This window comes from Eupeodes corollae, chromosome 3, assembly GCF_945859685.1.
Source record: "Eupeodes corollae chromosome 3, idEupCoro1.1, whole genome shotgun sequence".
NCBI lineage: Eukaryota > Metazoa > Arthropoda > Insecta > Diptera > Syrphidae > Eupeodes > Eupeodes corollae.
In genome coordinates, this window is record NC_079149.1 from 98,340,511 (window position 1) to 98,455,289 (window position 114,779).

General features: G+C 37.1%; 3 protein-coding genes across 7 annotated transcripts; 2 read left to right on the top strand and 1 right to left on the bottom strand.

Annotated features, from left to right (window-relative positions):
- The first annotated feature begins 1,380 nt into the window (after window positions 1–1,380).
- On the top strand, window positions 1,381–59,195 carry LOC129949165 (keratin, type I cytoskeletal 9). 4 transcript variants are annotated; one of them, XM_056060447.1, is made up of 6 exons: window positions 1,381–1,392; window positions 48,604–48,683; window positions 48,747–48,879; window positions 58,306–58,380; window positions 58,478–58,784; window positions 58,844–59,195. In XM_056060447.1, the coding sequence occupies exons 2-6, from the start codon at window positions 48,632–48,634 to the stop codon at window positions 59,051–59,053; spliced, it is 777 nt and encodes a 258-aa protein (XP_055916422.1). In that variant the 5' UTR covers window positions 1,381–1,392; window positions 48,604–48,631; the 3' UTR covers window positions 59,054–59,195. The 4 variants fall into 4 exon arrangements, with proteins under 4 accessions (XP_055916422.1, XP_055916419.1, XP_055916423.1 ...); XM_056060444.1 differs by lacking the exon at window positions 1,381–1,392 and adding an exon at window positions 32,432–32,589; XM_056060445.1 differs by lacking the exon at window positions 1,381–1,392 and adding an exon at window positions 33,032–33,183.
- Window positions 59,196–65,667: 6,472 nt separating this feature from the next.
- On the top strand, window positions 65,668–71,436 carry LOC129950122 (uncharacterized). 2 transcript variants are annotated; one of them, XM_056061951.1, is made up of 6 exons: window positions 65,668–65,826; window positions 68,837–68,861; window positions 69,026–69,046; window positions 69,260–69,352; window positions 69,429–71,106; window positions 71,161–71,436. In XM_056061951.1, the coding sequence occupies exons 1-6, from the start codon at window positions 65,778–65,780 to the stop codon at window positions 71,311–71,313; spliced, it is 2,019 nt and encodes a 672-aa protein (XP_055917926.1). In that variant the 5' UTR covers window positions 65,668–65,777; the 3' UTR covers window positions 71,314–71,436. The 2 variants fall into 2 exon arrangements, with proteins under 2 accessions (XP_055917926.1, XP_055917927.1); XM_056061952.1 differs by lacking the exon at window positions 69,026–69,046.
- A 16,310-nt stretch (window positions 71,437–87,746) lies between these two features.
- Window positions 87,747–89,228, bottom strand: LOC129952303 (uncharacterized). The gene is made up of 4 exons (XM_056064821.1): window positions 89,008–89,228; window positions 88,694–88,939; window positions 88,336–88,470; window positions 87,747–88,266 (listed from the first exon to the last, which is right to left on the bottom strand). The coding sequence occupies exons 1-4, from the start codon at window positions 89,081–89,083 to the stop codon at window positions 87,773–87,775; spliced, it is 951 nt and encodes a 316-aa protein (XP_055920796.1). The 5' UTR covers window positions 89,084–89,228; the 3' UTR covers window positions 87,747–87,772.
- Window positions 89,229–114,779: the final 25,551 nt, after the last annotated feature.

Sequence of the window (114,779 nt, forward strand, 5' to 3'; positions counted from 1 at the left end):
AATTAAAACTTGGAAGGTGTGGATCAATCTCATCCAATGCACGCTTCCTTTTTCAGACGAAAAAGTTGCTTAAACCTTGAAAATATTTTAGGAATCTATTTAAATACAGCATGGACAAAAGAATTTTCCGTTACTCACGTGGAACTTGAAAGGCTCATTGGGTCGGATGAATCTCTTAAGAGTACACGCATTTCTCCTTTGGATTCAGCTTCATCTTACAAGCTTTCAAGAAAGTAAACGCAATGAAAAAACATTTTACCGAACCGAATGCAAATCAAATTTTAACTTGAAACTTTTCCAACATTCACATTTTTACATTTGTAAATAGGTGTGAAGTTAGATGCGTTTAAAAAAAATATCATTTTTCATTTTTGGCTGGCAACAAAAATGAAAAGACTGATGAGACCTGTATCTCTTCAAGACCGGGCGGCAGTTTGGTGTCAAAAGCCTGTTGCCGTATCTCCTGCGGCCAACACAGAGAAGAGAGTAGTGGCAATCCATTGACCCTCCTTGGCTGTTGGTAGCAAGGAGAGTAGGAAGGTAGCGATACCTAATTCCAGTAGTGGCAGGGTTGTGAAAAAACCCTACGACTACAAACAAGAGTACATCCAGAAATGGAAAGGGGAAACTCTCAAAAAGCCTATAAAGACAAAGGCGGCAAGCTGCGAAAATCTTTAAGGCCTCTGGTGCATCATTGGGGGCTGAAAGGAAACCGCTCACACGCAGACTACACCATCCTCCAACTGCAATTCGACAGAAATTTCCAGATTTCTGTACCTCCCAGATCTTTTTGGGAGGAAAGGACATTCGTGGAAGATGAGTCAATCCATTCCTATACAGATGGGTCAAAAACAAAACAAGGGGTTAGTGGAGGTGTGTACTCTGAACGACTGAAATTAAGTCTCTCATTCCGCCTTCCCAATCATTGTAGCGTGTTCCAGGCGGAACTTTTGGCGATAAGAGAAGCTTTGTCCTGGCTTAAAGAAAACGTAATATCAACATCTGATATCCGTATTTTCTCAGATAGCCAGGCCGCTATCGAATCTCTGGACACTGTCTCTACAAACTCTATAACAGTCCATAACTGTCGATCATCTCTAATGGATATGGCACAACAGTTTAATACTAACCTTTGCTGGGTGCCAGGCCATAGAGACATTCCAGGTAATTGTAAGGCAGATGAACTTGCCAGGAACGGTATAGTGCAGCCCATCCTACCAAGTTTAACACGTACTGGCATATCAATCGTTACTTGTAAATTGTTGCTAATGCAGGACGCTGTGTGGAGGGCAGGCACCAGGTGGAGCCTAGTGATATAGCCGTCAATTCCGCAATTTTCTGGTTTATTATTCGATCACATTATAAGAAGTCTGAATCAACAAAATATAAAACTTTCACTTTATTAATTAATAAAACTAAGCACTGAATATTAATGAGATCTAACTTCACTTTTTGTTGTATTAAATTAAGATCAATAAATAAGAAATGGAGTCTTTACGATCTAACTCACAAAAACGATCACGATGCAACTGCGAATGCAGTCATATAGTAAAACTTACTTTTGAGTAGAGGAGAATAAAAACCGTTATAAACTGTTAGAAGAGAAAATTATTAAAAAATATCATCAGGTCCTCTAAATCGGTACAGGGCATAGGGCGTCAACAAAACGTCTCCATCCTTCTCGATCTGCAGCTAGATACCTTAACTGTGGCCACGTCTTTCTCTGGCAGTTAGCTTCCGATAGCACTGTAAATTTCCATGTTGTTCTTGGTCTTCCAACCCGCCGTGACCCCTGAGGATTAAATTCAAAGGACTGCTTCGCAATATCATCGTTTGGTTTCCTCAGTGTGTGATGTGACCAATCCATTGCCATTCGCGCTCTCTAATGTCGATGTCCAAGCTCCTCTGACCTGTCCTGCGCCACAATTCCTAGTTAGATATCGTTTGTGGCCAGCGAATTTTAAAGATTTGACGCAGACAGCGGTTCACAGAAGCCTGCGATTTTCTCGAGATAGTGGCCGAGACTTCCCATGTTTCACAAGCATATAATAAAACAGATTTCACATTGGATTGATATGGTCAACCAGCCTGATTCCTCCTCTTGAGTGTAGTCTCAATTCTAGCCTTTATCCGTTCGAGGATTAAAGTTTTGGGAAAATGGACAAAACGGTAATACTACGCCAATTGTTGCAGTTCTTGAGATCACCTTTTTTTGGCACCTTAACAAGCACTATATCCTTCCATTCCCTGGGATAGGTTTCGTTTTCCCACACAGTTTGTATAAGCGGATGCAAGATACTAGCTGCTGTGGCATGATCAGCTTTCAGGAATTCCGCTGGTACTCCGTCAAGCCCGGCTGCTTTGTTGTTTTTGAGGAGATTAATCGCTGTTTCAATTTCAATACCCATGCAAGATCTGCGCATCTCGTTAAGTTAGGGCACTTCAGCACTCTGTTCAACGGGGTCCTCGTTTTACAAGGCACAAAAGTAATCCTTGCACCTGCCTGGCAAAAATCCTCGTTTCAAACCCTCCGAGTGGGTGCCAGGCGGTAATGATCACCATAGTTGTCTTGCACGTTGTCAAGATGGGGATTCTAAAAACCAAGGCGCTCTTCTCAGGAACCGCTTAAAAACGACCTCTCACGTTCTTGCCAAGATTGCCAAAAATTAAGACACCGGAGTGATTCATGAGAGCGACGCCCAAGATAAAATAAAGTACCAGAAGGTTGTTGATGAATACAACCTTCTGGCCAGCCGAGAAAAGGCCGTTAAGCGAAACAGTTCTCAGGTAGAGATCTACACGTCTCAGAAAAAGAGCAAGCTTGACGACCGGACAAACCCAGTGAAAGCACCATCTTCTGGAGCAGCGCAACTGCGTACTCTTAGTGAGGTTGTGAGGGATGACCTCCACGTAGCAGTTATGGATGAGCTCTCCACAAACAGCAAAGGTCTGCTGAACGTGTGGAACTCTATCGAGGCAAGCTATGTACGATATTGTTTTCATACACTATATCAAACAGTGAGGGCCCCTTCCCTAGTTTTGACTCTGGTGAGATGCTCAGGGGGTATAGGGCTAAGGACATCCCTAGACAACCGAAGGCTCACATTTGGTTGCTGCTCATGGGCATAAAGCCAAGCGGTCAGGACCTGATCCGCGGTCTTTAGAGGCAAAATCGGCTGGCCCCATGAAAGATTGCGCTGTACTTAAGCCAGAAGAACCGCAGAAGACCAGCGCCTCTTACCTTACCTTGAGGATTAGCGAGGAGAGTTTAGGGGCTCTCGAAAAGGCCGAGTACAAACTTATTTTTGGCATAAGGAATGCCAAAATTAAAACTCTGCAGAGTCGGGGAACAGACACCTACAAAGCTGATGACAACGTCGAGGTTGACGATGTTATAAGCGGAGTCGAGATCACCAGCAAGTTGCCGGGCTCCAGCTCTGCAGCTAAAAATAATTTAAAAACGCGCTGAAGGTCTTCCAGATTAATCTGAAGCACTCTAAGTGTGCACACTTAGATAATCTGAAAGGCAAACCTTCTGATAGGAGGCGACGCAAATGCTCGGCATACCTTTTGGGGAAGTTCTGAGATCAGCGAACCAGGTGAGTCACTTTTTAATTTTATTATTGAAAATAATAAGACCATTTGTAACAGAGGCAATACTCCCACTTTCGTCTTTCCGAGCTCGAAAAATTATGATGGGTGGGAGGATGTACTTAGTGTTACTTTAGTAAACAACTTTAAATTCGTTTTCGGATCACAAGTGGATTCTTTTTCAAATTAATTTCGAGTCGAAAAGCCCTCCGCCTTATAGAAATCCCAAAATAACTGACTGGAAGAAATTCAGCCAAATTGCTAATTCCAAACTAAGCAACTTACCGAATCCCACTGAATCGATAGGAGACCTTGAATAAAAGGTGAAAACCTTTGAAACTTCTATAAGTAAAGCTTTCAGTGTCTCTTGCCCAGTTAAATATAGCCGTAAAACCCTTTCTTCTTGGGGGAATGAAGAACTGTCCAGTCTTAGGAAAATGACGAGGACAATTTTCAATATCTGCCACAAACATAAGTTTTAACAACCGCATAAAGACTCTCTTAAAATTTACAAGACATAAAGGACTCCACAAGGCTCAGCAAAGTTTTATCGAAGGAATATTGTAATCCTTCATTTCTAAAAAAGCCTGATGGAACCTGGACAGCCTCTCCAGCCGAATCTCTTGAGCTGCAGATGAAGACGCACTTTCCGGGTTGCGAGAGTGATAACCCCGAACCGCTTGAAACCACAGAGCTAAACGTAGCTCATGTGGAGCAAGTCAATTCTGTTATAACCAGAGAAAATATTTTGTGGGTCATCAATACTTTTTCTCCATATAAAATCCCAGGCATGGATGGCATACTGCCAGTTAGGCTTCAAAAGTTGCATGATGTGGCAGCTCCATGGCTGGAACAAATTTTCAAAGGATGTCTCCTTCTCAATCATGTGCCCATGTCGTGGAGACAGGTCAAAGTAGTTTTTATCCCGAAAGTGGATAGGCGAGGTCACGAATCCGCGAAGGATTTCAGACCAATAAGCTTAACATCTATTGTGCTTAAAACCTTGGAGCGCATTCTTGATTACCGTATTAGAGAAATCCTAGTTGGACGACCTCTCGAAAGATCTCAGCATGCTTATCTTAAGGGCAAATCTACCATGAGGTAGTGCGTAATGTAGAACAAACAATCCATTATAAAGAATTTACTCTTGCCACCTTCCTAGACATAGAAGGAGCTTTTAACAACGTCCTTACCGAATCCATAGAAGAATCGGTTGTTAAGTTCGGTGTAGAAGACTTCATTCGAGAATGGATTATTTCCATGCTCAGTGGTAGGAAGATTCGAGCCACTCTAGGCAATACAAACAAAACACGTGAAAAGGGGAACACCCCAGATTGGAGACCTAATCTTTTTTCTGAATGCGACAAAATGGCTCTTACATAACATAAGCTTCTCTATAAATCTTTCCCTTCCTATCACAGGTCAAACGAGTTTTTGGTATCAAAACGGCGCACTACAGCGCTAATTGGATCTCAGGCTAGGTTGCCTTGAAATCGCCACTTCTACCTAATCCTTCCACCTGCGGAGTTGATCTTCAGTTGATACCAACAGTGTCCAATCCACATCCATTACAGATAATTGTTGTTGCTTTTTTTCCAGACAACTTCTTTGGCTATTTGGTACAATTCTCGGATATCTCCTCTTCTTGCAGCGGTTTCATCAGCGTTATCAGCGAGTCCATCTATCTTCACCCTCCTGTCACGTCGCACACAACGATAGACCATCTGTGTGCAATCCGATATTCGTTTCGCAATTCAGCCTTTCGGTAAGCGTCTGTCTCGGCGTTTATTTGCAGCTTCAACGAGTTATGAAGCTCTATATTTTCCCAATTGTCTTGGGATATCAATTTGCGAGAACTAATGGAGCAGCCTCTACATTAATATACATCTATAGGTATATGAATCTAATAAAATAAGAATGTATGTTTTTATATATTTTATGTTCAATTTCCTTTCAACAACCAATTTATTAATACTCCAGCTCCACTTGCAAACATTTTTAATTTGATTTTGTGGTTTTACTTGAAATTAAACGTCATTTTATTTTATTTTTGCCGACCGACAACAATACTATAGTTAGTTCCGTTTCCTTTTCCTTTTAAGTTCCATTACTATACAAGTATGTCTATAAATATCCTGAAAGTATGCAATGTTCATCTCTAGCGTTCAGAGTTCATTATTTTTCAACCAATAACTGAAGAAATCATTTTTTAAAGAAAACGTCACAACCAGATTTTTGTATTTCTAAATAATTATGTTTTGTTTTTGCAAAAATTTAACAAAAGTTAAAACTGAAAAAGCCAAAACGAAATTGTCAAACCACATTCATAGCATCAATATTCAAAATCAGTTAACTAGTTTTCAAATGACCAAAGCGCGAGTAACCCAATAACTGTCCTGCTTACCTAGGAACATAGGTAGGTAATTGTTATAGGTTATTGGATGTTGTGTGCCTTCAACTAAAAGTAGCAATTGCTGAAGCACAATAACACACTTATCTCATAACTGTTTGATAGTGATAACTGAAATTTCTGTTCCATAAATTATCTGATTAAATTAACAATTAAATAGTTTTTGAATCATAATGAAGCGTGTAGGTAAACTCGTCTAGCTATTTGCATAATTTGAGTTTGCAAATCTAACTCGAGTCACACGCACAAAACAAAGGCATACAAGCGTGTGTTGTAGAGCGTTTTAGCGTGCATACCGAGCATACCAAATAGGAAGCCATATTTGTTTTATATGACACGAATAAGTACTTTTAAAAGGGCATAATTATTTTTGAAAACAAATGATAATCAGAATTAAAAGCAAATGTTAATGGCTGTTAATGAATTAGTTTGATATGTGGAATGAAATTATGTGTTTTTGATGTTATTAAGAGTTTAACTTAGGATTATACATTAATGTTTACTATAATATTATTTTAAGAAAAGAGGCTGCTTTGTGATCCACAATAATTACCCTTCTTTGGTCACATCTTTCGATATTTCTAAAATTTTTACAAAATATTAATAACAACATGTTGTGTTATATTGAAAAATTAAGGGTCTAATGTTTTATATCCATTATTTCTTCTTTCAAGGAATTTTTAAAATGTATTGGGTTCTCAGAGCTCTGGAAATATGCATACCTAACGCCCGCCACTTAATAAAAAGGTTCTAAAAATCAGTTTCACTTTTTGTTTGGATGCATTCAAAAAACAATCCCAAGTTGATTTCAACTTTACAGACTTTTGACAAATTATGTCATGAGGGTCTATTAATATATTAAGTAAAATTGATGTTCAAATGGTAGACATGTGCATTCAAGAGGACACAAGCGTCCACAGGTTTTTCTCAAAACCCACCTCTGTCTATCAACTTCTACTCTTACCTGCTCGCGGTGAACATCGGATGCCTAGTACCTCAACTGGAGATTGGGTTCCAACAACAGTGGAAAGTTATTGGGGGCAGCGAACAAGAGAGGGGGGGAGAGGTGTTTCCACTAAGGCACCTCTCCTTATCCAGACGACAGAGCGGAGGGATTCCCAAGATGGAATCAACGGTGGCGTCTACAGTTCCAGTGAGGTGGAACTACTTAAGGAACACCTTATAGGGCTTTTACGACATATTCGGAGCTCAGGCCTGCAAGGAGCGGTCTATCCGGCTCCCCGTCCTTGGAGTTATACTAAGGATCTGGCCCTGACCACGTACAAAATATCTTTAGTTGCGAAGCACCAACAAGCCACGGATACGGACGGATTCACTGTAGACAACCCACGCAAACGAAATAAGGACAACGAACTTCGGATATGAACGTGGAATGTTAGGTCCCTTAACAGACCACGTGCAGCCGAACAATTAGCGGAAGCCCTAAACTGCTGCAAGGCAGATATTACCGTCATCCAACAAGTGCGATGGGATGGACCGGGCAAACGCAAAGTAAAAGACTGCGATATATACTACGGCGACTGCTACCGAGAACAAAGACAGCGTCTACTTGGGTTTGGATTTGTTGTTGGAACTAGACTCAGGCAAAAAGTCTTGAGTTTCAACAGTGTGAGCGAGCGCATCACGACAATCTGCATCAAGGCTAAATTCGCCAGCATAAGCCTAATATGCGCGCATGCCCCAACAGAGAAGAAAGATGAAGAAACCAAAGACATATTCTTCGAGTTCTTGGACAAGACTCATGAGCAGTGCCCTGGCTATGACATTAAAATTGTCTTAGGAGATTTTAATGCCAAGCTAGGAAGAGAAGACATCTTTGGTGGCATAATCGGGAGATACAGCCTGCACGACACTACCTCCGACAACGGATTCAGGCGGTGCGGGGCGAGACGTTCTGGAAGTACGCAGTTCACGCATCTTAATATCTACAAGGGGACATGGAAATCTCCTGATCAATCAACCGTCAACCAGATTGACCACATTGCGATCGACGCACGGCACTTCTCCAGTATCCAGGATATCCGAACATTCCAAGAGGCCAACATTGACTCGGACCACTACCTCGTTGTAGCCAAGGTACGGCTACGGATATCCCGATCCAAGCCAAAACAAGGAAGTACTGTGAGAAGATTCGACGTTAGACGGCTACAATCGCAAGAAACTGCCATGTTCTTTTCCGCTCGAGTCTCTAATAACCTCTTAAGGAGTCCTATGCTGCCTGCATTAAGCATTGAAAACCAGTGGCAACATTGCCTTGCAGCCATCAGAGATGCCGCCTCTGAAGTGCTAGGTTTCACACGGCCACCACAGCGAAACCCCTGGTTTGACGACGAATGCCGGCAAACGCACGCAGCGAAACAAGAGGTATACAAAACGGCGCTGTACAAAAGGACTAGATCTGCTCGCGAGCTCTACGAGCAGAAGAGGAGAGAGGAACACCGGCTTCTTAGATGGAAACAAAGCATGAGAAGCGCGTGATCGAGGAGATAGAGGGATGTCACAACAGGAACGAGGTTCGTAAATTTTACCAAAAGGTAAAAAAACCTTCCCAAGGGTACCAGCCACGAACCGAAGCCTGTAACGACGATCAAGGGAACATCGTAGTAAAACCACAGTCGATGCTGAGAATATGGAAAGATCACTTCTCCAAATTATATAACGGCGATGACGAACCGAATTCCGCTGTAAGGGAGATAGAACCACTCAACCTCGGCGACGCAGATCAACAATTCCGCCTACCCGACCTTGACGAGGTGAAGATAGCTATATCTAAACTTAAGCCAAACAAAGCTGCTGATGGAGCTGGCGGCATCGCTGCCGAACTATTCAAAGCAGCAGGCGATGACTTGGCATGGAGCATGCACCAACTCATCTGCAAAATATGGTCGGAAGAAAGCATGCCCGATGAGTGGAATCTCAGCATAGCGTGCCCGATACATAAGAAAGGAGACCCTCTAAACTGCGCCAACTACAGAGGCATCAGTCTCCTTAACATTGCATATAAGATCCTCTCCGCCGTATTATGTAAACGTCTGAAGCCATTCGTCAACAACCTGATTGGTCCTTATCAGTGTGGCTTCAGACCAGGAAAGTCCACAATCGACCAAATATTCACACTACGGCAGATCTTGGAAAAAACCCAGGAGATTCAAATCGATACCCTCCATCTCTGGAAAGAATTGTGCAAAACTCAACCGTCAACACTAGAGGCACAATCTTTCAAAGGTCCATCCAATTGGTCAATGAGGGCAAGCCCAAGTATATGCTGTCATCAAAATAGGACATTGAACAACGACGTCTTGGACAAAACGTTACCATGAACAGCTATAACTTTGAGGTAGTTAAGGACTTTGTCTACCTAGGCACCGCTATTAATACAGACAACGACACCTGCGCTGAAATCAATCGAGGAATAACTCTTGCAAATCGCAGCTTCTTTGGACTTAGAAGGCAATTGAGAAATAAAGTCCTTTCTCGAGCACATAAAATCACCATCTATAAGGACGGCGCAGTAGAGGAAGACTGCGACTCAGGTGGCGCACCCAGGTGTAAAAGGACCTCAACCAACTGGGCGTGCAAAACTGGAGACAGCTAGCTAGGGTCCGAGCTAGCTGGAGACGCATGTTGTTTGAGGCCCAGGTCCGCCCCGGACTGTAGCACCAGCTTAAATAAGTAAAGAGCGTTCTCCATTTCCATTACGGTTGATGGTTCACTTCCTCCCAGATTTTTGTCTATATAACGCTAGGTATAGCGTTGTGGAATTTTTACTGATGACAATGAGCAGGTTCAAACAATATTAGGGACTTCATTTGCAGTCAACTGCATTCTCAGAATGTACATTTTGACCAAGGCAACTGGTTAGTTTTTCAAGTGTCATAATTTTCAACCTTGGAACATTACTTCACTTACCTCTACGTTCACTTCCTTTTAAAAAAAAACTATCAAAAACCTTATTGTCTACAAAACCCTCCTCAGGCAAGCTACAAATCCATCACGATTTGTATTAAGTATTGTAGAGGAATATTACTTATTTCTCTTTCAATTTGACAAGGAACTCTTTTACACAAAAGATTATCTGAAATTGTGCCGAGAATAAATGATTCATGGAGTCATAAAGTTCAGCTTTCAGTTTAATTAAAAAACATTATCACCTGTCATTGTGACATAAGGTTACTTGACTTGATAGTTATGGAGATTTTTCTTGACTAACTTTCTTGTCAACTTTCCACTAAAGTTGCCTAAATTAGAAGGCAATTTTTTGACATCTGGCCAATCAGATACTAGAAACTTGCCTTACTTTCAAGTCCTTTATGTCGCCTGAACCTGCCCAATATTAGGAACTATATTTCAAGTTTTGCATTCGTAAGAAATGTCAAACTCGAGATTCCGTCCGTTAGTCTGTCTATCCGCACCTCTAAGGCCAAAACCATTGTGTTGATTGAGTTTAAACTTGGAAGGTAAAGCCCTTTGATAAAAGTGCTTTTAGTGTTTGTTTATGAAATCGGACATTAGTATTTTGAAACATGGATTTTGGGATCAAGTTTATTCTGAAAAGAATCCATCTTCTTCGTTTATTGTTTTAAATTCAATCTTACAAAAGCATATCAATACATCTTCTTCTTTTTCCATTAAGAATACAAATAGGCTGGGATGTGACCCACACTGATAACTTCCAATCCCGTTTCTCGATTTGTCTTGCTTAAAAGTTTGTCTATATTTACTCGTATCAATTTTTAACAAATTTTGCGTACTATTTTATGTAGATTTTATTTTTTATGAAAAAAACGGACTGTTGGATTTTTATATAAAAATTACTGAATATTGAAAACAATATTTTCTATGAAATAAAATAAGTTTGAAGCCAATACTTTTAATTTTTGAAAAGCTATTTGAGCCGAAAGTAAATTTTTACCAAGTTTTAGTATTGTTTTTTTTTAGAGTTTTATTTTTTGTACAAAAACCGTCAATTAGATTTTTCTCAAAATTTGTCCTAATGTTGAAAACAATATTTCTTATAAGAAAAAATTAGTTAGAACCTATTATCTCAAAGTTTTAAAAAGATATTTGAGTCGAAAATCATTTTTTACGAACTTTTGTTAATTTTTTTTTCGGTTTTTAATTTTTTGTACAAAAACTGTCAAATCGATTTTTTTCAAACTTTAACTGAATGTTGACAACAAGATGTTTTGAAAGATAAAAATAAATTAAAGCCAATATCTCAAAGTTTTGAAAAGATATTTGAGTCATCAAATTTCAATTTTTTTCAATTTTTACCAACTTTTATAATTTTTTTTTAGGTTTTTATTTTTTGTAAAAAAAAAACTGTCAATTAGATTTTTTCTCAAAATTGTATCAGATGTCAAAAACATTATTCTTCGTTGCACAAAATAGTTTTAGAGATGAAATCATTTTTCAGTCGTAAAATTTTGGAGGTGACAAATTTTTTTTTTTCAGTTTTATTGATTTATAAAAAAAAACCATTATATTGATTTTTTTCAAAAAATATACCTGTTTGGTATCACGTTACAATATATTATATAAAATTTAATTCAAGTCTCTAGCGTTTTTGGTTCGTAAGATATTTAAGGTTCACCAAAATTTTCACCTTTTTTTCAAACTGCTATGGTGAAAAAACCACCCACGCAATTTTCCTGAGAGCCCTTTCTGCATCTTTCTGCCTTATTATCTGTATAACAAAATTTATTTGAAGTCAATATCTCTTCTGGTTCTTGAGCTATGGACGACGAAAAAAACGTAGCGAACGTAGGGACGTACAAACGTACGTACACACGCACGCACAGACATCTTTCTAAAAATCTTTTATTTCGACTCTAGGGACCTTGAAACGTCGAGAAATGTCAAAATTTTCAATTTGACAAATCGGACCCATTACAATAACTTCCTATGGGAAGTTAATAAGACCACGAATAATAGCACTTCAAGAAACCCACGTTTATGATAACCTTCCAATCAAGACTCCCAAGCAATATTCTGCCAATATTCACAAGTCAATCTAACAAAAATTTATACCAATCAACTCTAACACTTCAACAATAGCCGTAGAAATAAATCTTAAATTTAAAATAACCATATTATCTCTTTACATTCATCCAAAACAAACTTTTTCTTCATCCGACTTAGAAGACATTATAACAACAATAAATTCTCCACTAATAGTTACTGGAGACTTTAATTCATGGAATACACTTTGGGGTTCGCCCTCGAAAAATAACAGAGGTAAAATAGTTGAAAATTTTGTATTAAATACAAATCTTGTAAACGACGATAAACCAACACATTTCTCAACACACAAAACTTACACGCATGTCGACCTAACTCTGGCATCTCCAAACCTCCTCCCAAATATCACCTGGAATAGGTCCGACTTCCTGCACGGCAGCGTCCATTTTCCTATCTTAACATGCATTAGTTTTAATGATCAATTAACACAACATAAACCTTCTCCAAAGTTCTTAACTGACCGGGCAGATTGGAAAGCTTTTCCAATCTAAATCACTAGAATATTTTGAAAATAAGCCTCGATCCACAAATGTGAATAGGGAAGCAGCATTATTTAGTAAAGGTCTTCGTTTCGCAGCCAACCTGGCTATCCCACAATCTAACATCAAACCATCCACTAAATTCGTCCCTTGGTGGAATCCTGAAATCGCTGCCCTCCGCGAAAAAAACAACACCTTTGAAAAATTTATCAAAAATATCCGAATATAACAAACCTTATTAATTACCGTAAGTCCAACGCCATTTTTCGCAGAAATGCCAAAGCGGCAAAAATCGAAAGCTTTTAAAATTTCACCTCAAACCTAAATCCCAATACATCTAGTAAACAAATTTGGTCAGATATAAGAACACTCACAGGCATCTACATTCCCCATTCAATAAAAGTAATTGAAACTGGCAATAAATCCCTAACAGATCCACACTTGATCGCAGAACTTTTTTCCAAACACTGTTCTGCTTATTGTAGTGATTCTAACATTTCTACTCAGTTTCAACAAGCCAAATTAGCATCATTCAACTTAAGACCGGCCCAAAATAACCTATCACTACAAGCAAAACAATTAGAATCTCCATTTAATTTACTTGAATTGGAATACTGTCTTAGTTCAGTCAATGGCAAAACACCCGGATATGATCGCGTATCGTATCCGATGCTAAAAAATATGCCACTAAATATCGAAAAGCGACTGTTGGAACTTTTCAATGAAATATACAACCAAGGGATACTCCCACATTCTTGGAAAATTGCCACTATAGTTCTAATCCCAAAGCCTAACAAACACCCTACTGATATAAACAGTTATCGACCTATTTCTCTTCTACCCTGCACAAGCAAAGTGTTTTCTTATAAGACAAAATAAGTTTGAAGCCTAAATTTCAAGTTTTTGAAAAGATATTTATGTTTTTTTTTTAGATTTTTATTTTTTATAAAAAAACTGTCAATTCGATTTTTCTCAAAATTTTATGAGATATCAAAAACATTATTCTTCGTTGCACAAAATTATTTTGGAGATGAAATCATATTTTAGTCGTACAATTTTGGAGTTGACAAATTTTTTTTAGTTTTTTTGATTTATAAAAAAACCCGTTAAATGGATTTTTTTTTTCAAAAAATGTACCTCTTTGATATCACGTTACAATATATTATATAAAATTTAATTCAAGTCTCTAGCGTTTTTGGTTAGTAAGATATTTAGGGTTAACCAAAATGTTCACCTTTTTTTAAACTGCTATGGTAAAAAAACCACCGACGCAATTTTCTTGAGATCCCTTTCTGCATTTTCTGCCTTATTATCTGTATAACAAAAATTATTTGAAATCGATATCTCTTTTGGTTCTTGGGCTATGGACGAATAAAAAAACGTCTCTAACGTACGAACATACGTACACACGCACGCACAGACATCTTTTTAAAAATCTTTTGTCAAATGTCGAAATGTCAAAATTTTCAATTTGACAAATCGGACCCATTACAATAAATTCCTGTGGGAAGTTAAAAGTTAAAGGATTGCAAGGAGCAACAAAAAGATCTAAATCATTTTTGGGAATGGTGCTGTAAAATTTTTTCGTTTTTTCCTCTGAGCATTCCTAATGTAATCATGTAATTAAAACCCAGGACTGTTAATTTTTCCTTTATTTTTTTGCTGCTGTAAAGTTTGAAAATATTCATTCCTCCATCGGTTCAAAAATGTTTGCATAAGCCCTTACACTCGTTAATAACGGTGGTGGTTTAGGAAGTACAATCATTAAAGTACTTGTCAAAAATGGCATGACTTAGGGTTAAAGGTTTAAATTTATTGCTATTTTCAGCAAGAGGAAGGGAGTTAAGTATGAACTCTATCTGGCCTGTTTGTGATTTGAAAAATATGTTACATGTGATGTTTTGCAGAGCTGCCTCCCAGATACCACCAAAATAAGGAGATCTAGCTAAAATATGTTTTATTCGACATCTATGTAATTGATCATGGTATTGGAATATGACACATAAAATGGTGGCAAAATCCTCTAAGGATAATGAAGCTTCGCAAAGCACCCAATACAGCTATTCCGGCGGGCATATGGCCAATAGGCGCTGTGGTTAAGCCGTTTTTAAGCCATCCAAAAAGCGTATCCGGCCAACATCAACAGGTCCTGAATACCTAATAAGAGATAGGATTGATGCTGAAACACGTGGAAGTATTACGAAACCAACCATGCCAGAATTCGATACCTTATCGCCCACGCATGAGAAATCATATTTATTCTAAAAGAGGCAATTAGTTTATATATTCCAAAAATTCGCTTAAAAAAACAAATACACCGCCTTGGTTTAACAAGGAATTGATTAATTTGAATAACCGCAAAAAAGCATTTAAATTATTCTGCAACTCTAAAAATAACAATGGTCAACAAAATTTTAACTTTTTTTTGCCACACGTACTTTTTGATATTTTTTGCTTTAGTTGGTGATCATAAGAAAAAATAAATAGTTAAAAAAATTTGTTGGCCAAAGATTTTATTTTATGAGTAATTTAAAATATTGCGAAATAACACAGATCTTGTTAATCAAAACTGTATTTTTTTAAAAAATGACTTTCTAAATCTTAGATTTTCTTCCATGTTTCGCTTCTGGTTGGTTCCTTTTAATTACCCAGCAGTAATCCGCTAACATATTTGGGTTCCATTTGCCCTAGTACCGCTTTTCCATATTCAAAATGTGTTGATGGAACCTCTCACCGTCCTCGTCGCTGACAGACACAAATTGTCAGGAAAAAAATTCAGATGGGAGTCTGAAAAGTGGATATTACGTGACATGTTGCAACCCAAAGCTTTATATGTCATTAACAGCTCGCTAACCAACCCCCTGTTGCTGTCACTCTTGTGGTTACCCAACTAATTTGCAACAACATTTTTAAAAGCCTTCCATGCAGATTTTTCTAAATCGCTCAGTTTTTAGACGAGATCCTAATAGTTCTGATTGTTTTTTGGTCGAATTTAGATCCCAAACTAAATCATTTAAGTCTCCTTGAGTTATGAAATGTGACACGTTTGCAATTCCTTTAAACTGAAAGTCATCGTCCTCGGCAACACATTTACCTGAAGTGGACGGTTGTGAATGGTCATTCTCAACAGACGTAGTTGCAACTAGTAATAGTTCTGGCAATTTTTTACAATTAGAGAATGGTCTTATAGCCGAAGATAAGTTAGGATAAATAACAGTATTTTTTTTCTTGTAATTTATACCGTTTATGTCAGTGAGACAAAAATAACAATCCGAAACGTGATCCCGCTGTTCAGTAAATATCATGGGTACTGCAAACGGCATAGGCCGTGCGCCTTTCTTCCAGTCGGAAGAAATTTGTATATCTCGGTAAACGAAGTTATAAAAGAGTTAAACAAGCTGACTTTAGATACAAAAGCAGGATTTTATAGTTTCCCACCAATACTTTTCGAAAATACCGCACAGGCATTTGCTTTGCCACTTAGCATTATATTCAACCGATCTACTGATTCAGGCTTATTTCTTAAAAGTTGAAAAAATTCTTTTATATTACCTATTTACAAAGCAGGTTCAAAAGCTTTGAAAGCTTCAGGGGTATGGTTTTCACTTTAATCTATTGAAATGGTTTGAATCGTATCTGAGTGATCGAACCGAAATTCGTTCGTATTGGCAATAGGCTTTCTGATGCTATTATGGTTACATCTGGTGTCCCCTAAGGAAGTCATCTGGGCCCTTTGTTGTTTCTTCTACTTCTCAATGATATTCCAGATGTTCTGGTTCATTCACAATGTCTAAATTTTAATAATGATAAAGACCATCATAATAGATTATTTATTATGTCTTAGTATTTTGAAACATGAATTTTGGATCAAGTTTATTCTGAAAAGAATCCATCTTCTTCGTTTAATGATTTTAACTTAATCTTGCAAAAGCATATCAATACATCTTCTTCTTTTTCCATTAAGAATACAAATAGGCTTAAAAGTTTGTAGGGTTGGGTTAAAAAAGTTGTTAGTTGAATTATTCTTAAAAATTTTACAATTACCAACAATATTTTTCATTAAAAGAAATAATTTAGTTTTTAAAACCTAGTTTTGTTAAATAGATTTTTAGTCGAAAACAAAGTTTTAACAATTTAAGTAGCATTCCTTAAATTTTTACAAATTGGATAAATGAAATTAATGTGAGGGATATCAAGAACCGAACATCTTGTAGATTTAATTTTTTTTATGAAAAATCGGAGTGTTGGATTTTTATAAAAAAAAAAACTTCTAAATATCGGAAACAATATTTTTTGTGAAATAAAAAGACTTTGAAGACAATATTTTTAATTTTTAAAAGCTTTTTGAGTCATAAGTAAATTTGTACCAAGTTTTAGTATTGTTTTTTTGTTAGGTTTTTATTTTGTGTAAAAAAATAGATTTTCCTCAAAATTTTAATGAATGTTAAAAACAATATTTTTTAAAAGATAAAAGTAGTTTGAACCCAATGTTTTAAAATTTTGAAAAGTTATTTGAGTGCAAAATCAATTTCAACCAATTTTTTTTACTTTTTTTATTTAGATTTTTATTTTTTGTAAAAAAAAAACTGTTTCTCAAAATTTTACTCAACATTGCCAACAATATTTTGTAATAGATTAAAGTAGTTTAAAGTCAACATTTCAGTGTTTTTTTAATAATTTTTTTGCTTAGATCGATTCGATTTTCCTTAAAATTTGTCCAAATGTTGAAAACAATATTTCTTATAAGTTAAAATTAATTGGAAGCCAAATATTAGTCTACTACCAAAATGTAAATGGACTTCGGACAAAAACTAATATGGTCTATAAAAATGTAAACAACCTTCCCCACGATGTCATTATACTAACAGAAACTTGGCTCAACTTTTCTATTCTTGACTGGGAGCTTTTTGATTCATCTTATCATATTTTCAGACGTGATTGACATGATGAAGAAGACTCTAATGTTGTCGGATGTAACACTTACGTGTTACCTGATAGATGACTTTCGAGCCACAGGTGTCGAAGCTCTATGTATCAAAATCAAGTTGAAATCTGGCCATTTATTTATTATCTCTGCGTATATTCCTCCAAGTTCAAACAATGAGGCTTATGAAAAGATTAATGACTGCATAGAAAATATTTATGTACTTATGGAACCCGAAAATGAAATTTTGATCGTAGGTGACTTTAATCTACCAAACCTTAACTGGACAAAAATTGATGACGACAACTTCCATGTTCCAATAAATGCGTCCAGCCTTAATGAACTAACATGTATAGATGGTATGTCATCGTGTGGTTTAAGTCAATTCAATTAAATGAGAAATCGTTTTGGAAAAATTCTTGACTTAGTGTTTTTCGTCGATACAATTAACAACGAAATTACTGTTTTAACTGCTACTGTAAAACTAATAGACGAAGATCGACATCATCCTGCATTAGATATTTCGATAGGTTTAAACATGTCTTCTCCTTACAATAACAATAATAACAACAAACTTGAATTTGACTTTTCTAAATGTAATTTTGTAGATCTTTTTGATATGTTAATAACTGTAAATTGGAATCAATTATTTTGTAATTGTAATATTGAGGATATGTGTAATAATTTTTATAGAACTCTTTTTAACTGCTTTTACGAAACTATTCCTTTAAAAAGATCACGTTTTGCTTCAAATGCACCACCATGGTTTGATACGCGTATTAAAAACTTAAAAAATAAAAGGAACAAAGCTTGGGTAAAATATAACATAACTAGAACTGACGATGATTACAGAACTTTCTTAATTCTAAAACAACTCTTTTCTGATTATTCTAACATTCTATATGACGATTACATTTGTAAAATAGAACATGGTATTAAATCTAATCCAGATAGTTTCTGGAATTTCGTTAATAATAAAAGGAAAACGTGTGGCTATCCGAATTCGATGTCAAATAATTCGTCAACTAGTCATGATCCAAAGATTATTGCAAACATGTTTGCTAATCAATTCAAAGTAGCATTTGAAGAATCAGACTTTAATAATTCCTCTTCTTTTTCTTCTTCTTCTGACCGCTTTACTCATTTAAACGCAATTAATTTTGAAATAAGTGAAGACACAGTTGCTCAACATATTTTAAAACTCGATGAGTGCTTTACTCCAGGCCCCGATGGTGTTCCATCTTATATATTAAAAAAATGTGCTTCTTATTTGTCATATCCGTTATGTGTTCTCTTCAATGCATCCTTTAAAAGTTCAATTTTTCCCGTTATCTGGAAAAGTTCATTTATTATTCCCATACACAAAAAAGGCCCAAAGAATGAAATAATGAACTATAGGCCCATTGCGAAACTATCTGTGATACCTAAACTGTTTGAGTCAATTGTGAGTAATGTTCTTTCTTTTCATTGTAGTTCTCTTATTTGTGATAGCCAGCATGGCTTTGTCAAAAAGAGATCCACTGTAACTAATTTATTTAACTTCGTGTCCTTTTGTCTAGATGTATTTGAAAAACGCGGGCAAGTTGATTGCGTGTTTACTGACTTTAGTAAAGCCTTTGACAAGTTATGTCACAATACACTAATTCTAAAATTATACCATCTAGGATTTAACAACAATTTTATAAATTGGATTTCTTCATACTTAAAAAATCGTCGTTATTCTGTCTTGTTTCGTAATGAAAGTTCAATTCAATTTGTTGTCAATTCTGGCGTCCCTCAGGGCAGCCACCTAGGTCCTATTTTATTTGTTTTATTTATTAACGACTTGGTTTCAAACTTAAAAAACTCGTCTGTCCTTATTTATGCTGATGACATTAAGCTTTTCAAAAGTATAAAATCCTCCTCTGACTGTTTATTATTACAAGAAGACTTAACAATATTTAGGGAATGGTGCAATAAAAACCAACTTGTTTTAAATGTTGACAAATGTAAAACTATGAGTTTTACACGTAAAAAAATTCCGATTTTGTACGACTATATGTTTGATTCTTGTCCGTTATGTAAAGTTTCTATGTTTTCTGACTTAGGTATTATTCTAGATCCCAAATTATCATTTAATGATCATTTAAGTTATATAATTAAAAAAGCCAATAGGGTTCTTGGATTCATTAAAAGATTCGGTCGTGATTTTCGGGATCCTTATGTTCTTAAACTTCTATTTATTTCGTTTGTTAGACCAATTTTAGAATACGGCTGTGTGGTATGGTCACCTTATTACTCAATACATGTTTCAAGAATTGAAGCGATCCAAAAAAGGTTTCTGCGTTTCTGTCTTCGGTCTCTTCCATGGGCAAGGGAAAATCTATTTCCTCCTTATTCTCAAAGACTAGCTTTGATCAGCCTCCCTTCTTTGACTAACCACAGAAAGTATTTACAATTTTTTTTTATTGTTGGGATTATTAATGGTTCGATATCATTACCATCAGTTCTAAGTAAATTAAATTTCAGTTTCAGTCGTGCAAGTTTAAGGCGACAGCAACCTATTATTCAAATATTTAGCAGATCAAACTATGGTGTATGTAGCCCTCTCAATCAGTTAATAACAATTTATAACGAATTTCATTTTTGTTTAGAATCTGTAAATGATAATATAAAATGTAAACAATTTAAACTTATGTTTTTCAACAATATTGTATAATAAATATAAATTATGATATTAGATATTATTAGATTATAAGAATTTTTTTTTTTTAAATATTGTTAACGTTAGATTTTAACGAATTAAATAAATAAACAATAAGCCATAATCTCAAATTTTTGAAAAGATATGTGAATCGAAATTAAATTTTGAGTAATGTTTTTTTAGGTTTTTGTTTTTTTTTTTTTTTATAAAAAAAACTGTCAATTCGATTTTTCTCAAAATTTTACCAGATATTAAAAACTTTAATTTTTATTGCACACATTGCAATTGTTTTGGAGATAAAATCACTTTGTATTCGTAAAATTTTCGAGGTGATAACATTTTTTTTTAGTTTTTTTTGATTTGTAAAAAAAAATATATACTTCTTTTGTGTTACGTTACAGTATGTTATGTAAAGTTTAATTCAAGTCGTTAACGTTTTTGGTTCGTAAGATATTTAGGTTTAACCAAAATTTGCACTTTTTTTTAAACTGCCATGGTAAAAAAACCGCCCACGCAATTTTCTTGAGATCTCTTTCTGCATCTTTCTGCCTTATTATCTGTATAACAAAATTTATTTGAAGTCGATATCTCTTTTGGTTCTTGAGATATGGACAACGAAATAAACGTCGCAAACGTATGTACGTACACACGCACGCACAGATATTTTTCTAAAAATCTTTTATTTCGACTCTAAGAACCTTGAAACGTCGAGAAATGTCAAAATTTCAAATTGACAAGTCAGACCCATTACAACAACTTCCTATAGGAAGTTAATAATATCTCGTAAAATGTAATTGACAATAGTAAAATGTATTTACATTTTTTAAGTAGTGATTATTTTTAAAAGTAATCATTACTACTTTTTTGATCATTACTTTTATTACATTTACTTTTATGTAATTGAATTTCAAGTAATTAAAATTCTCCAATTACATTTTAATGTAATTGAAAAAGAATATGAATAGTTTTGCAACTATTTTTTCCCAATTCTGCCTAAAGGTAAACTCTCTAATCGAGAAAATGTTTACATACCAAGAAGACCAAGAAGGCGTGTGCAATAAAATAAGACTGATATTTGTATGACCATTCATCGTTAGTTAATAACATAGAATATCTCCTTAAACAACAATTAATAAAAAACTAAGTATCTTCATAGTTATTATAGATGACTTATTAGATTTTCAAGAAATCTCTCTCAATAGGTAAGTGTAATTATCATTAAACACAATTAAATGAATATGCAAATTTATTATGAAATAAAAAAAGAGGTCTGTAATTACCTACTTAGCAAATCACAGATCTCTTTTCACATATTATAGACACCCACTCACGAGTTTCAATTAATCAATAAATTCAATTAAAAATAATCAATCATCGTAATAGAACTTTATAAAATATAAACAAATAAAATAAAATAAAATAAACCACAAATAAAAATAAACCAGTTGCTAGAATCTTCTTTAACCAGATTTTAAAAATTATTTTATTTACACTGTTGAGATAAATTTGGGGATTTTGTTTTTTAACCTCACCTCGAGGCCGCCCGTCTCAAAATTCATAAGTTTATCAGAAGAAACTTTATGGTTTCTAAGAAATGGCGGCAAATGTCAATTCTATTTTGACATTTGTAAAGGCAACATGACATAACTCTCTATAGTTTGTGCTTTATGTTCATGCGATGATAACTTTTGAGCCACCTTGTATCTTCATTTTAGAATAATTGATACTAACTCGTAAATGTTAGTTGTACAACTTTGTAAAACCCAAACGTGATGACAAGAAAAATAATACACAAAGTTTTACCGTGATTAATCAATCATGTCTTTTAATTGTTACCTAAAGAGTTCCTGTTATACGAATGGTCATGGGGTCTTTAACTAATTTGTCAAATCCTACTGGCATATTCTCAAAGCCCTTTAACAGCCATTTTACAATGACATTTAATAATTAGTTGTGCTCATGAAAAAATTATCTTAGAACTCTTGAAAATGAATGACAGCTTTGTATATATAAAATCAAATGTTGCCACAAGGTGGCGTTGAAAATGGTGTACATGTTGCAAAAGATAAAGTAAAAAAAGCAAAATAGCTTATGTTGCCGTACCATTGGGTGCCGCCCCGTATAGTCTAGTGATAATGATGATTCCATACAGTTTATATACAAAGATGACAGTCCTGCTTACTAATCAGCATATGGAAGATCCACGACGAAAGGTTAATCTAGAGCAAAAGAATATCGATGCTTAAAACTTTCTTCCATATCTTCACAGATTTTCTAAATTTATGAATTTCAAGAATCTTTTTTTTTTCAAGGAAGAACAAAATATACATATTTAATAATTTTGGATGATTTGTTGAAAATAATATAAACATAACTACCTATGCACATAATGATGGTTATCTTAGTGTTATTTAACCTAAAAAAAACCCCATGTTTATATCTTCATGACTTGTTTATAACCTACAATATCTTCTTGAAACCGGAAAGCCACTCATCGAACATTATTTTTGCACTTGGCAATGTAAAGAAGAAAAAAAACTTTAATTAACTTTTTCCATGAAAGTTAAGTTAACAATATCTCTATTTGTTTGAATAACAAAAGAATAAGTTAAATAAAATAATGCATTTGTTAAAGTCGCATACAAATGCTCCTAAGTCGTTGAAAAATTCTAAATGAATAAACGGATCTTCTGCACCTACTACAAATACATACCTGTTCTACAACACTGACTTAATTTACGACCAAACCATTAATGTTTTAACAAACGTCAAAAATTTGCGTTAATAAAATCGTGCTTCGGCTTTATTGCATTAATAAACCCACCAATTTCGCAGAACGTGTACTGGTGCAGGCTTGTTTAGATCACTAAATGTTCATAAACGTTTGACATAATCGAAAATGGCTCCTGCAAGATTTGTTTTGTTCATGTTATTGAACAAAAAGGGATCAACTTTTACAATGACAGGTCTAGTCAGACTTTTATGAAAACTAATGTCAGAATTTTGCAGATCTACATTTTAGAAAAGATCAATATAAAAAACAATTCAATTTTCATTTGTCAAGAAAATAGTATTACAAATATTATAGAATAAGTAGTAATAAATAAATTAAATAAATAGTTTAAATCATAAGTTATTTTGACGTTTTAAGCTTGAACAACGAAAAGTAAAGGGCCGTTTCAATAAAGAATTGACAGCTGGATTAAGCTCAAGTCCTTATAAAAAGCGACACATTATCAACGCATTTATGGCTGAAACACAAACACGCTTTAGCTTCGCCTTCGCCTGACGTTTACGAGTTCAGCCAAAACCTTCAATGCGTGCTATCACAATGAAGCTTCGACCTCACGTTTCGTTTGACAATCGTAAGGAAAAGAACGTAATGTGACTCCAAACGGAAGCTCTAGTTCAATCATCTGAACATTTGCTTTGTCTGACAGCTCATCAGCTGTAAAAAAATGTCAACAAACAAAATATTTGCTCTTTGGAGGGATGAAATAATAGAAATGTCATTCAAAGCAACCTCGAAGCAGGCCTAACGTAACGCAGACGAAGCCGAAGCTGAAGCGAGTATGTGTTTCAGTCATTTATGGTAGTCGGCAGGACCGTTGACATTAGTTGTTTATAATAGGCATGTTCGGTAAGATGGTATACTATTTTTTTTAAATTATTAATATTTTTTTTTAGTTCCCGTGGCATGATGGTTAGTGCCACGGACTGTCATGCGAGAGGTCTTGGGTTCGATCTCTGCCTATGCCAAATAGAGTTTTTTTTCACGGGTACTCCCTCTTGCAAGGAATTGACAAATTCTCCAAGAGTAATTCTTGTCATGAAAAGTGCTTTCTCAAATTTGCCGTTCGGATTCGGCTTAAAACTGTAGATCCCTTTCAACAGGTATGGTTTAGTTGTCAGTCACTTATTTAAGTTATCTTATTTCTTATAAATAACATATTTTTTTCATCATTTTGTAAATTATTTTGACAGTCTTTCACCAATTCTGACAGAAACTAACTTGAAGTCAGCCACCCTCAGATTTATACTCCATTTACTCGATTGTTTTATTCTGAGCTCATAAAGAGCGCTCCGAGCTAACTCTGATTGAAAAAAACACAGACGAGAATATGTTATTTGAGGTCCGTAAAGCTAGAAACACCACAATCGAATTTCGAAATTCTAATGATGGGGTGATTTAGGGCTATTTTTGGGCTAATTTAGTGCTCTAATCCCGACTTGGTTCAAAAATCCCTTCCCCCTCAAACTTGTGGTGTTCCCAGCTTGACGTCAAGCTGGAAACACCACACCTTTAGGTTCGTAATTTCAAAAAACTGATGATGAGGGAATTTAGGGCTCTTTTTGGGCTCCTAAGTTAGCGAAACTCCAAATTAGTATCTCCACCCCTTACCCCCTAAAATGACTCGCAAAGTTGAAGTTTTTGGAGACTTTCTAAACCAAACAAAATTTTAAAAAACTAATGATGGGGTCGTTAAGTGCTATTTTTGGGCTCCTTAGTTCGCGGAACTCCAAATTGTTTTTTTAAGCCCATATCCCCAAACTTAAGTCTCAAAGCTTAAACTTTTGGAGACTTTCTTAATCAAACACAATTTTCAAAATCTAATGATTGGGTAATGTAGGGCTCCTTTTGTGCTAATTTAGTGCTCCTATCCCGAGTTGGTTCAAAAATCCCTTCGCCCTCAAACTTGTGGTGTTCCCAGCTTGACGTCAAGCTGGAAACACCACACCTTTAAATTCATAATTTCAAAAAACTGGTGATGAGGGAATTTAGGGCTCTTTTTGGGCTTCTAAGTTAATGAAACCCAGTTTGGTATCTCAAGCCCTTACCTCTTTAATCACGTCGCAAAGTTGAAATTTTTGGAGACTTTCTAAACCAAACAAAATTTTAAAAATCTAATAATGGGGTAATTTAGGGCTCATTTTATGCTAGTTGAGTGCTCTTATCCCGGTTTGGTTCAAAAATCCCTTCCCCTTAAAAATTAATTTCAAAACTTCAAACATTTTTTATTGCATTACCCTGACGAAATTTTAACAATTTTTAAATTTAAAACTCAAAATAAAATTTCTGTGGAGAAATTCTGTACCGACGTTTTGAAAAAAAAAAATTAAAATAATAACATTCCATTAAAGATAAGATAATTTGCAAACGAAAATACCAGTTTCGTGTTTTTATTTCCACTGATTTGTGTTTTACAAAGGAAAAATCACTTTGTGATGACGTCACTCCCAGCAAACTGAACTACTGAACTCCACAGGCTAAACTCATTTATATTTACTCTTATTATATTTTGGAGATTTGTATATCAACCAATTATATTTAAACAAAACTGTTCAACCAATCAGATCAAGAATTTCTTTTTTGAAATCAAAGTAACCTTCACCGGAATTCAAAATTTAACTAATCAATTTTGAATTTATGCGTATTGAGATATGCGTAAATTGTGCACAAAATTCCTTTCACAATATGCGTAAATTCAAAATTGATTAGTTACATTTTGAATGAAGGTTACTTTGATTTCAAAAAAGAAATTCTTGATCTGATTGGTTGAAAGGCTTTGTTTAAATATAATTGGTTGATACACAAATCTTCAAAATAAAATAAGAGTAAATATAAATGAGTTAAGACTGTGGAGTTGAGTTTGCTGGGAGTGACGTCATCCATCATCACAAATTGATTTTGCCCCTGTAAAACACAAACCAGTGGGAATAAAAAAACACGAAACTGGTACTTTTTTAATGGAATGGTATTATTTTGTATTTTGTTTTTCAAAACGTCGGGTACAGAATTTCTCCACACAAATTTTATTTTGAGTTTCAAATTTAAAAATTGTTCAAATTTCGTCGGGGTAATGCAATAAAAAAATGTTTGAACTTTTTAAATCAATTTTTAGGGCGAAGGGATTTTTGAACCAACTCGGGATAAGAGCACTAAATAAGCACAAAAGGAGCCCTACATTATCCCATCATTAGATTTTTAAAATTGTGTTTGGTTAAGAAAGTCTCCAAAAGTTTAAGCTTTGAGACTTAAGTGTGGGGATATGGGCTTAAAAAAACAATTTGGAGTTCCGTGAAATAAGGAGCCCAAAAATAGCACTTAACGACCCTATCATTAGTTTTTAAAAATTTTGTTTGGTTTAGAAAGTCTCCAAAAACTTCAACTTTGCGAGTCATTTTAGGGGGTAAGGGGTGGAGATACTAATTTGGAGTTTCGCTAACTTAGGAGCCCAAAAAGAGCCCTAAATTCCCTCATCATCAGTTTTTTGAAATTACGAACCTAAAGGTGTGGTGTTTCCAGCTTGACGTCAAGCTGGGAACACCACAAGTTTGAGGGGGAAGGGATTTTTGAACCAAGTCGGGATTAGAGCACTAAATTAGCCCAAAAATAGCCCTAAATCACCCCATCATTAGAATTTCGAAATTCGATTGTGGTGTTTCCAGCTTTACGGACCTTGTTATTTGAGAGAGTTAATTCAGAATCGCTAATCGCTCAGAAGGTCTAATTGATTGAAGGCTCATCGTCATCCGATTCGTTATCGCTTCGCCTTAAAGGCCTTCGAAAACGTTAAATTGATCAACAATTTTGGGAGAAAAATCATTTTGTCGGCGGACTAGGAAAATCTGCATTCTTTTGCCAAGAAACCAAAGAATCAACAGAGAGTGTCACTTTGGTGCGGATTTTAAACCAATCATTGGAATTTTTGTTGACAGGTTGGTTTTAGCATCCAATGAAAATTTCTCTCATTGGTTAAATATTTCCTGATTTGAATCAAACATTTTCTGATTGAAATCTCACATTTAAAGTAACTTTAATTGCGTGATTTTACTGAATTTGTTCTCTCATTGGAATTGTGTGAAATTGGAACACAAATCTGTTCGTTTCACTTTTTGACATAAAAGTATCAGCTGTTCAGGAATATGGCGCCAGTGGCCGTAGGCCATTTTCCAGTAAGAGTAACTTCACTCGTTTGTTTCGGCTTAATGTTCACCTTCCCAAGACCGTCCATCTGGTTTGGTTTCACTTACATGGAAACCATTCCCCTTTGGTAACCTGAAACGAAACTTGGTATTTTTTTTCCTCACGAAAATGACAGAGAGAACCATTGTCAGAAGGACTATGGCCGTCCCGCAAGGCTCAGCAAAGTTTTATCGAAGGAACATTGTAATCCATTATTTCTAAAAAAGCCTGATGGAACCTGGACAGCATCTCCAGCTGAATCTCTTGAGCTACTGATGAAGACGCAATTTCCGGGTTGCGAGAGTGATAACCCCGAACCGCTTGAAACCACAGAGCAAAACGTAGCTCATGTGGAGCAAGTCAATTCCGTTATAACCAGAGAAAATATTTTGTTAACTTTTTCTCCATAGAAATCCCCAGGCATGTATGGCATACTGCCAGTTATGCTTCAAAAGTTGCATGATGTGGCAGCTCCATGGCTGGAACAAATTTTCAAAGGATGTCTTCTTCTCAAACATGTGCCCATGTCGTGGAGACAGGTCAAAGTAGTTTTTATCCCGAAAGTGGGTAGGCGAGGTCACTAATCCGCGAATTATTTCAAACCAATAAGCTTAACATCTTTTGTGCTTAAAACCTTGGAGCGCATTCTTGATTACCATATTAGAGCAATCCTAGTTGGACGACCTCTCGAAAGCTCTCAGCATGCTTATCTTAAGGGCAAATCTACGGAGACTGCCCTCCATGAGGTAGTGCGTACTGTAGAACAAACAATCCATTATAAAGAATTTAGTATTGCCACCTTCCTAGACATAGAAGGTGCTTTTAACAACGTCCTTACCGAATCCATAGAAGAACCGCTCGTTAAGTTCAGTGTAGAAGACTTCATTCAAGAATGGATTATTTCCATGCTCAGTGGTAGGAAGATTCGAGCCACTCTAGGCAATACAATCACAATAAAACACGTGAGTAGGGGAACACCCCAGGGTGGTGTTCTTTCGCCTCTTCTATGGCTTCTGGTCATGGATACAATTCTCGTTAAATTAGAGAGATGTGGAGTGAAGGCGGTAGCATATGCGGATGATTTGGTGCTATTTGTGTCAGGTGTACATTAGTAGTGAAATCACGGAGTCAGCTTTGAAGAATTTGGCAGGTGGGCCACGATTTGTGGACTAGGAGTTAACCAAAGTAAAACAGAACTGTTGCTCCTTGCCACCAAAACTAAAGTACCGCCCTTCACGCTACCTCGACTCAACGATCAAATCCTATCATTGCCTTCCAGTGAAAAATATATTTGAGTTATCTCCTACTTTGAACCTTAGTAAGGGTTTTAAGGTTATTTTCCCATCCAGAGAAGATTGGGAGGATGACATAGTGTCGATAGGTTTCGACACAACTATCTTTACTGACAGCTCAAAGATGGAGTGCCGAGTTGGTTCTGGGATATTTTCTGAGTCCCTAAATGTAGCCAAATCCTTTAGGCTTCCTGACTTTGCTAGCGTTTTTCAGGCTGAACTGCTAGCAATAAGGGAGGCATGTATGATACTTAAACAAAACCCAAACCAATACCGAAATGTGGCTATCTTTACAGACCATTAAGCCATTAACTCGGCTATATCCTCATCTAAATTGGTCCAGCAATGTCGCGATGAGCTTGCGAACCTGATTATTAACCTCGGTGTCACCCTGATCTGGGTTCTGACGAGCTAGCCAGGCAAGGATTGGCCCTTCATAGCTCACTTGCGGAAATGGTTAACATTCCTCTTGGTGCTATGAAGGGTAAAATCTTTTCTATCTACCAAACTGAATCAAACCGAAGGTGGAGCAGTTTACCCAACTGCATTATGTCTAGGAAGATATGGCCCACCTATAACAAAACCCGTACAAACGATCTTCTATGCAGGCCAAGGCAAGACATAGCCAGGATTGTTGCGGTTTGTACCGGACATTGGCCTATAGGAGTTCATGCAGAGAAGTTGGGTATCTCTTAAAACACCTTTTGCCGTAGCTGTAGTGACCAAAGAGAAAGTGAAACGATAATCCATTTCCTTTGCAAATGTCCTGCTTTGGCAAACACCAGAATGAAATGCTTTGGAAAAGCATTCTTTCAAGAACTCGATGAGCTATCTGAGACAAAGATTAGAGACCTAACCTTTTTTCTCAATGCGACAAAATGGCACTAACACAATCGCTATGAAGCTTTTCTATCAATCTATCCCTTTCAATCAAAGGTCAAACGAGTTCTTAGTATCAAAACGACGCACTACAGCGCTAATTGGATCTCAGGCAAGGTTGCCTTGAGATCGCCATTTCTACCTACCTACCTACCATGGCCGTCCCGCTCTCTCTCATTCTCGTGTAGAAGGGTGTGACAGTTGTCAAATCGAATAAAGTAAATAAAACATCAGTGACAAATGAATGAAAAAGGCATAATTTCTTAAAAATTAAAATTAAATGTGAAAAGAACTTGTTGCGTACATTTATAACGCAACAGCTATCACTATAAATTTCTGTCATTGAAATTTTTTTTTGATTGAAATCCACCGAAAAAATGAATTGACAGAAGTCTGTCATTGGAATTCTGTGAAATTGGAACACAAATCAGTGGAACGATTCGTTTCACTTTTGAACATAAAAATATCAGCTGCTCACGAAAATGAATTTCCGTCCAGAAAATAGAAATACACATTTTTTGAGAAGAGTAAATACTCAATTACAATTCTTTTTCTCAAACAAAAATTTTTGCGTGATTTCCGATCGATCAGTATATAATTTTCATTTCTAATCAAAGAGGAACACAGTCAAAAATCGATCCAAACATTTTTCCGAATAGATTTCAATGATAGCTATCACTGTCCCCTATTAATTTCCATCCGGAAGGTAGAAAAATACATTTTTGGAAAACATAACTTTGCAACAAAACTTCTTTTTTATAAAAAAAAATCATTTTTAATCAGAAGGAAACACGCTAAATTTTCTGGATTGATTTCAATGAAAGCTATAACCGACCAGTAAATGATTCTAACTAACTTGAAACAGTTCCAGTAAAGTCTGTACGAGTATTTACTTTTTAGTAAAGGGTTGTCCAATAAGATTTCATTTTGAGATTTAAAAATGCGATTATGGAAGAGAATGTTTGTATAATTGTTAAGGGGAAGATAGATTAACAAAGGGCTTAAAACACATCTCATAGTTGTAAAATTGCAATGAAATCTTCGAGAAATAACAGGGTCAATGAATTTTTCTTGCAAAATTTTGCCATTATTTTAATACATTTTAAAAATTCGGTAAAGCGTATGTAGTGTTTTAGAAATGGAGTAGTTTTAACTTGTCAAATGTCAAAAGATGACTTTTTCAAAAATGAAAGCCGTCTAAATAGCGAGCTGTGCTAATATAGATATCTTATCTCAATGTATACCAGTTATAGCTATCATTGGTTTTCATCATTGAAAACAAACATTCGAATTTTTTTTGGAATTCGTTTAATGAAAGCTATCATTGAAAATTTCTGTCAATGAACAAAATTTCCTGAGTGAAATGTTTATTGACAGAAATCTGTCATTGAAATTGTGTGAGAAATTGGAACACCAACCATTGGAACGATTCGTTCCACTTTTGAACATAAAAGTGTCAGCTGTTGAGGAAAAGGAATTTCCGTCCGGAAAATAAGAAAAATACATTTTTTTTTAAGAAAATTCTTTGTGTCCGATTGGGTAATTTTCATTTCTAATCAAAGGGAAACACGGTCACATATCGATTAAAAAAAGAGGCTGGGATGCGACCCACACTGATAACTTCCCATCCGGTCTGTCGATTTATCTTGCTTAAAAGTTTGTCTATATGTGCAGGTATCAATTTTTACCAAATTTGCGTACTATTTTTTTGTAGATTTTTTTTTTATGAAAAATCGGATTGTTGGATTTTTATATAAAAATTATCGAATATCGAAAACAATATTTTCTGTGAAATAAAATAAGTTTGAAGCCAATATTTTTAATTTTTGGAAACCTATTTGAGTCGAAAGTAAATTTTTACCAAGTTTTAGTATTGTTTTTTTTAGATTTTTGTGTTTTGTAAAAAAACTGTCAATTCGAATTTTTTAAAAATTTTACCCAATGTTGAAAACAATATTTCTTATAATATAAAATTAGTTTGAAGCCAATATTTAAAATTTTTGAAGAGATATTTGAGTCGAAAATCAATTTTTACCAACTTTTATACATTTTTTCTTAGGTTTTTACTTTTTGTAAAAAAAACTGTCAATTCGATTTTTCTTAAAATTTTATCAGATGTCAAAAACATTATTCTTCTTTGCACAAAATTGTTCTGGAGACGAAGTTATATTTTAGTCGTAAAATTTTGGAGGTGACACATTTTTTTTCAGTTTTTGTGATTTATAAAAAAACCGTTATATGGATTTTTTCAGTTCAAGTCTCTAGCGTTTTTGGTTCGTAAGATATTTAGGGTTAACCAAAATTTTCACCTGTTTTCAAACTGCTATGGTAAAAAAACCACCCACTCAATTTTCTTGAGAGGACTTTCTGCATCTTTCTGCCTTATTATCTGTATAACAAAATTTATTTGAAATCGATATCTCTTTTGGTTCTTGAGCTATGGACGACGAAAAAAACGGACGTACGAACGTACGTACACACGCACGCACAGACATCTTTCTAAAAATCTTTTATTTCGACTCTAGGGACCTTGAAACGTCGAGAAATGTCAAAATTTTCAATTTGACAAATCGGACCCATTACAATAACTTTCTATGGGAAGTTAAAAATTTTCCGGATCGATTTCAATGAATTTCAAAAAATGTATTTAAAGCATTGTACTTAGGGCTATTTTTCGTATAGGTTTAAAAATGTTATTTTTTACCTTTCACCTTCTGTCAAATTGGTCTTAAACACTATAAAAAGTCATTTTCAACAATTTGCAGTACGTTTTTTAACATTCACTCATTTTTTTACAAATGCTGAACTGACCATTGCATGTTTTCAATAAACTTCATTCAAATTTATGTGATGATGATGTTGATGATGATGAGAAAGTTGGAAGACGCGAAATTATTCCTCTTAAGTTAAAGTTGTAAAACCTGATGTCATCTGACGTTAAAACAAAATAAAAACACCGCACGTTTTAGAAGTTATACCAATGTTTTGAATTTTGTTTGTATATTAAAATAATAATCTCATCAAATTTGAAAATAAAATTAAACCTAAAGTTTTTGAACAAAACTAAAAAAAACCACCTTAGCCAATCAATCAAATCCAATAATTTTATACAAACCACCAACAAAAAGATACAAGTTATTGTTTGTGTACAAATTTAATTGAGAAGATGAAAAATGAATGAACAAATAGAACAAGAAAAATTTTATAAAAGACAAACCCAACTACCTGGACAGGTTTATTATAATTCAAAGCTTAAGCGGTGTTAACAGAAGGTCTCTCGTCTTGAAGTGAATTAAACCTTATACAAAATAAAATACAAAACGTAAGAACTGATTAAATTTTTTTTTTGTTCATAATAAATTTACTTACAAGTGTAATAAAATTACACGGAAATAAAAATATAATTCAATGTTCAATCATTTTGATTGAACTCATGATGATGATGATAATAATTTTATTCAATGTGCGATGTAAATAATATAAAAATAAATTAAATTAAATTTTATTTGTAAAACAAAAAGGTCATGGGACGTATACGTATTTTTGTGATATTGTTAGAATATTGTATTAAATTATAAATAATACGCAAATCACAAAATACATACTTATATAAAATCAACACACCTAAGTTCCTATATAAAGACGAATTTTCTAATCGCAGGGTTTATTTGTGTGAAGTTTTTTTAAAATTTATTTTTTAAAAATTATTTTGAAAAGCTGTATTCATTGCATTTAATTAAGTTTATAATCTAGTTTCGATTAATGTTTTGCAAAGTGAGCTTAGAAGAAGTGTTTTGGTTGTTTTGAGAAAACAAAGAATACGAGAAATAAAGTTCCCGAAATTAAATTCAATTATTTAATCATAATTTAATTATCTGTGATTATTCTTCTTCGTTTTTTTTTGTGTATTAATAAAGTAAGAATCATGATATCATTTTCCGGTTTTTGAAAACATCGGCTATTAAGTGTTCTGTGCTCAAGTTCAATGTTAAAAGTTAATTTGATAAACAAGAAGCACCCATAGTGATTAAATACTAAACAAAAACAAAAACAGAAACAAAATTAGAAGCCATGAAGACAAAACGTTAATAAACAATTATTATTAATATTTTAAAAGATCACATCAAGAAACAAAAATTGCAACCGGAAAGATACAAATTAACTAACAATAAGACGTTATACGGGAAGGGGAACGGGGTGGCGGGTGTGTGTTGTTAATTTAGAGAAACAAAAGAAAATACCTGATTGAGCGACCGCGTCAGAGGTGCTGCGGCGGCGCGGTGCGGTAGCGTGTGTATGAATAATGACAATGCCTGATGCTGTTAAAATTCGAATTAATTTGTGATGATACGTTTTTGAAATCAAAGGGTGTCTTTTATTTCGATTGATTTTTTTTAAAGAGATACACAAAAATAAGAGCCTGGTATATGACCCAATCTGATAACTGCCCTTTAGCGCACATCTGTAGATAAACGGTGATTTTTTAAGAGCTTGAGAACTTTTTTAAAAAAAAAACGCATACAATTTGCAAAATCTCATCGATTCTTTATTTGAAACGTTAGATTGGTCCATGACATTTACTTTTTGAAGATAATTTCATTTAAATGTTGACCGCGGCTGCGTCTTAGGTGGTCCATTCGGAAAGTCCAATGATCTTGGTGGCCAACTTACCGGTCCATTCCTTGAGATGAATTGTTCTCCGAAGTTTTCCCTCAAAATGGCCATAGAATCGCGAGCTGTGTGGCATGTAGCGCCATCTTGTTGAAACCACATGTCAACCAAGTTCAGTTCTTCCATTTTTGGCAACAAAAAGTTTGTTAGCATTGAACGATAGCGATCGCCATTCACCGTAACGTTGCGTCCAACAGCATCTTTGAAAAAATACGGTCCAATGATTCCACCAGCGTACAAACCACACCAAACAGTGCATTTTTCGGGATGCATGGGCAGTTCTTGAACGGCTTCTGGTTGCTCTTCACTCCAAATGCAGCAATTTTGCTTATTTACGTAGCCATTCAACCAGAAATGAGCCTCATCGCTGAACAAAATTTGTCGATAAAAAAGCGGATTTTCTGCCAACTTTTCTGGGGCCCATTCACTGAAAATTCGACGTTGTGGCAGATCGTTCGGCTTCAGTTCTTGCACGAGCTGTATTTTATACGGTTTTACACCAAGATCTTTGCGTAAAATCTTTCATGTGGTCGAATAACACAAACCCAATTGCTGCGAACGGCGACGAATCGACATTTCACGGTCTTCAGCAACACTCTCAGAAACAGACACAATATTCTCTTCTGTACGCACTGTACGCATTCGTGTGGTTGGTTTAATGTCCAATAAAGTAAACTGAGTGCGAAACTTGGTCACAATCGCATTAATTGTTTGCTCACTTGGTCGATTATGTAGACCATAAATCGGACGTAAAGCGCGAAACACATTTCGAACCGAACACTGATTTTGGTAATAAAATTCAATGATTTGCAAGCGTTGCTCGTTAGTAAGTCTATTCATAATGAAATGTCCAAGCATACTGAGCATCATTCTCTTTGACACCATGTCTGAAATCCCGCGTGATCTGTCAAATACTAATGCATGAAAATCCTAACCTCAAAAAAATCACCCTTTATTTCTAAAAGTTCTTAAAAACAATGTTTATAACAAAACTTTTTATAAAATAAAACAAAAGTTTGAAACCAAGTTAACAACAATATTTCGCATAGGATAAAATAAGTTTCATTTCAATATCTATTCTGGTTCCCGATTTATTTTAATCAAAAATGTTCACCAACTTTTAGTGTTTTTTTTTTGTTTTAAAGGAACTGTCACTTCAATATTTCTAAATATTGTAAAAGGGTGTCAAAAAATTAACGCAAGATTTGAATTAAATAGAAAACGCCGTTTTTAGTCTTTTGATAGTTATATTTTTATTGACTTGTAAAGTAAACGGTGATTTTTTAAGAGCTTGAGAACTTTAAAAAAAAAACGCATACAATTTGCAAAATCTCATCGATTCTTTATTTGAAACGTTAGATTGGTCCATGACATTTACTTTTTGAAGATAATTTCATTTAAATGTTGACCGCGGCTGCGTCTTAGGTGGTCCATTCGGAAAGTCCAATTTTGGGTAACTTTTTCGAGCATTTCGGCCGGAATAGCCCGAATTTCTTCGGAAATGTTGTCTTCCAAACCTAGAACAGTTGCTGGCTTATTTGTGTAGACTTTAGACTTGACGTAGCTCCACAAAAAATAGTCTGAAGGCGTCAAATCGCATGATCTTGGTAGCCAACTTACCGGTCCATTCCTTGAGATGAATTGTTCTCCGAAGTTTTCCATCAAAATGGCCATAGAATCGCGAGCTGTGTGGCATGTAGCGCCATCTTGTTGAAACCACATGTCAACCAAGTTCAGTTCTTCCATTTTTGGCAACAAAAAGTTTGTTAGCATTGAACGATAGCGATCGCCATTCACCGTAACGTTGCGTCCAACAGCATCTTTGAAAAAATACGGTCCAATGATTCCACCAGCGTACAAACCACACCAAACAGTGCATTTTTCGGGAAGCATGGGCAGTTCTTGAACGGCTTCTGGTTGCTCTTCGCTCCAAATGCGGCAATTTTGCTTATTTACGTAGCCATTCAACCAGAAATGAGCCTCATCGCTGAACAAAATTTGTCGATAAAAAAAGCGGATTTTCTGCCAACTTTTCTAGGGCCCATTCACTGAAAATTCGACGTTGTGGCAGATCGTTCGGCTTCAGTTCTTGCACGAGCTGTATTTTATACGGTTTTACACCAAGATCTTTGCGTAAAATCTTTCATGTGGTCGAATAACACAAACCCAATTGCTGCGAACGGCGACGAATCGACATTTCACGGTCTTCAGCAACACTCTCAGAAACAGACACAATATTCTCTTCTGTACGCACTGTACGCATTCGTGTGGTTGGTTTAATGTCCAATAAAGTAAACTGAGTGCGAAACTTGGTCACAATCGCATTAATTGTTTGCTCACTTGGTCGATTATGTAGACCATAAATCGGACGTAAAGCGCGAAACACATTTCGAACCGAACACTGATTTTGGTAATAAAATTCAATGATTTGCAAGCGTTGCTCGTTAGTAAGTCTATTCATGATGAAATGTCAAAGCATACTGAGCATCTTTCTCTCTGACACCGTGTCTAAAATCCCGCGTGATCTGTCAAATACTAATGCATCAAAATCCTAACCTCAAAAAAATAGGATAGGGTTATGTATGGAATAACACATCGGACAAATGGCCTCCACGGCTTTGCATGCACATGCGCACCCTTTTGTTGAAATTTTCCAGAACCATTCTGCATAAATGTGGCTGATTTTCGTTGATGCAGCGTTGAATCTCCTCCTTTAATGCACGGGTGGTTGTGGGCTTGTTGACATAGACTTGTGATTTCAAATAACCCCATAAAAATAAGTCTAATGGTGTTAAATCATACGATCTAGGAGGCCAATTTTGATCACCGAAACGAGAGAGTACACGACCTGGAAATGTCTCATGCAGTAATTGAATTGTTTCACGGGCTGTATGACATGTGGCACCGTCTTGTTGAAACCACATATTGGACACATCAATATCATCCAATTTTGGCAGAAAGAACTGTGTAATCATGTCGCGATATCGAGCACCAGTAACAGTCACTGCTTGACCAGCATCATTTTCAAAAAAAGAGGCTGGGATGCGACCCACACTGATAACTTCCCATCCCGTCTGTCGATTTGTCTTGCTTAAAAGTTTGTCTTTATATACTCGTATCAATTTTTACCAAATTTGCGTACTCTTTTTGTAGATTTTATTTTTTATATGAAAAAACGGACTGTTGGATTTTTATATTGAAATTACTGAATATCGAAAACAATATGTTCTGTGAAATAAAATAAGTTTCAAGCCAATATTTTTAAGTTTTGAAAAGCTATTTGAGCCGAAAGTAAATTTTTACCAAGTTTTAGTATTGTTTTTATTTTAGAGTTTTATTTTTTGTAAAAAAAAACTGTCAATTCGATTTTTTAAAAATTTTACCAACAATATTTCTTATGAGATAAAATTACTTTAAAGCCAATACTTAAAATTTTTAAAGAGATATTTGAGTCGAAAATCAATTTTTACCAACTTTTATACATTTTTTTTAGGTTTTTATTTTTTGTAAAAAAACTGTCAATTCGATTTTTTTCAAACTTTAATTGAATGTTGACAGCAAGATTTTTTGAAAGATAAAAGTAAATAAAAGCCAATATCTCAAAGTTTTGAAAAGATATTTGAGTCGAAAATCAATTTTTACCAACTTTTATAAATTATTTTTTTTAGGTTTTTATTTTTTGTAAAAAAACTATCAATTCGATTTTTTTCAAACTTTAATTGTATGTTGACAACAAGATTTTTTGAAAGATAAAAGATAATTAAAGCCAATATCTCAAAGTTTTGAAAAGATATTTGAGTCAAAAATCAATTTTTACCAACTTTTATAAATTATTTTTTTTAGGTTTTTAGTTTTTGTAAAAAAACTATCAATTCGATTTTTTTCAAACTTTAATTGTATGTTGACAAAAAGATTTTTTGAAAGATAAAAGATAATTAAAGCTAATATCTCAAAGTTTTGAAAAGATATTTGAGTCGAAAATCAATTTTTACCAACTTTTATAATTTTTTTTTTAGGTTTTTATTTTTTGTAAAAAAAACTGTCAATTCGATTTTTTCAAACTTTAACTGAATGTTGACAACAAGATTTTTTGAAAGATAAAAGTAAATAAAAGCCAATATCTCAAAGTTTTGAAAAGATATTTGAGTCGAAAATCAATTTTTACCAACTTTCATAAATTTTTTGTTTAGGTTTTTATTTTTTGTAAAAAAAACTGTCAATTCGATTTTTTTCAAACTTTAATAGTATGTTGACAACAAAGTTTTTTGAAAGATAAAAGTAAATTAAAGACAATACCTCAAAGTTTTGAAAAGATATTCGAGTCGAAAATCAATTTTAACCAACTTTTATAAATTTTTTTTTTAGGTTTTTATTTTTTGTAAAAAAAACTGTCAATTCGATTTTTCTCAAAATTTTTCAGAATGTTGAAAACAATATTTTTTACAAGATAAAATAAAATTGAAGCCTTAATTTCAAGTTTTTGAAAAGATATTTGAATCGATATTCAATTTTTACGAACTTTGAGTAATGTTTTTTTTTAGATTTTTATTTTTTATAAAAAAACTGTCAATTAGATTTTTCTCAAAATTTTATCAGATGTCAAAAACATTATTCTTCGTTGCACAAAATTGTTTTAAAGATAAAATCATATTTCGGTCGTAAAATTTTGGAGGTGACAAATTTTTTTTTTCAGTTTTATTGATTTAAAAAAAAAACCGTTATATTGATTTTTTTCAAAAAATATACCTGTTTGGTATCACGTTACAATCTATTATATAAAATTTAATTCAAGTCTCTAGCGTTTTTGGTTCGTAAGATATTTAGGGTTAACCAAAATTTTCACCATTTTTTCAAACTGCTATAGTAAAAAAACCACCCACGCAATTTTCTTGAGAGCCCTTTCTGCATCTTTCTGCCTTTTCATCTGTATAACAAAATTTATTTGAAGTTGATATCTCTTCTGGTTCTTGAGCTATGGACAACGAAAAAAACGTCGCGAACGTACGGACGTACGGACGTACGGACGTACGGACGTACGGACGTACAAACGTACGTACACACGCACGCACAGACATCTTTCTAAAAATCTTTTATTTCGACTCTAGGGACCTTGAAACGTCGAGAAATGTCAAAATTTTCAATTTGACAAATCGGACCCATTACAATAACTTCCTATGGGAAGTTAAAAATATGGCCCAATTATGCCTCCAGCCCAAAATCCACACCATACAATCACGCGTTGTGGATGCATTTGTTTTTCGAAAATCACATGTGGGTTCTCCGAACCCCAAATGCGGCAATTTTGGCGATTGACAAAGCCATCAAGATGAAAATGTGCTTCATCGCTTAGGATGATTTTGCTCGAAAGATGAGGGTCCATTTGTTGATGTTCAATAATCCATTCAACGAACTCTTTTCACTGTCCATGGTCATTAGGCTTCAATTGTTGTGTTAATTGAATTTTGTAAGCATGAAGACACAGATCTTTGGTGAGTATACGCTGTAGAGAGGTTCTTGAAATTTGCAATTCTTGTCCACGACGTCGAATTGAGGTTCCTGGATTTTCAGCAACACTCTCACTCACTGCTTCGACATTCACATTTGAACGGCCAGTGTGTTTGGCGTCTCCAACGGATCCAGTCTCCATGAATTTTTCAATTAATCTCTTCACAATTGAAGAAGTTAAAACACTATTCCGACCATATTTTGTATGAAATTTTCGAATGCAGCCGCCAAGCTTTCACTATTTTTGAAATATTCTTTAATAATGAAGACACGTTGTTCTATCGTGTAACGCTCCATTTTTAATAACCTTATACTGTTAGCTGTCAAATTGCTTTTTTTCAGGATTGCCAACACTTCAGTGCACAAATGGCGGCAAATTCAAATCTTGTGTTAATTTTGGGACATCCTTTGCCTAATTTTATTGGTAGTTTTTGAAAACAAAATATTGGGAGTGACAGATATTTTTGTTTTCAGTTTTTTTATTTATAATAAGAAAAACTTTCGTTGAATTATTTGAAGCGTTTAGATGAAGAAGGGGTTAAGTGACAACTTTTTTTCGGCTTACAGCTGAAACTTTCTAATACTTACTTACTTACTTAAGGTGGCGCTACAGTCCGGGCGGACCTGGGCCTCAACCAACATGCGTCTCCAGCCAGCTCTGTTCCTAGCTAGCTGTCTCCAGTTTCGCACGCCAAGTTGGTTTAGGTCGTCTCCCACCTGGGTGCGCCACCTGAGTTGCGGTCTTCCTCTACTGCGCCGCCCGTCCCACGGGATTGGATTCGAAGACCTACCGGTCTGGAGCTCTACATGACCTAGCCATCTAAGCCGTTGGCCTTTAATTAACTAGGTCAGTGTCGCTGTACAGCCCGTACAGTTTGTCGTTATATCTTCTCTTCCATTGTACATCTATGCGTACGGGACCAAAAATCACCCGAAGAATTTTTCTCTCGAAGCATCCTAAGACGCTCTCATCTTTCTTTGACAGGGTCCAGGCCTCAGCGCCATAAATGAGAACCGGGATGATGAGTGTCTTATAGATGGTGATTTTACATGCTCGAGAGAGGACTTTACAATTGCCTTCTAAGTCCAAAGAAGCAGCGATTTTCAAGAGTTATTCTTCGTTTGATTTCACCGCTGGTATCGTTGTCTGCATTAATAGCGGTGCCTAGGTAGACAAAGTCCTTAACTACCTCAAAGTTAAAGTTGTCCATGGTGACGTTTTGTCCAAGGCGTCGTCGTTCAGTGTCCTTTTTTGATGACAGCATATACTTGGTCTTGCCCATATACTTGGTCTTGCCCTCATTGACCACTAAACCCATCTTTTTCGCTTCCGTCGCAATGCTCAAAAACGCTCCACTGACATCACGCTTTGATCTTCCAATTATGTCAATATCATCTGCGTTTCCGAGTTATTGGATGGACCTTTGGAAGATTGTGCCTCTAGTTTTGCACAATTCTTTCCCGAACGATGTTGAAGAAGTCGCATGACAGTGCATCGCCTTGCCTAAAACCTTTTTTGACATCAAATGCATCGGTAAGATCTTTTCTGACCTTGATAGAGCAGCGTGCATTCTCCATCGCCATTCTGCACAAACGGGTAAGTTTGACAGGGATGCCAAAACTAGACATTGCTCGGTAGAGCTCCTCCCTATAGATGCTGTCATACGCGGCTTTAAAATCGATAAAGAGATGGTGGGTATCGATTTGAAGCTCCTGGGTTTTTTCCAAGATCTGCCGTAGTGTGAATATTTGGTCGATAGTGGACTTTCCTGGTCTGAAGCCACTGTGATAAGGACCAATCAGGTTGTTGACGAATGGCTTCAGACATTCACATAATTCGGCAGAGAGGATCTTATACGCAATGTTCAGGAGCCTGATGCCACTGTAGTTGGCGCAGTTTAGAGGGTCTCCTTTCTTATGTATCGGGTACACTATGCTGAGATTCCATTCATCGGGCATGCTTTCTTCCGACCATATTTTGCAGATGAGTTGGTGCATGCTCCGTACCAAGTCATCGCCTGCTGCTTTGAATAGTTCGGCAGCGATGCCATCAGCTCCAGCAGCTTTGTTTGACTTAAGTTTAGATATAGCTATCTTCACTTCGTCAAGGTCGGGTAGGCGGAATTGTTGATCTGCGTAGCCGAGGTTGAGTGGTTCTATCTCCCTTACAGCGGAATTCGGTTCGTCATCGCCGTTATATGATTTGGGGAAGTGATCTTTCCATGTTCTCAGCATCGACTGCTGTTCTACTACGATGTTCCCCTGATTGTCTTTACATGCTTCGGTTCGTGGCTGGTACCCTTGAGAGGTTTTTTAACCTTTTGGTACAATTTACGAACCTCATTCCTGTTGTGAAACTTTCTAATAGGGAAGAACAATAAAACACAATCTTTTAAAATATAAGGACTTCATTTAATAAAAGTAGCTTTAAGATAGATTTTTTTAATAACATTGCTCAAAAAGTGCAGTTAACTCCTTCTTCCACATTTTTTTGTTAATCCTAAACATCTTACGAAATAAAAACGCTAGAGACTTGAATTAAATTTTATATAATATATTGTAACGTAATATCAAAGAAGTATATCTTTTGAAAAAAATCCATTTGACGGTTTTTTTTATAAATCAAAAAAACAAAAATTTGTCACCTCCAAAATTTTACGACTTAAAAATAATTTCATCTCCAAAATAATTTTGTGCAACGAAGAATAATGTTTTTGATATCTCATAAAATTTTGAGAAAAATCGATTTGACAGTTTTTTTTTATAAAAAATAAAAATCTAAAAAAAAACATTACTCAAAGTTGATAAAAATTAAATATCGATTCAAATATCTTTTCAAAAACTTGAAATTTAGGCTTCATACTTATTTTATTTTATAAGAAATATTGTTTCCAACATTCTTAAAAATGTTGAGAAAAATCAAATTGACAGTTTTTTTACAAAAAAAAAACCTAAAAAAAAATAATAAAAGTTGGTAAAAATTGATTTTCGACTCAAATATCATTTCAAAACTTAGAGATATTGGTTTTAATGTACTTTTATCTTTCAAAAAATATTGTTGTCAACATTCAGTACAATTTTGAAAAAAATCGAATTGACAGTTTTTTTTTACAAAAAATTAAAAAACCGAAAAGAAATTAACAAAAGTTGGTAAAAAATGATTTTCGTCTCAAATATCTTTTCAAAAATTTGAGATAATAGCTTCTTACTAATTTTAACTTATAAGAAATATTGTTTTCAACTTCAGGACAAATTTTGAAAAAAATCGAATTGACAGTTTTTTTTTACAAAAAATTAAAAACCGAAAAAAAATTAACAAAAGTTGGTAAAAAATGATTTTCGTCTCAAATATCTTTTCAAAAATTTGAGATAATAGCTTCTTACTAATTTTAACTTATAAGAAATATTGTTTTCAACATTAGGACAAATTTTGAGAAAAATCAAATTGACAGTTTTTTTACAAAAAATACAACTCTAAAAAAACAATACTAAAACTTGGTAAAAATTTACTTTCGACTCAAATAGCTTTTCAGAAATTAAAAATATTGGCTTCAAACTTATTATATTTCACAGAAAATATTGTTTTCGATATTCAGTAATTTTTATATAAAAATTTTTCATGAAAATTGTAATCTAAAAAATAGTACGCAGTACTCGTTGTTCCTCGTTGCACAAAATTGTTTCGGAGATTTAATCAAGGTGAAATTTTGTTTTTTATTTTTTAGTTTTTTTTTTGATTTATAAAAAAACCGTTAATTGGATCTTTTTCCAAAAATTTTATTGTTTGGTATCACATTACAGTTTGTAAAATAAAATTTAATTCAAGTTACTAGAGTCATTGTTTCATGAGATATTTAGGGTTAATCAAAATTTTCGCAACTTTTTTGGAAGCATTTTTTGCATCTGCCTGCCTTATTATCTGTATAACAAAATTTATTTCAAGTCGATACCTCTTCTGGTTCTTGAGCTTTGGACGATGAAAAAAATGTCGCGAACATACGGACATACGGACGTACGAACGTACGTTGACAAGCACTCACAGACATATCTCTAAAAATATTTTATTTCGAACCTAGGGACCTAAAAACGTCGAGAATTGTCAATATTTTGAATTCGACAAATCGGAACCAATACAATAGCTTCCTATGGGAAGTTAATAAAACACGAAGGAAATATTTGTTTCCATTGGGCGGTATCTCAGCCATTACTTGATGGATGTTGGATTTTAAGTGCTCAATAGTTTAAGGTTTATCTGCATAAACACCGCCTTTCGCGTAGACCCACAAAAAAGTCTACCGGTGTCAAACCGCATGATCTTGTTGGCCAGTTGATATCTCCACAACGACGAGTCATAATTCCCGAAAACGACTAGGAATCAACACATTTGGGTCTTAGGCAACACTTTCACTTACAGCAGTGATATTTTCAAAGGTACGAGCAAAATGATGATGCACAGGCGTTACAACATCTGTAACCAATCCAGTCTCTTCAAGGTGATTCTATTCACAGCACGATATGTGGCTGTGGTAGAATCACCATTTTTGTAGAAGGTTTTAACAATTTTTTTCATATGTGTTGTGCGATAGTTAAGCGATTCATTTTCGTAAATGTCAAACTTTCAACTGAAAAGAAAAATTGGTTTAAAAACTTAGTTTGACAGATATCGATTTCCAGCACTAAACTTTTGAAACCGCAAAATGGATAACCCGTTATAAACCAAATCACACTTTATCGACAAAAATTTAAACTAATTCATCAGGTATATTAAGAAACTTCGGTTTTATGGAATTCATCAATTATTAGATTAGAAATTAACTGTTCATCATAAAAGAAATGCTGATGTGCCTCAGGGCTCTGGAATCTGGCCGACACTCTTTCTCATTTCTTCAATGATCTCTTAGTTAAAACTTCTGACTTTATTGATGACAGTAACCTCAACCAATTTATATTCGTTTTTAAGTTCATAAAGCTTTAGATTTTCATAAAATGTTGACCTTGTCAACTTTATTACATGGGGCCTAAATGTAGATGCCAAACAAGTTTAATTTTCTTCTATCTCGAATGTATCGATTGCACTAACATTTCATCATTATAAGTTCATCGGAACGCTTATTGATTATCATCTTTAAAAATATCTTAAAGAACGAATTCTTTCGAAGAAAATGGGCAAAAAGTTATAATTTATGGGAATCGATACATTCACACGATTGAGACCATGCTCCAACCAAACTTTAATCAGTTTGCTAGGAACCGTATTTGGTATCACTTCCATCTTACTTATACTTACTTAAGGGCTGTGTGTGAACTAGGGCCTCACCCAACAAACTTCTCCATATGGCTTGGTACCTTGCTAGATGTCTCCAGTTTCGCACTCCTAATTGTTTGAACTCACATTCTACTTGTGCGCGTCACCTGATTTGCGGCCTTCCTCTACTGTGCTGTCCTGTGTGTGTGCATTCGAAGACTTTCCGGGCCGGAGCATTGGTTTACATGCGCTCTACATGACCCAGCCATCTTAGTCGTTGGACTTTTACCCTTCTGGCTAAGTCTTCCCCTCGATGCATGCGGGACCGTAGATCACACGAAGAACTTTTCTCTCGAACCGACCCATGGTGCTTTCATCCGCTTTTGTCATAGTCCATGATTCTGCACCGTATATCAGGACGGGGATAGTGAGGGTCTTATAAAGCGACCCTTTGGTTCCTCGAGAGAGGACTATTGCTACTCAATTGCTTTCTAAGCCTAAAGAAACAGCGGTTAGCAAGAGTTATTCCTTAATAGCGTTAACAGCAGAGCCTAGGTAGACGAAGTCCTTGACTACCTCAAAGTTAGGTCTGTCGATTGTGACGTTTTGACCAAGACGTCGGTGTTGTATGTCCTTTTTTTGACGACAGTATGTACTTTGTTTTGCCCTTATTAACCGTTAAACCCATTTTTGCCGTCTCTGGCTCAATACTCACGAAAGCCCCATTGACATTACGCCGTGTTCTTCCGATTATGTCATGTCATCAGCATATGCTAGTATTTGGACAGATATTGAAAGATAGTGCCTCTAGTGTTGACGTGTGAGCTCTGCACTATTCTTTCAAATACGATGTTAAAAAATTCTCATGACAGCGCATGACCTTCTCTACAGCCTTTTTGATATCGAAAGGTTCTGTTAAGTTGTTTCCAACCTTTATGGAGCAGCGTGAATTCTCCATTGTCATCCTGCACAAACGGACGAGTTTGACAGGGATGCCACAACTAGACATGGCTCTATACAGCTCGGCCCTGTAGATACTGTCATATGCGGCCTTGAAATCGAAGAAAAGATGGTGGGTATCGATTAAGTGTTCTTGGATTTTTTTCCAGGATTTGCCGTAAGGTGAATATTTGATCGAGTGTGGACTTTCCTGGTCTTAAACCACACTGATAAGGACCTATCAGATGTTGACGATGGGCTTTAGATGTTCACATATTACGGCAGAGAAGATTGTGTAAGCGATGTTAAGTAGACTGATTCCTCTATAGTTGGTGCAGTTTAGGGTTCCATTCATCGGGCATGCTTTCTTCCGACCATATGGTACAGATAAGTTGGTGCATGCTCCTAACCAACTTATCTTCAGCTGCTTTAAAGAGCTCGGCATTCAAGCCATCCACTCCAGCGTTAGACTGGAGCTTAGATATGGCAATCTTACTTCATCTAAGTCGGGACGACGGAATTGTTGGCTTTCGTCGTCTATGTTGAATGGATCATCCTGCCTGACAGCGGAATTCAGTTCGTCGTCGCCGTTATACAGTCTGCAGAAGTGGTCCTTCCATATCCTCAGCATTAACTGCGGTTCCACTATGATGTTTCTACTTTCGTCTTTGTAGCCTTTGGTTCTAGGTTTGTGTACTTGTGAATTTCGTTTCACCTGTTCATAAAACTTTCGAACTTCATTCTTGATTTTATACCTCTCAACATCTTCGACCGGAGGCTCATCATGCTCTCTCTTTTTCCTTCTGAAAAGTCGGTGTTCCTCTCGCTTCTTCTGCTCATAGAGCTCATGAGCAGCTCTCGTCCTTCTTTGCACCTCCGGTTTGCGTGCGCCTGTTGCTTGGCTGCATTTGTCTGCCGACATTCCTCATCAAACCAGAGGTTCCCTGTTGGGGGCTGCTTGAAACCCAGCACGTCAGAGGCGGCTTCTCTGATGGCATCTTGGCACTTTTGCCACTGGTTTTCGAAACATTGTTTTGGCGGCAGAGAACTACGAGAGAGGTTACTTGTTACTCGGTCGGAGAAGGATTTGGCGATCTCTTGCGATTGTAGCCGCTCGGCGTTGTACCTTCTCCCTGGAAACCCGGAGTGCTACCTTGGCTACAAGGAGTTAGTGCTCCGAATCGATGCTAGCTCCTCGGAAAGTTCGAACATCCATGATGCTGATCTGGTTGACGGTAGATTGATCTGGAGAACTCCAAGTTCCTTTGTGGATATGGAGGTGTGGAAAATGCGAACTGGCTACCTTGACGTTTCACACCGCAGCAAAATCTATGAGCCTGAATAGGTTGTCGGAAGTCTTGTCGTGCAGACCTTTCTTCCCGATTATTCCACCAAAGATGTCTTCCTTTCCTTGCTTGGCATTAAAATCGCCCTGCTCATATGTTTTGTCTAAGAGCTCGAAGAACATATCTTTGGTATTGTCATCCTTCTCTTCTGTGGGAACAGCATTTTAAACTACTATTGCCGAATTAAGCCTTGATGCAGATAGTCATGAGGCGCTTGTTGATGCACCTATAGCTCAAGATTTGTTTCTTAAGTCTGGCTCCAATGAAAAAGCCGCATCCAAATAAGCAAATAAGGTTTTCTTAGCAGCAGTCACCATAGTAAATATCGCAGTTTTTCATCCTGTTTTTGCCCGGCCTATGCCATCGTATTTCCTGGATGGCAGTGATGTCTCCTTTATAGCAGTCTAGGGCCTCCGCTAATTCTTCGGCCGCACGTGTTTCAAAATTCTATTTTCATTTATCTGAAAATAAAGTATTTTTGTATTACATAACGAAAAGCTTAATATTTATATTATAAAATAATATAAATGTTTAGCAAAACAAAACATAGTTTCTTGGCTAATAATATAATTTAAATGTTATGATCAGAGCTGTTTTGTTTTATTGATCTGGATTGGATCAATGTGATAACAAACATTGCCGTAATAGGCTCTAATGAAATAACCAGCTACATTCCACTTTTTAAACAATTTAACCGTACTACCCGTGCTTCAAGTTATTCCAATGAGGTTTTCCTCGAGTCCAACTGCTGCAACCTTACTGTGAAATACGGATATTCGTTTCTTTGCTGCACTGCGAGAATTTGGAATGATTTTCCATGTTCGGTTTTTCCCTGTCATTGGAATATTCAAGAATTCAAAATTTATGAACGCAGACACTCTTTTCTATCCTCTACTTTTTTCCTAATGCTCACACTGGGCAGGTTCAGGCGACATAAGGGACTTGAAAGAAAGGCAAGTTTCTAGTAACTCTTTCGACAGCTGCCTTGAAAAAGTCTTCCATTTAATTCAACTTAATTGGAAAGTTGACTGGAAAGTTAGTCAAGGAAAATCTCCCTACCTATCAAGTCAAGTGAACTTATGTCACAATGACAATTGGATGATGGTTTTTACTTTAACTTTACGAATTATTTATTTTCTGGACAATTCCATTTGATATTTTGTGTAAAAGGGTTCCTTGTCAAATAGGAAGAGAAATAAGTAATATTTTACTACAATATAAAATACAAATCGTGATAGATTTGTAACTTGCCTGAGGAGTGTTTTATAGGCAATATTGTTTTTGATAGTTTTTGTACAATGAACTGAAGGTAGAGCTTAGTGAAGTAAAGTTCTAAGTTAGAAGATTCTGACAGTTGAAAAACTAACTAGTTGCCTTGGTCAAAATGTATACGTTCAGAGAATGCAGTTGACCGCAAATGAAGTCCCTAATGTTGTCTGAACCTGCCCTCTATGTAACTGACATATATAAAAACCAACCTGTCAAAACTGACAAAAATGTTACTTAAAATAATTCAAATACATAATTTTTTTGAAGTTGCAAATTATGAATTTAAAAAATAAATTATCATAGATTTATGCAATTTTGAAAAATCCTTAACTATAATCATTATTTTAAATACTTTTTCTAGAACGAAGACATAACAAATATCAACAATTATGTGGAAGTTGATATTAGCTTGTGCTGTTATGCTTGGATCTGCGAGTACATGTATGCAAATTATTTAAATAAAATAATATGAATATAATAATGATTAATAATGTATGATTATAGCTCATCAAAAAAGATATGTTGACAATTACGGATCTGGCAGAAATTACGCTCCCGATTATGGATTTTTTGATCCATATGAATTCCAACAAAAATTAAGTCAACAAATTATGTCACAGCAAAACCATCATAACAGGTATGAAAAGATAAAGTCGATTTAAAACAATAATTAAAACTGGTGTTTGCTGCTTAATTAAAAATTTAAGTTTAATGGTTGATTGGCAAAAATTAAGACACAAATAAAATGTATAAATTGATAGGTAAGGTATTTGGAAGCTAAAATATATAAAGAGTGTTTTTTCTTCAAGGGTATAGAACTTTGAAATGGAATAAAACGAAGATGATTTTTGTTAATGAATTGACATGAAATCTACTTTTTTTGAAAGATAATTCCGACTCCTACTAACTTCCATGGTGAAATGTCAAACCAAATTCAAAAGAAATCACTCAACAGCTGACAAATTTGACGTCAGTCAAAATAGTGTTGCCAGCTTAAATTTGTATGCCTTTAAAAAAACTCTCTTTACATATATCTGCGCTTATGACTTTTTTGAATTTGATATGAATTCGTAAGCTCTGGTCTTGGTTTTGTTGGTAAATGGTTAAAAATGATTAAATTTTGATTGTAAAATTGTTCTTTTCCCAGTTTAGATATGTTTGGTTAAGTGATCGGTTTGTTCACAGTAGATTTGTTTTTATTGAATGGTTATTTTGGTGGCCATAACTTAAAACGGTAGGTTAAAACTTAGTAATGCCGGTCACCCTTTTTTGTCAAGAACGAGAACGTCCACTCACCAACTCTTTAAATGTGTTAGTGCTCCCGAAGATAGTTTTCATATCAGACAGCTGTTGATCTAGTTTATTTGTGGTTTTTGGAAGTGACAGACCTTTTAGTGTTTTTGGTCAATTTATTAAAAGAAACAAAATATCTGTCCGCAAAGCTGAAGAAACTATCCTGATCAGATCAACTGCATTTAATCGAAAAGGGGTAGATTTATTTTACCAATTGCTGGGAATGTGGAGAAACATTTACAATTCGAATGAAACTGGGTTTTCCACCTCCAGGATCCTGGAAAAGTTCTAGCAGAAACTGGTTAAAAATGAGTGGGATCTATAGCCAGCTGGAAGAGAGGGCGCAATATAACGGCATTATGTGCTACCGCTGCCGGTAGTTTCATTCCACCAATGGTCATTTTTCCTCGTGCAAGACACTATCCTAGCCTTGAACATGAGGGACCACCTGGGGCTCTCTATAAACGCTAAAAAAATGGATGGATAACAGAAGATCGTTTTGCAGATTGGCTAGAGCAAAAGTTCTGCTTATCGTGGACAATCATTCTAGTCACATAACACTTCAAGCACACGAATGTTGTCTGAAGCGCTTCTTGACCAAACAGAAGAAGTTACAGAATTGGTCGAATCAGTAAGAGAACAAACTCCAAACCCTGTTTTCCAAGCCACGAAAAATTTTCCAACATCGACCCCTTCGACTTCATCTACTGTCTTGAACGAAAGTATAAAAACCCTTCTCCCAGTGCCAAAAAAAGCTGTCGTTAATCGTAAAGTGAAGTGTAAGGATAAACAACATGCTACTCTGCTAACATCAACACCTATGAAACAAAATTTGGAAGAAAAAGAACTAAAAAGAGCAGCCAACAAAAAAAAAGGAAAACAAGGTGTTGCAAGTACCGGAGACCAAAAAAACAGCGATTCGCAAGGTGACAAAAAAGATTCTTTAAGAATCCACATCCGAGTCTGATAAAACTGGTGAAGGGATTGTCGATGATAACTCTGATGAATTTGGGCGCAACAACGAACTGTGGTATAGGTGCACACGCTGTGCAGACTGGGTTCATGCTGAATATTCAGGTTGGGACAGTCCATCTGGATACATATGCGATGTGTGCCTACAGAAGAGATGACCGCCATTACCAGAATGGGTGACCGGATTTACCCGATCATGCGTTCAATACCGGTCATCTTAAGCCTTTTTTTTTATTTAACTTTTTTCCGTTCAATTAATTTTAATTTTTTAATGTTAATAATACAAGCAATATAAATTAAGTCAATAAAAAGTGAAGTTAAATTTTCTTAAAATGACCGGTATTACCCAGTTTTACCCTATTATTGGCATTAAATGCGTTTTTAGTTGAGTGATTGCTATCGTAAACACAACAGAGCTGTCAAAACGTAAATCCCTTTTCATCATATGATTGAAATGATTTCAAATTTGTATTTTTTTGGTAAAGTAAAAGATGTTAGTTAAAATTAAACTTGAAGGAGGAGTTTATCAATTCATCATCGTCCAACGAATCCTTTGGATTATAAAACTATTCACTGAAAATTTTATTTTACAGCATTTTAAACCTGAAAACTCAATGTTAAGTTGCTTTTTTTGATTTGATTTTTTTTGACAGCTACATATATAAACTTGTGCAGTGATTAGTGATGTGAAAAGTAGTTACTTCGAGGTAATCGTTACTCTAGTTACTTTTTTCAAAGTAATCGTTACTTTTGAATTGTGATTAATTAAAAAAAATACGTGAATAAGGACTCAATTTTACACATTTTTGTTTGAGATATTGCAAGGTCATATGTAGATTTTTATAAAACCTGCAACAGGAATCTAAATCAATGGTTTTTTGGGTGTGTGTAAGTTTGTTTGTATGTTTGCACGTCCGTATGTTTGCTACACATTTTTTTTATGGGCCATATCTCAAGTACCTCAATTATAAATCGGATATCAATATTATTACACTATCATTTTTTATATTTTTTTGATTTATTGGCTTTTAGTAACTTTTGGATATTATTTTTTACGATTTTTCTGGATTTGATTAATATTTTAATACATATACTAAAACTGATTACAATTTCTGAAATAATTTTATGGAAATAATATATTGGAAAAGACAGTGGTTCAAGTAGAGCTTCTGGATTTTTGCATACTGTTAATATTTTTTTCTTTTATAAACGGTGATTTTTTAAGAGCTTGAAAACTTTTTTTAAAAAAAAACGCATAAAATTTGCAAAATCTCATCGATTCTTTATTTGAAACGTTACATTGGTCCATGATATTTACTTTTTGAAGATAATTTCATTTAAATGTTGACCGCGGCTGCGTCTTAGGTGGTCCATTCGGAAAGTCCAATTTTGGGTAACTTTTTCGAGCATTTCGGCCAGAACAGCCCGAATTTCTTCGGAAATGTTGTGTTCCAAAGCTGGAATAGTTGCTGGCTTATTTGTGTAGACTTTAGACTTGACGTAGCACCACAAAAAATAGTCTAAAATCGCATGATCTTGGTGGCCAACTTACCGGTCCATTCCTTGAGATGAATTGTTCTCCGAAGTTTTCCCTCAAAATGGCCATAGAATCGCGAGCTGTGTGGCATGTAGCGCCATCTTGTTGAAACCACATGTCAACCAAGTTCAGTTCTTCCATTTTTGGCAACAAAAAGTTTGTTAGCATTGAACGATAGCGATCGCCATTCACCGTAACGTTGCGTCCAACACCATCTTTGAAAAAATACGGTCCAATGATTCCACCAGCGTACAAACCACACCAAACAGTGCATTTTTCGGGATGCATGGGCAGTTCTTGAACGGCTTCTGGTTGCTCTTCACTCCAAATGCGGCAATTTTGCTTATTTACGTAGCCATTCAACCAGAAATGAGAACAAAATTTGTCGATAAACACATTTCGAACCGAACACTGATTTTGGTAATAAAATTCAATGATTTGCAAGCGTTGCTCGTTAGTAAGTCTATTCATGATGAAATGTCAAAGCATACTGAGCATCTTTCTTTTTGACACCATGTCTGAAATCCCGCGTGATCTGTCAAATACTAATGCATGAAAATCCTAACCTCAAAAAATCACCCTTTATAAATGCAAAGATAAGATTTGTTAAGAATAATACAGCGTCTATAGTCTTTGGTGGTATGACAGTTTGCAATACATATTATTTACTTGCGGCCTAAAATTTTAGGTCCAAGTGATCAAGATTCACAAGTCTGCTAGTTTAACAAAAACATCATTGTAAAATCTAAACCCGATAGGTGTCGCTGTAGTCTATCTTCTACATACAGCTGTGTTCAAAATAATAGGAGTGCTTTTACAAAATTTGCTCAAGTGTTTTTTTACCATGTTTTTACTGGTAATCATCCCATTTCTCTACCGGTAAGTATAACGGGACATTAAAGATGATAAAACAATAACCTGGTTTGCAATTCATAACTGTTTACATTTGTAACCAGAGATCAAATGATCTTTACTCTCAATCAGGCTATTCAAAATAATAGGAGTGTGAGTTATATTGTACGTAAAAATAAACAAAACTTAAAAAAAAAATAAACAGTAAGTAACTAAATTAAAATAGGAATATTAAACAGTTGGAATATCGAATATCTAAACAAGTTTGGTTACTTAGTGGGCCGAGGAAAGCACTGCACCGACGAAAAACGGAAAATCATAAAAAGGTTGCGTAATGAAGGAAAAATGTATAAGGATATAAAGTTGATGTTGGGGTGCTCTGACTAAATGATCGCTAATGCTGTAAAATATAAAAAAAAAGTCGAAACCCGGGAACGGAAACGAGAAACGAGTGAAAATGACTTACGGCAGTAAGTAGCGTAACAATAAGAAGGCGATTGTTGGAACACAGTCTTTCCGCGCGCAGTCCACGAAAAGTGCCGATGCTTGCAAAAAAAACATGTAGCCGCTCGTTTGAAATTTGCAAGAAGCAATGCTAATTGGCCTGCAGAGAAATGGCGAAACATTTTGTGGACTGACGAGACCAAAATTGTTTTATTCGGTGGAACAATACTACCGACGACGTCCAGAAAATTCCGAGTTTAATCCTCGGTACACCATTAAAACGGTAAAGCATGGAGGTGCTAAGGTGATAGCATAGGGCAGTTTCTCATATGCTGGTGTTGGCCCCATACATCAAATGATTGGCGCATTTATGTTGATAAAATGTCCAGCATGATGCTGCCTTATTCGAGTTGGAATATCCCTGATAAGTAACCTTCGTTATGAATATTTATTAGTTTGATCCAAAATTGTAGGCTAGGCCACAAGTAAATTATATTTATTGTGAACTGTCATGTAGCCAAAGATGAAAGACGAGATCTTTTTGTACAAATCTTAATTTCTGTATAAATAAATGCAATAAATATTAACCGTATCAACAAATTCAGAAACTCTTCCACTTTTTTTTCCAATATTTCATTTACATATGATTATTTCTAAAATCGTTTTCAGTTTCAGTATCATTATGATGTATTTCGTATCAAAAACTAACAAAATTTAATCCAAAAGTAACTAGAAGTAATCAAATTCGAAAGTAACTAGAAGTAATCAAATTCGAAAGTAACTAGAAGTAATCAAATTCGAAAGTAATTAGAAGTAATCAAATTCAAAAGTAACTAGAAGTAATCAAATTCAAAAGTAACTAGAAGTAATCGATTAGTTTGATTACTTGAAGTAATCGTTACTTTGTAACGATTTCTTGGGATTTCTCACACCACTAAATATGATCAATCACCTATCCGACACGACATTGAACGCACCTCTCAACTAAAATTATGACACTTCATATGACAACTGAGTTTCAAAGATGTCAAACGAAAGCAAAATCACAATATAAATATTACTTACATATTTATATACAATATGAAAATATAATATAATTATTTCTTGTTTCACACTCGTCATAGAACAGACAGACGGAAAGAATCACCGTCATATTAATGTCATTTTTTGAATAAAATTTCGAGTTTAAAATATGTATACGAATGCCGACAGTAAAAATGCCAAAACGGGCATTAAGTCTTTTTGACCAGAACCATATCGCCCAAATTTATAATGTTAAACCGCCCAAAACAATATTATTAAAGTTTTGTTGTTGTAATATTTGGGCAATATTACCGAACCTTTTGGAGTTGCAACTTTTTTGGGAAATTTTGAAATTTCATTAGAATAATATTAAGATCTTAAAATATCGTATCGCCCGAAAATAGCTCTATAGTCCATTTTTGAAGAAAATACCCCAGAACTTAAAATCAATGTCCTATTCCTCAATTTTAAAATATCGTAACGCCCAAATTACTGATTGACATATTGCACAACATTTTGACATTGTGGCAACATTTTTGTTTACTTTGGGCACTATGACATTTGAGCCCAAACGCAAATATTAAACGAACAAACTGTCAGATCACCCAAAAAATTCGAAATGTCAAGAAAGCGTAATAATCAAGCTTGGCTGTAAATAAAACAAAATCTTTTACTCTGCTCAAAAGCTAGTATCTAGCATTATGGTTTATAAATACTGAAATAGGAATAGGGACATTATGAAATTGAAAAGTTGGTTTGGGTTATGTGACGTTTTCTTAGTGATATTTTTTACGACGGCGACGTTTCCCTTTTTGGGCCTTACGTCATTTCATAATTTGGATTTTATGTCGGTAATATGACATAAGAAACTTTTTTTTTTTTTTCGACAAAAGGAAATCTTCAAAAGACACTTGGCAGTATTCGACACCAAGTAGTGTGGGACTTTTAACCACTAAAACCACCTCTTCATCAGGACCAATCTTGAAGGATCGACTTCGACTTTGGGGGAAGTTTAAACTTTTAATACTTTCCCATGTTTTTTTAGACCATAAGCTAATGAGGCTTGGTTCTTCTTAATCTCCGAACATGGTTTCTTATATTCAAGACGGACTCCATTTCAGAATTATGATGACTTTGCAGTCTCTGGTTGTGCGATACAGCGTATTTTTTAACAACTTCTGTAACCATTTCTAAGTCACGATATAGGTCGGTATTTCTTTTGTACCAAGGTGCATTAACTATTCCACGAAGGACTCTGTTTTGGAATTTTTGGATGATTTCGGTATTTGTTTTCTTTGTACAGCCCCATAATTGGATTCCATAGGTCCAAACAGGCTTTAGTACTTGATTATACAGCACCATTTTGTTTTGGATTGATAAATCAGAGTTGTTACCAAGCAACCAGTACATTTTTCTATATTTCAAGTTTAGTTCTTTTCTCTTCTTTTTGATGTGTTCTTTCCACTTAAGCTTTGCATCCAAAGTCATTCCAAGGTATTTGGCCGTATTGGCGTAAGGTACAGCTTGATTATTAATGATTATTGGAATATTGTTAATCGTTTTATTTGTAAAGTTTATATGTGAAGATTTTGTTTCATTGAGTTTGAAACGCCATTTTTCGGTCCAAGCTCTCACTGTTTCGACGGAATTTTGTAGTTTTACTGCTGCCTTAGAGACACATATGTCGGGTACCAAAATTGCAGTATAATCTGCCAAAGAAGCCATTATGGTGTGATTACCAACTGGAATATCCCTTGTGTATAGTAAATACAGGGTAGGACCTAGGACACTTCCTTGTGGTACACCGGCTTCTATTTTCTTCAATTCCGAGTATTCTTGATCGTACCTTACTCTAAACAATCGGTCTAAGATGTACGATTTTAATATTTCTAAGTACTACCTGGGAAGATCCCTTTGCAGTTTGTACTCAAGTCCCTCATGCCAAACCTTGTCAATAGCTTGAGCAACATCTAAGAAAATAGCTCAACATACTTGTTTTTCTTTAAATGCTTTTTCTATTACATCCGATATTCTATGAAATTGGTCTATCGTGGAATGTTTATTACTAAAGCCAAACTGATGGTTTGGGATAAACTTTCTTTCTTCTATGATTTTGCTAAGTCTCTTCAGAAGCAGTTTTTCAAAAACATTTGCCATAATTGGTATAAGCGATATTGGTCTGTAAGCCGTCACTTCTGTCGGTGGTTTACCTTGCTTTGGTATGACAATTACTTCAGCAATTTTCCAATGGTGCGGGACATACCGGTGCTTAAGGCATGCATTTATTATATATTGGAGTTTTATGAAGGCTTTCAATGGCATTCTTTCATAACCTGAGCAGTAATTAGATCGTAACCTGGTGATTTTTTATTTGGTAGTTGATGCAAACACATACTTTTTATTTCTTTAAGTCTTACAATTGGTATTTCACTTTCATCTATCTTATCAACAAAGTGTAAGTTATTTTCAGCCTCGTTTGATGAGTATGGCTTTAAAACATTCGCAAGATGTTAAACGAAAAGGTTAGCTTTTTCTTTCGGGTTACCGATCCATTTCCCATCTTGACATTTTAAAGGGCTAGTTTTGTAACTGCGGTCTCTTCTATTAGAAAATGTTGGAGTACTTTCTTCAGCGGCCTGTTGCACATCAGCAATAAATTGTTCCACTTCATGGTCAATTTGCTCGATTGTATAAATGAGAGATCTTAAATTTATAAAACTTAAAAGCCTTTTCTTTTTTTTAAAAGCTTTGGATTACTTTTTTCTAGTGCTTCCGATTTACTTAGTGATAGAATCACTGGAGTATGATCTGATGACAGGTCATAATTACCTTCGAAACTAATGTGATTTCGTTTGATTTCTTTAGATACGAAAAAGTAAATAACGTCTGGTATTTTGTTAGTATCGGAATGGCAGTAAGTTGGCGACCTGGAGGAATAGAATTCGCAATTATATTTACAGCCTGCTTGGATTTCAACTTTTGTTGGTATAAGTCTTGAACCCCAATGGGTGTGTTTCGCATTGAAGTCTCCACCAACAAGAAAGTTATGCCGAAGAAGATTAAAAAGATCTGTATAGTCATCTTCTGTCGGGGAACGTCTTGGTGGGCAGTATATAGCTGCTATCTTTAACTCTTTCTTTTTCATACCAATACTAATAGTTGTTACTTGCATATTTTCATTAGTAAACTTGGCTACTTCATAATGTTTTAAGCTTTCTTTTATATGACATACGAAACGATAAAAATCATTATCTTCGTAATGCTCAAAATAAATGTCACAAAGTCCAACCCTTATGTCATAACACTCAAATTAAAAAGTAAAAATTCTTTAGGGTAAATTCATAGATAACAATTTGGGCGTTCTTTTTATTTAAAATTTATTTCGACGTTACTACATTCGCTTTCCATTTTTTGGCGATTTTTGTATACTTTTTGGGCTTCGTAACCAATAATTTATGGCCTTATGACATTTTACGATTTAAGCGTTATGGTTTTGAGCCTAATGCTCCTAAAAAGTAAATATATAGATACTGGAAATAAGTAAAACATTATGTCAGGGATAAATGAGTATTTGACGTTTAAAGGTTTAAATTATTCAGTCGGGTTTGTAAAAGAACGCAGTCTTCAACATTGCAAAGACTTAAAATGAATATTAGAAGATTGAAAGAGTTGAAGTCAAAATATTGCAATATATTTTGATGTCAAATGATTGCTAATTGCAAAACCCAAGGTCCAGTCTCAAAGAGGGTTTAATGAATGCGATCCTAAAACCAAAGTTATTAAAGATTTCCTCTTTTTGAAGCCTCTGACACAAATAAATAAATTTAAACTTATCAAAATTAATCGTTATGCAGCTTACACATTTCTAGCTTTAATAGGTTCATAAACTTATGCCTCATTGTAAATACTATATATAAAATGCTTATTAATCTAACCTTATAGAGCGCTTTCTTCGGTGTTTGCCACAAATGATGCATCTGCATTTGCTGAAGCTTCAAATGTCCCCGATTTCGATGAGTAAATATTTTTAATTTCAGAATTTTATTTTACCAAAATTTAGTACAAAACTAAGAAATACCTTCATACTATAAGAATATCTTTATTCCTTGAAAAGGCTCTTCCAAGAACAATTCTCCCATCAACAAAGATTCTTTGATAATCTTCGTCGTCAATCCCAAGCTGCTGCAGCAGGAGCTTTCAGTGGTGCTTCATCTAGTTCTGGTGGATTTGGATCTGGTTCTGGGTATGGAACTCGATCTGGATTCGGATCTGGATATGGAAATGGATATGGACCAGGATCTGGATCTGGTTCAGATTATGGTTCATCTTCTGGTAATTATGCACCAAATTATGCTTCAGCCAGTGGAAGTTATGGTCCAGGAGGTGGACATCAAACTGCTTCAATTTACCCAGAAAATCCGGTAAGATATGAAAATGACAATCAAACATCAACTTATTGCTATTTGTGGCTATTTTTTAGAACGTTCCCAACATAAATACTCGATTTTCCGATGACGATAGTGGAATTGGAGGCGGCAGTAGCGGCGGCGGTGGTGGTGGCTACCGTGGAGTTTCTGTGAGTTCCTATTCAAGTTCATCAGATGTCAATGGTAAAAAGACAAATCAACGTGGTGCTTCAACAACAATCAATGACAATGGAAAAGTCACAACATACCGCGTTCACTCTTAGATGACAAAATTTAAAATATAGCTATGTACCTACCTATTCGAAAATATATAACTGTGTATTTGTAAAACGTCCATTAATATGATTTATTTAAAAGAAAAACAAATAAAATAATATGTTTTATTTTTTTAAACTTATCGTTGAATAGTAGCATTTTTAATTGCTTTAAATTTTGAAGAATCATATTTATCAACTTAAAAGCGATTTTTATATGAAAATTTATGACATTTTTACAATGATGGGTTTTTCGAACTTTGACTGATGGCATCAACAATTGCGGACAGACATACATTTTGTTATCAACTTATTGTTACTAACCTACTTATACTTTACCATAAGAGACCCATTTAAAACGTAACGTATAAATATTTTAAGCTATAAATTATTTGAATTAAGAATAAGGCTAAGGATATGGCAGAATAACGACATGTGCAGTCAAATAGCTTTTACAACTTTTCTCATTAACAATTTGTTTTTTTCTTCAAAAACTTCAAAGAACATTTTATAAAAATGGGCGCATTCATAAAGCTAGTGACTACGTGGTCAATCCGAAACTGTCATATTAATGACAAATACAATTTTTTTCTTTTTAAATTCAATAAAACCAAATAGAAGAGATAATTTGATTGATTTATATTTGTATTTAAATTCCCAAAGATTAATTTGAATTCTTGTGTCCTTACCGAGCAGCTGATTGTGAAACGTCAAAACCAGTGTACACTAACTTTGTAGCCGACATTTTGACACTAAAGTACTTTTGTAATTAGATTTAGCCAATCAGAATCCCTTGCATTCGTAGCCACTAGTTTTGTGAATGCGACCAATGTGTCTGAAATATAGTGTTTGCAAAACACTCGCATCAAGGCTTAATTCGCCAACATAAGCCTAATATGCGTGCATGCGCCAACAGAGGAGAAAGTTGAAGACACCAAAGACATATTCTTCGAGCTCTTGGACAAGACATATGAGCAGTGCCCTGGCTATGACACTAAAATTGTCTTAGGAGAGTTTAATGCCAAGCTAGGAAGAGAAGACATCTTTGGTGGCATAATCGGGAGATACAGATTGCACGACACTACCTCCGACAACGGATTCAGGCTGGTCGAGTTCACGCATCTTAATATTCACAAGGGGGCATGGAAATCTCCTGATCAATCAACCGTCAACCAGATTGACCACATTGCGATTGACGCACGACACTACTCCACTATACAAGATATCCGAACTTTCCGAGGGACCAACATTGACTCGGACCACTTCCTCGTTGTAGCCAAGGTACGTCTACGGATATCCCGATCCAAGCCAAAAAGCAGCCATCAGAGATGCCGCCTCTGAATTGCTAGGCGCTGCACAAAAGGCCTAGAGCTGCTCGCGAGCTCTACGAGCAGAAGAGGAGAGAGGAACACCGGCTTCTTAGATGGAAAAAAAAGCATGAGAAGCGCACGATCGAGGAGATAGAGGGATGTCACAACAGGAATGAGGTTCGTAAATTTTACCAAAAGGTAAAAAAAACCTCCCAAGGATACCAGCCACTAACCGATGCCTGTAAGGACGATCCGGGGAACATCGTAGTAGAACCGCAGTCGATGCTAAGAATATGGAAAGATCACTTCTCCAAATTATATAACGGCGATGACGAACCGAATTCCGCTGTAAGGGAGATAGAACCACTCAACCTCGGCGACGCAGATCAACAATTCCGCCTACCCGACCTTGACGAAGTGAAGATAGCTATATCTAAACTTAAGTCAAACAAAGATGCTGGAGCTGACGGCATCGCTGCCGAACTATTCCATGCAGCAGGCGATGACTTGGTACGGAGCATGCACCAACTCATCTGCAAAATATGGTCGGAAGAAAGCATGCCCGATGAGTGGAATCTCAGCATAGTTTTCCCGATACATAAGAAAGGAGACCCTCTAAACTGCGCCAACTACAGAGGCATCAGTCTCCTTAACATTGCGTATAAGATCCTCTCTGCCGTATTATGTGAATGTCTGAAGCCATTCGTCAACAACCTGATTGGTCCTTATCAGTGTGGCTTCAGACCAGGAAAGTCCACTATCGACCAAATATTCACACTACGGCAGATCTTGGAAAAAACCCAGGAGCTGCAAATCGATACCCACCATCTCTTTATCGATTTTAAAGCCGCGTATGACAGCATCTATAGGGAAGAGCTCTACCGAGCGATGTCTAGTTTTGGCATCCCTGTCAAACTTATCCGTTTGTGCAGAATGCACGCTGCTCTATCATGGTCGGAAAAGATCTTACCGATGCATTTGATGTCAAAAAAGGTTTTAGACAAGGCGATGCACTGTCATGCGACTTCTTCAACATCGTTCTGGAAAGAATTGTGCAAAACTCAACCGTAAACACTAGAGGCACAATCTTCCAAAGGTCCATCTAATTACTCGGATACGCAGATGATATTGACATAATTGGAAGATCAAAGCGTGATGTCAGTGGAGCGAAGAAGATGGGTTTAGTGGTCAATGAGGGCAAGACCAAGTATATGCTGTCATCAAAAAAGGACACTGAACGACAACGTCTTGGACAAAACGTCACCATGGACAGCTATAACTTTGAGGTAGTTAAGGACTTTGTCTACCTAGGCACCGCTATTAATACAGACAACGACACCAGCGCTGAAATCAAACGAAGAATAACTCTTGCAAATCGCTGCTTCTTTGGACTTAGAAGGCAATTGAGAAGTAAAGTCCTCTCTCGAGCATTTAAAAAAATGTTTGGTCCCGTACGCATAGATGGAGAATGGAAGAGAAGATATAACGACGAACTGTACGGGCTGTACAGCTACATTGACATAGTTAGCAGAATTAAAGTCCAACGGCTTAGATGGCTAGGTCATCCGGAAGGTCTTCGAATCCAATCCCGAGGGACGGCCCAGTAGAGGAAGACCGCGACTCAGGTGGCGCACCCAGGGGGGAGAGGACCTCAACCAACTTGGCGTGCGAAACTGGAGACATCTAGCTAGGGACAGAGCTAGCTGGAGATGCATGTTGGTTGAGGCCCAGGTCCGCCCCGGACTGTAGCGCCACCTTAAGTAAGTAAGTAATTACTCTAGAAAGAGAGGGAAACAGAGTGTTTGCTTATGCGGACGATGTTGCAGTAACGGGGTAAACATCCCAATATACTAAAAGAACTCTTACAAACGCTTTAAATAAGCTCACCAGATGGGCAAATCGATGTGGACTAGGCGTTAACCCACAAAAAACCGAACTTGTCCTCTTCACAAGGAAATACAAGGTCCCATTCATTGACCCTCCCCTGATAAACGGTGTACCACTTAAATTCTCTTAATCAAGCAAAATACTTGGGTCTCATTTTGGTTAAGAAATTAAGTTGGAAACCTAATATTCAGGAGAGAATAAAAAAGGCCACAGTAGCCCTGTTCTCCTGTAAAAAGGCAATTGGTAATAAATGGGGCCTATAACCCCGCATTACACACTGGCTATATATCTCGGTCATAAGGCCGATCCTTACTTATGGAGTAGCGGTATGGTGGATTAACTCAGCAAAGTCCAACGAACAGCCTGCCAGTGTATGGAAGGAGCACTTCGCTCTACCCCCTCCGCCTCACTTTATGTTCTGTTCCATCTAATTCGATCCGATTGTGCCTCTAGTGTTGACCGTTGAGTTTTGCACAATTCTTTCCAGAACGATGTTGAAGAAGTCGCATGACAGTGCATCGCCTTGTCTAAAACCTTTTTTGACATCAAATGCATCGGTAAGATCTTTTCCGACCTTGATAGAGCAGCGTGCATTCTCCATCGTCATTCTGCACAAACGGATAAGTTTGACAGGGATGCCAAAACTAGACATCGCTCGGTAGAGCTCTTCCCTATAGATGCTGTCATACGCGGCTTTAAAATCGATAAAGAGATGGTGGGTATCGATTTGCAGCTCCTGGGTTTTTTCCAAGATCTGCCGTAGTGTGAATATTTGGTCGATAGTGGACTTTCCTGGTCTGAAGCCACACTGATAAGGACCAATCAGGTTGTTGACGAATGGCTTCAGACGTTCACATAATACGGCAGAGAGGATCTTATACGCAATCGACTGCGGTTCTACTACGATGTTCACCTGATCGTCTTTACAGCCTTCGGTTCGTGGCTGGTACCCTTAGGAGGTTTTGTTTACCTTTTGGTAAAATTTACGAACCTCATTCCTGTTGTGACATCCCTCTATCTCCTCGATCGCGCGCTTCTCATGCTCTCTATTTTTCCGTCTAAGAAGCCGGTGTTCCTTTCTCCTCTTCTGCTCGTAGAGCTCGCGAGCAGCTCTAGTCCTTTTGTGCAGCGCCGTTTTGTATGCCTCTTGTTTCGCTGCGTGCGCTTGCCGGCATTCGTCGTCAAATCAGGGGTTTCGCTGTGGTGGCCATGTGAAACCTAGCACTTCAGAGGTGGCATCTCTGATGGCTACAAGGCAATGTTGCCACTGGTTTTCAATGCTTAATGCAGGCAGCATAGGACTCCTTAAGAGGTTATTAGAGACTCGATCGGATAAGGACATGGCAGTCTCTTGCGATTGTAGCCGTCCAACATCGAATCTTCCCACAGTACTTCCTTGTTTTGGCTTGGATCGGGATATCCGTAGCCTTACATTGGCTACAACGAGGTAGTGGTCCGAGTCAATGTTGGCCTCTCGGAATGTTCGGATATCCTGGATACTAGAGAAGTGTCGTGCTTCGATCGCAACGTTTTCAATCTGGTTGACGGTTGATTGATCAGCAGATTTCCATGTCCCCTTGTGGATATTAAGATGCGTGAACTGCGTACTAGCTACCAGAACGTCTCGCCCCGCAGCGAAATCGACCAGCCTGAATCCGTTGTCAGAGGTAGTGTCGTGCAGGCTGTATCTCCCGATTATGCCACGAAAGATGTCTTCTTTTCCTAGCTTGGCATTGAAATCTCCTAAGACAATTTTAATGTCATAGCCAGGGCACTGCTCATATGTCTTATCCAAGAGCTCGAAGAATATGTCTTTGGTGTCTTCATCTTTCTCCTCTGCTGGCGCATGCGCGCATATTAGGCTTATGTTGGCGAATTTAGCCTTGATGCAGATTGTCGTGATGCGCTCAATCACACTGTTTAAACTCAAGACAACCTGTGGCCGCTTGTGTCCTCTTTAATGCACATGTCTACCATTTGAAGATCTAAATCATATCGTTATAATAGCCTCTCACGTTTCGTAAGGGACTCAAGCTGGTTCCATTGAGCTTAGGAGGAAGTCTCAGGATTCATGTAGTATCACAATGGGCCATTAAACTGGCCTATGTGTGTCCGTTTCCATCTTGGACAGCCACTATAACCTAACCTAACCAAGTCAACACTGGATGCTGATAACATGGGCGTAATCGGAATTAATCAGCGTGTATGTCAATAGGGTTCTTGTGAGTATTTGACAGAGGCGACAAAAATGACCTGCACCCCTAAGTCAAAAGTCACCATCAGAAGTAACTTTGATGTAGTTAAGGACTTTGACTACCTAGGCTATAAACGCATGAAACAACACAACAGAAAGAATTATTCTTGGTGTTTCTTTGGGCTTAGAAATTGAGCAACCAAAGTCTCCCATTATCATCCCCGTCCTGATTTACGGTGCAAAACAGATGGACTTAGACAAAAGCGGATGAAAGCACCTTTGGTCGTCTGTAGTGAAATGTTCTTCGCGTGCTCTGCGTGTGCTTTCCGTATAAATAAAAAGTGAGTGGGGGAGAAGATAGAACGTAGTAAAAAGAGTAAAAGCTCCGGACCGGAAAGTCTTCGAATTCACACCCACAGGACAGCGAAGTATAGGAAGACCGCAGATCAGGTGACGCGCACAAGTGGAATGAGAGCTCAACCAATTTGGAGTGCGAAACTGGAGACATCTAGCAATGTACCAAGCTAGATGGTGAAGTTTGTTGGGTAAGGCCCTGGTTCACATAGGACTGTAGCGTCACCTTAAGCAAGTAAGTCTACAATGACAAGCCCGCTTCTATTGACGCACTATGAAGCATGTTGGTCCGAAATTTTAAGAAACGTATTCGATAGCCCTCAATAATCCACCCGCTTGAATGTTTAGTTTGAGCCTTGTACTGTAACGCTTGTACCGTTCCTAATCTAATCAGGCGTAACTCGTCATTGTAAACCCTATCATTCATAACAAAATTATGTGTTGCTCTAATATAAAATGAAATGAAATTTCTCCTTTATCTTCAAAACTATTCATAGAGATGCCCGTGAACTAGTTTCATCAACTTTGATTTTTAATGAATTTTTCTTAAAGTTTTTCTTATCAATAAAACTCAATGATAATTGATAATCAAAAGCTTCCTAAGTTTAATAAGGTTAAGTTATTTTTTTCTTCTATTCAACTATTGAATAATTTTTCATTTCATTGTGATTTCGCTTCAAGCATCCTATAAATTTAATACATTCAAATTTTTTAAAATATACAAATAATTTTTGCGTTATAAAGACTTTATTGACAGTGAGAGAGAGTTCAAATATGTATTGATGAATCTTATCAATATTTTGTTTCTGTATTTAGTTTTTTTTTTCAAAAACTGAAAAAATGATATTTTTTCGAAAAGATTATGAATTTAAGAAGACAAATCAATTCAGTTGGTGGTTCATAGTCAAATAAGTTACATCGAACCGCTCGTATTGGATTTAAATTTTCTATATAATATTTTTTTTTTGTTTTTTAAAATAGAGTTAATATGAAGTTTTTAGTAGTATTAGCTTTGTGCTTAAGTGCTGTTGTTGCAGGTAATAAATTTATAAAATTTCAAAAGTGAAAGTTAAATGAAAAATTAATTTGGTGCAACAAAAAATATAAACAGTATTAACAATTGCATTTGTGCAGTTTAAGAAGATTTATACTTAAGCTTCTATATAAAATAGACTTTGAAGAAGTCATAGTTTGTTTTATTGGTTAACAATTTTTGTTAACTCTTTTTTAAGAATAAAATATTTTGATTCAATCTTCCCAAAAATCCCAAGAATCAGTAATGACGCGAGTTAATCCAGGGATTAAAATTTAAACAACAAGATTTCAAGAATTGATGAGGTTTGATACTTTAACATTATAACCTTCAACCTTATCAGTTATTGCATCTATACTTTGGGCCTTCAATCTTGATCTCAAAATTTAAAGATGAACTTATTGTACGTTATACACACGTATTTTTCAAAGTTTTTCAAAGCCTAGAAGTCCGTAGATTTTTTTTAATCTATAAAACATACATTTAGAAACGTAACCTTTTTTAACGTTTTAAAAAAGTGATCTTCTGTTTTGCTCAAAAATGCACAACCACAGAATTTGGATAGATTGAGTGGCCAAACGAAATACTATAGACGTACATATGTCTTACAAATTGGGTCTTTTCTAATATCTAACAATGTTTAAAGATGTGAATTCTAAATTGAAAATTAACTACAAAGAAATGCTTAAAAGGAAAATAAATTGTTTGAGTATTAAATGTCTACAACTGTTTTAACATTATGATGTCACCTTAAGTTTTCTATCTACAATTCAATGCTATCACGAATCACGGTCATGAATTCAGATAGTGGCTGTGTTCCAGACCTAGTTTCAGACTGAAAGTTAGAAGTCTTTCCATACTTCAAAAGTTGTAAAACATTTGCTTTTTTGACAGATTTAGTCCGACAAATGTCTTCTGGTGGTTTCTGGCTTGGCTGTCAAATTCGATTAGATGTTCACGGCAAGTAATGACAGAAGAAAATAAAAACATGTGTTTCCTATTGACTAAGGGTTGCCCAAGTAATTCTTTTATTTTCATTTTGGTAAATTTGAATATTGTTCATATTTTCTATTCAATTTAGTTAATTAAATAATTTTCATACAATTTATACCTTTTTATAAAACTGTTACTAAAGAAGAAATTTATAGAACATACAAAACTTATTGCTGTCAATATTTGTTGAAAATTGAAGTTTCATAATTTAAGGAAAACATTTATTTTTATTTAAAAACAAATATAAGTTAACTTTTGTTGATATTTATTTCATTGGATTCTTATTTATGATTAAGTTTATTAAAATTTATCAATGATCTTCGGTAACTCTGCTCGAGTATATTTTTGACGTTAAAAACAGTCAAAACTCGAGTAAATAGGTGAGAAAACCGTTCTTGATATTTTTACAGTTTATATTCTCTCTGAGAGCATTTCATCCCCACTCCCCAAACCTGACATTTGACCAAATCCCCAAATCTGACATTTGACCAACTTTTAGTGCGAGAAATGTCTAGAACACAGCTAGTAACAAATTTATAAACAGATCTAAAAATAAAAGATACACATAAGGTTGTAAACACAAGTTTTTAAATTATGTTTTCTGATGACAAAATTGAAACAGACTCGGTTCAGCAAAGTTTAAACTTTTAATCTCTTTTTTTAATTATATATCTACAAGTTCAATACAAATATGTTAAAACGTTTTTTTAAATAAAATAAAATAAAATACAGATTTAACATTTATCCAAATGCCGCAAAATAAAATGGTTTTAAATCAAATTTATAGACATACAGTTTTTCGAATTACTACCAAAACCAATACAGTTTTAATCTGTCAAACTGATGAGTCGTTTTTCATTTTTAGTTTGGAACAGAACCCGAACTGTCAAAAAACTATCTTTTCTTTTTTCGCTCTGAATTCTTGAAGCTTCGAATTTGTATTTGTTTTTTGGTTCTGAATATGTTCTGAGCTTGTTGATGGACTTTGATCGAGTTGAAAAATGCAGTACTCGTGGAGTAGAACTGTCACGTAAGAGGCCTTGAACTGCCAATTGCGAAGAATTGAAAAACAGTAATTCTTGCAATGAAAGTGCTTTCTCAAATTAGCCGTTCAGGCTCTGCATATAAACTGTAGTTCCTCTGCATTCCCAAACATTACTCGCACACAGAAATGGTTGAAAGTTGTAACTAGGCATTAGTTCTCTCGAGCTTTTGCGCCTCCTTATTTATTTGGGACGAGTTGAATGCTGAACACAATCATTTGACAGGTGAAATGACAAAAATTGAGATTGAAATTTGAATCAAATTTTTTGTTTTCATGTAAAAGAAAAATGAAAATTGTCCAAAAGTGACAGCTGATTTTTTAGGGGTGTTTCAAAAATATTTATAAGCACTCAAAAGAAGCTATATTTGGAGGATGCTCAGAGTATGCTCGATATATTGGGACTCTGTTTCAGAGCTAATAAAGAAAAAAGCATATTGAGATAGTTTGTGATATGAATGAAAATTTGACAGCTGCATCGTTACTAGTTCTAGGACAAGATAAAATCAAATGCGTGTTGCAATCGCCACGAAAAACTCCTTTTTTTTCAAATTAAAATCCAGAATTATCGACACAAGATGACATATGTCAATTCTAGTTTCACTCAAACCTGAAAATGTGTTTGACATATAAGAAAATTAAACGAAAGCCCGGGATAATATTCAGGTATCTGTCATTTCACGATAAAAACAAATTCCATTCCATTTTGTTTTGTTCTCGATTTCTCAATGATTTTTTGAGAAATAAATTATTCAGTCTGGTGGTAAAAATAGAAATGATTCCTATAAAACTTTTTTTTTTTATTTTTATGTTTGATACCTAAAATCATTTTTTTTGTTTCCTAAACTGACATGACATCCGGTTCAAAATTGATAAGACAATTTAAATTAATTGTTAATATGACGAAATTGATAATTAAATTAATTTCAAAGACCTTGTCACTAACGCTTTTTTTTGTTTCTTTGAATTTTATTTCCAGAACTTCCATTGGACCTTCACGCGAGGTAGGTTTCAAATTCTTATCTTTTAAATTTTGTATTTAAAAAAAAATAATATGAAAGCAATATGTACATATGTGTGTGTCAAAGTCGCCTTAATATAATAATAATTATACTTTGTATGTATTTTTTTTATTAATTTCAAATGAGTGATGAATCTTTTCTTTAAGAGTCAATTCCCTTCGTGATATGTAAGTACCATAAAAACCGTTTGGTTGATTTTGCTATACAAAACAAAATTGATACAAAATTTCCTCAATTGGCTTGGTACAAAAAAAAAATCAAAAATTAAAAACAAATCCAAAAATCAAAAATTGGCAACACTGTTTTTTTTAAAGATTTATTTTTTTTTCATATTTTGAACACAAAATATCATTTTTTCAATTTTATTTTTTAAAATGAAGTCATTATTCACAACACTCACAAACTGTTGGAGATGCCAAGAGAATCGTCAATCAAAAGTTAGGAGCTGAACTTTCTTCCGACTCCGATGTAGGGTAGGTTTTGATTGTTTTTACTTAGGCAGCACAGAAAACAAAAACAAACAAACAAACTTCTCCTCCGCCATTTTAGTCAACAACAATTGCAGTCATCATTGGAAGAGGTTGATTCTTATGGGGTTGGAACTGTTGGTGCCTCAGGCTTTTCAGGGTCTGGCTACTCGGGCTCATCGTCATCATCAGCCTACAACAGTGCTAGCAGCGCAAGTCAGTCTGGAACTCAACAAGTCTTACAAGATGAATACGGAAGTGCTGGATTTGGTGTTAACGTGGGTGTCGGTGCTGGATCATCAGCACTCAACACTGAATATTCTTCCTCCTCATCGCAAACTGCTGGTTCAGGGCCAATTGTCATTCCAGTGAGTGGTGGTGGTTCATCGAGCTTTTCCGAACAATCAGAGAGACGTGTCGAAGGCGGTAGTTCTCCAGTGGTTATCACTTCACCAGTGGGTGGCTCTGAGACTTACTCTCATCACGAATCCCGAGTCCAAAATCAGGCAACCCCAATCTATGTGAGCTCACCTTCAGGCGGTGCCGAAAGTTATTCCCACCATGAAGAACGTCGTGTACAAAATCAAGCTGCTCCAGTGTATGTAGCCCCATCTGGAGGCTCTGAAAGCTACAGCCATCACGAAGAACGTCGTGTGCAAAATCAAGCAGCCCCTGTGATTGTTGCCCCTGTTGGAGGATCTGAGAGTTTCAGTCGCCATGAGGAACGCCGTGTTCAAAACCAAGCTGCTCCACTTTACATCAGCTCACCATCAGGTGGATCGGAGAGCTACACCCATCACCGAGAGCAACGTATTCAACAGGCTGCCATCCCAACAGTGTACGCTCCAAGTGGTGCTTCTGAGAGCTACTCGCATCAACGTATGCAACGTGTTCAGAACCAAGCTATGCCAATAATCTACTCATCACCCAGTGGTGCGTCCGAGAGTTACTCCCACCGCAGTGAGAAAATTATTAAGTCCCAGCCCGTTCCAGTCTACATCCCAGCACCCTCCGGTTCTGAAAGTTTCTCACAGATGAGCAAGTTCTCTTCTCAATCTCAAGCTGCTCCATTGACCATAATTCCATCAGTTGGCATTAGCTCGCACTCATCCCTATTGAACAGCCAGTCACAAATTCTTCCCACAGCAACTTATCTACCCGCTCAAGACTCCTTCGGCAGATATTCATCGGAGAGTATTTCCAACTCCCAGATCGCTCCAACCTACAGCACCATCATCACCCCAGGAGGTGGTGCCTCTGAATACAGCTACACACACAAAAGCTCGAAGTCCCAGGCTCAGCCAAGTATCATTTACTCACGACCCGCCTTAAATTCTCATTCTAGCTACACTTCGCAACAGTCCGCGAGAAACAGTGGCTCGAGCTTGCTTCCAATTGTTACCGGTTCTTTAGTCAATACCAATGGTTTATACTCTACAAATGGTGCTTTGGTTGCTTCCCCATCTCTTGGAAGCAGCTCTACCTTTGGGTCTCACCAATCGTCGCTCTTCGACTCTGGTCTACATTCTTCATCATCTGGCCTTGACCGCTATATGACCGAATCAGAACGCTTGGCAAGAATGCAAGCTCACGATGTTGGTTTCGGTGGTTTCCGTACCGGAAGTTCACAATTGAATTTGGATGGAAGTACCTCTTTTGGCAGTCTTGGATCTGGTAATTTGGGTCTACGTGGGGTAGATGGTGCAGGTTATCGTACAAAATCATGGGAAAAGAGTTCCAAATGGGCCTCTGGCACACAGGTAAGAATTATTAAAGTAATGTTATTTACATTATTTATTTTTGTTTCTGTAAAGTTCGGTGCCGATGGAAGACCAAACAACTACAATCTCTTGTCAACTGCTGAAGCTGAAAACCACGACATCAATGGCAGAAGGGCTGGCTACAAGGCTGCTACAACGACTCTCGATGATGATGGCAAAGTCAGTACTTACAGTATCCATTCATAAGGAAGATTAATTTGAAGGCGTCGTTTCTTAATTGTAATAAAGTTATGTAAAAGTCATTATGAGTTGTTATTTTGTTAAAAAAAAGTTTTTGTTAAAAAATAAAATCAATTAATTAAATCCGTACTTTTTTGTTTTTACTCCCTATTCGGAGGCTTGCAACCGAGTTGGGTTGATATCTAAAAAGATGAGTACATAGCTTGAGAATTTACTAACTAATACATTTCCTAGTGAAGTGGCTTGAATAAATGACTTCAAAAAAGACAAGTAAGCTTTGAAAGCTTTTAAGTGTTAGTTACTAGATCTTGCAGCCTTTTGAGGTTACTCTAAGGTGGATTACTTTCCACTGTTTATATGTATAGGTTCACAAATCTAGTGAAGAAAGGGCCTTTATGCTAATCCCTGGCTTAAGCTGAACCTTAAGCTTATTGCTACAAGCCTTTTCAATGAATAATATTTGCTTTTGCTGGAAATCATTCAAGAGCACATTTTATCATTAAAAAATGAGTAATCAAGACAGGTCTTACAACACCTTGAAAGGTCTGGAAATAACTTGCGAATGCTTGAAATCCAAGGTATGTGTTAAAATAACAAAAAAAGGTCTTTAGATTTCAAGGAATGTTTTGAACTATTAAGGAATGCCATTTTACTTCAGGACATGTCTTGAGTAATTAAGGGAGGTCTGAAAGATTGAAGGATGATCTGAAGATTGCAAGGAAGACAACAGAAGGTTGGTCTCAAAATTTCAAATTAAGTCTTTAAATTTATGGAAAGGTAAGGTAAGTAATTGAAATGTCATGTGTGGTCTAACTATTTTAAAGTAGGTCTTAGAATTTGTCTGGAAAGCTTAGGGGAGGTTACTAAATACTAAGTAAGATCTTGATGGGAACTGTCGATATTTCAGGCGAGTTCTCGAAAAAGTTTGAAGAGAGATCGTGGCATTTCTAGAAAGGTCAAGTTGTGTCGAGATTTCAATGCAGCTGACAGGAGGTAGTTCTTAAATTTTCAAGGGAACTCGTCGCTCTCGCCTGTTTTATCCAAGTGTTACGTTTCTTTATGAGAGTGTTTTAAGTGCAAAGTATATGAAAATAAAGCCTGTCTTAAAACAGCCTCATAAAAAACGTAACGCTTGGATGAAACTGGCGAGCACAACTAGTCCCACACGGTGATTTGTTATAGTACTGAAAAAAGTGTGTATCCTCACTTTCCAAATCCACAAGTTTTGTTTCCCTAACTGAAATGGAGATGTCGCTATGAATCGATTTATGGCTTTAGAGTCATTTCCATTTCTCTGACGCACCCTGTATAAAGGAAAGATATGAATGAGGGAGTACAAGAAAAGTTTTGAACAGGATTGGAGATTTTAGGAGTTTACTTAAAATTTCAAGGGAGGACTGGAGAATTCAAGGGAATGAATAATCATTTTCCTATGTCATTTTGATCACTTCAGTTTCAGTTAAGTCATAAGAAATTCACTACTACTGGACAGACTTTTGAAAGATAGTGCCTCCAGTGTTGACGTGTGAGCTCTGCACTATTTTTTCAAGCACGATGTTAAAAAAATCACATGACAGAGCATCACCTTGACATCGAAAGGTCCTGTTAAGTTGTTTCCGACATTTATGGAGCAGCGGGAATTCTCCATGGTCATCCTGCACAAAGGGACTAGTTTGGCAGGGATGCAAAAACTAGACATATATCTATACAGCTCGTCCCTGTATATGCTGTCATATGCGGTCTTGAAATCGATGAAAAGATGGTGGGTGTCTATTTGGTGTTGGGTTTTTTAAAGGATTTGCCGTAATGTGAATTTTTGATCAACTATGGACTTTCCTGGTCTAAAACCACACTGATAAGGACCTATCAAGTTGTTGACGATTGGCTTAAGACGTTCACATATTACGGCAGAGAAGATTTTATAGGCGATGTTAAGTACACTGATTCCTCTATGGTTAGTGTAGTTAAGAGGGTCTCCTTTTTTCAAGATCGGGCAAACAATACTGAAGTTCCATTCATCGGGCATGCTTTCTTTCGACCATATTGTACAAATAAGTTAGTGCATGCTTCAACCAACTTATCTTCAGCTGTTTTAAAGAGCGCTCCAGCGGTTTTTTTAGTCTTCAGCTTAGATATGGAAATATTTACTTGGTCTAAGTCGGGAGGACGGGATTGTTGGCTTTCGTCGTCTATGTTGAATGGATCATCCTGCCTGACAGCGGAATTCGGTTCGTCGTCGCCGTTATAAAGTCTGCAGAAGTAATCCTTCCATATCCTCAGCATTGAATGCGATTTCACTATAATGTTTCCACCTACGAATTTGCAGCCTTTAGTTAGATGTTTACGTCCTTGTGAATTTCGTTTACCTGTTCATAAAACTTTCGAACTTCATTCCTGCTTTTAAACCTCTCAATATCTTCGACAATTTTTTCTTCTGAGAAGTTGGTGCTCATAGAGCAGGTTACTTGCAACTCGGTCGATAAGGGATTTGGCGATCTCTTGCGATTGAAGCCGTTTGACGTTGTACTTTCTCCAGCAGCTCGTTGTTTTGCCTTGGGGGTCTGGAAATCCGAAGTGCTACCTCGGCTACAACGAGGTAGTGGTCCACGTCGATGTTAGCTCCTCGGAAAGTTCGTACATCCATGATGCTGGAAATGTATCCAGCGTCGATCGTAATATGGTAGATTGATCTGGAGAAGTCCAAGTTCCTTTGTGGATGTTGAGGTGTGGAAAACGCGTACTGGTTACCATGACTTTTCGCCCCGCAGCAAAATCTATGAGCCTGAATCCATTGTCGGAAAAGTTGTCGTGCAGGCTGTTCTTCCCGATTATTCCACCAAAGATGTCTTCCCTTAATAGCTTGGCATTTAAATCGACCAGGACTATTTTAATATCGTAGCTAGGGCACTGCTCATATGTTTTGTCTAGGAGCTCGAAGAACATATGTTTGGTGTTGTCGTCTTTCTCTTCTGTGGGGGCGGGCGCGCATATCAGGCTAATGTTTCCGAATTTAGCTTTGATGCGTATGGTCATGAGGCGCTCATTGATGCACCTATAGCTCAAGACTTCTTGCCTTAGTCTGGCTCCTATGACGAAGCCCCATCCAAATAAGCACTGTTGGTTTTCTTAGCGGCAGTCACCATAGTAAATATCGCAGTTTTTCATCCTATTTTTGCCCGTCCCATCCAAGCGTATTTCCTGGATGGCGGTGATGTCTGCTTTATAGCGGTCTAGGGCCTCCGCTTATTTGTCGGCCGCACGTGGTCTGTTAAAGGACCTTACATTACACGTGCATATCCGAAATTCGTTGTCCTTAATTCGTTTGCGTTGGTTGTCTGTCAACTGTAAATCCGTCCGTATCCGAGGCTTGTTGGTGCTTCACAACTATGAAAGCTTTTACGTGGCCAGGAAGTCACCCCGAAGTCACCTCTTTATAGGTCTGGGCTCCGAATAAGTCAATGAAGTCCTATAAGGTGTTCACTTAGTAGTTCAACCTTACTAAAACTGTAGACGCCACCGTTGATTCCATCTCGAGAATTCCTCCGCTGCCGTCTCTATAAGAAGAGGTGCCTTAGTGGAAACACCTCTTCCCACCTCTCTCGTTTGTTGCCCCCAACAACTTCCACTGGGGTTGGAACCCAATCTTCAGTTGAGGTACTAATCACCCGATGTTCACCACAAGGAGGTGAGAATAGGAGTTGATAGACAGAGGTGGGTTTACAGAAAAACCTGTGGACGCTTGTGTCCTCTTGAATGCACATGTCTACCATTTGAACATCCAAATCTAACTATCTAACAATTTTTGTTTTTTTTTCATTTTTTTGGTTTCCTTTTTCTTTATTTCATTTCTCTTAAACTGTAAAACAAATAAGTAAGCCGGCCAAGGCTTAAAACCCCATCCCTACTACCCAATATCAAGTCCCGAGGGAAGCCATCAAAACTGGTTCTCCTGCTCCACCAGGGAGCAGGGCTGTGTCCGAACGGGAACTGAATCGAAACAGCTCTGCTCCGTCCCGATTGTACAGGAGTCGCCTATCCACGGTTCTTCGTCTGACGTGGTAGATTAGTGGAACTGCCAGTCTATCCCATACCAGACCGCATCTGTCTTAAAAAAGGAATGCCTCTTGTGGAATGTAGCCGCTTAAGCGTGCACTCTCAACATACTTGTCGTTCGAAAAGAACGCCCCAAAGATTAAAATGTTGGTCGAAGACATAGCTCTTGCAATGTGACCTCGAACGAGTTTTATCACGAAATTGTCAATTCTGTTGATTCAAGCCCCGTTGCATAGGACCTTGTTGGAATAATAATGCACGTAAGAAGATTCGGCGGTTCGATATAAGCCGGTACGGAACCACACAGGACAACCATAATCGATCATCGGCCATATGAGGACCATGTAGCAAATTACCTTCACTCTGGGGCCAAACCAACTGCTGTGAAACAGCCGTTTCGTCAGAGCGAAGGCTCCTCAGCATTTATATGGCTGTCGAAATATAAATACTGATCCTACCAGATACTGAGGTACTTCACTACACTTTTACTCCATAATCGCTACCCGTCAAGTCCTACGCACTAACCATCATTCTGTGGGTAACTTCAAATCAAATGGGGTGGCGCAACAGTCCGTTGTGAACCAGGGCCTAGTGACTTACAACTCTCAACCATTCCTGTGTGCGAGTACTGTTGTCAGGAATGGAAGGGACTTACAATTTAAGGCCGAATCCGAACGGCTAGTTTGAGAAAGCACTTTTTCATGACAAGAATTACTCTTGAAGGATTTGTCAATTCCTCACAAGAGGCAGTATCCGCGAAAATTATTTTTTTAAATTAAGGTGGCACAGGCAGGGATTGAACCCAAGACCCCTTGCATGACAGTCCAACGCACTAACCATCATGCCACGGGTACTTCTGTGGGTAACTTACTTGTCTCTAAAATCAAAAATTCAAAACCACTTTCGTGTCATAAGAACTTCAAGAAACAATTCAAACAAAACTCAATTATTATTATATTGATTATCTTTCCTCCAAGAATATCTCCCAGATAAATAAAAATTGTATAATGTATTTTAGACGAATAACCATTATTGGCATCGATGTTTAACAAATTGCACTCACCACCCACGCACCCTTCAAATTTCACCATTATCCTCTGTCTGCAATCTCGACAGTCTATTACTCTTTTGGGGGAGTTGGAAAATAATAAATTTCCTTGTATTTCAATAGAAAACACATATAAATAAATAAATGTAAACCAGCTGGGGAAAAGATCCTTATCCTTGCACTCAATTATTTTTATACTCCCTACGTACGTAATAATAAAAGCCTCTTTGTCCTTTTTGAAGATAACTTTTATACACATTCTAAATGTATATAAGGGATATGGAAAAATTCACTACAGACACCACTAAAGTCAGCACATATTCGTACGCCACCGTTTTAATTTAAATGAAACAAATAAAACTTCTCTCAAAAACAAAAGACAACTTCTCAACACACATTCGACTATTTATAAATAAAAGTACGGATATAAATACAACGATATGCAACAACAAGGACTAACTCTTCAATTATCTTTCGCTACATTAGGCATCAAATAAACTATAACGCGGAAGGACGAAGTGACTTTAGAAAACAAAGGAGTACGGCTAAGAGCCAAAAACCCTAGTTTTTGAGTTTATTTTGAAGAAAATATATTAACACTTTTTCAGGAACGTATGCATATTTTCAGTCAGAATTATAAGAGGGGGAATGGGGGTGGTGAGAGGTTTTTTAAAACTATTATATTAAATAAGGACTAACTACACATAATTCATTTTGATTTTTTATTAATTGACTTGAAAGTAGACCTCTATGGTAAAACAAGTTGATATGTAAAGGGTAGTTGAATTTTAGGGGCCGATGTTGAATTCAAACATCACCTAAACGTCAAGTTTTTTCTGCATTTCATTTGACATTTCTCAATTGCAGACTAACTCAGTTTGGACCGTTGAAAGTTAAACCATCGAGCAACGCATTAAAGTCATTCAGGCTTATAATGAAAATCTACCAAATGTGATTACTATCGGAAAACCGATCACGCAAACCGGATCGGTAGGAGATTTGAAAACACCATTGCATGCTCGTACAGCTCTTACTACAGAAAATATTGCTTTTGTTCGCGATAATGTGGCTGATGAGCTGTCAACCTGAACTTGTCATCGTGCCCACCAATTGCACCTCTCACGCATGTCGTTGATGAACAATACGCTCTTAAGACTTGCATTTACATTCTTAAAAGGTGCTATTGACTCAAGAACTAAAGCGTCTTGATAAATTTCAAGCGCTGTCCATGGTCAGAATGGTGGCAAGAAATGACAACAGTGGAGTGGATCAATTTTTTAACAAAATCATATTCAATGATGAGGTACGTTTTCACCTTAGTGAAAAATAACAAACTAAGAGTGATTGATTACGAAGGAGAGAGGGCGGAATAGGTTTTTCCACTAAGGCACCGCTCCTTATCCAAACATCTGCGGAGGAATTCCAGAGATGGAAACAACGGTTTAGTCTACAATTCCAGTAAAATTGAACTACTATAAGTTCATAACACCTCATAGGGCTTCTTCGGTGCACAGGCCTATAAGGAACGGTTTATCCGGCTCCCCATTCTTGGAGTTATACTAAGGATCTGTCCCTCCAGGTTGAGGGTTGTGCGGTCGGGATGACTTCCTGACCACGTACAAATATCTTAGTTGCGAAGGACCGACAAGCCTCGGATACAGATGGATTTACTGTTGACAACCCACGCAAACGAATTAAGGACAACGAAATTCGGATATAAATGGAATGTTAGGTTCCTTAACAGACCACGTGCGGCCGGCGAATAAGCGGAGGCCCTAGACCGATATAAAGTAGACATCACCGCCATCCAGGAAAAACGATGGGACGCGCAAAAATAGGATGAAAAACTGCGATATTTACTATGGTGACTGCTACCGAGAAAGCCAACAGCGCTTATTTAAATGCGGAGCCAGACTTATGCTACACGTCTTGAGCTAAAGTTGAATCAACGAGCGCCTCATGACCATCCGCATCAAGGCTAAATTCGTCAACGTTAGCCTGATATGCGCGCACGCCCCTACAGATGCGAAGGATGACACCAAAAAAGATATGTTCTTCGAGCTCTTAGACAAAACAAATAAGCAGTGTCCTAGCTACGATATTAAAATTGTTCTGGGCGATTTTTATGCCAAGCAAGGAAGGGAAGACATCTTTGGTGGAATGATGGGGAAGAACACGCTTCCACCATCATGGATGTCCGAACTTTCCGAAGAGCTATAGCAGGGATTCGGATCACTACCTCTTTGTAGCCAAGGTAGTACTTCGGGTTTCCAGACCCAAGATAAAACAGGGAGGTGCTGGAAGAAGGTGCAACGTCGAACGGCTACAATCGCCAGAGATCGCCAAATCCTTCTCCGACCGAGTTACAAGTAACCTCTCTCGTAGTTCTCTGCCTCCAACGCAATGTATCGAAAACCAGTGGGCATATTGCCAAAATGCCATCAGAGAAGCCGCCTCTGACGTGCTGGTTTTCAAGCAGCCACCAACAAGAAACCCCTGGTTTGATTAGGAATGTCGGCAGGCTAATGCAGCCAAGCAACAGGCACACAAAGCGGTGGCATGGCGGTGCAAAGAAGGACGAGAGCTACTCATGAGCTCTATGAGTAGAAATAGCAAGAGGAACACCGACTTCTCAGAAGGAAAAATGGAGAGCATGAGGAGCGTGTGGTCGAAGATGTTGAAAGGTTTAAAAGCAAGAAAATTTTATGAACTGGTGAAATGAAACTCCCTAGAACCGAAGGCTGCAAAGACGAAAGTGGAAACATCATAGTGGAACCGCAGTTAATGCTGAGGATATGGTAGGACCACTTCTGCAGACTGTATAACGGCGACGAAGAACTGAATTATGCTGTCAGGCAGGATGATCCATTCAACATAGACGACGAAAGCCAACAATTCCGTCGTCCCGACTTAGATGAAGTAAGATTGCCATATCTAAGCTCCAGTCTAACGCTGGAGTGGATGGCTTGAATGCCGAGTTCTTTAAAGCAGCTGATAAGTTGGTTAGGAGCATGAACCAACTTATCTGTACCATATGGTCGGAAGAAAGCATGCCCGATGAATGGAACCCTAAACTGCACCAACTATTGAGGAATCAGTCTACTTAACACCGCTTACAAAATCTTCTCTCTCGTCATATGTGAACATCTAAAGCCCATCGTCAACATCTGATAGGTCCTTATCAGTGTGGTTTAAGACCAGGAAAGTTCACACTCGATCAAATATTCACCTTACGGCAGATCCTGGAAAAAAACCCAAAAACACTTAATCGATACCCACCATCTTTTCTTCGATTTCAAGGCCGCATATGACACTTTCTACAGGGACGATCTGCGTAGAGCCATGTCTAGTTTTGGCATCCCTATCAAACTCGTCCCTTAGTGCAGGATGACCATGGAGAATTCACGCTGCTCCATAAAGGTTGGAAACAACTTACCTTTCGATATCAAAAAACGCTTTAGACAAGGTGCTGCGCTGTTTTTTAACATCGTACTTGAAAGAATTTAGTACCCGTAGCGTGATGGTAAGTGCGTTGGATTGTCATGCAAGGGGTTCAATCCCTTCCTGTGCCATCTAAACTTTCTTTCACGGATAGTGCCTTTTGCGAGGAATTGACAAATCCTCCAAGAGTAATTCTTGTCATGAAAGAAAGAGCAAGGCTCACAAGTCAACACTAGAGGCACTATCTTTCAAAAGTCTGTCGAATTACGTTGTTAAAAGCACCTTCTATGTCTAGGAAGGTGGCAAGAGTAAATTCTTTATAATGGATTGTTTGTTCTACAGTACGCACTACCTCATGGAGGGCAGTCTCCGTAGATTTGCCCTTAAGATAAGCATGCTGAGAGCTTTGCAGAGGTCGTCCAACTAGGATTTCTCTAATATGGTAATCAAGAATGCACTCCAAGGTTTTAAGCACAAAAGATGTTAAGCTTATTGGTCTGAAATCCTTCGCGGATTCGTGACCTCGCCTACCCACTTTCGGGATAAAAACTACTTTGACCTGTCTCCACGACATGGGCACATGTTTGATAAGGAAGCATCCTTTGAAAATTTGTTCCAGCCATGGAGCTGCCACATCATGCAACTTTTGAAGCATAACTGGCAGTATGCCATCCATGCCTGGGGATTTTGCAGTTAGTCATCATTAATAACATTTTGCATTAAGACATCACTCTGATAGTGGATATTCTAGTGACAAGACATGACGCAGAGAAAACTTAGCACATGCACATTACTATTGGTTTCACTGTCTCTTTTAGTTGTATTGTGTTTATAAGCTGGTTTGTTCAGCTTTTAAAACTTCCCATCCTCTTTAATATAGAATAATAGTGACTATCAGTAGTTAAAACTAAGGTAGAACGGTATAAAAGCAAATTGAATATATAAGTCCAATCAACTCCCTGTAGTGTCATTAAAAAGAATTCACTTTATGCAAGGGCAAACGTCATTTTATAAATCACAATAATTCGAAAATTGGTTTTCATTTTCATGATTGAGGAAGCCTCTTGCCGCATAAACCACATCAAGAAGCACCAAATGAGGGAGTGAGTCGATAACAACTGTCGTGTCTATCGTCAGTGTCGGTGTTGGTGACGGACGTTGTGATGACACTTGTTACGTTTGCATTACATTTTAAACAATGAACGCAATTATCGTTTATATACTGTCAGTGAATAGGTACTCAAACTTTCTTTCCTGGCGGCCATCATGCTCGAATATGTCATTTCTGACTGTGTGTCACATTTAGTTACTCTCTCACCGACCGAACGACGCGTCGCACGACGGGCGACTACAATAATAATTTAAATGGTGGCAATGTCAAAAAGCAATTCGCCAGCAAAAAAAAAAAAAAAACACCCTGATGTCTAATAATTTCCCTAAGGGCATATTAATGGAATTTCCTTCTTCAATCAACTTTGGGTGTTTTTTTGGAAAATTGCATTTTCCTTTTTGCAGAAAGAATGACGAAAAATGCTTAAAATGAAAAAAACAAAATGAAAATGAAATTTGCACCCGCACATGCTGCTGATGGGTAATTCCTCTGTTGGAATCGATCGTAAAGTTAAATTACGTTTAATAATCAGGTTTAAGGTCCCATTATTAAGCTTGACACTTACTGCCTCAGGGACCGTCGTGGGACGAAGTAAAACTGTAGTGCAGTAGATAGTCCTTGGGTTTTGATGTTGATGGTTAGTTGATTGTACTGTACCTATTGCATGCCGTTATAGTCGTTGTAATCGTTATCGTAGTCGACTGACGACATATTATCGAGTGTCCTCTCCCTCTGCCCTTTGTCAAATTGAATTCACTTTCATTTACGGGTGTGAGTGGTGAGTGCCGAGAGTTTTCAGAGACTTCATATTGAACCTCATCCTTGTTAGCACTGGCTTCTTCTGTTTTATTTGCTCAATTTTGCCGGTGGATATTTATTGCTTTTGACTGACAGTATGTGGCATTGCGTCGCGTCGGTCTTTTAACTCCTGTCATTTTGACATCGCCGTCATGTGTCACCCGCATGGTGATATAGCGAAGTACGCTTTCCGGTGATTTCTTTCGTCCCCTCGAACACCGGCCGGTGGTGGTGTGTCAAATTGAATACATTCTGGATCTTTATTGATAAAAACCCACGTTTAACTAAAAAATATCCTAAGGATACAAATCAATGAAACTCTCACTCCATTTAGCTGGAGGACACAATATAAAGTGCAAATATGCACGGAACTTACATATTATATACTAAACACACCATTGAATGAAATAGGAAGGGAGACAGAGACAGTACGAAGTGTTCTGTGTAGTTTAAGTAAGACATCATACATCGATGATGATGGTCTGTGAGATGTCCTGAAGGAATTCGTAAATGAGCAGTTAAATGTAATCGCCCTCAATGGAGCGATTAAGGAACGTTTTGCCTTCCACATTTATATAGAAGTATAGTGGTTGGAATGCAAGGATCAAGCATATACATACATATTTATGTACTTTTGTGGAAAGATGAGCAAAAAGGCTGTAAATGATGGCAGAGACCTTTCTGTTTAGTGTTATGCGGTTGTTTGGAAAGTTAAGGAGTAGGAAAATTGTATGCTTGATGTAAGTCTGGGCTTACGTCAGTTACAGCCACAGAGACTCATATGTGTTCATATTTATATTTTAGGAAAATTAAGGCAATATTTTTGTACATCAAGTTTTATGAGAAGAAATTTAATTTTTGAATTCACTTTTGGATTTGATATGAATGCAATTAAGGGGTTTAATGTCTTTAATATGAAAGGCTTGACATTTACGTGTTTATGACTATTCATAAATTGTAAAATGTAAGACAGAGAAAAAGGTGTTTTTAATTATGCAGTGAATAAATTTAAAAATGGTTCGAAGGGAATTAAGTATGTTTATAAGGGTGGCTCGATTTTTGTTTTCTCTAAATTCAGTTTGCGGGCACTAGCCAAAAGTTGTCACAGCATATTATGATGTCAGACAAATACAATTTTTGAAAAAAATGCGATCTTGTACTGCCCCATAAATAAAAAAAACTACATATTGTAATTAAATTTACTTTGATTCAATGATAGGTTAGGTTGGAGTGGCTGTCCAGATGTCATTGATTCACCTTGACCTCAAGGTTTCATTGTGATACCACTACACACCACCAGGTTACTTATGGGAGAGGAATGAACTTAAACAAACCATTTTGTACTGTTAATGAAGTTAGACAGACGTTTGTGTCAATCGTTGCCAGTTCACTTGTGTTATCGAAGAAGGGATTACCGAGAAAGTTATTCCTTCTAATGGAGAGTGCTGGACATGTACATAGAAGGTGTTGGACTGTTTCCTCTTCCTCCTCGTCCATGTAGCTTCTACAGAAGCCATTTGTGTAGACCCCTAGCCTCAGAGCATGTCTTCCTATGAGGCAGTGTCCTGTTATTACTCCAATTGTGGAGCTTATACTTTGTCAGCTCAGGGATATTAAGCCTTTTGACCGTTTTAAGTCTATGCTTGGCCATATTTGCTTGGTTGCTAGGCAGGTGGTACGCTGTGACCATCTAGCATTTGTTGCTTCTAGAGCATATTATTTGAGAAGATATTTGCATGTAGCAAGTGGTGTTCCTATGCCTAACATTAGGCAGAAGTGTTCCGTTTTTGGCGAGCTCATCGGCTTTGCAATTTCCCGGAATGTCTTTGTGGCCCGGCACCCAAATGAGGTGAATGTTAAACTGTTCCGTCATCTCATTCAGAAATGATCGGCAATCGTGGACTATTTGAGAGTTTGTGGAGACAGACACGAGAGATTTAAGAGCGCCTTGGCTGTCTGAGAAGATTCGTATATCCTTACAAGATATAACGTTTTCTTTGAGCCAGGATAGTGCTTCTTTAATTGCCATTACTTCTGCCTGGAATACACTACATTGATTGGGAAGTCTATAGGATAGACTGAGATTCAGTTGTTCTGAAAAGATACCACTTCCAACTCCGTAATCGGTCTTTGAACCGTCAGTATAGAAGTGTACCGCATCGTCTTCCAGGGGTCCCTCTTCTTCCCAGGAGGATCTTGAAGGGATGGACACATGGAATCTTTTACCAAACACCATTTTTGGGGTGTTATAGTCTAAGCAATCTGGGATAGATCTGAAATTGTCTAGAGTAGTAGTATGTCCAGTATTGTTACTGGTGGCTCTAAGCCTTACACATGAGTTGGCAGCCACCTTTTTAGAGAAGATGTCAAGTGGTGTTAGGTTTAAAAGCACTTCCAGTGCCGCGGTGGGTGTTGTGCGAAGTACTCCTGTGATGCACATACTTGCTGACCGCTGGACTTTGATGAGCTTATTTAGATTTACCATTTCGTCCAGTGCGGTCCACCTTACGAAAACTCCATAAATGAGTATCGGTCTGATTACCGAAGTGTATAGCCAGTGGGTTATTTTTGGGGAGAAGCCCCATTTTGATCCTGTGGCCTTTTTACAAGTAAAAAGCGCTATAGTAGCCTTTTTGACTCTTTCATCAATATTTGCCTTCCAATTTAGTTTTTTCTCTAAAATGAGCCCAAATATTTAGCTTGGTCGGAAAAGCTTAATGGTATTCCTTTAATCTTGAGTGGGCTAATCTGAGGAATTTTATATCTTCTCGGGTTGGTTGACGTCCAGTCGACATTGATTAGCCCATTTAGTTAGCCTGTTTAGGGCATTTTGTAGGAGTTCCGAGAGAACTTGGGGGTGCTTCCCAGATACGGATATCGCAACGTCGTCAGCATAGGCAATCACCTTAAAACCTTCTGTTTCCAATGTTGTAAGTAAGTCGTTAACTACCATGTTCCATAAAAGAGGCGAAAGGACTCCACCTTGGGGAGTGCCTCGATTCACCGATCTGGTGGTAGTAAAACTTCTCATGTTAGAAATTATTGTACTGCTTTTGAGCATGAGACTTATAAGATCTATGAGTGATTTCTCTAATTTCAGCTTATCCATTGCTGTTGTGATCGCCGGTAACTGACGTTGTTGGAAGGTCCTTCAATATCTAGGAACGCTACCAGGTTATATTCTTTGTATTCGAGGGAATGTTCAATAGTACGTACCAGCGAATGAAGTGCTGATTCTGCTGATTTTACCTTAGAGTAAGCTTGTTGAGCTGAGGAAATGAGACATGGTTTTAAGTTATGTCTGATGTAAATTTCAATCAATCTTTCCAAAGTTTTAAGAAGAGGGATGATAGGCTGATTAGTCGTAGATCTTTAGGGATAACGAGGGAGGGTTTCCCTGCTTTAGGAATGAAGACTACTTTTGCCATTCTCCAGGCTTCGGGAATATATCTCAACCTTACACAGCTTGTCAGAATGATTTCCAATGGCGGAATAATCATGTCTGAGCATTTTTGTAGTTCGGCCGGAATGATACCGTCTGGTCCTGGACATTTATATGGATTAAAGCTGTCTGTGGCCCATTACAGTTTTTCCCGCGTTATTAGATCAACTAAATCGCTTTTAGAAGCTTGAGACTCTGATGTTAATCGTTGAGTGTGTTAGAGGTACCTGTAAAGTTTGTGTCTAATAACAGATTAAGAGATTCTTCATCTGTGATAGTCCACGTGCCTGCTTCTGTCTTTAAAGCACTGGATATTGTTGGACTTTTTGAGAGAATTTTCCTGAGTCTTGAGGCTTCTGAAGTATTTTCTATTTTAACACAAAAGTTTCTCCAAGAAGACCTTTTACTCTTACTTAATTATTTTTGATATTGCTTTAGAACTTGTTTGTATAAGTCCCAGTAAGAAGGAAATCCAGTGTACTTAGATCTATTGAAGAGTTTGCGAATGGTTCTAGTTCTTTACGCTACCAATGAGGTTTCACCCTTTTAAATGGTTACAAAACAAAATAAAATAAATAAAGAATACGACAACTCAAAAAATAACACTTCATTAATATTCGTTTTTTTAACATAATTATATTAACTTTTTTTTTGTAGTACCCGTGGCAGTATGTCATCAAAAGTCTTTTCACGGGTACTGCCTCTTGCGAGGAATTGACAAATTCTCCAAGAGTAAAAGTGCTTTCTCAAATGAGCCGTTCGGATTCAGCATATAAACTGTAGGTCCCCTCCATTCCTGACAACATTACTCGCACACAGGAATGGTTGAGAGTTGTCAGTCACTAGGTCTTAGTTCTCAACTTTTGCGCCACCCAATTTATTTGTATTTATTATATTAACTTTTTAGTTAATCTTCCTTACCATTGATTTTAATATTTTGTTGGATACCCTTGATTGGATAAAATTCCGTCCAGTCGCTTGGGCATATTTTTTATAATTGTTTAAGGGTATTAAATGTCTATTTTGCTTTATTCTTCTTGAAGCCGTTGCTTTAGTGCACTTATTGAAGAGGCAAGGTTTTCGCGAACTCGACGGTCCAATTCATTCCCCAAATTCTCGATTGGGTTAAGGTCTGGAAATTGTGTAAGTGTTTGGATAACTTTTGGACAGTAATACAAAAGCCATTCTCTTACAACATACGCCTTGTGCTTCGGATCGTTGTCCTGGTAAAATTTGAAATTCCTTAAAATGCCCATTTTCTCAGCACTTTGCCTTAAATTTTCTTTTAGGACCATCAAATAGTATTCCTTATTCAATATATCGTCCTCAAACCATGATGTGCCCGCCTCCATGCTTCACTATTTGCTTTGTGTTCCTGCTTTTAAGCTCTTTACTTGGCTTGCGCCACACCATAACTCTTCCATCCGATCCAAGAAGGTTGTACTTACTCTCGTGAGCAAATATTACATCATCCCACCAAGTTGCATCTTATGGTTGTCTTTATGGTTCGGCGTACCGTTGATGCAGTAATTTTGTTTTGCATTCCATTAACACTTCTTGCACCATTTTTAGTGAACTTAAACGAGGATTTGTTTTAATTTTTCTTACTATAAGCAATTCTTCTTTCATTGTAAACTTTTTTGGTTGACTGTCTGTTTCTTTGGTTCAATCCTTCCTTCTCTTATACACCTGTGAACAATAACACCGACAGTGTTTGGCTTCATGTCTTAAATATCAGCAATTTTTTTTGTATGTTTTTTGTTTCACCTTTATTATGGTGAAAAATAACAAGGTTTCTTTTTTTAAGGCTTGCATTTTTTCCTTTCCGCCCTATGATTAACTTTTTAAATAAAACCAAACGATCTTACGTCTATTCAACACTTTTTTGAAACGGAACTCTTGAATAGACGAACTGTTAACCGAAGCAAATGTCAAACTCAGCAAAGAAAACAAAAAACCGAATATTAATGAAGCGCTTACATGTGTCATTTTTGCGTTGTTTGTCGTATATCTTAATTCAGTTAAATGATTGCAAATATTTATTTAATGAAATATTTAGGGAATAATATACTAATTTATAAAATAACCAAATAATAAACCTACATTCAACTTTTACTACGAAAAAAAAATCAAAAGTATGTTTAAGAATAAAAACCGAATATCAATGACACTCACTGTAGGTTTATTGTTTAGGAATGATATAAAAGTTCTGTTATTTTTGAAGCCCTTACATAATTATTTATAAAAAATTTAAATTTTAAGAACTTGGGAATAAAATTCACAGAATTTCAAAGAAAACGAACATTTGTCAAGTTATGGTCAATCGTCATTACTCAAAATTAATGTGAGCACCTAAGAATGAAATTTAGAATATTTACACGAAATTAAAGTCATTTGACGTCTTGAGCAAAACGAAGAAACAAACGTTTTTGTTTTTGTGAAAGTTCGGGATCTGTTTCAAACTTAAAACGAACAAACCTCTTCAATTTCTTATCAATCATTAAGAATGAATTAGCATTTAAGTGTAGACATTAAGCACATTTCAATTCAAAAATATAATTACGCATTTTATTTATTTTTTACCACTCGAAGAAAAAGGACTATCTAATTTATCAACAATTTGAATTATTGAACTTGTTGGATGTGCTATGCTATCTCTTCGTCGCCGGTTATCAGCTGATAATGATGATGACGATGATGAACTCGAAGCACAATAACAAGGCTTCCAACTTGGAACTCTATATCCACCGACAGCATTTGATGGTTTATATGGTTCATAGTAGCTACGTTCTGTAGTCCAAGTACTAGTTATGGGTATAAAACTTGACCAACTATCAATTCCACGATAAATATCATCTCCATTATTGGCTGGATAAACGGGTACATTATTATGAGGATAGTGTGATGATGAAGGACGAAACGAACTATCTCCGCTACCATATCGTCGACGTTCAGCTGAGTAATTTGGACTCCAATGGGTGCGTGGATCGTAGGGTTTGCGCGGTCGAGTTGTTGTTGTCGATTTGCGTCCTCCTTTAAATATTGGAACACTAGCATCGTTTTCTTCTATAAAAAAAACAAGAAGGCTTGTATATTGAAAATGTAACTTTTTCGAGGGCAATTTTTTTTAATTACCTTTATCATGTCGTTGGCTTGAACTTGTAGAATTTGAATCTTCAATATCTCCAGTTATTTCAAATGTAATATCAGTGTGAATACCAACTCGTTTTTTGTTTTTACTTTCGGTAATTTCAACACTTTCCTTGGACTCTGTAATGGAAATACATGTTTTTAAAATTTGACACGTTTACAGCATAAAGAAAAGTTTATAAAAATAAGCCTATTTTTTGCTTCTGGACGTTTGTTCCCGACAGAAAATCTTATATTAATAAATGTTCAAGAAATTTAAAGGATATCATTCTTACAGTCAATATTTTTGTTCAACTGCACAGAGAAATGAAGACTGTTTGGCAAAGAAAAAAAATATAGTTACCCTTGGAGCCTTTCTGGTTATCGCCAGTATCCACAGTGACACGAACTCCATGAATTTTTGGTCCACTTTTTCCACTGCCTCCATTCGAACCTCCTCGTCCTTCTCCATCACCACCACCAACACCACCACCTCCGCCTCCATCATTCTCATCTTGTTGGTTAAATGACGGAGGTGGTCTTTTTGTTGAACTCTTAGACTCAACTTCCTTAGAATCATTGAAATCCAATTTCGGTGATACGGTTTGGCCTAAAGTGAACTTCAACAATTTAGCGAGGATCGTGCTTGTCGTGCAAAAATGATTATCACAAACTCACCATTGACGTGATCAAATCTTACAAGCACCGCAATAGTAATCACTATGAAAAACCCAAGTAATGATTTCCCGATCATATCTTCGGACTTCGTATTACAGTCTACACACGAAAGTATCTCTTGAAAACAATAAAAATCTATCTATCTATCTTTTCACATCGAATGTTGAAAGGCAACTGATGTACCTAAGTATACCGTCTAGAGGGCTACTCTGACTCCGTTTGATGGGAGATGAAAACAAAAAAAAATATAGCAACCAAACAAAAGACTCCATGCCAAAAACGCACGTGGTAAGGTACGTTTGAACATTGATGCGCCACATTCTTAACACAACGATTCTAACATCAAGATCCGGTCTGAAACTATTAGTTATAGTCATAGCTTCAAGGTGGGATTTGTCGGTGATAAAATAACAAACAAAATATTTAAAAAACAATAACCTAAGGTGCTTCCATTCGTTTATTGTGGAAATGGCATATTTTTCAGTGCCGCGATACTAAATCTTGTGTTACCTTCCTTAAAGCTGATCATCAAATTCAAATTTAACGTACGGTGATGTGCGATGTGATGTGGCTTTAGGTAGCAGCCTGGTAGCTGTCATTCTGTAATCGGCGGTGGCGATCGTGGTAAATAACAATTATTTGCAAAATAATTACAATCAACAACAAAAATATACACATTTAAAATCGCCGCAAGTTTTGTTTTTAATTCGATTGTAATTTCTTCCATGTTTGTTAGTTGGGAGATATAATAAGCTTGGGAAGACAGACAGACAGACACTGACTTTTGAAGGTCAGATGCAGATAAAGACGTCTTCACTCTTAATTGTTGGTCATGTTTTTTTTTTTAACATAAATGTATTTTGGCACTGACAAGGCTCAAAAGACAGTATGATGATGGCCAAGATGAGGAGATTATATGGACTTGTCAGAAAATGAGCAAATTAAAAAAAAAACTGTCGTTTAGTGCTATTATGGGTTTTTAGAATAAATGATCTCTTAATAAAATGTGTTCTTTTAGACGAGTGATTTTCAAGAAGAGACAAAAACGTATTATTTTCAAAAATGATTTCGGATAAGTGGCGAAGCGGCTAGCTCGAATAAATTTCAGTGGAGACGACCAATTTTATCGTCCTTATCGTCTCGAGCTTTTCCGACTAGATGAGCGACTTCATATAATCTCATTCCCTTTGCTCTTTGCAAAATTGAATTTACCTTCGTTTATGGTCATAAAGTTTCAATTGTCATTGGGTTTCGATTGTCATTGAGTTTCGATTGTCGAGAGTGTTCAAAGACCTTAGAAGACGTCATCCTTGTTAGCTCTCAGTTTTTCTTTCATTAGTTTTGCTCAATTTTGCATTTTGACATCTCTATTATGTGTCACCCGCATCGTGATATAGTGAAGTACGCTTTCCAGTGCTTTATTTCGTGAGCAACCTCATAACCTGGATCTGTAGATATAAACCCTTTGTTTAACTTCCGTAGCACGAATCGATACACTATTTTTGGTGATGAATTTGTACGATTAGCATTGTTGAATAGTAAGTCTATTCGTTATGAAATAGAAAATAAACTAATAATAAATCAAGTGACAGCTGTCAAAAACACCAACTCTGAAGAGAGTATTATAAAAATTGAAATCCACAAGTTTAAAAAGACACCTTTTATGTAGATCATGTCAAACACTCGTTGAAATGTGCGTCGTATGTGGAACGCGAATTATGTTTGACAGTTCGTTACAATCAGATTGCGATTAGCGAGAAACAATTTTGTTACTTAAATATCTCTTATTTTGGCAATGAAAAGATAATTTTATTTTTGCCTTAAATAAACTAAACCTATATGTTTCTGCCATTTTGTTTACAATTTGCACAGAATTCAATTTTCTAAATTATTTAAACTCTCATTTATGCATTAATGGTCAGTCGTTGATCCCTGTCATGTGAATTGTCCTTAAAAGCTTAGTGATATAGTAATTGACATTGTAATTAAGCTGCAAACACAATCCAAGAACCTTCTTCTTGATTCTCCCCATAATTTATTATTCTAAAATTAGTATTAGACGGAAACCCAAACGAATAATTTTTCCATGAATGAATGAAGATCTATTCACATCAATTGGTAGTGATATTTTATTAATCTTTATTGTTGACAATAATTTCCTCTTAAATGGTATAATTATTACATAATTAATTAATAATATGGTAATTTAAAAATCGGCAAGAAAACTAAGTAAAGTTCACTAATATTAAGTGAGTGTAGTTAAGATAGTACCGAATAAACTGCTGTCAAAATAATAATTACACACACATTCAATGCTTCTCCATCTATGCGTACGGGACCAAAAATCACCCGAAGAATTTTTCTCTCGAAGCATCCTAAGACGCTCTCATCTTTCTTTGACAGGGTCCAGGCCTCAGCGCGATAAATGAGTGTCTTATATATGGTGATTTTAGATGCTCGAGAGAGGACTTCACAATTGCCTTCTAAGTCCAAAGAAGCAGCGATTTGCAAGAGTTATTCTTCGTTTGATTTCAGCGCTGGTGTCGTTGTCTGTATTAATAGCGGTGCCTAGGTAGACAAAGTCCTTAACTACCTCAAAGTTATAGCTGTCCATGGTGACGTTTTGTCCAAGGCGTCGTCGATCAGTGTTCTTTTTTGATGACAGCATATACTTGGTCTTGCCCTCATTGACCACTAAACCCATCTTTTTCGCTTCCTGACATCATGCTTTGATCTTCTAATCATGTCAATATCATCTGCGTATCCGAGTAATTGGATGGACCTTTGGAAGATTGTGCCTCTAGTGTTGACGGTTGAGTTTTGCACAATTCTTTCCAGAACGATGTTGAAGAAGTCGCATGACAGTGCATCGCCTTGTCTAAAACCTAAAGATCTTTTCCGACCTTGATAGAGCAGCGTGGATTCTCCATCGTCATTCTGCACAATCGGATAAGTTTGACAGGGATGCCAAAACTAGACATTGCTCGGTAGAGCTCTTCCCTATAGATGCTGTCATACGCGGCTTTAAAATCGATAAAGAGATGGTGGGTATCGATTTGAAGCTCCTGGGTTTTTTCCAAGATCTGCCGTAGTGTGAATATTTGGTCGATAGTGGACTTTCCTGGTCTGAAGCCACACTGATAAGGACCAATCAGGTTGTTGACGAATGGCTTCAGACATTCACATAATACGGCAGCGAGGATCTTATACGCAATGTTAAGGAGACTGATGCCTCTGTAGTTGGCGCAGCTTAGAGGGTCTCCTTTCTTATGTATCGGGCACACTATGCTGAGATTCCACTCATCGGGCATGTTTTCTTCCGACCATATTTTGCAGATGAGTTGGTGCATGCTCTCCACAAAGTCATCGCCTGCTGCTTTGAATAGCTCGGCAGCGATTCCGTCTGCTCCAGCAGCTTTGTTTGGCTTAAGTTTAGATATTGATATATATCTTCACTTCGTCAAGGTCGGGTAGGCGGAATTGTTGATCTGCGTCACTGAGGTTCAGTGGTTCTATCTCCCTTACAGCGGAATTCGGTTCGTCATCGCCGTTATATAATTTGGAGAAGTGATCTTTCCATATTCTCAGCATCGACTGCGGTTCTACAACGATGTTCCCCTGATCGTTTTAACAGGCTTCGGTTCGTGGCTGGTACCCTTGGGAGGTTTTTTTTACCTTTTGGTAAAATTTACGAACCTCATTCCTGTTGCGTGACATCCTTCTATCTCCCCGATCGCACGCTTCTCATGCTCTCTTTTTTTCCATCTAAGAAGCCAGTGTTCCTCTCTTCTTTACTGCTCGTAGATCTCGCGAGCAACTCTAGTCCTTTTGTGCAGCGCCGTTTTGTATGCCTCTTGTTTCGCTGCGTGAGCTTGCCGGCATTCGTCGTCAAACCAGGGGTTTCGCTGTGGTGGCCGTGTGAAACCTAGCACTTCAGAGGCGGCATCTCTGATGGCTGCAAGGCAATGTTGCCACTGGTTTTCAATGCTTAATGTAGGAAGCATAGGACTCCTTAGGAGGTTATTAGAGACTCGATCGGAAAAGGACATGGCAGTCTCTTGCGATTGTACACGTCTAACGTCGAATCTTCTCACAGTACTTCCTTGTTTTGGCTTGGATCGGGATATCCGTAGCCGTACCTTGGCTACCACGAGGTAGTGGTCCGAGTCAATGTTGGCCTCTCGGAATGTTCGGATATCCTGTATACTGGAGAAGTGTCGTGCGTCGATCGCAATATGGTCAATCTGGTTGACGGTTGATTGATCAGGAGATTTCCATGTCCCCTTGTGGATATTAAGATGCATGAACTGCGTACTAGCTACCAGAACGTCTAGCTCCGCAGCAAAATCGACAAGCCTGAATCCGTTGTTGGAGCTGGTGTCGTGCAGGCTGTATCTCCCTATTATGCCACCAAAGATGTCTTCTCTTCCTAGCTTGGCATTAAACTCTCCTAAGACAATTTTAATGTCACAGCCAGGGCAAGAGCTTGAAGAATATGACTTTTGTGTCTTAATCTTTCTCCTCTGTTGGGGCATGCGCGCATATAAGGCTTATGTTGGCGAATTTAGCCTTGATGCGGATTGTCGTGATGCGCTCGCTCACACTGTTAACAAAATTATGGCAATGAACAAAACGACTAGATTAAATACCCCAGGTGGCACTCCAGTGAAACTGGTAAATCCACTCTCTTACGAGGTCGGTCCTATGGATTCTGGGGAGGACCAATTATTGCTAACAAATATTGAGAGACGGAGTTCAAAGATGCAAATAACTCCCCTCAAACCTCAAACAATACTATAGATGTTAAAAACATCAGCAAAAAAGGAACCAAGATCAATGAGTAGATCGACAACACAGATCAACAGAGTTCCAACAAAGTCAAAGTGAAAGACCAATCAAAATCAACTTTGAAGAATGGCAAATTGAAATAGCGGCAAGAAAACAACTTGAAGTTCTAGTTCAAAGTCTTCAGCTGCAAGTAAAAAAACTCGAAGAGAAAGTTTCCTTGCTTGACAAGAAAGATTCAGAGTCCACGACTCAGTTAAGTCCAAAATATATTGAACCTGAATATCAAACTGGCGAAGAAAAGCTCTTGTTTGAAACTGAGAAAAAGAAAAGTAAGCATACCACAAAGAAACGTAAACGTAGTTCCGAGACTCGTTCAAGAAATCAGAAAAGCTCTGAATAAAAGAGTTGATTACAGGAACTTAAGTGGTAGCTGTTGCTAAATCAATATCTCACGCTAAAGGCAGCAAAAATAATTACACCACCACCAATTATAATCTCAGTATTTGCAATTTTTGTAGATCTTAAGAAAATAATAGAAAAATGTACAACAAAGACATCTGGAAAGTCACAGTCGAAGAAGCTGACGAGTATAGATCTGTCGCTGAAGAACTGAGCAAACACCAAATACAATGGCACTCATATGAGAACGAAGCTACAAGGTCAATAAAAGTAGTAGCCAGAGGTCTTCCTTCCTCGTGCTGTCCCGAGGAAGTAGTAGAAGATCTTGTACAAAAAGGCTTCCAAGCCCTTGATGCAGTCAATCTATTTAAGAATGAGACAAAACTCCTCTGGAGAATCGATGACAAGTAAGAGGTGGCTGCCTTTATTCATGCTTACTTTTGACTGCAAACAAAGTCTCGAGGAGATTTATAAAGTAAGATCAATCTTGGGCATAGCTGTTAAAATTGAACCACTCCGAAAATCTAAAGTTGTTCCTAAGGAATTGAACGACTGATGCTTCAACCGATTTATCGCTATGGAAAGCAGCTAAGCGCCTGAAAAGACCGCAGTTACAAAACTCGCCCTTTAAAATGTCAAGATGGGAAATGGATCGGTAACCCGAAAGAAAAAGCTAACCTTTTCGTTTAACATCTTGCGAATGTTTTAAAGCCATACTCATCAAAAGAGGCTGAAAATAACTCACAGTTTGTTGATAAGATAGATGAAAGTGAAATACCAATTGTAAGACTTAAAGAAATAAAAAGTATGTGTTTACATCAACTACCAAATAAAAAATCACCAGGTTACGATCTAATTACTGCTCAGGTTATGAAAGAAATGCCATTGAAAGCCTTCATATAACTCCAATATATAATAAATGCATGCCTTAAGCACCGGTATGTCCCGCACCATTGGAAAATTGCTGAAGTAATTGTCATACCAAAGCAAGGTAAACCACCCACAGAAGTGACGGCTTACAGACCAATATCGCTTATACCAATTATGGCAAAAGTTTTTGAAAAACTGCTTCTGAAGAGACTTAGCAAAATCATAGAAGAAAGAAAGTTAATCCCAAACCATCAGTTTGGCTTTAGTAATAAAAATTCCACGATAGACCAAGTTCATAGAATATCGGATGTAATAGAAAAAGCATTTAAAGAAAAACAAGTATGTTGAGCTATTTTCTTAGATGTTGCTCAAGCTATTGACAAGGTTTGGCATGAGGGACTTGAGTACAAGCTGCAAAGGGATCTTCCCAGGCAGTACTTTGAAATATTCAAATCGTACATCTTAGACCGATTGTTTAGAGTAAGTTACGATCAAGAATACTCGGAATTGAAGAAAATAGAAGCCGGTGTACCACTAGGAAGTGTCCTAGGTCCTTCACTGTATTTACTATACACAAGGGATATTCCAGTTGGTAATCACACCATAATGACTTCTTTTGCAGATTATACCGCCATTTTGGTACTCGACATATGTGTCTCTAAGGTAGCAGTAAAACTAAAAAATTCCGTCGAAACAGAGAGAGCTTGGACCGAAAAATGGCGTATCAAACTCAATGAAACAAAATATTCACATATAAACTTTACAAATAAAACGATTAACAATATTCCAATAATTATTAATAATCAAGCTGTACCTTACGCCAATACTGGTTGCTTGGTAACAACTCTGATTTATCAATCCAAAACAAAATAATGCTGTATAATCAAGTACTAAAGCCTGTTTGGACCTATGGAATTCAATTATGGGGCTGTACAAAGAAAACAAATACCGAAATCATCCAAAAATTCCTTCGTGAAAATGTTAATGCACCTTAGTACATAAGAAATACCGACCTACAAATAGAAATGGTTACAGAAGTTGTAAAAAATTACGCTGTATCGGAGAACCAGGGACTGCAAAGTCATCATAATTCTGAAATCGTGTACGTCTTGAATATAAGAAACCATGTTCGGAGAATAAGAAGAACCAAGCCTCATGAGCTTCTACCTGAGCGTCGAACTTGTCGAGTTGTAGAAGCTGAGTAAGGTCAATGATTCTCGGGAATTATTTTTCCAGAAGAGCCCTGAAACTAAATGTCGTTCGCCCCTCCCCTTCCCAATCCTTACCACCTCCTACATCGGCTTTGTGCTACTATGCTGGCTGATGGCTCCTTATTCCCTGACTGTATAGTGCATCACTGTCTGTCAATACCCTGCTTCCTTCCTGGAACGCTTATGGCTTAATTGCTGTTCGTCTCTCCTTTTCCAATACATATCCCTCCCTTCAACTTCCCAATTGGGCTGGATCTAAGGTGTTATACGACCCGTGCCGATGATCAGCCAGGCTGAGGGCCCAATTTCTAAAAATAGCTCAGTCGTTAACGGAGTATCCGGATACCAGGCGACCTCCGGATTAGCTAGCCTTATCTGTGTAAGCGAATCTCTGCACAGATGGACCCCCCCTTTTTACTTCGCCTACTCGTGGGAATCCAAATGTATAAACAAAAACAAAAACAAAAACTAAACCCGAAGCAAAATCGTCAAACCGGTGCCGGTACTCCAGCTACACCGGGCGGTAGTTCGGCGGCAACGTTGGCTGTCGTTGCACCTGTGTCAAACATCGGAGAAGGGATTGTGCCAAGTCACTGCCCTTCTTCGTGTGCAGTACAGGTTCTATTTACACCGGGCGGCAGTTCGGCGGCAACGTCGGCTGTCGATACTCCTGTTCCAAACACCGGAGAAGGGCTTGTGCGAAGTCACTGCCCATTTTCCGGTATGGTAAAGGCTTTATCACAGACGCTTTCTCAGGTCGGTAGTGGAAAGTAAACCTCTACAGAATGCTCCTAGGAGCTCCTATAAACAACGGCGCTATGCGATGAGGATTCTAAAATCCTCTATTTCAACATTGTGGGATGGAAGTAATCCCATCCTTAGCAAGAGGCAGGAGTGGGCTAAATCTATTCTAGATAAAACTAGTCGCTATGACTCCACGTCAAAACGACAAAGGTGTATCAAGCTGCTATCAAATCCCTTGACGGTGTCTCGACCAAATCTTTAACGGCCCTCGATTGTCGATCGTCTCTTATGGAGATGGCGCAGCAATTTAACATTCACATCTGTTGGGTGCCGGGCCACAGAGACATCACAGGTAATTGTAGAGCCGATGAACTCGCTAAAAAAACCGTCATACCTATTTCACCTGAAAGGGAGAAGATAGGTATACCGATGTAAACTTATGCTAAAAGAAACAGCTTTTGCGATAGCAAATTCTAGGTGGCACAGCTTACCAACATGCGCAGCCACAAAGCTCATATGGCCCTCACTGGACCTAAAGCGCTCTAAAGACTTGTTATCTCAAAGCAGACTTCATATTAGCTCCCTAATAGGTGACCTTATGAGACACTGTCTTATAGGCAGACACGCAATACGACTTGGCATAGCCTTAAATGACTTCTGCAGGAGCTGTATGGACGAAGAAGAAGAGGAAACAATCTCTCATCTCCTATGCACTTGCCCTGTTCTTTCAATCAGACGCAAACTTCATCTGGGGGACTACTCTTTCGATAATCCCAGTGAACTAGCTAAAAAGGATATCAAATATCTTCTTCGCTTTATAAAAAGCTCAAAATGGTTCGACTAGTTAGAAGTAATTCTTTAGATTCATGTGGTATCACAACGGGCCTTTCCCTTGGCCTTAGTGTGTGGATTTTTAATCCGCAGCCACGTTAACCTAACCTTACCTAACATAAGCCTCATGAACTTATGGTCTAAAAACAAACATGGGAAAGTATTAAAAGATTAAACTTCCCCCAAAGTGATTGTACAAAATTAAGAAAGAAAAATCGGAAATCGATCCTTCAAGATTGGTCCTGATGAAGAGTTGGTTTTAGTGGTTAAAAGTCCCACACTACTTGCTGTCGAATACTGCCAAGTGTCTTTTAAAGATTTCCTCCTGTCAAAAAAAAAACTTTCTTGGAATAACTCAACACAAACAGATTCTAACAACGGCATTTTCACCAGACTAGCAATAGTTGGTAGTTGTAACATCTTAAAACCAATGACTTTTCGATTTTCTGTCAATATGCTTCTACAAAATAAAAAAAAAATGGGAGAAACTATACACTTCAGCAACTTAAAAGACACAACTACAATTACTTTTCGAACATTACATTCGAACTTGTACATTTTATGTTCGAAAAGTACAAACACGCAATTTAGATCTTAACTTTATATATTGTTATGTATTTTACTTTTTGACAGTTAAAATACTTCAGACCATCGCTACAATGACAGTTCAATGATTAGTGAAGGGTCGTGTTCACAAATTAAATTCACAATTGTTTATCAGCTTTTATCTAGTTTTTGCTAAAAGCTGAACTTTTAAAATAATTAATTTATTTATTTATTTTAATTATTTTTAAAGATCTTTAAAATCAAAAAGTTTATTTAGTTTTCATTTAGGATGAAAATTAGTTACTCAGTTTGACAAAATCTATTAACCATTTGATTTATTGTTAGTTGCTACGTGTAAACTATGTTCACTGTCTTATATTTACCTATGTTGTTCGTAAAGCTTTAATAATTACTCGAAGGTAGACGTTAATTTATTATCTTCCAACATGGCTTCCTATGTGCATAAACAAACATTGGAATCGGAAGTCCTATTAGTTTCACTGTCAACAACTTTTCATCACCCCAATTAATTGAATGAATCAAGTATGAAATAACCCCTAACTAGTTAACCTTAACAATCCAAATTCACCATTTCGTTGGAATTTCAACAAGACTGTCAAACTATTTAAAACTTTCAATATCATATACGCCTGATATACCTACGCTGAACCTGAAAATTGAACACTGATGCAACTGATCTATTCTCAGGGCCGTCAGCGGCATGATAGCCATTAAGGTAATTTTCTTCTTACCTTCGATTAAAGTTTGAGATATCATGCGAGCAATAAATTGAATGGACGAAACACTTGGGTCGGGACCGTTCATGTGGGGAACGGAGAACGAATGACGCGTCGCATGTAATGAAGGTGGGGGAGTGAGTAATATAGGAAATGATGCACACGTAAGTTGTTGTGATATTCACTTAAGCGTAAGCTGCTGCTTGCAATGAACTTGCTTCATAGGGTCGTATATATACGATGTATGGAGAGCACACCTCAGGGCAATCGCATTAGCATCTTTTAAGCTTTTTATCAAAAGTTCATTGCCGCAGACAGGTGCAGCACTATCTTTGGCCTGTGCCTGTTTCTGTGCTCTATCGTCTATAGTCCGTCGTCGTTCGTCGTCATCGTTGTCAAGGGAAAACCCAAGACCGCACCATGTGTGTAGTAAGATGTGTGAATGCTTAAAGCCCCCAGTCTTATCGCAACAAGGGTGTGATAAATAAATGCCTCTAGACTGCCAAATCGGACGAGTGCATCAGCAGCTCGCCTGCTCTGGGTGGAGAGAAAAGTTTAAGGGTGCTCCTGTCCGCCCCTGCCGACGACGCCGGCCGCTTTCACTCACCTTATGGTGCTGGATGGATGCTTGCGGGTGAGTTTACACGATGCACTATAAAGGTTCTCTACCCATCAGTGCCTTTGTGTGTTTGTACGCGCCTCAGTGATGATGATGGGTGAACTTTATTTTATGTTCCATTATACCATTTAGGATAAATGGACGCCTCACAGGATAACAAAAACATTATTCTTATCCTAGATTAAGGAGACAAGCAGAACAAGGTACGTAACGTATGCCTTGGTGTACCACACCACACCCAACCCACACCATATTCACCTCACATGCATCAATCCGTTATGTGCGATTGAAATGTGTTTTGTTCTTTTCTGTGGAGGGTGGTGGTCCGTGGTAGAATGGTCTTATTGTTGTGGGGTGATTGTGCAATAATTCTTCCCCTTTTCTAAGTGTCTTGATGGTTTTTCGTTTTCGTAAACTTTTGACATTGCATCGGGGATATAATGAAATTTATGACTCGACATTAATTGAAGAAGGACATTGTTATAATTTTACTGTGTGTCCAGGGTCCGGTGTCCTAAAGTACGTGCCTTTTAATTATGTGAGTTAATGATTTGTAATATTATTCCTTTTTGGCCATTGAGAAAGAGGGTTTTATATTGGGTTGACGATGCCAACGTTAGAACACATGACAACGACGGCGTAGACGACGGAGCGCCCACTGGTTCTTCAGACGCAATCCTGCACTTATTATGCAGTGGATTCTGGATTAATTGGGATTTCGTCCAAAGTACAAAGGGACCAAAAGAAACCTCAGGCAATGCTGACAGATTACTTGATGGGCTATATTCCATTGATTAATTGATAGGCAGGATAGCGTCGAGAATTGGTTCAATATTTTTTTTTTTGGAGAATGTCGATGGAAGTTGATGCCTATAAATGATAGAACTTGCAAGTCATTCAAATACATTGTTATTTCTTTTAAAGGTTTTATGAACATGAAATATTAAGTAAGACAACATGTGTCGAATGACGAAGCTGTTCTTGAGAGAGAAAATTCTGACATTTTTTACAGTGGTCGCGAAAATGAGGTATGAGGTTTAAATTTGTAATATTTTCTTTTTATTTGGAGGTGAAAAAAGATTTTATAGCATGGTGAACCTTATAGGATGGGTAATATAAATACGGTACAATCATCAAGTCAAGGCAGGGCAGGGCTCGCTCAATAAACTCAATTTGTGTATTTTTTTTTTATTAGATATGTGGTTTTCAATCTGGCAATACTTTTTACGTTATTGGTATTTTTTTTTTGACAGCTGTCACTTGATTTATGCTCAGTTTGGTTTGCCATTTTATAATTAATAGAAATACTCCTGAATAATGTTTTTCAAATCGTGAACATTTACTATCGAAATCATTATCATCATTATCTCGCATCTTGGTCCTGTGGCTTTACCTCTAATATCGTGCGATTGAACACCACTGTACAATTTTTTTTAACAAAACAAAATTTTAAATAAAATAATAAATTAAAACAAAAATTCTTGAAAACACTAATTTTACAAATAAAGTTCCTATTTTGAGAGCTCATCAAAAAATATATTAAAACAAACTTTATCGGTTGGCAGATGTTTAAATGGTAGACATGTGCATTCAAGAGGACACAAGCGTTCGCAGCTTTTTCTGAAAACCCACCTCTGTCTATCAACTCCTACTTTCACCTCCCCGTGGTGAACATCGGGTGCCTAAGGAAATAAGGACAGCGAACTTCGGTACGAAGAATGTTAGGTCCCTTAACAGACCACGTGCAGCGGACCACTATAAGCGAAAAACCTAAACTGCTGTAAGGCAGATACTACCGCCATCCAAAAAGTGCGATAAAATGGACCGGAGCAAACGCAAACTAAAAGACTGCGATGTATGCTGTGGCGAATGCTACCGCGAACAAAGACCGCTTCTATTTGGGTGTGGATTTGTTGTTGGAACTAGACTCAGGCAAAAAGTCTTGAGTTTCAACAGTGTGAGCGAGTGCATCACGACAATCTGCATCAATGCTAAATTCGATAACATAAGACTAAAATGCACGCAGGTCCCAACAGAGGAGAAAGATGAAGACACCAAAGACATATTCTTCGAGCTCTTGGACAAGACATATGAGCAGTGCCCTGGCTATGACATTAAAATTGTCTTAGGAGATTTTAATACCAAGCTAGGAAGAGAAGACATCGTGCACGACACTACCTCCGGCAACGGATTCAGGATGATCGATTTCGCTGCGGGGCGAGACGTTCTGGTAGCTAGTACGCAGTTGACACATCTGAATATCCACGAGGAGACATGGAAATCTCCTGATCAATCCACTGTCAACCAGATTGACCACATTGCGATCGACGCACGACACTTCTCCACTATAAAAGATATCCGAACTTTCCGAGGGACCAACATTGACTCGGATCACTACCTCGTTGTAGCCAAGGTACGTCTACGGATATACCGTTCCAAGCCAAAAAAAAGAAAGTATTGTGAGAAGATTCGACGTTAGACGGCTACAATCGCAAGAGACTGCTATGTCCTTTTCCGATCGAGTCTCTAATAACCTCTTAAGGAGCCCCGTGTTGCGAGCTCTACGAGCAGAAAGAGAAAGAGGAACACCGGCTTCTTAGATAAAACAAGAGAGCGCGAGAAGCGCGCGATGGAGGAGATAGAGGGATGTCACAACAGGAATGAGGTTCGTAAATTTTACCAAAAGGTAAAAAAAACCTCCCAAGGGTACCAGCCACGAACCGAAGCCTGTAAAGACGATCAAGGGAACATCGTTGTAGAACCGCAGTCGATGTTGAGAATATGGAAAGTCCACTACTCCCAATTATATAACGGCGACGACGAACCGAATTCCGTTGTAAGGGATATAGAAGAACTCAGCCAAGGCGACGCAGATCAACAATTCCGACTAGCCGACCTTGACGAAGCAAAGATAGCTATATCTAAACTAAAGTCAAACAAAAATGCTGGAGCCGAACGTCTGAAGCCATTCGTCCTTATCAGTGTGGCTTCAGACCAGGAAAGTCCACCATCAACCAAATTTTCACACTACGGCAGATCTTGGAAAAAACCCAGGAGCTTCGAATCGATACCAACCATCTCTTTATCGATTTTAAAGCCGCATATGACAGCATCCATAGGGAAGTGTTCTATAGAGCAATGTATAGTTGTTGCATCCCTGTCAAACTTATCCCTTTGTGCAGAATGACGATGGAGAATGGACGCTGCTATTTCAAGGTCGGCAAAGATCTCACCGATGTAGTTGATATCAAAAAAGGTTTAAGACAAGATGATGCACAAAGGGTTCCTTTGTCCACATTTCAAAACTCTCAACAAAGGGTTTTGTCGCACACATATGCGAGGTCGCTCCGGAATGAAGGCACCATGTAATATCTTCAGTAGACTCTCTGAATAAAAACTGTTATAACGAATCCATATTACGCTCCTTCTGTGGTGCTTGACTGTACAGTTTTTGCCTTTTGTTTATTTTGGTAGCAGTCCTTAGCCATATGACCTCTATTGCCACACACGCGGCAAATATATGGAAAGGAACTACCTTTTTTGTTGTTGTTTGGTGTTTGCCTGGGTTTGTATTTTCCCTTTGTGTATAATGCTGTGCTCTGATGTTGCCCATTTCCATCCTTCTTACGATCGCTAACCTCTAAAAGTCTCGTGCACACGACATCGACCTCCGGGTACTTGCTTTGGGCGTCAAACGCTGCTTGAACATATTGGTAATCTTCGGACAGTCCATCCAGAAGAACATCTACCAATAAATCCTTATCGAGAGTTGCATCCATTTCTTGCAGTTTGCTGACAGTCGTTTTGAATTCACGGATATATTCATCCATCCTCTGGTTCACTTCCATCTTCATCCATCTTCCGCCTTCTGACTGGGTCCCTTGCGACCGTAGGTTTCACACAGGAAGTCCCAAATTTCTTTGGATAGCCGTGTCTCTTTTACTAGCGACACAATATTTGGCTCCATCTCTAACAGTAACTCTGCCCTTGCATTCATGTCTTTGTCATCCCAATTTGTTTGCTCACCTGCATCCTTTGGTCTAAGAATTGCTCCATAAACTTAGTCAGCAAGCCTCGCTTTATGAAGAATTGCTTCCGTTTGTGGCTTCCAAGAAGCAAAATTTTCTCCATTGAAGAGTTGGATGCGTCCATGAATATTCGTGCTTATTGTTGAGGTTATGTTCTGTGGACTCGATGAAACAAAAAGAACAAGAAAATATTCTTGATTTAAAAATATCAACTCCTTGATATTAAATGGGATGTTTGAAATATTCTGGGCCCATAACCTGTTAAAAGAAACGAGTGATTTATTTTGTTTTATAGGATAACTTTATTAAAAGACGCCCTTATCGGTTAGAGATGTTAAATCAAAGAGAAAGACGTAAACAGGAAGTAAAGGTAAAGAAGGCAGTTAATGACGTTGACAACTCGATACAAATTATATGGATGTGATAACTTTCCTTAAGCTATAAACACATTGCTTATTAAGGTATCAACATAAGTCAACTGAAATTTATATTTTTTTAAATATTTCCAAACTAATGTCACACTACGAAAAACATTATTATAAATTTTCATTTGAGATAAAATATTTTCCCTGTATACAAACTCTGGCGGCCTTTCAACAATGAGTAATCTCATTTGCGGTTGCAATAAAACTTTTTTTTGTTGCTTCAACATCCGAGCTGTTTATCACCTCCAACCAGGCTACAAATCTGCCGCTGCTGCTGATGCAAAAAAAAGAATCCAATTATGAAAAATCATGATGATGAATTAACACTGCTGCTGCTGTCAATTGTCACCATTCATACAACTACATGTTTAAACACAAGTATATCTGCTATCGGGGAATCAACCAACCCGTCAAAACTTAATAAATCCCAAAGATATTAATCGGATTATGGGAAACCATTTCATACAATATGAGAGATATCAAATTACAAACACACTCATCACTTTGACAGAGGTGGATTTGCACAATTTATGTGAACAGAGCCTAAACATAAACGATAAAATAAATAATATTTAACACTGTATTTACATCGGACACAATTTCGAGCTTCAAAAATAATCATTCGAAATGTTACATTCTCACCATTTTATTTTCGAAGTGGTTTATCGTACAATAGTCGAATTTGGTGCGAGTGAAGAGTGAGAGACGTCATTTTTCGAACTTTCATCTTCGAACCCGTGATCGGGCTTTTTTCAAAATAAAATCAGTGAAAAGGAGAAAAATAGAAGATGCATAACTAATGACAGTTTTGCATTTTTGCAAGGAATATAAACCAAAAGTACTTCCAAAATCAAAATGATTGCATTTCGAAAAATGTGACAACTCAAAACTCACCATATAAACAACCTTACCGACTTTCAGTTACTAACTTTGTCATTTCGAAAGCAAGTCCGGCTCTTGTATCTTAAACGCTAAAAAAAAGTGCAGGGGTTTCAAACAACTTATTCATTCGAAAATCAAATAAATGTCACACTCACACCCTCTACGTCTACAATCGCTGCCCTCTTTTGTTCGAATTGTCCTTGTGTCAAAGATAATGGCGGTTTACACATCTTTTAAATGCATTGTGTGTGTATTGAAGGAAATTTTCGTCATCACACTTACACAAAACAACAGATGCATAATGTTCCTTTGGAAAAGAATACAAGAATATAAAATTTCGCATTGTAATCGAAAACGGGACGAATCAAATGGAACATTTTTGTGTTTTTTTCGGTTCTTTGGGTGCCGCATGAAAAATGAGCACAATATGATTTTTATAAGCACAAAATTGTGGGTGGGGAAGGAAGATTGAGATTAGAAAGGGGTTTGTATATGCATGAAGAGGTCCTATTGAATGATTGTTAATTCACCCCTTGAATGCGTTACAGCCTACAAATGACAAACCAAAAAAAACATATTCATTTTTTGGCAAATTTAGAGGGTTGTGTCTCTTTGAGTGTGTAAGACCGAACATGAGGTTTTTGCTGGTGAAACATGTCAACGCCAACTTCAATACTATGTTGTTCCTACGACTTTCAATACTGTGCCTACTTTTGTACATACATATATCTTGTTGAGAAATCGACAAGCTGCAGTAAGGATATATACGAACAAGTAAAATAGGGTGGTCTCTTTATATTCAAACAAAAAATAAGAGACAAAAAAAAATCGTTACCAAAATTGAACAAAATGTCTAAATTATCCTTTTCGTAAAGAATCCTTGAGCAAGGGACATTAATCTTTTTTTTACGATATATTATGCAACCCACAAATTATTTGTATATGTTTCTATCCTACACATACCAACACATGATTTAGGAAAAGCGTAAGGATAAAAGATACTTTTTTGACAGGAACATATACAAGCTCCCTCTATGCACTCAAAGTGAATTTTTTGAACTTCAGAGTATAAGGATTTCTTTGTCTAGAGCAACAATCATTTTAAAAAGAGTTATGTAAAAGGACATCATGTGAGTTTTAATTTGCATTGTTTGTTTGCTTTGATTTTACCAAAAAATACGTAAACAAACAACAACGAAAACAAAAAAAACAGCACCTTTGTTTTAGGTTTTTGGTTAATTAGCAAAAATTTTGAAGCCTTTGAAAAAGATCAGTAAATTATTATGTCCATTATAAGAGGGGAAGTTTTAATTTTGATATAGTTGGGAAAAAATTTCAATTACTTTAAAATTGAATTGAAAAATTTCAATTACAAATAACGTGTTGTTTGAAAAAAGCATTCTTAAGGTGACGCTACAGTCTTGAGTGAACTAGAGCGTCACATAACAAACTTCTCCATCCCGTTTGGTCCCTAGCTAGATGTCTCCATTTTCGCGCTTCAAGTTGGTTGGTTTTCATGCGCTCTACGTGACCCAGCCATATCAGTTGTTAAATGTTTACCCTTCTGGCTAAGTCTACGTCACTGTACAGCCCGTAGAGCTCGTCTTTCCATCTCCTCCCATACTCATCTTTTATGCATACGGAACCGTAGATCGGGCTAGCTCGTCAGCCCGTTCATTTCAAACGATACCAGTATGGCCCAGAACCCAGATCAGGGTGACACCAAGGTTAATATTCAGGTTCGAAAGCTCATCTCGACATTCCTGCACCAATTTAGATGAGGATATGGCCGAGTTAATGGCTTTGACAGCTGCCTGACTGTGTGTAAAGATAGCCGCATTTCGGTTTTGGTTGGGTTTTGTTTAAGTATCTTACATGCCTCCCTTATTGCCAGCAGTTCAGCCTGAAAAACGCTATCAAAGTCAGGAAGCCTAAACGATTTAGCTACATTTACTGACTCAGAAAAGATCCCAGAACCAACTCCGCACTTCATCTTTGAGCCGTCGTCAGTAAGGATGGTTGTGTCGAAACCTATCCACACGATATCATATTCCCAATCTTCTCTGGATGGGAAAACAACCTTAAAACCCTTACTAAGGCCCAAAGTAGGAGCCGTCAGGAAAGATGGTTGTGTCGAAACCTAAAACAACCTTAAAACCCTTACTAAGGCTCAAAGTAGGAGTGCAATAGTCAGTGTCTACCGAAATAATATCTGAGAGAATCAATTTCGTAGTGTTGCTGTGACCATAAGGTTCTGACAACCAGCTATTTGATTCCTTCAGCCTAATAGCGCTGCAGGAAACTATGTATTTAATAAAAATGTGGATTGGTAGAAGTTCCAAAATAACGTTTAAGGCGTCCGTTGGGCAAGTACGCATGGCTCCTGTGGTGCCCACGCAAGCTGTTCTCTGAACCTTCTTTAGCTTATCTATATTATAGGCTTTGCTAAGAGCAGGTCACCACACAATCGACCCATATGTTAAGATTGGACGTACTACGGCTGTGTACGTTCATAAAATCATCTTCGACTGAAGTCCCCACTTTTTGCCGAAAGTTTTGCTGGAGGCGGAGAAGGCAACACAGGCCTTCTTAACCCGTACTTCAATATTTAGTTTCCAGTTTAGTTTAGGGTCGAGTATAACTCCCAAATATTTTTCACTGGAAGACAATGGTAGGATTTAACCGTTGAGTCTAGGAAGCGTGAAGGGCGGTACTTTAGTTTTGGTGGTAAAGAGCAACAGTTCAGTTTTACTTTGGTTAACTCCTAGTTCACAACTCGTGGCCCAGTTGCTAACTTTCTTCAAAGCTGACTCCGTGATTTCACTAATCACAGAGGTGTACTTTCCTGACACCAATAGCACCAAATCTCTTTAATTTAACGAGAATTGCATCCATGACCAGAAGCCATAGAAGAGGCGAAAGGACACTACCCTAGGGTGCTCCCCTATTCACGTGTTTTGTTGCGATTGTATTGCCTAGAGTGGCTCGAATCTTCCTACCACTGAGCATGGAAATAATCCATTCTCGAATGAAATCTTCTACACCGAACTTAACGAGCGATTCTTCTATGGATTCGGTAAGGACGTTGTTAAAAGCACCTTCTATGTCTAGGAAGGTGGCAAGAGTAAATTCTTCATAACGGAGAGCTTTGCAGAGGTCGTCCAACTAGGATTTCTCTAATATGGTAATCAAAAATGCGCTCCAAGGTTTTAAGCACAAAAGATGTTAAGCTTATTGGTCTGAAATCCGTCGCGGATTCGTGACCTCGCCTACCCACTTTCGGGATAAAAACTACTTTGACCTGTCTCCATGACATGGACACAAGTTTGATAAGGAGGCATCCTTTGAAAATTTGTTCCAGCCATCGAGCTGCCACATCATGCAACTTTTGAAGCATAACTGGCAGTAGGCCATCCATGCCTGGGGATTTATATGGAGTAAAACTATTGATAGCCCACAAAATATTTTCTCTGGTTATAACGGAATTGACTTGCTCCACATGAGCTACGTTAAGCTCTGTGTGTTCAAGCGGTTCGGGGTTATCACTTTCGCAACCCGGAAAGTGCGTGTTCATCAGTAGCTCAGGAGATTCGGCTGGAGAGGCTGTCCAGGTTCCATCAGGCTTTTTTACAAATGAAGGATTACAATGTTCCTTCGATAAAACTTTGCTGAGTATTGCGGAGTCCTTTATGTCTTCGATTGATTGACAGTGTTCTCTCCAGTCTTGTCTTTTGACTGATGACAGGGCTTGCTTGTAAATTTTAAGACAGTCTTTATACGGTAAGTAAAACTTATGTTTGTGGCAGATATTGAAAATTGTCCTCGTCATTTTCCTAAGACTGAACAGTTCTTCATTCCACCAAGAAGGAAGGGTTTTACGGCTATATTAAACTGGGCAAGAGACTCTAAAACCTTTACTTATAGAAGTTTCAAAGGATTTCACCTTTGATTCAAGGTCTCCTATCGATTCAGTGAGATTCGATAAGTTGCTTAGTTGGAATTAGCAATTTGACTTTTGGGATTTCTATAAGGCGAAGGGTTTTTCGACTCAAAATTAATTTGAAAAAGAATCCACTTGTGATCCGAAGACGAATTCAAACTCTCCAATTCTTCACCAATAAATTACAGTTGTTTACTAAAGTAACATCAAGCACATCCTCCCATCCATCATAATTTTCCGAGCTGGGAAAGACGAAAGTGTTGGTGGGAGTGGGAGCACACTAGGAGTGCTTCAGATTAATCTGGATGACCTTCAGCGCGTTTTTTAATTATTTTTAGCTGCAGAGCTGGGGCCCGGTAACTCATCAAACAACATCGTCAACCTCAAAGTTGTCATCAGCTTTGTCGGTGTCTGTTCCCAGACTCTGCAGAATTTTAATTTTGGCATTGCTTATGCCAAAACTAAGTTTTGTAGTCGGCCTTTACGAGAGCCCCTAGACTATCCTCGCTAATCCTCAGAAGGTAAGAGGCGCTGGTCTTCTGCTTTTACTAAGGAAATCCCTAGAAAACCTGTCCGCAAACTTGATTATCCTATACCCCCTGAGCATCTCGCCAGAGTCAAAACTAGGGTAGGGGCACTCACTGTTTGATATAGTGTATGAAAACAACATCTCAGAGAGCTTGCCTCGATAGAGTTCCACACGTTCAGCAGACCTTTGCTGTTTGTGGAGAGCTCATCCACAACTGCTACGTGGAGGTCATCCCTGATAACCTCATTAAGAGTACGCAGTTGCGCTGCTCCAGAAGATGGTGCTTTCACTGGCTTTGTCCGGTCGTCAAGCTTGCTCTTTTTCTGAGACGTGCAGATCTCTACCTGAGATCTGTTTCGCTTAACGGCCTTTTCTCGGCTGGCCAGAAGGTTGTATTCATCAACAACCTTCTGGTGCATTATTTTATCTTGGGCGTCCCTCTCAAGAATCACTCCGGTCTCTTCATTTTTGGCAATTTTGGCAAGAATGTGAGACGCCCTTTGAAGCGGTTAATGAAAAGAGCGCCTTCCGATGGTTTTTTGGTTCCTCGAGATTGACGTGTGATTTTCAAAAATCTTGTTTTCTTATGGACAAACCCATCATAAAAAAGTGTTTTTCCGCTTAGCTTAGCAAAATGACCTAAACGTCCACAAGTATTGCATTTGCTATTTTTAGCTGGACCGTAAACACTATTTGATAAATGACCCATTCGTCCACATCTCTGACATTCTCTATCTTCGTTTGGACCATTTCGTTTATGAGCAGGATGGATGCTGTTAATCCCACTTGACGACGGAATTATAGCCATCGACTCTGTCTGGCTTGCAATCAGTTCATGTACTTGGCACATCTCTAACACTTCTTCTAAAGAGTGTTCCTTTTCTAACAATCGTTTCTTTAAATCTCTAGAAGCCCATGCGTGTATAATTTTATCTTTTATATTTATTTCACAAATCTCTTGCTTTGTTTCACCAAAAGAGCATTTAGCTGCCTGATTGCGCAGCCGTAAAAGAAACTTATTGAAATTCTCCCCATCATCCGGCTTCAGCGTTCTCAGCGTTAATCTCATTGAAGGCTCCAATAATTATTATAATAAATCCACAAGTAAGTCTCATGATAATAATTTTAGCGTTATAAAATCGTGCCCAAATTGTTTCGCTCAACATCCCAGAGATCAGTGCAAGCACATTGATTCAATTTGCGATTTTTGTCAACGACGTGGTCGCATACGTAGTGTTTGTTTATCTGCAAAACAGTCAGAAGCTCCCCGCTCATCAAAAGCTAAACCACGTTATCATTCTTATCAGTAAAAAAACCGCAAGCTAAGTTCACGAAGCACGGGTGCCAATCGACGTCACGGTAGTCGATCAAATCAGAGTAACCAACAACAAAAGCAGACAGAATCTGCACACTCTATCAACGAAATAGAAGACCAAAACGTAAGGCACGATGGTGGAGTTGAAATTGTTTCCTCTGCGCAATTCGAGACCGATGTCAATAAAAACAAAATATTCGTCTCGCTTCATTTTAATCAGTGCCCTTTGACTTTTCAGCTAGAAACCGGTTCCACCTGCTCAGTCATTGGTCTTGATGGCTATTACAGATTTGGCAGCCCAATCTGATCTGATTCTAAAGACCAGCTTTTGACGGATGCAATGTCACTCTGCAAACAACATGAATCTGTGTTCAAATCGGAATTAGTTTGCAGTAAGTTTTATGAAGCACATCTAACAATGAAATCCAATTGCCAACCTAAATACTTTAAATACCGTCCAGTGCCGTTTGCTAAAAAAAAATGTCCAGCAGGAGCTAGAACGTTTGCGAAAGTTGGACATTCTACGTCCCATCGAATCAAGCCAATGGGCCACACCCATTGTTGTGGTAAAAAAGCCAAATGGAACCTTACGCATATGTGGAGATTTCAAGATCACGATCAACCCACACTTAGAAATAGATCGCCATCCAGTGCCACGCATAGAAGAACTTTTTCAGGAATTGCAAGGAGGGCGATATTTCACGAAAATCGATTTGTCCTAGGCATCGGACCAGATACCCCTGGACGAAGAATCGAAGAAAGTCTGTGTAATTAGTACCGAATTCGGATTGTTTGAGTATAAAAGGTTCCCTTTTGGTACTTCCAGCTCAAAAAAATGTTTAGATGCAAATGAAGAGCATCTAAACAACCTCAAGATTTTTCTGGAACGATTAGAAAATCATGGTTTGCGATGTCGACTAGCAAAATGTCAGTTTGCGAAGACTGAGGTGGAATACCTTGGTCATATAATTGATGCAACAGGCATTCGTCCATCGGAAAACCGAATCAAAGCTATCATCAATTTGCCTGAGCCAAAAGATCTAAAGGACCTGGAAGCTTTTATTGGTAAGATAAACTATTACAAGAAATTCATAGATAATTTTGCCCAAATAGCTGCACCGCTCAACAAGCTAAGAGCTAAAGACGAAGATTTTAAGTGGGGAAAGGAGCAACAAAATTCTTTCAACGTTTTTAAAGAAAAAATTTCAAATGTGTCACGATTAACAAATTTTCAAGATGATCTACCTATCACTTTGGCTACCGATGCTTCTTCGCATGGCATTGGGGCAGTCATTTCACACATTTACCCGGATGGTTCAGAGAAACCAATCGCGTTTGCCTCAAAAACATTGGATGCCTCTCAAAAAGGTTATGGCCAGATCGAAAAGGAGGTTCTATCGATAATATTCGGAGTGACTAAATTTCAACAATATTTAAATGGTCGTCAATTTGAGCTCATAACGGATCACCAGCCGTTAGTCACTTTTTTCAGCCCTAGTAAAAAATTGCCGCATATGACTATACAAAGGCTACAACGCTGGGCAATTTATCTAATGGGGTACACCTACACAATTCGCTATCGTCCAACAACAAAGCATGGAAATGCCGATTGCTTGTCACGATTACCTGCAGGCCCCGACGAGGAATTTGATAAGTCGGAACAATTGTGCCATCAAGGGGATGACAGTATTTCAGCCTTGGAAAATTTTCAATTCATATGTCATCGCAAAATTTTCAAAAAATGATCCCGATATTCGCAAAGTCATCAAATACATACAACAGGGTTGGCCAGCACGTTTGCCTGCTACTCAAAATAGTTTACTTCCTTATTTTCGTCGAAGGCTTTGTCTAAGTGTTTCTGTTAACATATATCACAAACAAAGGTTTGCTGCGTTAGCATATTAATAATATAAAAGGGATCTCCAGATCTCTTTCTAGTTCAGTTTTTTCAGTAGTTTATCAACATATAGCCGATGATTTCCCCCGACCAACGGTAAGGGATCTGACGCTTAAATAATAAAGGTGTTTTTAATTAAAAATAAAACGGTCTTTTATTTCGGTTACCCTGTTCCCAGAACAGGAAGAAAGATTTTTTTGAATCTTCGAGAAAACTCAATTAAAATTTGTATATATATATTAATATTTTGGTTTCAACCTCGTCGCCAACTGTACTAACCTGTATTTTCCGATTCTAAATAACACAACACAACTATTCCATAATCAAAACCAAACTAAGACTTATATATTATTTCTTTAATAACAATCTCAATAACAATTAAATGCTTTGCAACTTTAATCAATATGATACAGGGTATCTCCAACTGACAAGGTAAATTCCTTCAATAAATTGATGCATCGCGTACTGAGCATATATTAAGTGACATCTGTCAAAAAGACAAACTCCGAAAATAGCATTGCCAGATTGACAAAAAAACACGTCTATTAAAAAATTTATAGATATCAATTTCAGTTAAAATGACATAATCTACGATTATAAACGAAAACGGTCTTCAAGCAATAACGATTATGGGTTTTCTATTCGGTAGTTTTCAAAAGGATCCTCTTATAAAAAAAAATTTCACGTATTTCAACAAAAAGCCTAAATTATATCCATTTCAAAAAAAACTTCCCTATGCAAAACAAAATCCAAATACTCTTAACAATTTATCTCAATCCATAAATAACAATTTTAAGTACTTGTGTACCTACAACAACAAAACTTAAATATAAATCACAAAAGCAGAACACCTGTACCTAAGTTTTTCTATCAAAAACCGACTAAATATATGTCCAGACAAACACACAAAAATCCTCGAGTCAAGACTACAAAAAACAAGTCGCAAAAGCTCAATGAACTATGAACCATTTAGTACACCGCATCATCCACATACCTTTCTCTATTTCATTCACTTCCTGTAGTCGAAATACCAGGACATAAAAACAGGAAAAAAACAGGACACAAAAACCGAAGATCCCTTATGCAAACACCCTCGAATATAGAGAGAGGTCCTTCTCCCATATTGTCCTTCAACTGAAGTGGGATTGCAGTTTTCTTTTTTTCTTTTTATTTGCAGAATAATTGTTGTTTCCAAAAGACAGGTGGGCTGGCTGCTAGGCTACCTGCTACCTTCCTGCAGGAAAATTTATATGCAATTTCCTTCATAGGTCATTTAGTTCGAGAGCAAAACTGAAACACTGTGTAACAACAACAGCCCTTGAAAAGCTACATTTATTCAGACGACATGGTCCATTAAGGACGAAGGCGTAGGACGGAGGACGGAGTACGAGAATGAGAATGGGAATGAAAACGAACAGCAAAACCCTTACGTACGATCCTTAAAGTTTTATTATTATATATGAAAACTCTGACTGAATTAACTCCCAATTTCAATGTTCTGCTGCATAAAGCGAGCACCAGAACAGAACAGAAGCAGCAGCAGCTTCAGAATCATCTGAAACAGCAGAATCAGAGAACTTAAAACATCCCCTTTTCATAGTCTACACTACACTCGACATTTGAAAACTGCAATTACAAGATGCTTTCGTCCTTGGGTTTTGGGATCTTGGATGTTATGCATCCTAATGATGACTTACACTCGTATATATGCAGTTACGAGTATTCCTTGCAAATCCTTGCTTGGCATTTGGGTAATCCTGCAGTCGAAATATTATGTGCAAAAGGTCCTTCTTCCATTCCAAGGCCTATTATTGTTTGGGGGCTCTGCTCTCTCATCCAACACACAATAATAATAATAAAATAATAATAAAAAAGAAAGAATAGAAATATAATCTCGTTTCAACCACAGCAGCAACAATTAATATGCAGTTGGTCGGTTCGGTCCTTGCCTTGGAAATATCCTTGTTTCAAGCATCGCATATATAGTCGGCTATATAGAATTTCATTATGA

Excerpts from the sequence above, each read along its gene's own strand:
- LOC129952303 (XM_056064821.1), bottom strand. The coding sequence starts at position 89,083 with ATGATCGGGAAATCATTACTTGGGTTTTTCATAGTGATTACTATTGCG. Across the intron at positions 88,471-88,693 it reads TAACCAGAAAGGCTCCAAGG|AGTCCAAGGAAAGTGTTGAA; the intron begins GTAACTATATTT and ends TTTCCATTACAG. Across the intron at positions 88,267-88,335 it reads AAGCCAACGACATGATAAAG|AAGAAAACGATGCTAGTGTT; the intron begins GTAATTAAAAAA and ends TTTTTTTTATAG.
- LOC129950122 (XM_056061951.1), top strand. The coding sequence starts at position 65,778 with ATGAAGTTTTTAGTAGTATTAGCTTTGTGCTTAAGTGCTGTTGTTGCA. Across the intron at positions 69,047-69,259 it reads GTCAATTCCCTTCGTGATAT|TCATTATTCACAACACTCAC; the intron begins GTAAGTACCATA and ends TTTAAAATGAAG. Across the intron at positions 69,353-69,428 it reads TCTTCCGACTCCGATGTAGG|TCAACAACAATTGCAGTCAT; the intron begins GTAGGTTTTGAT and ends CCGCCATTTTAG.
- LOC129949165 (XM_056060447.1), top strand. The coding sequence starts at position 48,632 with ATGTGGAAGTTGATATTAGCTTGTGCTGTTATGCTTGGATCTGCGAGT. Across the intron at positions 48,684-48,746 it reads GCTTGGATCTGCGAGTACAT|CTCATCAAAAAAGATATGTT; the intron begins GTATGCAAATTA and ends GTATGATTATAG. Across the intron at positions 48,880-58,305 it reads CAGCAAAACCATCATAACAG|AGCGCTTTCTTCGGTGTTTG; the intron begins GTATGAAAAGAT and ends CTAACCTTATAG.